Here is a 127500-nt window from a genome sequence, read left to right on the forward strand (position 1 = left end):
GTTTATTATTTTTTAGGTGAGAACCCTTTATAAGCCCTTTATGGGTTTCTTTTTCTCACCTGCACTTATTTCTGTATTGTTTTTAATAATGTTACCTTTGTAATGTTTATTATTGTGTGAATAAATAAATACAAATGAAAAATAAATACAAATCCTACACTTGCCCTTAGCGGAGTACGCTAAGGGAAAGCCATTTCAGCAAACCATTTCCAGCCATTTCACCTTATTCTGGTCGTTGTCCTCTGGTACTTTGGTGGAGGTGTTGTGTGTTGAGATTAGCTGGTCTTCATTTTCCTGGTTGGGCCTCTCCTCTCCAGACACTGAGGTCGTCACATCTGATGGATGAATTCATGTAACAAATGACAAAATATAAACACACTGCTGATGGCTATGCCTTGAATGCTGACATCCAAGGCCAGGGATGGGCAGCATTTAGTTCCAGAGGGCCATACTGACTGAAGTGAGTGAAGGGCCACACATAGTACAATTGAATTGAAACTTGAAACACACAGTGCCGAATTATGTTAAAACTGCATGAATTTGGTATACATGCCAGACTACTACAATAGGGTCCTTGCTTTCAAGAATTTTCAGTTACAAAATGTTTTTATTTTATTTTATACAGCTGTACTGTACTGTATCACTCTGTGTACTCTGGCATAACAATAAAAAGATTACTTACATAAAACAATCCACGTCAATGCCGTATCAACTTTTAAATTAGCCTATACATTTATAGGGGATCTTATCTGATATGCACCATTCCAACGGTCACTGATAAAACACATTGCATTGTGTTATAAATATGGACTCAAGGTTGACTGTTTCACTGTTCCATTATAAACATAAAACATTTGAGTACATACGGATGGAGGAATGCAGGTATAGTACTCAAAGGGTAAATATTAATTACTATTAATTGGAGTCCAGAATTAATTTGTCTGAAAACCATTAACTTGTCAGCCTTTTAGAATGTAGATTTGGGGGGGGGGGGTCATTTTGTTTTTCTTTGAGGAGTTGGCGGGCCGTTGTGATTGTCAAAGGGCCGTGTCTGGCCCCCGGGACGTATGTTGCCCATGTGTGTCCAAGGCAAATAGAAGTAACCATTTTGTAAACATCACTGAGAGACATCATGACTGAGAGATAGATGTGCTATCGACAATCGATTTATGCCCATTAACTACATACATATCTCTGCTGTCGGGCAGAAACCCGCTAACTCCAAAATGTTAATTTTTCGGGAAATTAAATGAGTTAGGAGGTTTTGTTCATAGAACAAGATAAGTGAGTAGATAAGAACAGCTGAATGGACCTCCAAGCTCACAATGAGGTTGGAGGTCAAAAGGGTGTGAAGCCGGAGTCAGCCAAACCAGCTAACCCTGGAGTTAGCTGGTTTAGCAGACAGTTTGAGGATCCAATGGTTTTGTCAGAAGCTCTTTTTAATTGGTTAAATATTTTTTTAACCAACACACAGACATAAAGGGTGTTCAATAGCACTGATTTATGAAAAAAAATTGAGTTAGCTGGTTTCTGCCAGACAGCGACAAATAGTAAATGCTCAAAACTGTAAATAATATAATTTGTTTTATTAACTTAAACGTTTATCAATTAGTAAGAGAAGGTGCACCTTCCTAATATAGTGTGTGTGTGTGTGTGTGTGTGTGTGTGTGTGTGTGTGTGTGTGTGTGTGTGTGTGTGTGTGTGTGTGTGTGTGTGTGTGTGTGTGTGTGTGTGTGTGTGTGTGTGTGTGTGTGTGTGTGTGTGTGTGTGTGTGCGAGAGAGAGTGTAATGCTCAACAAAGCATATAAAACATCTAGCCTATAAAACACAAGCACATCTAAATATCAAATTCTGCTGAGTATCAGGTAAAATAAATATGAGGAGAAAATCAAAATTAAGAATCAATTTAGTCTGTAATGTTAGGGTGTAGGTTTGTTGTTTAAGATGCAGCACCGGGAAATCATCTATTTTTGAAACAGCTCGTTGTGCCTGTTGGTCTGAAGGTCCAAGAGAGAAATGTCTATGGGCGATCTAGTCTCAGGTCTGTAGGTTAATGCTGGTCACTTTTCAATAGAGGGACAGTCCATGAGCACTTTATGTTACGTGTGAGTCACTGTGACTGAACAACAAAATGCAAAGTTTCCTTAAATAACCATTTAATTGAGCATTTAACTTTAAAAAACTTCCTCTGTCATTTTAACGTCACTCTGGCTTTTGTGTGCCAGACAGTTTTTAAGTTGCTATATAAACCCATTGAACTCCAAACTCCATTTTAAATTGCCAACACATGTCCTGGGTCAGGTGATCTAATGTGTGCTTTTTCAATTGCTTTTTTTATATGAAAAAAGTTAAAGAAAAAACACAGGTAAAAACACGTATTAGGACAATATCATCAGAATATCATCATCAGCTGATGTAGACGTTTAAATGCCAAGAAGTATTTCAAAGTGAGATAGCTACGGAAGCTACCCCTTTAAGCATTATTTTCCCTATGAAACACTGCTCACCAGATTCACCTCTGGCCAGAAGATGGTGTTATTGTCATAAGAAACAAGACAGATAAAATACCTTATTGTGAACTTCTGCCAAGCTTTGTAAATATACATTTATTTGGGTCCTTCTTTATTTGTTATATGGCCCATGTTATGTTTTATTATTGATGCTCAACAACACTTATTTTGCTTTAAGGGAATGTCTAATTGCATTCATTCTTTGCTTTAGAGTTTCTCTTAATGTATAGCTGTTAGCAGTCAGAAAGCGGAAGGATGTATGATACAACAGAGATGGTGTAACTTAGCTCACAGGCCTGCCTAAAACATTGATTTGTGTCTCACTTTTCTCAGTAGGATATTACTGTTTGTCATGTTTGTCATTATATGAGGTATTTAATGTTTTGTTTTTTATTGTTACTAGATTTATTGTATTGATTTATTGTTTTGATTATTATTACAAAAGATACATTAACTACTTCAGCCCTATATAGAAATCGGCCATTTGAAAATAGCCGATCTACAAGCTCACAATGCGCCGCAATGCGACCCATTGTGAGCTTGTAGATCTGCTATTTAAAAAAGATTTTATAGATGTGAAAACTTGTGAAATGGGACATTCTGAGTACTTTGTACTTTTGGTACTTTAAGTACATTTTGATACCAATACCTTTGTATTTTTACTCAAGTACATTTTGAATTCCGGACTTTTACTTGTAGCTAGTATTTCTACATTGCATCAATACTTTTTTTTTTGATACTAAGTAAAACATGTCAGTACTTTTTACACCACTGAGTTTGAGAGACCATCACACTACACCTTATTATGACGACATAAATATTAATTTAGGATACTTTTGGTTGCCTTACCTTTCGACTGTTGAGTCTTCTTGGCCAGTAAAGTAGATACTTTAAATCCACATTCAGAGCAGAATGTATGTGATGGGTCAACTTCTAACCCACATCCAGGGCAAAACATCTTGATGAACCTGTTTGAAATGACATCACAACCTTTAAACTAAAGTATACTGTACAGGGATTATCTTCAGGTGTAGCTAATCAGCAGTGGTGTAATAACTAAGTACATTTACTAAGTGCAATGTTGAGGTATTTTTAATTTACTGGAGTATTTCCAATTTTCTGTACTTTTACTTCTACTGCACTACATTTCAGAGGCAAATATTATACCTTTACCCCACTACAATTATTGGAAAACCTTATTTACTAGTTACTTTGTAGTTTTGTATTATTATATGTATTATCTACATTGCAGTATTGATACTTTTACTTAAGTAAAAAAATACTTTTACCACCACTGCTAATCAGCTGTCCTGTGAATCTATAACCAGCACTCTCAATTATTTCAGTAGGCTAATAGGAGTAGCCTGCCGATGTGCAATATAACTTTTTTTTTAACATCAGAAACATCCGACTTAAATTAGTGATTGATCAGTTGATCCATTGTGTAAATATTTGAATTAAATATATTTTAATGATATTTATTTAAAGTAGTAGACGACCTACCTCTCAGGCTCTTCTGAACTTCCTCATGGTCTATTGCCGAACTGGAAATTTGTGCTGAGGGTCACATATTTATAGCTGCATTACCGCAAAGGGTGTGGGTTGACCGTCCTTGACATAATAATAATAGCTTGAATTTATATAGCACCTTTAATAAACTCAAGGACGCTTTACATTAGAAAATATGTGATATCCTTGCACCAGTAGGTAGTTTTATGGGTGCTATCATTAATTTTATTTCATAACACAAGAAGAAAATTACATGGGTCAATATGAAAAAATACTATTTAACCCTAAGCTCATACTGTAGGTGTTTAATCTTATATTTTCAATAGCCCGTCAGTTTTAGGCCTATGTGCTAAAGGTCAGGTCAAGGTCTCTCTCGCACCTTGCAGAATGCAGCTACCCCATCCAGTGCACCAGTTGAGAGACTCTTCAGTCTGGGAAGTCTGGAGCTGTCTCCAAAGAGGAACTGGGGCCTGTTCCTCGAAAGGTGAATTAAATAAGCCTGGATTTAAGTCAAATCCAGGCTTGACAAAGTCGGGTCCGTATAGCCTGGTTTATTCGGTTCCTGGAACGCCAAGCCAGGCTGAAAAGGAGCGACTTTGTCGAGCTAGGCCTTGTCAAGCCAGGCTGTGTCGAGCCAGGATAATGAAGCCAGGCTTCACTTATTTCTATAAAAGACCATGAAAGTCGATAGCAGAATCCTTGAACTTGACCAATCATGGAGCCCAAAACCAGAGCGGCGTTCTTCTCTGTGGCTGAACAGCAGCACTGCAGCAGCTCATGGAATCTTACAAGGAAGTAAAATTTATAATAAGCAAGAAAGGAAACACGGCCGCAATAAATATAGATCCAGGGAGAAAGCGTGGCAAAGTATTGCCGACAAATTAAATGCACAAGTTGTCCAAAAATATGCAATTAATTTATATACAAATCCATAAATATATAATTCAGTTAGGTTTAAACATAAGGAGTTTAAGTGAATGTTGGAATTATAATTATAAACACTTAGAATCATTTTCTAGATTTCTAGAAGATCTACAAGGGAAAAGCTTGCCTTTTGGCGGCTGGGGGTCCACGGTCCACGGGGGTCAACGGGGGTCCGGGAGTACACGGGGGGCCGGGCCCCCCGTGTACTCCCGGACCCCCGTTGACCCCCAACAGAGGTCTGGGGTATACAGGGGTCCACGGGGGCGGGGGTCCACGGGGGTCCGGAGGTCCATGGGGGTCCGGGGGTCCACGGGGGTCCGGAGGTCCATGGGGTCCGGGGGTCCATGGGGGTCCGGGGGTCCATGGGGGTCCGGGGGTCCACGGGGGTCCGGAGGTCCATGGGGGTCCGGGGGTCCACGGGGGTCCGGAGGTACACAGGGGGCCGGGGGTCCGGGGGTCCACGGGGGCGGGGGTCCACGGGGGCGGGGGTCCATGGGGGGCCGGGGACCCCCGGCCGCCATAAGACAAAAACATTTCGGGCTTGTAGATCTTCGCATTAGAATTGAATAAGTGTAGAAAAACTCATTGGTTTATGATTGGAGTCATTGGACTAACAGCTATTTCACAAAACTTGAAGAACAAGGCACTGGATTAATAAAGCTTGGCTGTTAGCCTGCTCCTGACCAGGCTAACTTCACAGCTAAATTGCCATGGTAACTAAGCTAGGCTTGCTTCAATTCTCTTTTGAGGAATCGGATAAGGCTAAACTTAGCCAGGGTGAACTGGCTAAACTAATCTTCAAGATAATTCACCTTTTGAGGAACCGACTCAGCTCTAATCCTGGCTAAATTAAGCCAGGATAGGTGGTAAAGCCAGGCTTTAGCTCTAATTCACCTTTTGAGGAACAGGCAGGCTGTCTGACCAAAGGTTTGAGAAGCTGCTTCTCATGAGGTACAACCACTGGTTCAATGACTAAACCTCTGCTCAAACATTAATTCAGGTCTTTGCCAATAAGCACTTTTTATTGACTTTTTGTTTTGATTAACTAGGCCCACATTTGTTAACAGCATGTGGGCCTAGAGGCAACAGCAGTTGCCTCTATATGGTGCTGAAAGCGCTTTAATTTTGCACTTTGATTCTGAATAATATATTCAGCTTGCTCTCTATTAGTTTCAGAAAAGATGGCATACAACTCTTATTTTATGGTATTGCTCGTATATTTCATTGCATTATTTTAATGCATTTATGGTTGTCTATACCAGCATTTGGTGCTTAGTGAAAGTACATTCATTTTTCCAACTTGATTCTGAATAATATATTCAGATTGTTTTTGTTTGCAGTTATTTATTTCAGAATACCTTTAGGAAAATACGTTTATTTTGTGTTTATGTTGTTCATTGCTTGCTAGATTTGAGACATGAAGGAATGTTTTGGGGCTAAACACAACAGTAGTTATGGTGTTCATTCTACCTCGCCAAGTCGCCATACTGTGTGTGTGTGTGTGTGTGTGTGTGTGTGTGTGTGTGTGTGTGTGTGTGTGTGTGTGTGTGTGTGTGTGTGTGTGTGTGTGTGTGTGTGTGTGTGTGTGTGTGTGTGTGTGTGTGTGTGTGTGCGTGTGTGTGTGTGTGTCCAGCCGCCCCTCCTTGATCTTGGGAATGTTAGTGTGTGTATTGTTGAGTGTGTTCAGATCCACCATAAAAGGTTTACAGCTATTTTGTCTTCATTATGGCAGACTATACCCAACTATGACCTGTAGATTGCAGGCAACTAAATAGTTTTGTCAGTTTGTTCTGGCCTGAAATAAATTGGCACTTTGAAACATATCTAGGCATTTGCCTAGATGGAGATGTGTGTTGTTTTACCATTTTAAACTTCTTCTGTGTTTAGCTGACTTTGATCTGAATGAGTTTTATTATTATTGTTTTCTTGTTTTCTATTTAGTTTTTAACATGTAGCACTTTGAGATTTGGGTTCCAAATATGAAGTGTGTTACAAATAAAATGTATTATTATTATTATTATTATTATTATTATTATTATTATTATTATTATTATTATTATTATTATTATCATTATTATTATTATTATTATCTTTGTGTTTGTGTTTGTATAGACCACATGGCTTAGCAGAGTTCAGTGATGCAAATGCATGTCAAGTTGATCAACAGATTGTATTATTCTCCAATGCAATAACAGTAATGAAATGAAGGCTATAAGGGCATTAATGGGAGCCCTTTTTTTTATGTAAATAAAAAGTTTTTCACAGTAACGCATTACTTTTTGGTGTAAGTAATCAGTAAAGTAACTGAGTTACTTTTAAATGAAGTAACTAGTAATGGTAACTAGTTACTGGTTTTCAGTAACTAGCACAACACTGGTTGTAACCTTGCAGGTATGTTGGAACCAGCCAGTACAGCTCTATAATGTAATTGGATGCACGCTATAGCCGACAGTAATTCCTCAGCTGCATTGCAAAACTGATGCAAGGTTCAGCACTGTAAATGCATGCATGAAGTGCAAAGACATTTGAACAGATAGAGCAGCACCTGGGCACTGCTTATCTCCATTCTACAGTGGGTAGACAACTTATTAATTCTTCCTACACTTTTGCAGGGAGACACGGTGACTTTAACTTGTCACCTTCTCTCTCACGAAGCACATGATGAAGTACTTCTTCCTTGCGGTACATGTGAGGTACGCTTGATATCTGTACCTGTTGAAGATGCATGTGCATTGTGCGCCTTACCATAGAGGCTAAGCCAGACCTTGTCTGTTAGCAGTAGCACCATGGTGGATTCTGGAACACTGTCTCTGTTCACCAGTTTGGGGAGCAGACTGCCATAAAGATGCTGTAATGGGCATGACACTGTGTCCTGAGCTTGTATGTGAGTGGACTGACGCCTTCCCCACAATTTGCAGAAACAGTAGAGGTTGAGTTGAAGCACTGGTGTGTCTTGGTCGTAAAAGATTGTTGTGTATCCTCACACACTGAAAGATCAACACCCTCATCTCTAAATGGTATGGTGCATTTTTATATAGCGCTTTTATCCAAAGCGCTTTACATAGATGTGCATTATTCACCCATTCACACACCAATGGCGGAGGAAACCATGCAAGGCACTCATCGGGAGCAATTAGGGTTTCAGGGGCGTAGCCACGGTGGGCATAGGTAGGCCTGGGCCCACCCACCTGGCTGTTGTGCCCACCCCAAAAAAAAAAGTTTTTTTTTTTTATATATCAGTCATTTTTATTGTGCATATATATAAAAACGTTTTTTTATTAATCAATATAATTACATAGTGTGCCCATTTAAAGAATAACTCTTATGTTGTTATGCTCATCTTGAAAATGGAATTCTTCATAATGGATTAACAGTTAATAAATACATAAATAATATAATTAATATATAATAATTCAATATAATTAATATAGATTTCATAGATTTCTATGCATTTCAGGAGTTTGGGGGGCTGGCTCCCCCAAAATAATTAAATAACCCTAACAACCCTAACCCTAAAACCGAAAAAAAGTATCAAAAAACTCCCAAATCCGCACAAAACCGCAAAAAAAAAATTGTAGTAATAGTAAAAGTAAAAGTAATAGGCCCCTCCACACATGTATTGGGATAATTATATTGTCATGTCACTCCTGAGATCACTTGTATTTCTTTTTGAGAGGATTGATCCCCCCAAAAATCAAACGGTTACATTTTGCACATTTGCGGCGCCCCGGTCAAATTGAAAATACTTTTGCCGATTTGTTGAGTACAGTTCCCTCGACATGTGATTCAAATTTGGGTTTGATTGGACGTTTCGTTCACGATTTTTGGCATTTTTGGTTAAAAAGGGCCCTCCCGCCAACTTTGGAAGCCTATTACAGACAAACGGTATGGACTATCTTTCCGCTTGGACATATTTATCGCATGGGTCCATAGATCATTTGTATCATTTAAAAAAAAAATTTGGAAAAAATCTGTAGGAGAAGGTGCAAAAAGTGTGTTTTGAAGAAAATTCAAAATGGCGGAAAATCTATCCAGACGCAAATGGGCGTGGCCTATATGGGGAACTGCGTTATGCCCCAAGGAATCCAGGGGAAAATATGTTTTTATTCTACGACCTACGGTTCAAGAGTTATAGGCCGAAACGTAAAGTGGGCTGTTATAGCGCCACCATGAGACCGACTGGTGTTATTTTTTTATAATTTTGCACTGGACTATGAGCATCCCCTCCAAGTGTTGTATGTGTAGCCCTTACAGTTTCCGAGAGAAAAATACTTGAATGAGAGTTTTCGCAATTCCCATTATAAGTCAATGGGGAAAATGAATTCACAAAATATAAACTATACTACCTATCTCTTAGCAAAATGGATGCACACGATTCCCGATGAAGCCGGTCAATTTCACATATATATGGTATCAGGTGGTTACTGATGGTTACTGATGATAATGTTCAAGCTACAGATGAGGAGTGATATCGATAAGTAGGATGCTTAATTCGGTTCTATGTATATTTTTTTAAACTGTGTATTGGGGTTGTAAATGGAGTGATAACACACAGAAAGCTACCACCGCTGCAAGGCTATCACATACAGTATTTCCTTGCATTAGGGTAGCCAGGGCCGGATTTACCATTGGGCTAGGGTTGCATTTTAATTGTAATAGGCCTATAGCCTGACTCGACGATCCAAATCCGGTGAAATTGGTGGTGTAATGTGCTTCAATGTGACCATCAGTTCTCCTATTTAAACCATTCATTACCAACACTTTGATCTGTGCCACGGAGCTGACTGCCTTTGATGTGCCAACGAACGAGGTCTGAGGCAGGCAGCAGCTCTGGTCACGTGCTTTAAAAGACCATTACTGCATCAAAAGTAATCAACAAACTATACTATAACTGGTCAAACATTTGCCAAATTGTTAAATAATATAAGAAAGAGGCAAACATTGTGAAATAGCTGATCTACAAGCTCACAACGCCTCGCAATCGGCTATTTTCACAATATTTATCTGTGAAACCGAGTCAAACTAAATGTAATGCCTCAACTTCTACAATTCCAAGTGCTTGTCAGGGTGTGGGGTCCCCAGTTCAAATATGATTATTTTGGGGGGTCCCCAGTTCAAATATGATTATTTTGTTATTTTGGGGGGTCGCAGCCTGAAAAGGTTGAGAACCCATTGGTCTAAACTACATAGACCAGGGGTGGGCAAGATTTCTTTCCAAGGGGCCATACTGACTTCCATAAAGTGAGTGAGGGGCCACACATTGTACAATTGAATTGAAACTTGAAACACATAGTGCTGAATTATGTTAAAACTGCATGGATTTGGTAGACATGCCAGTCTATCTTTACAATAAGGTACTTGCTTTCACGACAATTATTTTCAGTTACAAAATGTTGTACCTGAAAATTGTTGTTAAAACATTTTTTATTTCATTCTTTACAGCTGTACTGTATCCTCAGGTGTACTCTGGCCTTACAATAAATAGATGACTTGCATAAAACAATCCACGTCAATGCCGTATCAACTTTTATATGAGCCTATAAATTTGTACAGCATCTTATCTGATATGCACCACTCCATAGGTCACTGATAAAACACATTGCATTATGTTGTAAATATGGACTCAAGGTTGACTGTTTCACTGTTACATTATAAACATAAAACATGTGAGTACATACGGATGGAGGAATGCAGGTAGCTATAGTACTCAAATGGTATAATATGAATTACTATGAATTGGTCTAGTTAAATCATTATTTCTAAAAACGATCAACATACGGCAGCCTTTTAGAATGTACATTTTTGTTGGGGGTCATTTTGTTTTTCTTTGAGGACTTGGCGGGCCGGATTAAGATGGTCAAAGGGCCGGGTCCGGCCACCGGGCCGTATGTTGCCCATGTCTGACATAGACTATGGCTTACGTTAAACTCCAAACCGACATGAGCCCGGAAAATTGATATGTCCGAAATAAAGACAGACCCACATGCTACAATGTTTTACAGCCACTATTGTGCATCATGTGCAGTTAAATTTACCAAACAATTTAAGATAGCCAAAAGCCATGAGGTATTTGTTGTTGTTGTTTTTGACAGTACCCTAGTCATGCTGCTGCACTTAACTGTGTTGTAGTGAGGCCTGAATCACTCTGCACTTAACTGTACATTGTTAATGACAGAGATATTTAATACAAGTTGCTCATTGTTGGACAGCAATTGCAGTCTGTGTGTCAATATGATGAGACGTCATCAAACGACAAATTGACTTGGAAAAATCTTGCATTAATGCCCTATATTATAGTTTTTCCTGTCGTTCTCAGTGTACGGCCTTGCTTCTTCCTCATGTGCTTTAAATTATGCCAATAGTATACATGTGTCATAATTCCTAGTTCGAGTAGTTGTAGTTTATCATTTTGTGGTAGGGGGCCTCATCAATGACTCAAGCCCTGGGGCCCCCACAACCATAAATCCGGCCCTGAGGGTAGCCATGGTTCACATGACACTCGTCTGTCATGGTATGACAGTCATGTTTCAGGGTTAGCACTAGGGGTGTACCTTCCCAAAAATCACTATAAGCATTATTCCCCTCAGTTGAAACCGACCAACCCTCCTGGCTCGTCACAGACTACCCTAAACACCATCTAGTATTTCCAATGGTTTGAGCAGAGTACCACCTTCAAACTATCATTATATTGGAAGGAATGGGACATATACCATCTGGCAACACTGCACCTACTGTACTGACCCCCGTACACAGGTCGTGATCACATGGAGAGAGAGCGGATGCACAACAAAGAAGCTTCCAATTCAAACTAACACTTCTAGGCTCTTGAACGTCAAGACAAAATGAAACGAAAACAGTTAGCGTTAGATGTTTCAAGAAAAAGAAAAACTGACAACAACAACACAAGTTCCACAAGTTGCAGTATTGAAGTTGGCAATGACGACCAAACGACATCAACATTTTTTTGGAGGAAAAACATACCCCAAATATTTTCCAAAAAATCACTTACCCTACATTTAAAGGATGATTTATTTCTTATTAGACAAAATGTCAGGATTAGCCTTAATCATATGCAAAAGTCAGACTTGATCGAATAAACGCATTACTGCATGAAATTACAGTATCATAACTTTAACATAAGTGAGTTTAGTGCCACCTCCTGGGCTTCCCATGACAGGGTCGGTCTCCGAGTCCGAGGTCATAATCTCAATAAAATGATATAATGTGCACATTTATTTTCCTGAAGTGATTATTTGACAAAGGACGCCATGCTTTCATTGAAATGCATACAATCATCACATTTCCGTCTCCCGTTTGCCTCCCAGTGCTTACCAGGATAGGTGGGCACCAAAACCATCTGGGCACCTTGGACAAGTGGGCACTTCGGGATGGAGATAACTGGGCAATAGACCATATTCACACGGCGGCCATGTTTCTATGAAGTCAATGAAAGTAGCCACCCCGGGTGGCGGCACTTTCAATGTTAAATTCCAATATGGCCGCCGTGTGAATATGGTCTATAGGAAGAGTGGGCATCGGGATAGCTGGACAGTATAGGGAAATGTGGGCTCCTGGGCAAGTGGGCACTTAGGGGTGGAGATAACTGGACACTAAGGCGACTGGGCACCTGAATTATGGTCATTTGTAATAATGGGCCTGCAGAACCCACTGACCTGAAGTTTGTGCTGGACGAGGGATTCCTCCAGTACGACGTCAAGATGGATAAGTCTCACCATCTCATCTTTGCCACACCTGCACAATTGGAGCTTCTGCAGAGTGCAAAGCTAGGGGACGCATGGAGGCCAACAATAAAATATGTTCATCTTAATTAAAAAATTATAACCATATTTTAATTTGAAGTTAAAATATCATGATTAATAATAATGCTGTATACAAATAGATTTACAGTAAGTTATGCACAATCATCATGGGCCCAGATCATCATTAAAGTCCAGGGACTTTTCAAGAAGTTATTGGATCTTTTTGGGGAGTCAGTGGATCAGATGTTTATTGCATATTTGCAATTATAACTTAAGCTCTTGTCACATCAGAACGAAGTGAAATCTTACAACAATGTCTTAATTTCACAGTGAAAAATGGAGGCAGGATGAGGTGAAAAGGATACCTTCACTCTTTAATATGACTTGGACCATTTTATTGTAAGACATAATAGGCAGTTTTTTTAAGCACAGACGCACTAAATTAAACATAAACCCCCAAAACACTGGGATTTGATTGGCACATTTCTTTGCACTTACATTGCACGTATACCCTTTCCCCATAACAAATGTTGCGGTTGTCACAGGGCAGAATAGACATTAATGGGACACTGCAAACACTCATAAGCTACACAGCTGCTTCCTATTAATTGAAGACCATCAAACCGGTTGGGAGGTGACTATTTTAGTAGCATCAGTGTTGAATGTTTTATCATGGGTACATAATGCATTGTTGAACATTGAAGGACTGCAAATAGTTTAAACATGCTTATTTATTGAAACTGTAGGTCACCTGTGCCTCCTCCTCTGAAGTGCTGGCAATCCTGTTAATTGGAAGGTGCCACGTACTGTGGAGGAGGAGGGTTGTTTGGTTTCATGGGTAAAGGTAAATGTTGTTTTTGATGTCTTGTGAATGTTTGGGGCCCCAGAAAGTAATATGATTTTGATGTTAAAAGATTAGGTAATTGTCTTAGTTAGACACATTTGAGTTAATGAGTTTCCAATTACTAATTGTTAATGGTTTGTCCCACCTGTTATTAAATGGAGGCTCCAGATGAAGAGCTAGGTTGAGCTTAGGCTACGGGCAAAGTAACAACACCAGAGCTGCCAGGGCCTTCATTGAAGGCATAGCCTGATTTTCAGTTATCTTAAGTTCTTGGTTTGTTGTATTGTCTTAGTTAGCTTTCAAGTGCTCACTTCCTTTCCCTGTATTTTGGAACGTTATTTTTGGCCATGTTAATGTTTGGTCAAGTTTGTCGTCTCGTCTTTGCCTAAGCGCACTGTTAATATTGCACTGACTTTTACTGGTGTCTGTGAAGGTAAATAAATACCAAAAAACCCTGCATTCCTGGACTGGTCCGATTTTTGGAGCCTTGGCCGCTCAGGCAACTTTACAGCGGTCATAAATTATTGATAAAAAAACCTGTAATAATGGAATCATTTTCTGACATTCAAATGAAATTCCTCATTCGTTCCTCGTTGGCAGTACAGGAATAACACACACTCATAAGTAAGGTTGATTAAATTCTGCATGATTATTTTCCATGAGCAATCAAGCTCATTTAGTTTTCTTTATTAATCGACACAGTCATGTGTTTTTTAAATTACTAACTTAAGTACGTAAGGAGTGTTTTACATGTATGATATAAAAAAAGTTATAAATGTGTAAAACGGGTACAATCACAAACGTTTGTTGTTAACAATGTACACTAATGACAGATGCTTTATTAACCACTTTAAGCTGGTGTCCCTATTTTGGGCATGTTAATATAGGTAAACATTTGCATATGATTTCAGTTTTTTTTTTTTTGTCAAAATATTTTTGTCAAATATTGCTAAAATACAATTTTCTCTGTACATCAATAACTAGTTGTATAGTGAATTTGTCTCCGCTGACTTCAGATGTGTGCATCACATCATCCACTCGTGTCTGGCTCTAACAGCATGTTTCCACGCTTCAACAACCTGAGACATAAGGATGGTGTCTGGGAAGCAGGCTTCAACATCAGCCATCACCTCCACTTGCTTGCGGTCCATGTAAGCAACCACCGTTTCCTTAACACTGAAGACAAAGAATACAGTGTCAGTGAATGAGAGCACTTCATGAGTTTGGTAAATAATACAATAGAATTAGAATGGAGAAAACTTTTAACTTTTAATTCAAGGCCTAGCCTGCAAGTCCAAAACAAGGCCATTCCTCTTCCCCCGTCTTGTATTGTGTTTGTTTGAAAGAGCTGTCACCATTACAAAGAAATTGTCTGTCCTCTGGCGAAGCACTACAAAGATCTGTTTGTCTTTCTTTAGCCTAAACTTCGGAGCTGGACAAATGCTGGATCCAGCTGTGAGCTGGGCTCACAACATCTCAGATATACCCGTAATTTTCGCACTATAAGCCGCACCTGACTATAAGCCGCAGCAGCTAAATTGAATGTTTGGAACATATATAAGCCGCACTGGACTATAAGCCGCGGGTGTAAAATCCATAGATTTAGGAGGTCCCCTAGTGGCCATTAGCTGTAAAAATCCATAGATAAGCCGCACCGTTATATAAGCCGCAGGGTCGAAAAATGGGAAAAAAGTCGCGGCTTATAGTCCGAAATTTACGGTACTAAAGTGTTTATTTTGTTTGTTTATTTTGAACAATCCTGAAATAAGAGGTGTGTCCTCCAGCTCACCTCCAGGTGGGATTGTAGGTGTCTGTGGCATGTGGACTACCCAGACTCAGCAGGATGAACTCATGCATCTCCAGCAGCCATGTGTCCACGTTCCCCTTGGACACAAACCCCTTCAGCTGCCTCTCCTCTTCATCGTTCAATGGCTTCTGGTACTCAGCCGAGTGCCCAAAGAATGGCTCCTTTGTTTAGACAGAGAACAACATGCTAGAGAGTTAAAGATACATAGCATCACCCATGGATTCTAATACTATGATGATAATAATAAGGGTAATAATAATAATAATAATAATAATAATTATTATTATTATTATTATTATTATTATTATTATTATTATTATTATTATTATTACTTAAAGGGATAGTTCACCCCCAAAATGACTTTTTTTTCTATCGATTAGTCACCCCATGGAGACTTGAATTCATGGATATTTCTTTGTTTTTGTTGCATTCCTAAGCCAATAATTTGATGACCAGCACTGGTTCCAGTAGGAGACACAAAAAGTCTCCTTTGTGTCTCCTACCGGAACCGCTGCATACCGGTCCGCTGGTCATCAAATTATTGGCTTAGGAATGCAACAAAAACAAAGAAATATCCAAGATGCGTCGTTTAGCCAAGACTGAACGGATTATCGAAGACCTTCGCCACAGTCTGACAGTCTGTTGACAACGCTACAGTGGCCAGGGCCAGGCAGACAATACTACTGTATGTATCAAAATCCATGTTCCTCTCTCTGTCTATCATTCCTCTGCCTAGTTTGTCTTTAGTTTATGAGCCTGTTAGAATTTTAAGATCACAACCAGCAAGATGAGAAACACCAGGCTTACCTTATTGAGGCGCAGCATCACCTGAGATTTCAAGGAGGACAGAAGTTGCCACAGAGAAATGCAGTGTTTCAGACGGCACCTGCCCAGAGCCTGTGGGAATACAACAGCATATCAACTCACTAGATGTGTAAAACAATCCATGTGGAAGATCTACATTCATGTATGTGTTTCTAGAGATCACTGAAACCAATAGAAACTTTTTAAGGCTACATTGAACCTTTTCAGGGGTTTTAAGGAACAATTTGTCTCTATAAAAACAACCACGCAGATTGTTTTTAAAGAGCTATATCAAATACTTCTTGGGAGTTCAGAGAGCTCCACAGACAGACATAGAACCTCATCCCCTCCTGACCTTTAGGACATGAGGGTCAATCTGATCTGCCATCTTCAGCAGTTCCCTGAGGTAATCGACCAGTGACATCATGTGATCTCCAGCAGTCATGGAAACGAATCCCAGGACCAGCTCCACAACCTTCAGAGCATCACACAGCAAGTCGTAGGATGCCAGCTCTCTGGACACAGCGTTTCTGGTCAGAGAGCTCAGAGACTCCTGTGGACAACAGGATATCAATATGTCAGCAAATTAAATTAATTACTACCTGTACTGTTAACAATCTTGTTAATAAAGTATTAAATCAATCAATATATTTATCTCTCAATTTTTGTTAATGGATAGCAGCATGTAAACCTGTATTACTAAGTTTCGTTCAGTAGAAAACTAAAAGTATACATGGTTAAAATAGGTTACGAAACATAATGTAAACACTTACCTGAGGCACCTTTCCTTTAATAGCTTTGAAGATGTTGTCATAGTCTCTCTCTTGTCTGCTGAACAGAGTAGGAACTCCCTGTAACAAAGCACAGTGGGGTTTAGGAAAGAGATCCACAGATGTCTGTAAATATGTTCACTACATGTAGATTACTAGAGTACATTCAATACTATTTCATCCTCATTTTCCCATGGCTGACACATGTTCCATGGTGAATTACACCAAAGACAAGGAATATAAGGCTATAAATCTCAGTGTTAAATAATGGTCAATTATAGCTAAAATGTAAGTGTATTTAGTATTAACTGCTTGCAGTAGCAAGTGTTATAACACAGGTTATATGGAATAGCGAGGGTTAATCTTAATGAAACGATGGACAAAATCAGTTTTCTCCATCAGACACTTGTCACATATGTCACAGGGGTTAATAAAAAAAGAAAATGAATGTCCGCCTATTATGACAAGACCAGGTACAGTAGGTCTCAAGCGTTTAAGAATCGGTGTGACTCACAGCCCGTGTTATTAAAGGTTTTCCCTGAAGGAAGCGGGTGAGGATCTGTTGCTGGATCTTGGGCAGGTTGTATTCTGTCACGGTCTCTTGGCCGCGCTCCAGGCTGTACTGGCAGTTGGACAGAATGAGAGGCAGCAGGTCTTTCTCCAGCTCGTATCGGATGACGTGCTGCTCCGTCAGGTCTGCCACGGCCACCTTGTAACCACTGGAACATCAGAAGCAAGTCAGGCCTGCAGAATTGAACCCTGTGTCTGCATTGTGAATCACTGAACCTGATCTGACATGTATACCTGCAGTCCTCCTCGGTGTGACGGTCCACAGCGTAGACCAGCTCGTTGTGCAGTGACACCAGGTGGCTGAGCAGAGCGGTGGCACACAGGCCCGCTCCCTGTCGCCTGGGAAGAAGGTACTGAAGGTCACTGCTCAGGTCCAAATCCTTTCCACAAAACTCCTCTGGGATTTTCATCTCACCTACAAGTCAGAGAGGATGCAGTGGTGAGAAACGTGTTATTACAAATGAATTGATATTTAATTCTGCCTGTCCAGCTACAATGTTAGCTTTCTAGAAAAACGAACACAACTAAAATTGTCTGAAAGAAAAAAAAATATATATATCAAAAATAGTAGATGTACAAGCTAACAACTCATCACGAGCTTATAGATCGGCTATTTTTGCTATTCATTGCACAACTAAGTATATACTGCAGGGCTTAAGTGGTTAAAGTGATGGACTCACTGCTGGCTACAGACACTCTGAGAAGGTTCCATGTGTTCAGGAAGATATTAATCTGTTTTTCATACCACGTCTTCATTCCTGGAACAAAACATTACAGTTTACAGTTTAGGCATTTAGCAGATGCTCTTAATCCAGAGCGATTTACAGTAAGCAACATTAGTTGATTATCGCATCTGGACCATTTTGGAACAGAAGAGGGACACATGAAGATGATTCCAAACATTTGTCGACAACTCAGCATATACAGTATACTATGGTTCAAAATACAATAGATGTCACTGATGATACCTGTCTGTTTGCCAATGAATTCTCCAATGGAGCCGATCTCATCAGATGCATTCTGGAACTTTCTCACCAGGTGTTTCTGAAGGCTCAGTATGTCTGGAAGGAACTTAATCTGTCGAAATTCTGTCTCCTGTAAAAAGAAAAAAATGTTGCATTTGCAAGTTGCATGATGCACGGCGTTGGTGCATTGGGTGCTGCATGTTGCAGACCTCAGATGTACAGTAACTCATTCTAACTCGACGGCAGCTGTTAAGTATGCTACCATTTTTCGGTGATCACCCTCTCACCGCGGTGGTTTGAAAACTACAACATGACGTCACTGAGCTGCGGTGATAAGCGACTCACCGCTCACCTCAACACATCTCTCTGTTTTTACTAACCGAAATCACCGGACTATGAGCGCCTAGTATCCAAACCACCGTTTCGGTGGTCACAAACGGTGATAGGGTGACCACCTCATTTGGTAGCATGCGGGGGCCTTTACTCCTACTCACTGTGTCAGCATAATTACAATCTTTACTTCTGTGATTATTTGTGTGTCCTTTAGAATAGCATCTCTGGTAGAGTGGATACTACAGTATAAGAACTGTCTGAGATTGGTGCTCAAGAGGGCTTGTGCCCCGACGGGCTGTCGAGCCTGGCGAGGAGGAGGCTCTGTTACTGTAAATGCTGTTACTCTCCCTGAATCTTCCTAATAAATTGAATTGAATGAATTAAACTTCACCCTGAGTGGATATTAATATTTTCCATTGTAACATTACAGAGCCGCTCACTTTCTGCAGGAACCCCCAGAGCAGAGGTAGGTTCTCCTTCTGGTCATGGTGCTCCACTATGTGTTTGAGGCTGAGCAGGGAAAGCCTTTCCCTGCAGCTCCACACCGCTGAGCAGTGGAGCTGGGACCCTCGAGGTAGGGAGGTCAGCGTGGGGACCTCATTTTCATTGGTCAGGCTCATGAGGAGGTTGGACGAGACACGAGAGTCCGTCCTGATAGCGGTGTTGACGTCCCTTAGCACACCATCAAGATCCTGATGACAAAGTAAACAGACACAAAATATGAACTGCAGTATGAAATCTATATTGTGTTCGTGTAATATTGGTGTATTTATTGAATTGTTATAATCCCGTCACTTCAACATGTGGGAATGATAACGTTTCTATTCTAGTGAATGAAATGTCATACAGAAAAACATATATTTAATATTTTTCACAAAACATATAAGCAGGCACAATGTACAGTATATTCATGCATATTTATGAAAATGCATTTCAAGGATTTAAAATGTATTTTCCCACATATTAGCCAAGAATATTTTTTTAATATTCATGTGATATATACATTTCTTAACATACGGGCATATACTGTATACTGTATGCATATTTGGTCATGCTGATGCCCAAGGCTTTCATTTGTTGTGTTCATGAAAGATCACTTTATGCAAAGGATGAAGACAATATTATTACCCTCAGTTGTGGTGCCATGATGTTTGTAGCAACGATTGTCTCCCATGCATTTCTGGATTCTTTGTTCAGTAGATGGGGATTATAGCCAGCAGGCCCTAAACAAAGTAAAACAAGAAAGATTTGGTGAAATACAACATCTACTGTACATCTTTATATGTTCTGAAAACATGACACATAGAAAAAGACAGGTATTGCGTGGCTGTACATTGATTGGTGCGTGTTCTAGATTCTAGAAGGGACTTGATCATCCAGTGGACAGTGGTCACTGTGTCATCAGCGCCTTTCCCCAAGGCTTGGGCCAGCTGCTCCATGTCCTTCAGAAGGTGTTGTTGAAGAAACAAGCAAGGCTCCGGGACAGGAGGCTGAATCACCTGCTGTATCAACTGAAGGGGCATAATACAACAGTAAGGTTAACAGGACAGAGGTCATGGCCAAATGTTACATACTTTATAGCTGGATATAGAGAAATTGTATGTCAGTCTTGGGAAAAGAAAAGGAAGAACAATTAACCGAAGCTCTGCATTCCAGATCTTTAGGATATTATGGTTTCATACAGTAAGAGTTATTTGGTCAACCCCTTGGTTGCATCAGACTACCATCATAACACCTGGCTTGGTTCTGATGTTATGTTATGTTTATTTTATTTGACATGGACATCACAATTGCATTGGACGAACCAGATGCATTGTTTACATGTTAGCACAAGTGTTAATGTAATCAACATGCACCAGACAACCACCAACATAGAAAATCCCAACAACTATCTAGTCGAAGCCAACTACAAGAGGTAATTTTTTGCCAAATTGCCAGATTCATTAGCTTTTATTGAAGTGCTTATATACTGTTTGTTTTCAAAGACCAATTGCATATCCTGAATCAAGCATCTTTAACTCTTTGACTGCGGACGACGCGATAACGCGTCAAGTGCTACTTTGTCCAGTTGGCCGTCGACGCGTTCGACGCGCTGGACGCGCGTTCATTGTTTAATCTCTGATTGCGCTATGCTGCTTAATATTCAATGTTATTCTCGAGTTCCACTTACTTCACGGACATCTGCATCCGGTTTCATGACCTGGATTCCGTTTCCGGTTTTTGATTCTTTTCCCCAGTCATTTTCGTCCAAAATAGGTAAATAAACGGTCTTTCACACGGTATAACGGACAAACGGACAGTTTCTCTTCTATAATCTATGGTCTGGGTGACGATCAGTCATCGCCGTCGTGTATCACATCGTAATTTTGGCGATCAAAACAATCTGGGACGACGTCACTTCCGTTTTCATGTTTTTCCCTGTCTAATCTATCAAGAAGGGTGAGAGAGACCCAACGACCTGATCAAGCAGTCATGTGCTGCTCTCTAGTGGCGGATTTGTGCTGGGTCTTTACATTATGTCCCCTTAAATTATTTTCATGAGAAAAATTCAAAATATAAAAATAAAAAAACACGAAAATTGCTGGCACTGGGGGAGTACTTTATGAAAATACTCTGGCAGTCAAAGAGTTAATGGGAGAACTTACAGTGGTTAACTTTATCCTTCACAACCGATGTGAGAGAGAACTTTCCAATCAGTGCATTATTTTACAGGCATGATTGGTTTTAACTGCATTCCATCACTCATTTCGTAAGACAGTGTCTATGTCATTTTGGAACAAGGATCCTTTGCGTACCTGTGGATGATCTGATGCTCCCAGCAGCATGGCTAAATGAGTCACCAGCCTGACCAAGGTGAAGGGGGTGAGGGACATGTTTTTAGTGTCCAGGGTGTCTGGATTGTTCCTTCTCTGTGGGTCACCCAGGATGTGGCCTGGCCTTGTTACATCCTCCCTAAAAGAACACATGGTGAGGTCAATCTATTACAGTAGATAACGTTGTCTCTAAATTAAACAGGTTTGACTATCAACAAATCAATGACATCCTCTCCCCCTGGTAAATGACATCCTCTCACCCTGGTTCTTGTTTGTTGTCCAAGCAATTCTGCATCTATTATCACTTAGACCCATGATTTGTGGGTGACAACTGTACTGCCAACTTTACTTTAGTGTTGCCAGCTAAACGTTGTAAGTGTAAAATAACCAATTTCTATAGGTATGGAATTAAGCTATAAGCCTCTTTGTGTCAGGCCAACGATATGGCAACATGAAAATAACTGTACAAAGGCAGACTTCATAGCCATGGTCTACTCCTGTAGTTGCGTGGTTTGAATGACCCATTTTATAATTACGACCCATTTTTATAACTACGCCACACCGCCAATCCGACCAATATGTCTTAGTCATAGTGTCAGGGGCTTTGTCAGAGTACCTGTTGTACCCGTCTGTCTGTGTCTCTTTTGAGGAGGCCATATAAGGAGATCTCTGTATCTGTTTGTACCATAGAGTTAAAAAATAATAGAGAGGGCACCGGATATCGCCTCCCATCCACTTGCTTTGAGTTGCTCACCCAGCGCACGAGGCAAATTCACCCCTTCTTCCGAGTTGTGAAGTGTGATGGGCGTGGCCTATTTGAGGCCACTGTGACACGTTTGCCTCACATCAGTGACGCGTTTTGCGTCACATCAGTAACGCGTTTTGCGTCACCTCGGTGCGAAGCCTCGTGCACAAGCTTGTGCGCAAGCTCATGAGTCGAGCACATTGGTCGAAACCGTTTTCGCTCATTCATGTACAGTGGCCCCAGCCGTTTTGAGCTGCAGTACCTATGAATGGCCAGCTTGTCCAATACGCTTCAATGCAACCACTGGGTTCTGGGGGCTTGGTTTGTACCATGTCCCTTTTATGCCCATATATGGAGATCCCTGATATCATTAGTATATAACCATACCCTGTATATTGGCATTGCCATATATGGGCAATTGGGCATTTTGGTTGGATCGGTGGTTCTGCACAACTGGATATCCATATATGCCCATATATGGACATACTGTATCGTCCGGTTCTGGACAACCACATCCGAACGACTCGGCAGCGGGCTCCTCACTCCCTTGAGCCCTTGCTGATGCGTGCGCCAAGTTTACGCTCGGTCAGTCCCATATGCACATGACCATATATGGTCATAGCAGTCAGATCTGTGACTCTGGACAACATGATCTCCATATATGCCTAAATATGGGCATTTCGGGTTTGTTTATGGTTATGTCTAAGTCATAGTGACATGCCTATATATGAGCTTATCTGGTTTGTTTATGGTTATGCCTGAGTCAGAGTGACGTGACCATGGTCCTGCCTATACAGTATATGGGCGAATAGGGTTTGTTTATTGTTATGTCTGAGTCAGAATGACGTGGCCGTGGTCCACCCACCCTCCCAGTAGCCAATTTTTTGGAGATAAATAATTTTAATATTATTTATCTCCGTTTGAATCATTGTTATGTGTGTAATCAGTAACAGATGTAGTTCTAATCACTTACTGCTGTTGCTGTATGGGTCTGAATCCAGCCACAGCTTCATGATTCTCTCCTCCAACCTCAAGCCCACACTCCAGACACCTCCCTCTCTGCATGGGCATGCCACACTGCAGAGAAACAACAATCATGTTTCATCAGTATGCAAGAACTTCTCTTCTTTCACCTGGCTTGCCTTTATAACACTTACTGAGATGTGCTCAGGTTTATTTTGTGTTCTCTTTAAAGGCAGTAAGGCCTTGATTATCTACCTGCTTGCTTGTGATTAATTAATAAACTGAAACTTATTCTACTGAAGCCTATTCTAATGTAGTAGCTGAAACAGCATAATATAATCAACTAAATGTAAATGTGCTTAATGCATGTGCTTAATGCATTTTTACATTTGATCACAATGCTTATGTCATCGGAGTATATAGTTCATGTAATTGCAACTTACCTCATCAACAAAACATGGGTGATTGTTTGGGCACACTAATGGGGGAAAAAATCAAAACATTAGCTTTTAATTTACAGTACAGAACACAAGCTCAAATCAATTGAATTTGCAAAGCTAAATGAAAGAGTGTATGTTATCAGGTGATCTATCCTTACCATACTACACAATAGAATTTATAATTTACCTGTATTATCAGGTGTATAATACTTACCATACCAGGTGAGCTGCCCATGGTCCTGCTTTATAATCCGCTGGGCTACAGCCAGCATGTCATCAGGCATTGTGGGTATAAAGGACCTCTGTAATAAGTTGAGAGGAAATCTGTTATTTTGTATTGGTCCATATGGCAACATAAGACACAAGCAAGAGTAAATGTAATTTGAATTACAAACAGATTAATTCTAAAGCCAGACATCACCCAACAACTCAAAGATGTGACATAATGGTAACTAAATGTTTATTTAGTACAGCCAGTTGCCTTTTGTCACAGTACTGATGAAAGGGACATTTTATAATGAAACCACTTCAACTGACATCTAATATTACAAATACAGTATGGCATTAAATCGTTTTGAAAAGTGTACCTCAGGATCACCAACTACATCCTATGCCTTTAAGACTATATACAAATACTCTATAATAATATAATCAACTTTATTTATATAGCAGTCATCAAAAGGTTGATCATAGTTTAATTAGCATTATTATTGTTTACCAGCATGTTGTTAGGGGACAAGCTAAGCTGCTGGACTGGTCCCAGTAAGCCATCAGTCCCAGTGAGGAGCACAGCAGACAGGTGGACTGTCAGTTCAATGGCAACCTGTTCTTCAACCCTCTGATCAGCGCGGATGGTCAAGGCTCCCAACCTGTTGTGTACCAAAGCTGCTGCAAAGGTTCTGACTTGTCCACAAGACAAGAAACTGGAGCCCTGGATGAGTTCTTCAAATGCTTCACATTGCTGTCGTAAGACAAGATAATATGGTTCAATCGATCAGCAACCGATATGCAGTATATTAGCCTATTTCAATTGTAGAGTATTCAATCGGTGGTAAAAAGTTATTATTTTAAATTGGCTAGTATGATGTACTGTAAATAATGAGACACGTTTCTCTAAACATTGAAAAGAGTTCAATTCTGACTACCAGGCTCAAAATACAATTATTTCACTGTTAGCCAACATTTAGTTGTACATTGGTCAGAAGTAATTTAGCTGCAAGAGAACATTAATAATAATAATATTAATAATAATAATAATAATTATAATAATGTAGACCTTATTAACCCCCCAGGAGAAATTCAGTTTCAGCTTCACCCAGCTGAAGGATGTTAAGTGCTGTGTTTGTATTTGATTCTTATTCATAGTTGATTAATCAATAATGATTTAGCTTTCTGTTGGGCAACTTTACGGAACAGTTGCCTGCAATGCTGATGTAGAACTACGCCTACTGTGCCTTACAGGCAGAGTCATTTCATCAACATGAACATGTTGACTCTTATAAATATGTGTGCATCTTGCTGTACTGTACTAAATTGTTCTTACCACAGGGGTAGGATGAAGGTCAGTGTTGCCAGATCTGTACAGAGCCGTCACCTCTCTGAAAAGAGCCAGGAGGATATATAGAGTCCGTTTTCTTGGAGGTGCAGTTAATTTCTGAAACAAAAAATGCAGAGGAATCATTAGCAGAACTTTGAATGTTGTCAAAGCACCTCATTTTATTGGAGTCCTGTATGACAGTTGTAGAACATTTTGCATTTGAAGTAGTGAGTTTAATGTGTGTCATCATTGTGTCGAAGTACTTCCAATATGAGAAAATGATTGCATGCAGTAACAGAGAGCGAGACGACAGACGAGAGCAATACACTGTACCTCACATGCTGCCTCTATTTCATCAACATTTCCATCCATCACAGCCGCAGTAACTGTGTCACGTATGACCCTGTATTCTTCTCTGTACACAAGGTACTGGTCCATCTGGCTTCCATCTGCAGTCTGTCCCACCAACAGTGGAGAAATACTTTTAATATTGTGCAAAATGTGGATTTTAAAAGATCATTTCTGTTTTTGTTTCATTGGATTGTCCTGATAGTAGGTTAACCAGATGAAACTGTAAAATGCATGGTTTGGGTCTCTCTACTCTAACTCACAAATATTGTCAAAATTGAGCCACTGCTTAAAGAACATGAAATCATAGCAGCTGCATCACCTTGTATGCCTGCTGATGGACCTCAACAGGGAAGAGCCAGCTGAACTGTGGTTCCTTCACCATCCTCTGGACCACCTCAAACCCTCGCTGGCTGCTGAGCTTACGGATGAGGTAGACTCTGTACCAGTCATTCTCACTCCGTTCACATAAACCCACAACAGCATCCAGGAACTCCTTGGTCATATCTTGGACATTTGCATCTGTCACAAAAACACAGCAAGACAGTCTAGAATAACACCCAACTTTTATAATCCTAGTCTTCTGTATTGAATTTCACATTGCCAGCTGGTCAAACAAACCTTGGAGAGGGAACCTGAATTAAATTCAAGATCACCAATGGTTTTGGTGCAGATCAAAATGACAGTCATAGATCACAACATTAAATTCCTGCAATAGCTAAAGAAGTTGTACTTTCCAAATGATAGATATCTCATTTTAACTCTGCACATTGAAAACTTAGTTTCACACTGCAAACTGATTAGGCTACTTCTATATGGACAAGAGGACCTCACAAAACTCATATTTAATATGCCAGTAAAGCCTTCCTTCTCACCAGAAGGTAAGTTAGTGATCATCTCAGAGGCCATGCTGAGGGACAAACGGATTCTGGCGATGTCTTGCAGGTGTTCGATGGACACCTCTGCAGGGGACTGGGTGATGGAGTTCAGGAAGCTCTTTAAGAAAGCTGTCTCTTCTTGGAAGTATGCCTGCTGTTCCTCAACTCTGGTGGATTCTTGGGGCATACTGTCCCACAGGGAGTCCTGGGGTCAGGAGGTTGTGAAAGTTTAGTTATATCTGTAGAGCACTCTTTAAAGATATATATTTGTATTGCCCCATTATGCAAGCATACAGAAGTAAAGTGCTTGTGTATACATAGGTTTAAAGCATTTCTGTGTAAGTCATCTTACACAGAAATGAATTAAAATGAATAAAGAAACCAGAGGATATTGGACAACACGATTTATACAAGATTGTAGTGTATAAAAGAGTTTACCTCAAGGCAGTTGATGTACAAAGCATAGAGCTCTGATTTATCCTCCTCTCCCACAAGTATACTGACTTCAACAGCTGACAAATGCTGTTGCAAATATTCTCTGACGTCATTGAAACTAAAAAAGAGAACAATAACAGAACAATTCTATTAATAAATGGCATCTATTCTACTAAATCCATATGACTATGAATGTATCAGTTCCAACACTAAAGGGTCATAGTCAACTATACAAACCTGTACTTTAGAAGAAGCTTCAGAATCACAGAGCGCACCACAGGGTTCTTGTCCACAGACTCGTCAAAGGGCGACAAGCCCTTGGTGTGAATCTGATGGTTCTCTGGTGTAAAACATAAAACAGCTTATGGTTCAAAAGATAACAAACTGCACAATACAAAAATCTGGATTATATAATACTAACTAGAGCATCAGTTAGTTAGCATGGTAACACTACACAGAAACTGTTACAATCAATAAAACAGACAATCTGCTGTTACTGTCATCTTTGCTTGTTCACTGTAAAGTAATATTACCTGTCTCAACCATAAGGTAGGAGAGAAGGTGCATAACGACGCCCTCTGCTGGTGGTGTGTTGTCTTTGAAGCACACCGTGGACACCAGCTCAATGAAAAACGCATCACAGCGTTGCCTGAAGTCTGTATTCTTTGTGATAGAAGCCCTGTATTGTCACACAGAACAAATGACAAACATGAGCTACAGTATATCAACCATTAAAAATAAAAGGATGTCTGTCATATTGTGATATACTAAACATACTTAATCAGGCCCCGCAAATGCCTCGCTACACCACCGATGGGACAACATGCGACCGATTACTGGGCACAGACACTGATTGCCTGACAAAGTCGGGGCCTTACTGTGTAACAAACAGCAGAAATACCTAAAAAGATCATCTTTAAAAGGTTATAAGGGTCGGCATATGTATTTCTTTTTTTACATATTCATTGATGGGTGATAAGTCAGTTGAGTTTTCTTGCATTACAGTAGTTAACAGCACTGTAATAGGCAATTCCAGGACGCTTTTCTTTTATCAAAATGATCCGAAAACTATTTATTTGAATAGACATATTGTTTATTAAAACACATAAACACAGACCTTATCTCTTCAGACACTTCTGGATCAAATGTATCTGGAATGTCCTGCCTGCACAGGGGGCAGGACTTGTGTTGAGCCTGGCCCTGAATCCATCCTTCAATGCACTGCAGGCAGAAGATGTGATGGCAGGGTAGCTCCACTGGTTCTTGTGGTTCTTTCATGCAAACCCGGCATTGTAGACCAAACCTTCAGCAAAATGGAAGCAAATTGCGTCAAACTGGAATGAAGAGAGACACTATGACAACTATGAAAAGAAATGTTCTTACTTGCAAAGCTGATCACCCGCCCCTTTTTTGCACGACTGCAAGACTTCAATCACAGCTCGAAAAGCTTGCTCAGATTTTACATCCGAGTTTCCAGCAAGCGCCTTATACAGAGAAGAGAAAAACAAAACTATTGTACTTTGAGATCTTTGAACATAAGGACAGCAACATAAGATGCTGAGCACATTCATCTGGCCCAGAGGATTAGAGAACCTCTGCCTCATTAGTGCCACCATTAGACTCTTTTTTTTATTTTTTACAATTGACACACAATATCTCAAAATTGATGGGTAGTTCACTTTAAACTTAATGTGTTTGGCCAGGAAGAATAAAGATAACTTGTTTTAATAACTGCTATGGTTTGCGAGTGATTGTAATAGTAATTTGTAAAATATAATGTAGCATAATATTTGACAAATCATCAATAAATCACAAACTAATTGGTTGTCCTCCAGATTAAACAACAAACCGATGACTGACCAAGTAACGGATGTCCTAAAACAGGCATATTACAGTATACAGTACGTCTAAGAACAATTACTCAGGTTGTGTATATATTGTCACTGAGGTTGGAACTATGTGAAAGTTGACACTGTCTGAGGACATAGAGAATGTTATCAAGATCAATTTATTTTCTCCCATATTGTGAAGTGTAATATCCATACAATATTTTAGTTTTTACTCAAATGCACTTAAAAAGACATTTATATCCCTGTTACACATTATGTACCAAAGACATACTGTATAGAGACAATATTCATAGTAAAGCAGAGACACTCACCCTGCCTAGGGTCTGAATGTGACAAAGGACCACAGTCTTCAGTTCATCCTCAGAGTCAACTCCCAGCAACATGTGCTCCACAAACAAGCACAGGGTGTAGATACGGTTCCAGCGATTGCTGCAAAATTATATCACAATCACTTTGATATCAAAATGTGTTTATTACATTTCTGTGTAGTCGTCATCTAAAAACATGCATTTACCGAATGTCTTGGATTCTCTGTTTGCATCTCTCTCCATATTTATTCTCAGTCTGCTGAGAACAAATGAGCTCTATGGGGCCTTGAATCCTCTTGACCTGCTGCAGCCAGTCCTGGCACTGAGTTTCACAATGGAACTGAGGTGGCTCCAGGAATTCAATACAAGCCACTGCTGCATGCACGTCCTGAACCTTGAAGACAGTTGAACAAGCTGTGGGTTTAGTTTACTTGCAGAATGTGTGCATTTGCCATCACTGGGCAGTCGCCAGTCGCGTAAACTAGCTAGTTACATCAGACAAATATTGCTCACCAAACTGTACATGTTCGGTGAAGTGTACTAATGTAAAGAGATTCATAGCGTTGGTACCATGTCCAATGCCTATCTATTACTCCAAATATTGACAGATACTGTATGCGTAGGAATTGGACCAGTTATTAATCCAATGCTGTTCACGATGTTCACAATTACGTACAGTATGCTCTTTATTCCTTCCATAAGGGAATCATTTTTCTTTATGTTCCAAGGCTATAATGCTTGTCTTCAAGGTGAAAGGATTGACGAAAAAACTGCTATGACTACAGTTGACAGACTTTAAGCTAAATAATATATTCTCTGCTCTGAATAAAAACATTAGAACAGCATTTAAGTCATCTTTACGAAGAGATTAAAATAGATTATTAGGGTGGTATGACTTTACCATCTCTGGGAAGTTCCTACTGTGCTCGTTCTTCAACAAACGGGGAATAACTTGAGGCTGCAGGGCAATCATCCTGGACAGGTTCTGTAGTCGGCTGTGGCAGAAATGGTAGGCTATGTGGATCTGAGGAAAAGAAGGGATTTCATCGCTGGTTCTTCGTCTCTGTAGCTCATTTACACTGCAGGTCAGAGCTTCACACAAAAGCTGTAGAGAACATGCAAAGAAGGAATTAGATGCGCATTTAGCAAAGCTTTGATCTTACAACAAAAATAACAGACTTTCAGTTGGAATTGATGGAAATTACCCTTAATTCTTCGTCCGTTGTTACATTCATTGTCATCGAGATAAAATCCTGCAGGTACCGTTGAAAGAATTCTTTCTTCATTTTGTCCTTCAGGTTTTGGGCCATATACTGACCAAGTGGTAAATTCCCAAAGCATCCTTCGAATTGACGCGGGTTGGGATCTAAAAAAAGAAAGAAAAAACAAGTAAGGTTTAACAACAGTGCAACAGGGCTGATGGTTTCAAGGTTCAAGACTACAGCTTTCAGGCAACAGAGTTTCAGACATAATGAGCTATTTACTTTCATGTCGGAGAGTTTGCATCATGAGTTCCTCCAGGAAATCTTTGATCCACCAGCTGAACGGCAGAGCACAGCGCATGGTCTTCCCAGCTGTGACATGGCTCTGCACCATAAAGACCGTAGAACTGTGAATCAGGGCAGATACTTAGAATGAGGATTAGTAGGCTTGATACCAGACATACAATGTCAACATGTCGGATCTGATTCTGCAAGCAGACAGGATGACAGTCTTTATCTTTGTTTATCAAGTGCCATGATCAGGCATAAAGTTTGACTCACTGGCTGTCCGTCCTCACAGATGGCACATCAAGCATGTCCTTGTTGGCAAAAATCTCAACCCACAACTTTCTGATGTCATCTCCACTGTCCATCAGGAGGTCCAAATTGCAGTCACGGTCGATGACTGAGACCACGTTAGCTAGGAGAGGTGTGATGACAGCTTGGATTTTCCTCCACAGAGTGTGTCTGCAAGAAACATTGAAACGTAATGTAGCATTCATTCTCTTCAGGGTACAAGTCACATTATACAGTATTTAATGTCTTCAGCAGTGCCATTTAAATCTTATCATTTATGCTTTTCATCATACTTCAAAATGAGCTAAACTAGTTTCTGATCATGTATTAAAATGTATAGTTTACACTGGGACAAAAAAGCTATCTAGGAGAAGCCTACGTGAATGTTCCTCCTTCTTGCAGAGCATTGAGGTTTGATGCTTCTCTGAGAACCCAGTTTCTTTGGAGGAAGACATTGGCCTCATGGTGCTCCAACAGTGAGTGTAGACGTCTCCTCACGGTGCTAAAAAACGTAGCTTAAAATAGAAAATGTACAAATTATTTTCTTAATTGAATCCACAAAACAATCAGCAATGAAACCCAAATTAATTTATGAAAATCATAAGGACTAATATTATCCTTAATTAATAATAACTATTTCAACTTACGATCATCTAGAAGTGCGAGCAAGTTTTCAACTCTTCTGGTGCTCAGAGTTCCAGTGTCGTCCTCCACATCTCTGAGCATGCTCACTGCACTCTGCACACAACTCCTCACCAGGTCTGCTGTGTCAAACACTTCGGATAAAGCCTGAAAAGCACATATTCTTACTCATGGCACTAACAGACAATCAATCAATCAATCAGTTTCCCAGATTATTAGTTAACTGTCAGTATTATTATGGCCTTATTTAACTGCCAGAGGTATTTTCATATTTTTTTAGCCAGTGCCAGAGTTTTTCATTGGAAAAAAAAAGTACTCAGGAGCCGAAATACAGCATTGGCACGTGGCGGCTTTAAAGCGGTTCGCGTAGATCTACGTGATTGGCAGTGAAGGTGTTAAGAGGATTGTGCAAGAGTTTTCTAACATTTTTATTTACATAATCCATCAGTGTGAATAGCGGTTAAGTAACAATATATAGAAAACAATACTTTATAACGGATAAAAAAACAAATAGAGTGACAGTCAGTGAGGTTAATAAAACATTTTATTCGTAGAAAATATTATATTCCTCTATGTAGTTGTGTAGTTTCTTATGGTTACCTTAGTATTTGTTTATATTCATTATTTTTGATAACCTGATGCATAAATATTTCAGTTTTTTGTTGCTGCTTGCTTGTTTATAATTGTTTATTATACAATGCACCATCCTCAATAAATTCCTTGTATGTGCAAATGTACTTAAGGAAAGAAAATAATTGTTATTCAGATTTGAATATTAATTCTACTAAAGAAAAAATAAAAATAAAAACGACATCACCAATTAAATATATGTGATTTTAGGACCAGGTGGTAAGAACTGGATTATACTTACACAGGCCTCTCGCTCTGGTGGCTCATTTGTCTCCATGGCTTGGAAAAGAAATACAAGTTAATGTATAATTAACATTTAAAAAATGTTTTTTTTCTGAAGTATTGTAGAAATAAAGAAGAATATAATATATTACAAAAGCTACCCTCAGGCGGATCTTCAAACAGTTGGCTGATGCATAGATTCTTCAAGGAATGGACATCTGATATAAACTCTTTTGATCTTCTGAGATCATCAATGTGAACTGACTTCCAAGGTCCTGAATGAGAGTAAAAAAAAAGGTTAATAAAATGATTGTGTTTAGTTTATTGCGCTTTGCATATACACTATGTAGACCACAGACTGACAATGTTCCTTACCGCCTTGAAAACCAACATAAGAGGAACCCCCCTCAATTCGAGGAAGCTTGGTGACAAAGTACACAAACATCCTGCAGCCGTCAGTAGTTGCTCTCTTGTTTATTTCATTGATGCACGAGTACCTATAATTCAAACATCAAATGCAAGATTTTACTTTACACTTTACACTGCCTGGCCTTCAGTCTTATAGTTATGAAAACCTGCCCAGATGACTTACTTGGCTGAAGAAAGAATGTTCATGCAGTGAGACTCCTCATCATAATCTGTTTGGATGATGAGCACTTTGTCTCCTTGCGTTGAGCCAAGAAACTCCCTGGTACCAAGACATAGCCATTCTATTTTACTACATTATTCAAAACATTTTTTATTTCAAATCCTGCTGGAGCAACTGTATCTACACACCTGATTTCCTTGAGGAAGGATAACTCTGTGTCAAACTGATGAAGAAACAGCAGTTTGCAGTGTTCAAGCGTTGTCATATCTTTGAGTTGTTCAGCGTCTGCTGCAGTCAGTAGCCTTGAAAATGTTGTAACCTTCAAAACAGCACAAGGGTTTAAATCGCCACCACATAAAACTACCAAATGTATTAAACTTGAGATTCTTGATAATACAGGTTTGTTCTTTAATGTTTAGAGATTGGTTACTGATGTACATGAGGTACATGGTACCATGTTGGAGGCATGGCAAAAGAAGGTAAGAATATAAGGAGAATGCTTTGTGGTAACAGGAAATTGAAAGGTTAACGTTCCACTCATTGGTTGCTAATCCAAGAGGAGTCCTTTGTAACTACAGGTAACCACCCTAAACATTTTATGATAGGCCTCAATTGATAGCTTAGTGAAGATAATTACCTCTGTAAAACAAACGGGGCACTGCTCCTCTTGCTGTGTGTGCATGGAAATGAAGTCGCTCAGGGATCTGTGCATTCCTCCTTTAGAGTATTGTTGTACCAAGCTTTCCCTTTCCTCGACAGACAAATTGGAGTGCTCCAGTCGAACGATTGAGTCTGGAGTTGCACAGTCCAGCAAAATGTGCTTGGCTTCATCCAGGATGATCTGGACAGAATCTGCTTCATCCTTCAGTTTCTCTGATACTTGCAGGACCACAGAGGAGCATGTGTCTGAGTGGAAGCCGATGAAGACGTCACTTGCCACATATTGTTTTGTCATGGAGTGGAGACTGTTTGGGGAGACAAAGTCATTGACCCAGTTCTGTAGTTGTGTGACAGCATCCTTCTGTTCATCCTTGAGGACATTGTTGATGTCAAGGTAGTGCTTCTCCAACCTGTTGATCAGTGGGATAGGAAACTGTTTGTAGACAACCTCTTTCTCTTCAATGACAATCAGCCGGAAGTTCTTGTGAACTCTGCACTTCACACGGTGGGTTCCTAATCCAAGATCTACATAGTTTTGACCCCCAAGGGTAACATAGTACTGGTTCAGGGCATCGTACAGACTTTCGTAAAGGTTCTGGAGGTTCAGAAGCACAACAGTCTGTCCTGTCTCCATACACACCTTGACACGGTTGATATTCCTGCAAATCTGTGTGTACTCTTGGTCTTTGGGGAAACTTGACCCAAAGATTATCTCTGGATGGGTTTGGTCTGAAAAGAACATCTGTTGTAGAATCTGGAGAGCTGCATAATTCTTGGTGAGGATTAGAAGGTAGCGACCCTCTTCTGCTTGGCAAATGGGAGCAATACTTTGCTTCACCAGGTCAATAGTGTTGATGTAGTCATCAGTAAAATCTTCTTTCAGTGCACTGCTGAATATGCTCTTGACATCCACATCATCTTTTCCACTGAAGTTTCTAAGGATTGCTGTAGTTATTTGGTCTGCAGAAGGCTTCTGGTTAGCAGCTTTGGTCATGGAAAATATCATCTTTACAAGGTTGTAGTAATCACGCAAGCCAAAGAAACCCTGACCCTCTTTGCATATTTCCATATAGGCATCTGCAAAGGGCTCAAAGAGATGTTTAACCTTCTCACGTATCGTGACATCAGATGAGCATATCCCGACTGCACTTTTGATGAGCTCTCTCCTGTTTGGATCACCACGGGACACAAAGATTCCTCGATTCATCTTAGCGGGATCCAATGCCCAATTTGAAATGCCAATGAAACCAACTCTTTTGTGAGGTAGAGGCTCATCGTCAATACAGCCTTCTTCTAGCAATGGATGTAGGGTTTTCAATGGCATTTTAGGGGAATCCTCAGCCAATCCAATCTCATCTAGCACAACTACTGAGATGTATTCATCCAAGTTTTTGCTTTCTTGGAAACGGGCACACTGTCTGAAGGTGCCAATGATGCCTTCAGGAGTCGAGTGAGGGCTGCACTGGAAAGACACCAGATGAATCTGCTTCAGCTTCTTGTAAAGTTCAGAATGTGATGCCTGGCCCTGCATCGCATCTGCAACCAGGGTTTTGGACAGAGATTTGGAGCTCCCAGGTTTACCGACAATAAACAAGGGAATTCTTAGCTCAATGCAAATCACCATCATGAACACGTTCTCTTTCAAAGCCTCATTTCTTGCGATTGTCTCACCCATTGGAATGCCACTGAGGAGAAGATCCTGCATGAGTAGAATTTCGTCTCTGATTCTCTTGGCATTGTACTCACCACGGAGGATTAGGCTAATTTGTTTCTGATACTCCTCTTTGGTCTCCAAGCAGGACTGATAGCACACCACAATGCCCATCAACAGTGCCCAAATCACTTTGTCACTGGCAGGTAAATTCTGCTGCACATTGTAGTTCCTCCGCTTCTGGAATTCTTTCTTCTGGAGGCGTTCAATTAGTTTCTTATTGAACATTGAGTGATTTTTGAGGAACCATGCAAACACTTGCATGCAACGTTCTACATCCCTGAGACTGACAAAGCTACATTCATCTTTCCTCTCTCTCATGAACCTCTGTGATTCGGACAATACCTCAGTTATCTTCTTGACATACTTCTTGTCGACTGAGTTGGTATCTACCTGTCTTTGCACAATTTGCTCAATGTACATATGCTCTGTCTGGTCATTGAGCTGGCCAAAGTCCCAAACCAGAGGAATCATGCTTGGAGGTAACGCGTGGACACGATAGACCAACTGGCGGAGAGGGATGGATTCCAGTCTGTCTTCAGTCTCATCAGCCTTGACTCTGTAACCCAATCCAGAATCCTCCAGCCTTTTGATCATCTTGTCTGTGTGCTTCCTATAAGGATTACATGCAGCAATAATCTGTAGCCCTGTTTCAGAGTCAAGTTGCTGTCCCTGCACAGTGTTGTCACAAAGGATTTCCTTAATGCTGCTGATGGCTTCAGTAGTGTTTGCCTCATCAAGGAATAGAACAGAATCAAACCCATATTTCTCTGTATTGGTCACTGCAAGGGTTTCTGCTTCCTGCACTTTGGTGTAAATCATTTCTGATGTAGTGCCACCATGTACCTTGATGAGTTTCATGTTTTCTGTGGGTGCTCCACACCTTCTCAATTCACACAAGAACTTAATGAGCCTTGTCTTGCCACATCCTGTTTCTCCCATGATGATGACTGGAATACCACACCTGAATCTCATGTGGATCGCCATCATTTTGAGTATGTTATCAGTGGTGAGCTCATATGTTTCATCTGGATCTGTTGCCCATTTGATGCCAAGCACATTGCACAGATACTCAATCTTTTCAGCTCTGGTAAGTTGATCAAAGTCCACATTGAAAGGGACCCTCTGAAGTGTGAGAGCAGTGTAAAGCTGTTGACTCATTATGTTTTTCTTGATGACTTCATTTGTAGAAGGGTTGATGGCGTCAACACCGTTCTCGTTGTTGACTCGCAAGTGAAATCCAATGAAAGTCATGGATGTGCGGTCACCATTGAAGAAGATATATGGATGTGGTTCAGATTCCCACCTCTTTCTGAGGAGGAATGGAGCCAGGTCTTTTTCGCTTCGTCCAGCGAGGTCTATCTGTTGCCTCCCTGGGCTTTGGTCAGCAATGCAGAGAGATGGGGTGGCAAAGTCTTTGGACATCAAGATCATGAACTCAATCACAAAGGTTTTGAAACCCTGAAGCGTGTCTCCAATAAACTCAAAGTTGCAAAAGTCTGAATTCTCACAGTCTTGCAACTGAACATTGAGGAACCACACAAAATTTCTCAGCTCTGCCCACGATGGATTAATGATGCCACAGTAGAAGAAGAAGATTTGAAGGCATTCTTCATGTGTTCCCTCAACGCCATTGTAGGTGAAGTTGTCCAGATTTTCGCGCTTGTGAAACCGTCTTAGATACTGGTATGGCCTTTGATATGCTTCACTCTGGAACCATATATCGTCCATTAGAGGGTTGTCACTCTCAAAGCCTGGGTTTTCTCCTCTCCTCATTTCCATCGTCATAACTTCCTTTGGTGGGCGGCATAGGACGTTTGGAAAAAGCTCAAAGAATTGAAAGCTTTCCATTCCAACCTAAAAAGAGATCAAGATGCATGTATAAATGAACACTGCCAGAAATTCAATCTAAGATAAAAATGACCCATTGATTTCTGATTTGATAAGATAATCACATTTCAGTAAATATACACTTTGTCACTGTTTCTTTCTCTTTCTCTCTCTCTTGTTTAGAGATCAGTCAAGGTAGACGTAGTATTGGTGGTAAATGTAAAGGAGAGAAGCCATGAGAATGATAATAGAATGTTGATAAAGTTAACTTACATGTCTGGTGTCATATCTAGGCTGTTCCTGTGTGGACTCTAGTAACTCAGTGACATACAAGTGTTTGTTGCTACATTGCCACATCAATCCATCAGAATCCATCAAGTACCGCAGAAAGAACAGCTTGTATAAAAATTCATTCAAGCCTTTCCGCACCTGGGTGGAAGAATTTGGATCATTACACATTTTCAAAATGGCTTTGTACAATTTATAGAAAATAACTTAATAATAAGGGTCCTCAGAAAACTACTGTATCATCTTGATTCTATGAAATATCAAGAGTAGGAGAAAAACAGAGTCCATACCGAGGATGTGACATCGAAGTGAAACAGCTTGTGATCGCTGTCTCTTGGCGTATCGTACAAATGCTCAAGCAGCTTGCGCTCATCAATTTCAGGATCAGTTAATCGAATGCATTTCTTAAATGCAGCTCCATGTTGAACACTTCCCTCCAGCTTTTCGTACAACCTTTGTACATACAGGGATTTACCTGTAACAGTTGAATGACCACGTTAACTAATGTAAACACATTTCAAGGCATCAATGTAGCAATGTTAATATATCAATCATTCTGGACTGTTACAAACATTCACTGTATGGACTGTCTTAAAAACTGCTGCAGCATGGCGCCTTTGTGTGACTGAATGGAAATTAAATGTTCTCAATAGTGAATTCACCTTTAATACAGTGTGCTTTTATTATTTGTACACATCAGGGGTGTCGTTAGACCTAATACTGGGTCACACACCACTGTATAATGTTGCTGTACCCCAGTTAATTAATGGTCAAAATGCATATTGGCAGTGTGTACATGTATGTGCTTGAGTGACAACAAGCACAGACATGGTTGAAATCACACAAAGTAAGCAATACAAATAATTTGTAAAAAATAATTGTAATGTATTTTAATTCCCTCGCCCAGTATTCTTTTCATGGAAAGCAGAAATATAAAATTAAATAAATGGTCTACAAGTTAATGTATGTGTACCAGTAAGGGAGGAGATAGTGAAATGCCAAATGCTATTATCATATATAGCTGCACGGGACATTATATGTTTTATCATACATAGTTCTCTGTCTGCAATAGGTGGGGTTTGCATTGTGGAACGAAAACCTTCAGAATGAACTCAAAATGGTCCTCTGTATCTTGCATAACAACAGAAAGAGGTGTGTCTTTGATTGCTTAGTTTTTATAAACCCATCCATTTAGTCACATGATTTCAGGTTGTCAAAACTAAGGACAAAAGGACAAAACTAAGACTTACCAACACCTGCTCGTCTGGAAGAAACAATCCCAACACACTGTCCACCTTTGAACACGGATGCAGCGCTGTACTGATCTGGAGGAGCAGAGTAATGTGTGGACAAGTAGCTCTGGATACTTTCTAGAGGCGCATGTGGGACAAAGTCTGTTTTGAACTGACTGAATGCTGTGGGAATGTAGGCATGTTCTCTGTCTGCACTGCAATAGATCACCAGTCTGTAGTCATGCATAAACTGAGAACTCAGTTTCTGAAAAGCCTTTTCCATTTCAAGGCTAACATCATAGCTTAGTTGGTCTGCAAAGAGAATTGTGTAGATTTTCTGGCCCAGGTAACCTGGTGTGAGACATCTTCTCAGGAAAAGTTCTACTTGCTCATACGTCGTGGCTGGAGTACACAAGAGAACTTCATCATAGGTTGGCAAGCGCTCATATTCACTTGTCATGTACAAGCAGATGCTTGAAGCTAGGATCTCATCACGTGGGCAGATGATGAGATTAGGTTGCTTTGAGGAGAGGCCTTTTGGAAGCTTTCTTCGGACTGAATGATCTCTATTCTCTGAGAGCATTGGCTCATCCCATCCATCATCAGCCTGGTTTTCTGCAGTCAGCATTTTTAACAGACGTCCTAAACTTCTTACATCCAGATTATCCTGGGAAATGATTCCCATGTTATTCATGAATGCATTCCACACCATATCCAATTCTCCCAAACAAACATCTTCTGTTTGGCTCTCACAAGCAGAATAACTTTCTTTGTTTTCTTCCAGGCGATCAAAGAATGTTTGAAATGGGATGTCTTCCATTTGCCTATTGTCAGGATTGGGTTGATTGAGACACTTCTCCCATGTTTGCCAAACATCTGGGGTTGAACAATTTGGTTTGATGAAAGAAAGCATCATCAAAGCCTTGTCCTCTATTTCTGCATTCACCTTTGTCTCAGCCAGAACGCTACACAGGTAGACTATCTGTTCTGCAGTGAAATAGTTGAGGTAATACTGCTCAGATCTCTGTGTGTCCATGAACTTTTGCCAGTCATCTAAGAACACCTCCATCTTCCTGCACAGTGCTGTGAGCTGTTCAGTTAACTTGCCAGTTAGTTGTTGTTGGATGTTACCAAGGTTAAAGTCCATGATAATGCAAGGGTCATGCTGAGTGTTGCAGTGAATTCTAGCTTCCCAACATCTGAAAAGTGGGTTTCCTGCAGCATAAAGGTCTACAAATGCTTGGGTAAGTCTTTGGACACTGTCAAAAACCTGAGGACAGAGCAGATAAGGATATAGGTCAAGTGTCTGTGATAAAAGGGTGTGATACTGTTTGATGGATAAAAGTAGTCCGAAATAAATCAAAATAATACTTTATGAATAATATACCGTAAATATTCTACTATACCTCAGCAAAGTACTCTATTTCACTCTGATTTTGTTCACCTCTCCCAGACATAAGCATGAGTTTGTTCTGCAACTCTCTGATTTCTTCTAAGTCATAGTTGCGCATCATGTTGTTTTCAAGGCCTTCTGGAATTTGTAGTTTTAGGGCAGTCTCTAAACCGAGCTATTGGAGGTTATCACATGAAACAAGTTAATATGACCATGAAGGACTTTCAGAGGTTTGTACAATGTTTATTGCGATTGTAAGTTCAGATCATTCTAGATCTGAACATGTCTATGTTGTAGCTACAGTGTTCACTGATGCTACAATCTTACTTAGAATACCTTTTTTTGGTTTGGTGCCTTGATGATGTATATTCCTCTGTCATTGATGGATGTCGCTAACGACAGAGATGAAAGTTCAACAGATCCATGGCTTTCTTTGACCCTCTTTAACCACTCCAAATGGCGTGCTGTATCTCGCTGAAATTGTACACCAAACATAAAGGTCTCTGAATGTCAGTTGGAAGGGTCAAGGACACTTGCAAGCTAAACCAAATAATAGCTGATGACGGTATGAATAAACTGAATGCAAATAGTTACAGTAGCACCAGCAATTGGACATTGTATTTAGTACTTATTTCGATCAGGTGTCAAATGAGAGGAAACATTTTAATAGAGATTTAAACAATAACAATGACTTTAAAATGTAATCTAACCAGCTTTTTTGGTATATCCATGTCATTTTCAAGTGCTTTCCACAATTTCGTCAGGGCCTTATTGAAGGCATGAAAGTCAGAAGCTGTTTCAAGTCCATAGAGTATGGAGGAGTAGCCAAGGACAGCGTCATGGAAACAAGATACTCGATCCACATCCAAGTCATTCTCTCCCGCCAAAATGGATGCCAGGTCAACAAACACTTTCAGCTCATTGATACCTGAAATAAAACATATTGTATTGTCCATTGGTGCATTTTTCTCTAGCTGATAGGGATACACATGGGTGTTTATTGAAAAACTAAATATATTTACCGTTAAGTGTGTTTTTAACCCACAGGACGAAATTCTTCCTCAGACTGAGTTCCTGAAGACACTTCTTGCGAATGTCAGTTATGTCTTTAAGAATATTTTTGATAACCAGCAAAGGTTCATCAATGTAATTCAAACTCCTCTTCTTAAAGTCATTTTCATCCTGAAAAAATAAAGTAACTATAAAGTAAATAAATGCAGGAAATGAGAGTGGATGCTTTATCAACGGTAAAACAATAAAACAAATTGTTGTAAAACAAAAAGTAAAACGAATGACCCTAAAACATTTCTGAACTTTTACAGTTTGAAAATCATTTTGTCACAGCCTTACCTGTTAATTATGTAAACATGCAAAATACATTCACAGTATTAGTATTTAGTATTGCAAAAAAAAAGGGGGAAAAGTGTCACAATGAGATGGAGACAGCGCAGGGGAGACACAGATGGCCAGGCAAGGGGATTCATTGTTGGACCACCAGACAGGACACCATCACTGACCACAAACAGTTACAGAAGCATTTCCTGGTGCTTTTTATCTACTCACCATTTTTAGCAATTTCTGCAGATCACTGAAGTCTCCATCAGGACATATTGTCTCGCTGACTTCCATAATTATCTTGGCAGATTCCACTGCAAGGTGAAGATCATGGTACTGTTTGATCTGCTCAATACGCTTTGTGATCCATTTCCCGTCATCAGATTGGTTGATCCTGCATATGATCTCTAGATCTTTCTTCATCTCATCATAGCGTCCCTTGTAGTCCTCAAAGATGCTGTCCACATCTTCTAATGACAATGTGCCACTTTTCATGGACTGATAAATCGTTTCATACTCATCGTAACAGCTCAGGAAAATCTCACTGTAGATCTGATCTAGAGTGTAAACATCTTCTTTTCCATCACCATCAAGTTCTTCTGCTTCTTCTGTGTCGGCTCGTTCTTTTGACAGATGATCCACTTGGTTCTTCCAGCACATTTTGAAGATGAAACTCTCCTTGATGGAATGTAGTTGAGATGTCATCTCACGGGTGTTTTCACTGAGGTTGAAGTATGTGACTAGGCCAGTCACTGTGGAACTCTCTCTGTCAAGTCTGTAAACTTCCATGAAGTCATCTAGGGCCATCAGCTCAATGTTGCGTTGATTTTTTTCATTTAGTCCCTCGAAGTCAACTATGGATTAAGATGATATAACAATAAAAATATTAGTAATATATATATATATACATATACATATATATATCTCTGCTGTCAAGCCCGAAACTGCTAACTCCAAAACGCTCATTGTTCAGGAAACGAAAAAACTAAATATAAGTTTTTCAGGAAATGAAGAAAACCTTATATTTTTAAAACAAAGCAATACTGCCTCATCAAAGTTGGTATAGTGACTTTGTATATTGTCAGATACTTGCATGTGTCATTATATTATCAACACTTTACCCAAATCACGGGTAAATCAACACTTTACCCAGCGCAACGAGCAGAAATCGAGCTGAAATGGAGTTAGGTGTCCAAACAATAGCTCCACTCGCTCCACTTTTTAATACTTTTCATTGGTTCAAATGTTTAGATTTTTTACACAGACGTAAAGGGTGTTCAATAGCGTTGATTTATGAAAAAAATAAAAAAGGATGAAAATGGAGTTGAGGGGCTTCAAGGGGGTCCCCAGCAAGACATTTTATATAGCCTCAAAATTAGTTTAACCACTTGAACCTTATATTATATACACGTACCTCCTCTATCCAAAAGTCTACAAGCTGAGCTTATGGATCGGCTATTTTTGTGCTTTCTTGATTTTTTTTTTAGGGCTGTGACACAGGGGGCAGCCATTCAAATTTGGGGCAGATTGGATGCAGCGATTTGTGATTTTCTTTGCTAAACACCAGATTTGGGAAGCCAATCATAGCCTATCAGAGTGGAATATGAGAAATCTGACTGATACTTGATCACATGACTCCGGACAGTACTGAGTTTTGTGAGTTTTGGACAAAATCGGTAGGAGTAATATCAAAATTGCAGGAAAATCTTGTCAGGCAGAAATGGGTGTGGCCTATGTATGACCTACAGTTCAAGAATTATAGGCCAAAACCTGAAATGGCCTATGGGGTGCTATAACAGCTTTTGGGGTAGGGGTGCCCATTACGTCGATCGCGATCGACCAGTAGACCGCAGAGGCTGCGCAGGTAGACCACCTGCAATGCCCCTGAAAAAAAAAAAAAGGCTCTAGGTGGCACTGTGGCAGAAAACGGTGGCGCGGCGCTAAATGGGGGGGGGGCGCCAGGAAAAATATTGAAACAGTCCTAATGCCTTAATGTTGTTATTTAGCCCCCATAGGTAAATGTTTAAGTATTTTCATTAATGGGATAATAATTATTTGTTGGTTGGTAAATAAAATGAATGAATTACATTTTTTTTTATAATAAATCGGTAAAATCAGGCAAAAATAATAATTAAATAACCTAATCCTGACCCTAACCCTAAAACCGAAATAAAGTAACCAAAAAACGGAAAAGAAACTAACAAAAACCAGAAAAAAAACAAACAAATTCCACCCAAAACCGCGCAAGTTTTGCCCACCATGCCTACCACTCATGCACGCGTGAGTGGTAGATCACCTTGAGCTGGCAATTTCAATAGTAGAACTCAAGTTAAAAAAGTGTGGGCACCCCTGGGGTAGAGGTTCTTCCTTGGCCATACATGCAAAATGTCATGCTGATTGGTCCAGCGGTGCCCAAGATTAGCTTATAATATATATCTAATCCCAGCCCCTGGCTGTTTAGGCCTGCAGGTCAAGATAATGACTTGTTGTAAAACATACGTAAGAGATTTATTGCCTGAGGGATCACATTGTCATGGACCATTTTAACATATATCACCTCAGTCCTGTGTTGACCTATTAAAACCCAAGGTTGAAGATTTAGAAATTGTATACTTTCTTTTCAGGAAATTGTTAAAGGGATTGTAGGCGATTCAGAGATAAACAAAGGAAAGAAATCCAGCAGTTCGTTTCCCCGACCACCAGGGGGTGTCGCACGGAGGACTTCCATAGAGTTAAGGAGACTTCTAAACCGTCCATGCCGAATATAGGTTACTTTATTCGGATACAATTCGCGGAACTGCCCGCCCCTGCCGGTTCTCTGATTTTTTTTTTAAAAATAGGCTCTTTCATGACAAATTGACCACATATATGAAGTTAAACAACTAAATTCTATCCAAACGCTGTCTGAAAAGTAAATTATGTGCATCAAAAACGAAGTTTGAGAGCATTTTAAAACCGAAAGTAAAAAGTCCACACGGACACGGACGCGCACGGATGCGCACATGCGTGCGTTAATTTACGGACCGGATACCCGGATGTGTAACCTAAATAGTAGGGAAAATACGGATTTCAGAAAGAGGAGTGTTTTTCAATGCAGGAAAACACCCCAGCATCATTATATAGTGGCTGATAGAGGGGAAAAAATGCAAAATATATATATAGAGGTATTTTTCAAATATAGGCTTAATGTTGCCAACTATACCTTTAACTATAAATCTTTCCAAAATAAGACAATAAGAAATTAGTCTATACTGTAGTGGGAATTCAGCTGTCGGACAGAACTAGTACTGGTATTCTGAAGAACAGAACAATCAGCCCTTAGGTGCACTGGGCACGCCCCCAAACAAAGTGTTATATCTGAGAGTCTATGTTACTAGTAGTACTCCTACACCCAATCAGACAACTGGCTTTAACTGATTGATATTGCCACCCCTAGAGCCCCATGCTTTCACTAGTTTAGGTATAAGGGGACGTTTAGGTTGAGTCATTAGGTTACAGAGAGTTAAGTTTAGGTATGAAATTAAGGTTTAGGAATTATGTCACAGATAGTTGAGTTTAAATATATGGTTTAGGCATTAGGTTACTGATAGTTAACTTCAGCTATGGGGTAGGTTTAGACAGGGTTAGGGGTTACTTACCATAATAACTATACCATGACCTTAACCACAGGCATCATTTGTTGTGGTTAAGAGCAGGGTGAGGCTCAAGTATCTGGGAGGATGTTCAGTAGTCTGGCTCTGGCTAAAATGATTCTAAAATGATTCCAGAGTATATCTAATGGCTACAGCTTGCTATACCACAGAGCTGCTCCTTTACTAATGCCCCTAAATATCCACTGCCTTACTGATAACCAATAGTAAGATGACCTTTACCTTTGACATGTTTTGGAAGGTCCTGACAGATCTGTAGAAGGTCCTTCACCAACTCCTTATCATTACAGACAGCATCAGCTTCCTCTCTCCTCTGTCTCAGCAGCATCCTCATTGCCCTGTCATCCTTACAGCGACGATCATCACACAGGTCATCTGAGACAGAATTAAATCGATATATATATATATATATAGACACGCGCACACACACACACACACACACACACACACACACACACACACACACACACACACACACACACACACACACACACACACACACACACACATTACACATACGTGTGTGTGTGTGTGTGTGTGTGTGTGTGTGTGTGTGTGTGTGTGTGTGTGTGTGTGTGTGTGTGTGTGTGTGTGTGTGTGTGTGTGCGTACTATTTTATTTGATGCCAGCCGTGAGTATCATTTGTAGGCTTCTTTTTTTTTTTATTAGACACGCCAGCTAAACAGCTGCATCGTTCCTGACTTCTGTGGTCCCCGAAGTCCCACTTAAAAACCCAGAGGCCAGTGATACAGACAGACACGCCTGCCATAACATTAACTTTAGATATTAATATATATAGTATATGGTGATCACCTATCTTCAGCAGCTCAGTGAATTCACGTTCCCTCTGGAGGAGTTGGTTCAGTGTTTTAATTTGGATGTTCCCATTAATTAACTTCTCTGTCACAGCTTTGAACGCTGTACTGGCCATAGTCAGCTTCACCACAGCATCACTCGTCAACTGGTCAATCACTTTTCCATTTGGACCTGTAAAGCAAGCAGTGTTTTAAAAAAAAATAGAATAGATAATGAATATCTAGTACATTTAAAGGCTAAGATGACTACATAAAGTTTAGTAGCCAGCTAGTTCCAGTAGGTTGGACTCTCTAAATACCATGATTATCTAGTTAGTATCTAATGTACATGAAGATATTCACCTTTCATTTGGAAGATGTTTCTGGCCATGGGCCAGTTGAGAAGGTGCTCCATCACAAGCTCCTCCCCTTCAATGTAGTCTCCATCACTGTTGGTGGGCCATGACTTCAGCACGATCACAGACAGCAGCTTCCCAAACTTTATCATATCATGTTTCTCAGAGAACAGAGAAGCAACCGCTTTTCCAGATTTATCCTACACAGTAATAATAACACAATGAAACATGGAGTGAGACAGAAAGTATACAATAACCCAACATGTGTTGAAATAAGCAGTCAGAGTTGGTCAAAACATACCTGACAAATAACAGCAACAGCTTCTAAGGCACACTGCTCAATTGAGTTGCTCAAGAAAGGCGATGTCCTGCTAATTTCTTCCATCATTTCACAGTATATTCCAATCTGATCCTTATTTTTTTCCTGGTACATGAATAGGATGACTTTGTTATAGAAGCTGTACATGTCAGACCATGCAAAGGAAAACACAAAGCCAATCTTACCTTTTTTAATTTAGCTTCAAAGTCCTTCAAGAAGGCGGCTCTCCAAGATGCTGTGAGTTCCTCATGATTGAAGGAAGTGGAGATTAAGTAATTCCATACCTTGAAAGCAAAGGACAATATGGTTTTCTTTATTATGCAAAGTATCCATATTTGGTATCCACAGCAGAACTAAGTGGGACTTATCGGGTGGATAGATCATCAAATAAAAAGGAATATGTAGCATACCTCAACTTCTTTTGCTGATGCAAACTCTTTACCACCCCATGCTTTTAGCAGGTTGTCACAGAAATTCTTGCTTCGCCATGTTCTCATAGTTTTCAGTGTCTCCCCTACTGTCTCTTGTAGGATCCTATCCTTTAACTGCAATGAATTATCATCTTCAATATACTGTACATTGTCCCATATTGTAATTCATAATTTGTCCTCACAAGACATCACATTTGTCTAAGTTTCATGCTGTTTAACATTGCTCATTGAAACCAAGGGACTAATAAATCAATTGGCTTAATAGACACACAGGCAAAAACTAAATTAAGTTTCAATTGAGGTATTAATTATTAGTTGTAAGACACCTTTGAATCTGTGCAGTTGTAATTCCCAGCAATCAGACAGACGAGCTTGAGGTACTTAAGTGGAACATCATAGTGCTGTGGATCTGTTGAGTTGCCACTGATAATACGAAGAACATTCACTGCAGCATTCAAGCAAAGCTCTCCGTATTCATCCTCATAACTAGGGGAGAAAACAAGGTCAGATAGTGTTTGCATAAAGATACCAAATTATTTTAAATACAAAACAGACAAAACACATTACACCCAAAAGTGATCAAATTCAATGCATTTGCCTGTGTTTCTGATGTTCTTCTCTTTGGATTAGTAGAGAGGCCAAGTCTCGCAGTGCCTAAAAACAAGCAAGATCTTAATAAGAGTAACACTTCAAAATATGTACGTTGACCTTATGGGGATAATGTAACAGATAAACAATAATACAATTTGCTTTGCCAGGGCATCACTTTAGAGAATACATTTGAAGAATTTTACATTTAGCTTTGCAAAGCATCATACAATACAAGAACACATACCACATAATTGTAGCATGTAATTCCAGATTTGAAACAGCATAGTAGGTGCTGAAGGATGTTAAAGAGGTCCACATATATGCAAGATAGAAAGCTAATTAGATCATCCACACTGAACAGAGACATCCAGGAATGCACAAGTAGGCCATCGATCTTGGCCAAATGTGCGTTGTCTTTCATGAGCTTGATCATATTCCTAGTCACATAAGAAAAATGGGGGGAGCTTAGTTAGTGAATATGCAGTCTATATAAAATGCTTCAATTCAACTCATACATTTAACCAAATCAAACATATTATGTCAGAAATGTGCATATTCCAAAAAGGCTGCCTCTGTATGTTTGTATTAAGCCCGGTGTGATGCTGTTAAAAGCCTGTAATATATTTCTATGCAATGACACATGGACGAGACAAGTGCTGAACTGAAAGTATGTGCCAGTTCAGTTTCAGTTATGAATGTATAAGTGTTCAACAGTATACAGTATATACAACCTTTTGTGCATTCATGAGTGTTTAACATATATATGAATTTGTTTAACTTACTGGATGTAAGCATTTCAAACTATATGGATGTGTAGATGACACAGAAGTATATAATATGAATGATGTGCTTGTATGTTTCTCATATGAATGCACGTGTTTCAGACGAGTATGTATAATGTTTCATATATGAGCATGCATATTTAGAAAGAATGTATTTCAATAGTGAATGTATAGAGCATTTCAGCAGTGTGTGAGAGTGTCCTGATAGCGAGTGAGTTTGTCTCAATAATTAATTCCTACACAGACCCTCATACATTTCCCCCTCTAGAATTATTTTATAACATACCTAGCTTCATGATCTCTGTAGGCTTTTGTTCCGCTGCTCCCTTTCGGTTCGGACAAGGAGACCAATTGCAGGTTTGTGGCTAATGGAACTGTTTCAAATGGCTTGGTTTGTCCCCTCAGCAGGTGGGTCAGGGGTAGGAGCAGGACCCATGTCCCAATGCCCTTTTCTCTAGCCAAGTTGCGCAGCCCCTCTATCTCTTCTGCAACATTGCTATATAGGAAGAATTGGTGATTGATTTGATATATTTGATTTATTTACATCATAAGCAATGGCCACTTAAAACACCACAAATCTTCAGCAAAAATAGTATAAATATATTAATGACACGTTTTAAATCTTGTATTCAACCAGGAGAGATTAAGAATCTCTTTTTCAAGGGAGACCTGGCCACAACACGAATAGAAACGATAAGACAATGAAAAAAAGGTACGGAAACAGTAAAAAAAAGAAGAAAAATAACAAACATACTACAGTATAGACTATAGAGTATTTTTTATAATTATTTTATCGTTTACTAAATACTGGGCTGTTGGCCATGTATGAATTACCTTTTTTGGTGTTCGAATGCACTTGTGATATCATTCCAGTAGGTGTGAAAATGGTGTGGAGGTTTGTTAGGAGGAAGGCAAAGCAACTTGCATAGATTAGACAATTGCTCTGTGCTGAAGTCCCTCAGATATCTGTTGTAAACAAGCAGAGCAATTATTCCTGCCTGCAGATCATGTTGAAAGAGGACATCGTGTTTTCCGCTCTTGTTTGGAATGACTTGGTTCTCAAGAACATTTCTCAGTAGCTCTTTCACCTGTAAAAGAACAGAAATAAATAATTAACATATATATTACACTATTTTGATGCAGTATTCTCTTCTGATGCCACAGCCACTCTCATTCTAATTCATTAAAGACATTTTTACTCAAACTTAGTGCCCCAATAGGACTTATGTTACATAACAATACTCAGGTCACTAAGTTTGGCATATTTACCTCTTGTTCACCATATTGTAAACCCCATAAGCGTGATCGTTCAACACCATCATGAACCAGGGGACAGCTGTATGTGCAAAAGAACTGTCGTAGCTGAATGAAGAAATTCTCCACATTTGGTTTATTCCATTCTCTAAGAAGATCGAATATGGTTTCCAGCATCACATTTCCAGCTTGATTTCTCCCCTTTATTACACCGGCTTCAGCACGATCCCAGAATCCCAGAAAACCTGTCTTCAGATCCGGATGGATTGTATCATCATACTGGTGCCATTCCCCTTTAAATTCCAACAATTGATACAATTAATAGAATAGTTAATGGAACATAACATATTTTATATTGCATACCATCTGAACTAATCAGTTTGTTTCTCTACAACAAGGTTTCTAAATGCACGAAATCTCTGTCCGCCTGTCTCTGTCTGTGTGTCTGTAGTTCACATATCTCGAGAACCGTCTGACCGACCAAATTCAAACTCAGCATGCATATCACTCGAGGGTATGATATGCCGAGTTGGAAGTCGGTCGGATCAGCGGATCTCCCAAAAATATAGATAACACCGATAATCCCTATGTATGGAGTACGCTGATGTCATCAGTTTGGCCTAGACTCCATATTTGGGCATAAAAGGGACACAAACAGACAGACAGACGGGTGTAACGTTCGGGTGTAACCGGTAGTACATAACTGGATTGGGCATGCATTTCCAACTTGCATCGTCCCCTACTTGCAATATTCCCAATTGAAAATATATGTTTTAATGTCATCTCATCTATCTCAGAAAAAAATACAAAAATAATATAATAATAAAATAAAATAATATAACTGGTAAGAAAAGTCTGAATCATTTGTAGAGTAGGTCACTACCCTTCAGATATATATATGGGATAAAAAAATAAACATAATAAGTGCTAATACAAGATTTTAAAATACCTTCAAGCGTCAAAAGATCCTGCTTGATGGACAAGCACCTGTTGATGTATTGATTTGAGTCTTGGCAGTAGATGACCTCAAATTTCGGATCATAATAGTTTCCATTAATATGTTTCAAAACAACGTATTTGTAAGGTATGCCATGAGGAAATCTTTTGATTGTCTCTTTATGAATCATGAGCCGCCCTCCAATACGGTACTTTCCTTCTCCCAGGTGCCTGTAATACATGATGTTATTTTTAAAGATATGAAAAATCCAGGCTAAATAATCCACTGATTAAACATCGACATGACAGGAATGTTAATTTGCTTTCTCATGCATACAACTTGAGAATGAGAAAAAATGAATTACTTTCATTGTTGCAAATTAGAGCATTCACAAATATCTAGAGTTGCATTACTATGAAACACTGATACTTACTTAAAGTCTGACATTTCCAAGCCATTGTTAGTCCACTCTCCAAACAAAGCTCCAGATCGTAGGTAAACCTTGTCCTTTGATGGATCCAAATTGAAATGTTTGGAAACGACAGCATGGAAGTTCACAGCTACATAATCGTTGATGGTCTGATATGTGCCACTGTTCAGGATAAGTAGAGGGATAAACAAATATATAAGGACATGGATGTGTGTATTGTTATCCAGTTCCAGCACACAAACTATAACAATTAAAAAAAGACCATACCAGTGGTCTGATATGTTTAGTCCATGAACTATGTATGACTCACAGTATACTTGACATAATGCGAACCATTTTCCAAAGCATACCACAGATTTTGGATTGATTACCAGATTTTGACTTTTTTTAAATGAAAACCTTCAGGTCATAAACATATCTTAAAATTCTCTGCTTCTCCATATTATTGATATTTGTGCCATTAAGAAGTCATGGACATCTGAATTTCATTCATAAATGAATCTTAACAGTCCAGGAACTGTTTCACCTAGTCAAAGCAATCCACATTAAAAACTGTCAAACACAATCAAATGCATCATATCTGTATGCCTGAAGAAGATCCTTGACCAAAACGTATTTCAATAAATGTTCAGCAATGACAGTGCCGGTAAGTGTGCATCCAATGAAAGTCGTGGCAAAGAAAAACATGAAATGCTAATGATAAAAAGGCCTCTGACTCATCAGACTTTCTCCAATGTCGAGAGGGGGGGTATGCTTTGTAAAATGGTGGCCACTGGCCAGTGATGTCAAGTATACAGTACCTGAGTCCTAGTCAATGGAATAATCATATCATATCACTGGTTTGGTCGTTTAAACTCTTGCCAATTTAAAATGTTTAAAATCTGTAAATGTTGCTGAGAGCAGAGTCCTGCATGGGTTCAGGTACCCGCAGGTAGCTTTTTTGTTGGTACATATGAAACATATCCTAATGTAATTTGTCGGTACAGGTTCCTTCGGAAGTTAAGAAATCACAAGTCGACCGTGGGTCTAAATGGCGACACTTATTTTACCCAATTTGTATTTACACATTGCTTGCCTACATTCAAAATCCATACTAATAGCTTTTTTTAAATGATGTAGGCCAACGATTCCCAATCGTTTAACCATGAAGCCCCCCTAGATCTAATTTATTTTACACAGCAACCTAAACCACTGTGATATCATTCCACTCGACAGCGAAATTAGAACTGTAGACAATGTAAAACTTCAACCAGTTTATATCTACTGTTGACAATCAGCTGTAGTTCAATTGTGTTTTTAATGTTTGTGTGATTGCTTTTGGGTGATGGCCAGTGGGTCTGAACAGGTATGGAATTAATTAAGTTAGTGCTGCTGTTGTATTACAGGTCAGATGTCATTCTAAGCACTGCGGGTACGGGCGGGTGGCGGTTTCTAACAGGACCCGTACAGGACTGACAGTAGGTTACTGAAGGGTTAATGTTATACTTACACCTGTAGTGGCTGCTGGTGTTTTTCTATAGCACTTGTTAGCACCAGATGGCTGCTATCCAAGTTGCTCTCATTGGCATTGGCAGGGGAAGATAAGGAGGTAGGAGGTAACACTGAGACTCCACCTCCCACAACCTTTTCTTGACCTGGTTTCCCCAGCTGTGTGTCACCACCTCCATTTGATTTAGGGTCTTTAGCCTGTGAAGTGTGAACAAATCAGTTATTACTAAAGTGGAAACAAAGGCTAAGCTTTTTTGAGCATGTTTGGATTGATCTTTATTTGAAATGTAAGCATAAGAATATGTGATTTGTGTTGCTCTTATAAAACCATATAACTTAAAACTACCTCAGTGTTTTGATGGGGATCATTTGAGTGATCTCTCCTATCTCCATCAGTTTTGCCTTCATTCTCACCACTCAGTTTACTGGATGACTGTGTGACATTCCTGTGTTCTTCATCTGGGTGGTTGGATCTGTTTTGTGTCTTCTTTAGGATGTCAGTGGAAGGCAGCTTTGTCACAGAGTCAGTTGCTTCTGGTGCTTGATCTGATAATTTGGGAACAGATGATGACAGCAGTTCAGACTGAGTGGTGCTTGGCTTCCCTTCGGCTATTTTCTCTTCACCAGGACAATCGTCTACATCTATGTTTGATGAAGCCTCAGTCTTCTGTTGTGTCAGTTCCTCATTGGTAGATGTGATGTTAGGATGTGATGATGAGGAGGGTTCAGCAGGTGTGCTCACAGGTGCAGCAGTACTGCACTTCAGAGGGTTGTTTTCAGGTGAGTTCTCCTTGCCAAGCAACCTTTCTTCCTGCTTCCCTGGGTCTGTGATCTGTGACTTCCTGGCAGTGACTAACTGACCTTCAGGGGGCGTCTGCAGGGGGCATGGGGGTGTGGCAGTGGTGCTATCCAAGTTGCTCTCATTGGCAACAATGGCAGGGGAAGATACAGAGGCAGGAGGTGACACTGAGACATCTCCACCTCCCACAACCTGTTCTTGACCTGGTTTCTCCAGCTGTGTGTCACCACCTTCATTTGATTTAGGGTCTTTAGCCTGTGAAGTGTGAACAAATCAGTTATTACTAAAGTGGAAACAAAGGCTAAGCTTTTTTTTAGCATGTTTGGATAGATCTTTATTTGAAACGTAAGCATAAGAATATATGATTTGTGTTGCTCTTATAAAACCATATAACTTAAAACTACCTCAGTGTTTTGATGGGGATCATTTGAGTGATCTCTCCTATCTCCATCAGTTTTGCCTTCATTCTCACCACTCAGTTTACTGGATGACTGTGTGACATTCCTGTGTTCTTCATCTGGGTGGTTGGATCTGTTTTGTGTCTTCTTTAGGATGTCAGTGGAAGGCAGCTTTGTCACAGAGCCAGTTGCTTCTGGTGCTTGATCTGATAATTCGGGAACAGATGATGACAGCAGTTCAGACTGAGTGGTGCTTGGCTTCCCTTCAGGAATTTGCTCTTCACCAGGACAACCGTCTACATCTATGTTTGATGAAGCCTCAGTCTTCTGTTGCGTCAGTTCCTCATTGGTAGATGTGATGTTAGGATGTGATGATGAGGATGTTTCAGCAGGTGTGCTCACAGGTGCAGCGGAACTGCACTTCAGAGGGTTGTTGTCAGGTGAGTTCTCCTTGCCAAGCAACCTTTCTTCCTGCTTCCCTGGGTCTGTGATCTGTGAGTTCCTGGCAGCGACTAACTGACCTTCAGGGGGCGCCTGCAGGGGGCATGGGGGTGTGGCAGTGGTGCAAACTGTGGTTTCACTGGCAGTGTTGTCTGACAGGTCCTGTGATGGACCATCTTTGGCTGCATTCTCCGAGTCATCACTGGTTGGCTTGTCCTGAAATTACATGTAACAGTGAGTGAGAGGAAAGGGGTTTAGTAACGTAAAAGGCAGCTCCACCAATTTGTGAAGATAATGTGGAAATGTGCCATAACGCTTCCCAAAGCGTTCTGTGTTGAGAGGAAGTTCTACAAGTTGCTGGAAAACCTACACAAGACCAATCTACTCTCTCTGCTGGATGACGCATTTATGCAGGCTGAAAATGTTTCTCCAGAGCCTTTGAAGGCGACTTCATGAGAGACAGAATGCATTGGGAAGTTGTATTTTTCTCAAACATCCTCCTCACAATAGATTCAGATAAAAAATCTACAGAGTGGCCCATTAAGAAAATAAATGTCAACAGGCTGTTGGCACCATGAGTATCTATCGAGGCAGTGGACATTTCTCATTTCCATTTTACCCACACCGATTTTCCCCGGTTAGTGTTGGGATTGAAAACAGCAACCCTCCATTCACATGGATACAAGCTATATAGCAGGAGGCTGTTTCTTCCTTATGATATTGTTTATTGCCACAGATATTGTTTACTGCCACACATAGATCAGTAAGTGTAATCAATCCTGAGTCCAACAACAACTATGCCAACAATAACTGCGACCAGCGCACCTGATCCAGCAGGACTTTCAATCCTCTTATGAAGCAATTATTCGTATCTTATTCAGTCCGTATTATGGCTGGGCAATATATCAATATAACATTGATACTGTATCATGATATGAGACTATGTGACTGAGCCACCTCCCTGACAATAGTGCCGGGACAATTTGTTTATTTTTAGACAATTCTTGTATGAGACGATTCTAAGATGACCCAATGTTATAAAACCTCTGTGACCCAGGGGATGAGCGAGTGACGTCAGGACTTCGGTACTCTATAGTGCCAGTCAGTTGTTTACTTCTGTTGGTGTGCCCCCTTGTGAGGCACTGTTGAGGCAACTGATGTACAATTTTATGCAGCGCCTGGAAGGGTGGAAGGGTCTAACAACAGCATCATAGTGGCGCTAACAAACCCAGTGAAGAGCTGTTACCAGGTCACATCCAGGCTGTGCAAGCACTGGCTCACCAGCCTGCTGCTGATTAGGTAGTATTTTGCATACTTTAAAACAAGTCTGGAGAGGGACTTGTACAGTTTTTTTGTGTACTGTCTTGGAGACCTGTGGTGCTTTTCATCAGATTTTTAAAGAAGCTCAGTGTCTAGGCTCCCTAAAGTGGCGTTGTCTGCATTTGTATTTAATGTTTATTTCCCCCCCAAAATCAGCTGGATAAATTATTCAAACACTCCCCCTTAGCAGAGTACGCCTGACAGTAATGGTTTTAAATGATGATCACAAAACATTTGCAGCCATTTCACCTTATTCTGGTCGTTGTCCTCTGGTACTTTGGTGGAGGTGTTGTGTGTTGAGATCAGCTGGTCTTCATTTTCCTGGTTGGGCCTCTCCTCTCCAGACACTGAGGTTGTCACATCTGATGGATGAATTCATGTAACAAATGACAAAATATAAACACACTGCTGATGTGTGTGCGTGTGTGTGTGTGTGGGTGTGCGTGTGTGACACGTGCGTGCGTGCGAAAGAGAGAAGTATAATGCTCAACAAAGCATAAACATCTAGCTAGCCTATAAAACACAAGCACATCTAAATATAAAATTCAGCTGAGTATCAAGTAAAATAAATATGAGGAGAAAAGCAAAATTAAGAATCAATTTAGTCCATAATAGCACTGGAAAATCAACTATTTTTGAAACAGCTCGTTGTGCCTGTTGGTCTGAAGGTCCAAGAGAGAAATGTCTATGGGCGATCTAGTCTAAAGTCTGTAGGTGGAAGCTGGTCACTGTAATTTTTTTTCAATAGTGACCCTTCTTGAGCACTTTATGTATGTGTGAATCACTGTGACTGAACAACAAAATGTGAAGTTTACTTAAATAACGATTTAAATGGGTATTTCGCTTTGAAACACTTCTGCTGTCATTTTAAAGGGATAGTTCACCCCCAAAAAGACTTTTTTTCTATCGATTAGTCACCCCATGGAGACTTGAATTCATGGATATTTTTAGTTTTTTGTCGCATTCCTTAGCCAATCATTTGATGACCGGCAGCGGTTCCGGTAGGAGACACAAAGAGTCTCCTTTGTGTCTCCTACCGGAACCGCTGCCTACCGGTCCACTGGTCATCAAATTATTGGCTTTGGAACGCGACAAAAACAAAAAATATCCATGAATTGAAGTCTCCATGGGGTGAGTCGTCGATAGAAAAAAAAAAGGTTTTGGGTGAACTATCCCTTTAACGTCTACTCTGGCTTTTGTGTGCACCCCAGACAGTTTTTACGTTGCTTGATTCAATATTTATATTCCTATATAAATCCTATAAAAACTCCAAAGTCCATTTTAACTAACTTGACTAAATGCAAACACATGTTCCTGGTTCAGGTGATATTGTCCTTCTAATGTGTGCTTTTTCAATTGCTTTTTTTAAATGAAATGTTTTATATATAAATATGAATAATATATAATATGAAGTTGTTGAGACGCCGCCCACGTATTAGGACAATATCAGTCATCAGAATATCAGTCATCAGCCCATGTAGACATTTAAATGCCAAGAAGTATTTCAAAGTGAGATAGCTACCGCTTTAAGCATTATTTTCCATAGAAACATGCCCAGATTGACTTAATAATTTTCCTTAAGAAACACTGCTCACCAGATTCACCTCTGGCCAGAAGATGGTGCTATTGTCATAAGAAACATGACAGATAAAATACCTTATTGTGAACTTTTGCCAAGCTGTGTAAATGTACTTTTATTTGGGTCCTCCTTTATTTGCTATATGGCCATGTTATGTTTTATTACTGATGCTTAACACTTGTTTTGCTTTAAGGGATAGTCTTTGCATTTGTTCTTTGTTTTAGGGTTTCTGTTAATGTATAGCTGTTATTTTGAAGTGTCAGAAAGCAGAAGGATGTATGATACAACATAGTGTAACTTAGCTCACAGACCTGCCTAAAACATTGATTTGTGTCTCACTTTTCGAGGCTATTATTGTTTGTCATTATATCAGCCAGGTAGGCCTATTTAAAGGGATATTTCACGTTCAAACATGTTTGGGGTAATTTTACTGTCTACGTGGGCTTGGTGAGCACCCCAGGAAGTTTTTAAGTTGCTTGATTCAGTATTTATATATTTGCCTCCGCCAGAGGTGGAGAGTATGTTTTCGTTCTTGTCCTTCCGTGTGTGTCCCCGTCTCAGCCAAGCAAACATTGGTCAAGCTTCGCGTGACACGTGACAATATTGTTGTCACCAATGCTCTGATTGGCTAGCGAGACGCATGATGACATAGAAACCTATAAATAGGTGTGTCACTTCAAGTGAGCTTCCATCAGCCAAGCTAACATTGGTCAAGTGACACGTGACAATATGTAATATAAATAGGTAAGACAGGATTAATCAGGAACAGTACTGGCGGAGACCTGTGCTCCGAGGAGCACATTTTCTAGTTGATATTCATTTTAACAGACACGCGCCCCCTTCCCATACAAACCCATTGTAACTCCAAACTCTATTTTAACCATGATGGGTTCATTGAAAACACCCACCCTTGGGGTCTGGTGACATATTGTCCTTCTAATGCATGAGGAGACCATGTTTTTACAATTACGCTTTTCATAGATTTTTTTTTTTTTGGGGGGGGAAATGGAAAAAAGTATAATTATATAATAATGAAGGAAAAAAATAGAAAAAAGTAATTGAAAAAACATGGTGTCCTCCTCATTCACCCATGGACGCTACACCTTATTATGACGACATATTCATTTAGACTACTTTTGGTTGCCTTACCTTTTGTCTGTTGAGTCTTCTTGGCCAGTAAAGTAGATAATTTATATCCACATTCAGAGCAGAATTTATGTGATGGTTCAACTTTGCACCCACAGTCAGGGCAAAACATCTTGATGAACCTGTTTGAAATAACATCACAACCTTTAAACCATACTGTACAGTGATTATCTTCAGGTGTAGCTAATCAGCTGTCCTGTGAATCTGTAACCAGCACTTACAATTATTTCAGTAGGCTTACAAGTAGCCTGTGGTGTAAAAAATACTATTTAAAAAAAAGAAGTAAAGTATCAATCAATACTGAAATGTAGAAATACTTTGTTACAAGTAAAAATCCGGATTTAAACATTTACTTGGGTAAAAGTACAAACGTATTGGTATCAAAATGTACATAAAGCACCAAAAGTAAAAGTACATTACGCAGAATGTCCCATTTCATAAGTTTTCAAATGTAAAAAATGTATCAAAATCTTTTGAAAATAGCTGATCTAATCGGCTATTTTCAAATAGCCAAAGTATATAGAGCTGAAGAGGTTATATGTTTTGTATTAATAATCAAAATCTACAAAAGTGACTAACTTAGCCTTAGATGACTGGTAGATTTATTTTATCGATTTTGACATTTCATCTCTACGAGTCTTAGCTACCATCCCCCCAGATTGCACTGGACTGTCAGCTCCAAAGCCCGTACTTCTCCAAACATGTACAAATGCAAAATAAAAGGTGCTTACCCGCGTGCCCAAATGTTAACTCAGTGTCCGGCGTGTTTGTGCAATATATTATTCCATATTTATCAATAAAGAAGTGTTTTAATCCCGTCTGTGGCCGAACGCCATTCCCCCCTCGTTTACTTCCTGTTTACATTGAGTGTAATTCCAGATGCGCTCCGTCACTACCGCCCATTGAGAACTTGGGAATTCCGACAGAATCGGTCACAGACGGGATTAAAACACTTCTTTATAGAAACATATGGACTAATACATTGTACAAATACTCCGGACACCTAGTTAACATTTGGGGCACGCGGGTAAGCACCTTCTATTTTGCATTTGTACATGTTTGGAGAAGTACGGGCTTTGGAGCTGACATTCCAGGGCAATCTGGGCGGGTGGTAGCTAAAACTCTCGTAGAGATTACGATCAAATACATTTTACGAGAGTATTGATCTAAGGCTACAAGTAAATAAAGTTTTCAAATAATTGTAGTGGAGTAAAAGTATAATATTCGCCTCTGAAATGTAGTGGAGTATAGTAAAAGTACAGAGAATTGGAAATACTCCAGTAAAGTAAAAGACACCTCAAAATTGTACAATACTTGAGTAAATGCCTACTAAATCACTTTACACCACTGGGAGTAGCCTGTCAACGTGCATTTTTTTTTTTACATAATAAAGAAACATCCGACTAAAATGTGTGATTGATCACTTCCATTGTGTAAATATTTGACAAAAATATTTTTAAATAATATTTATTTAAAGATGGTAGACGACCATACCTCTCAGGCTCTTCTGAACTTCCTCATGGTCTATTGTCGAACTGCGACTGCGTGCTGAGGGTCACATTTTTATAGCTGCATGCATAGCTTTCGTTTTTAAAGAACTGCATGATGTTGACTTGTTGCAAAGGGTGTGGTTTGTCCTGAAGAAATGAAAGAAAAATCTAAGTTTCCTTGAGTTGCATAGTGGTGGAAAGTATAGTAGCCTACATTTACAAACACATTCTCAAATACTGTACTTATAAGTACAGTTGTGAGGTACTTTTACTTTATTGGAGTATTTGCAATTTTCAGTACTTTTACTTCTACTCCACTACTGTACATCTCAAAGGCAAATATTATACTTTTACTCCACTACAATTATTTAGTTGTAGTTAATACTAGTTACTTACTAGATTTTGATTATTATTACAAAACTTTTCAGCATTTATCTGGGTTTCAAATATGCCAGATTTACTGTAGGCCTATAGAGCTCCAAGACCTGAACATTGAAAATTAAGTAGCTTCAGTAAACCCTGTAGCTTATCACTTGGTCAAATATTAGGCCTACTCAAATGAAGTTGCTCTGTCACATTTGTAGGGCTACTTGAGTTAAAGTAGGCTGAGTAGGCCTAGGCTACTTGCTTTATAAAATATGCATTTTTTTTTAAGTATTCAAAAGTACAAATTACAACGTACAATTTATTTTTCATTTCAATGCATTGCTGTAATGAAATTTTGACATTTCCACCAAAATTCAAAGATTTTCCAGAAATGCTACACAAGTAGGCTACTGTACTTATGCCCACAACTGGACTATAATTGCCATTCTGAAATCACAAGGCTAATAAACACGTGATCTGTGAATGGTTCCATTTTACACTGACTTCTGGCATAACTATCATTGGTTCCCTATCATAACAGTGAATAGATTTCAGTTTGCATTTCTGAAGCAAGACAACAGTTTTGTTTTGTTTTGTCTCTTTAGTTTCAGTTCAGTCAAAAATGAAACTACATTAAACATCCTCTGGAATTCCCCTGGAATTCTCCAATCATTTCCACAATGGAGGCTAAAATAAAGTGAATTCTGTTTTAAGTTTAGATAGAGAACATTCGATCCATAACTTTTATTTGTAATACCAACACAAACTGTGTTTCCAAGCAGCCAAAGAAAGTGAGATGACATTTTCCTTTAGGCATAGAGCCCTAGAGGTTAACCATGATTAATTACATAATCATTATTATATATATATAGTTATGTTCCTTGTTCATGAGTATATTAATGATTGTGGACAAATGAAGACACTATACACAGGCTAGTGTGTGTGTGTGTGTGTGTGTGTGTGTGTGTGTGTGTGTGTGTGTGTGTGTGTGTGTGTGTGTGTGTGTGCGTGCGTGCGTGCGTGCGTGCGTACGTGCGTGCAAGTGCGTGCGTGCGTGCGTGCGTGCAAGTGCAAGTGCAAGTGCAAGTGCAAGTGTGTGGTATAATGGTACACAACGTATTTATACGTGTAATAACTAAAATGTTGCTCAAAACACTTCATAGAGGAGGGAAACATAAAATGGAAGGCATAAAAGACATTTGCATGATTAAATTATTTCTAGACACGTGGCATTGACAGTTGTGAAATAAATCTAATTTAGACAATCTAGGACAATAAAGAAAATAGCCCTACAGTGCAAAACCACATTGATTAATAAGGTAAAACAGAGTTGATAGAGTTGTGTGTCTCACATCTGATATTATATTGTCAAATAACTTGAAAATTGTGCAGTAAAATCAAGGTCCTGGAACTGTTCATCTTGCGGATTCGTCTGGTTTCCTCCAGGCTATAATGTTCATCCTGCCATCATGCCATGATTGCCATCTCTTTTTGCTGATGTTTGCATTTCTTGCATTGATGACAGCAGCATCCTTCCCTCTATCCCGGTAGTAGTGGTAGCAGCTCCAGCAGAAGACTTCCCTTTCCCTCACAACAAATGCTGAGTGACAATTGTCTTCATTTATTCAGCAATGGTGAGCCTCCTTTACGGTAACCGGAACACTCTGCCGAGCATGTTTTGGGGCGAGCTTTCTTGTATTCTCCTTTACAACCATTGCCACAAAGAAAAAGAAAGTACACTGTAAAACTGTTGTGAGCCCGGTCATTCCTATGCCCGGGGCCAGCACAGACGGGGCGAAGAGGAAAGAAGAAGCACAAGACGTACCATGCGGGGACCCCCCAGGACCAGCCTGCTAACCCACCACCACTGCCTGGTCATGGACCGACACAGGTGGTCGGCCCACAGTCAGTGCAAAATGTACAGGCTCACTTTGGGCCCTCTCAACCAACCTATCCTGACCAGGACTATGGTCAGGGGAGGCCCGCTTATGGAACCCCAGCTACTGAAAAAGTACCGGGGTTCGGGGTCAAACTCCACGGTTGTGAGGGTTAAGAAAAAAACATAAAAACGTATGCTTGTTGCTTAGAGCTATATATGTATTCATGCATGACAAATAGAGAGAACAGTGATACTGGCAGGTGGAATATGTAGTTGAACTTTGTGACCCCAGTGTATTTTCTGTCTGCATGGTAAGAGAGACACACTGTGAGTTTAATCTTCCTGGAACAAAGAGTTTGCAGGAATGCACTTAACCTACATATCGAACTTGCCTCGCTGTGGTAAGGGCACGTTGCAGAGGCGAGGTTTAAACCGTGTAAAACACATGAAGTGAGTACTCCCAAAATGTAACAGAGCAGTTTTTGTCTCATTGCAACATATCACTTAATGTCACGTATGCCAAATAAGGGAGTTGCATCCATCCTGACCAGACATTATAAAATAGGTTGCACCCAAAAGCGGGGGCTTCTCTTCTTTTTGGAATACCTTGCGAATACTATCTGAGCAGTGCTTGCATTTTCCTGAGCGTACAGATCGTCCCTCTTTCCTATCTTTTGTATTTTCATTCTTTATAAAAATAAAAATACCTATTTACTAGGGGCCAAAAAACGAATACAAGAAGACTCACTCCAAAACCAACTCACCCCAACTCAAAAAGGAAAACTCACCCCGGAGCTAGGAACACTCACCCCGGGGGGTGGGTAAACTCACCCCAGGACCTGAGAAAACTCACTCCGGAACACTCACCCCGGGGGTAGGAAAACTCACCCCGGGGGTAGGAAAACTCACCCCGGGGGAGACGCACTGTGATTGGCCAGTAGTCACTTTGAGTGGCAGTTGGGGCAAACGCAGTCAGTGGGGCAAACGCAGTGAGTGGGGCAAACGCAGTCCCCACCAAAAGAAATTACTATTCTGTCCCTATCGGTACATAACTCGGACGGCGCTGATTCGACTAGCAGACCATCGGCTGGTCGTTGCGGGCACTCGCGCCTGGAGGCGCTCGGGCGCAACTCCTCAGCCTCAAGGTCTGCTGAGTCGGCGCGCCTCCGTCATGGTCCAAAACTATACTTTATCGGCGAAAAAAAGAAGTCCGCGGATGACTGAAAAAGTTTTACCCCAAGCATTCTGTGAAAATGGAAAGCTCACAAAGTTAAAAACCATTGGGGTGAGTTTTCCGGAGTGAGTTTTCTCAGGTCCTGGGGTGAGTTTTCCTACCCCCGAAAATCTTGGGGGTGAGTTTTCCTACCCTGTGGGGTGAGTTTTCCGGAGTGAGTTTTCCTAGCAATGGGGTGAGTTGGTTTTGGAGTGAGTCTTCTTGATACCCAAAAAACTGGTTTGGTCACCGCTCCATTCTTGATCATCTGCAGTTTACCATCGCTTGTAGGATTATGACTGCTGGGTGAGTCTTGAATGTGTTTTCTTGATTGCATAGCCAAACGTCAACCGTCTGGGTGTCCAGGTCTGTCAGCACTCAGCAGAACCTGAGAGAGATGAACGGAGCCCGAGTGAGGGTCTCACGGTGTCTCTGATGGGCTGGCAGGGACACTAAAGTTAAACAGAAGTTGAGTGAGATGACACTGGCCGAACTAAAGCCTGATTACTGATCACTAGCGTGGTCTGTGTTGGTGTCCTAACATCAGCGGGGAACGTGTGCGAGTGTATGCACACATTTCACAGGTGCAGGAAACCAGTTCATCTAAGTGTGACAGACGGGTTCTGTTTGCTTCCATGTGTAAAGTCACTCTACTCGATGGTACTCAGTCTATAAACAGTTAGACAGGGGTAGAATATAAGACAGTTGATGCAGAGACTGGATTGGAACCTAGCACATATTTGAATTATATTACTATATTTAATATACCCATTATTTTTGCTGTTTTAAAAATTTTTTTTAACTCCTCGGTGGGTGCCTACATTTCCCTAGTGATTTGCCAACAGATGTAACTCCAGGGGGAAAATATATTTTGTATTAACTTCAGAGTGCAGGGCAAAATGCGGGGGGTTTAATCCCCAAAACAATGCATTTTCACAGATTTTCACAGTGAAATGATTAGGTAAATTATTCTGTGATTAACATCTGCGAGTGTACAGAGGATACTTTTTTTCACAGCTTTCCTGGAGCAGATTCACAGGTATTCGTATGGTAAATGACAAACATTCCAGGTGGAATGGTCTCATTTTGGTCCCATCCCATGGGGTAAGACACATTTTAGATTAATGTTGTTGTGTGCACAAATATGGACCCTATGATATGAATTGTGGGCGAGCATTCCGCACCGGCGGGGCGAGCGGACCATCGTTGCGTTGCGGGGCGAGGGTTCTGCTCGTTCGGGTCGACCGGACCGGACCTGGCTGGGTAAGCGGTCTACTGGTCTACTCATAGGGGTCTACTATGCTCCTAACTGGGGGTGGGCGTGTTTAGGGGTGAGTCTTCCGGTTTGGTTACCATCATTTTGGGAAGCGACTCATGTGACGGGGGAGTGACCCAGAACCAAGGAGTGTATTTGAACAAGGAGAGGTCAGATACATCACGACGTTCTAGGCACTGGGAGGCAAACTGGATTCCGTCCGTCGTTAGTCAAATAATTCATGGTTCAGGGAGGTTATAACATGTTTTTTTTATTTAAAAAAAATATCTATCTAAAGCTAGGTATCTAAAGAGCAACTTAAGTTTCTGACTGACTGACTGACTGACTGACTGACTGACTGACTGACTGACTGAGCATGGGAATCAGCTAGTCTTTATACTGGAGTGTAGTCCACAAAAACATATTACAACACATTGAAAAAGCACAACATTAAATTGCATTAATTCACATTTCAGTAATATCAATATAAAAAGATATTTGAAAAAAAAAAATACCACACTGGTACGAACTACGAAATAACACAATATTGCACGTTTACCTAAAATGATTCCTTCAAATAGTCATCTGCATTCGAGTAAATGCCGTTGCACTTTTTTCTTAAAGGATGATTTATTTCTTATTAGACGAATTAGGATTAGCTTGGACATCATATGCAAATGTCAGATTCGATCGAATAAATCTATTACAGTCTTCTTACTCTTGATCCAAGCTAGGACAGTAGTTACATAATTATTCTAAATCGCATTGCCGCATGAAGTTATCATTACTTTGACTCTAGCGCCACCTCCTGGGCTTCCCATGACGGGGTAGGTCTCCGAGTCCGAGGTCATATCTCTATAAAATGATATATTGTGCACATTTATATTCCTGAAGTGATTCATTGACAAAGGACGCCATGCTGTCATTGAAATGCATTGGTGTAAAGTAACTAGTATATTTACTCTCAAGTACTGTACTGTACTGTACTTAAGTAACATGTTTAGCTATTTTTTACTTTACTGGAGTATTTCCAATGTTCAGTACTTTTACTGAATACATTTCGGCCATTTGAAAATAGCTGATTTAATGGGACATTCTGCATAATGAGCACTTTCTACTTTTGGCACTTCAAGTACATTTTTATACCAATACTTTTGTACTTTTACTCAAGTAAATCTTGAATTTCGGACTTTTACTTGTAACAGGGTATTTCTACGTATTTCTAACGTAAGTACAAAATGTGAGTACTTTTTTCCACCACCGGTCCTCTCCTTCTTCAACATACTCCTTGCGCAGAACCAGGAAACGTCTATCTGTTGTTGCTGCTGCTGCTGCTGCTGCAGCTGCTCGAAAAGGTAAATCAAAACTATCATCAATACAACATTATCCAAACATTTACAGGGTATTTTTTGTCAGTTATACAATGGCAGTAATTATAGCGGGATCCAGCATGTTGTCACACCTTTTCAGAAAGTGGAAGAGTGTCTGAACGAGCAGATGTCTGAGAAGTTCCAAGTTTGATTGCGACTTAGCCATGGTCGTCTGTCACGACCGTCATGGATGAACTTCAACCTGGTGTTTGCACTTTCTCCATATTTGCCCTGTACATCTACATAAACGTTCAGATTAAAATATAAAGTACTTATGCTATGGCCACGGATGTTACAATTATGCACGGGCTACCTCAGAAGTACCTGTATTTCCGTATTGTTCAATAAAAAGCATTATAATCCTATCAGTGGCCATTTTCTCATAGTTATAGTTCATCAGAGTGCAGTACACCTACCAACCGATAGGGTCGCGTAGTTGAAAGCATACGAAGAAAATGGCCATCGATCGGATTAAAATGCTTTTTATTGAACAATACGGAAGATACGGGTACCTCGTACATAATTGTCACATCCGTGGCCATGGGGTAAGCACATTATATTTGAAATCTGAACGTTAATGTATATGTACGGGCCGTGAATGGAGAAAGTTCAAACACCAGGTTGAAGTTCATCCATGACTGTCATATGACAGTCATGTCTCAGTGCGACTTTGATAACGTTATGAGTATGACATCGCACCCGCCTGCAGCGCAATTAACTTATTTGACAACAACTGACAACAACCTCCGCATTTAGATGAATCCAAAATCACAAATTCAGGATTAGGACTTAACGACTAGGAGGAATAATAAGGACACAGTGACCTATTCTGTGCTCTCCTGTCCTGACTCCTGTGTCAATAAATAGTTGAGTGATTTCCGCATTGTGTCACTCCGCAGTTAAAAGGACGTGTGTGTGTGTGTGTGTGTGTGTGTGTGTAGGATACATTAACATCAACCGTTATATAATTATATATAGGTCTTTATGCTTTGATGTAGCAGTATACTATAGACAGACATTTTCATTAATGTCTGTCTTAAATTCTGAAAAATTATGTTTTGAAATTTGGATGAATTTACATTTAACTTGCAGTGAAGTGTTACAGAGAATGTATGACAGAATATAGGTGTTGATGAATTTACCCAATTATTAATTATTATTATTATTATTATCAAAGATTGCTATTATACATAATACTCTGCTTAATAATACATAATTATATGACTTACAATAGAACGTATTGTAACCTTCATGACTTGTTCCATGACTGTTACAGTAGTTTCACACTGTCTTGCTGTCATATCTTGCTGCTTTTATCTTTCATAGTTACCAAGGAACAGGTTTCATAAGTAACCACTAAATCAAAAACCATTTAAGAATGATTGTAGTGTATTTCAGAGAATCCTCTGAACATTGTTTCACTGTGCTTGCCTCGCGGCTAGAATCAAGATTCATACTGAAACCTGATTTATACTTCATCGTACGACAGTGTTGCTTGCTTAAAATAGCAGATCTACAAACCTTTTTTCGGTGAGCGACACAGCGTATAGTACGGAGTATAAATTAATCATGAGACTTTGTTGAATTGTGTGTGTGATCTTCATCAAGGCCTGTCATGAACTGTACAGAAGGCTAACGATGACAAGTAGCCAATTAACTGAGGGTCACTGTGTTTGACACACTTTTCCAGGCATCCACCATGTCCTACCAGGCTGGAACTCAAGAGGAGCCCAGCGCTCTGGCTCAGAACATCAGCTCCAACATCCAGAAAATCACACTGCTGAGTAATACATTATGCACACACACACACACACACACACACACACACACACACACACACTGTTGCAGTGAAATATCAACACGATCACTGTACACACCTTGCACAGTTTTTATATATAATTGTATTGTATAATCTAATCTTTTGACTATGTGGCACTCAATCCATGACAGATATCTGTACAAACATTCCAAATATTTATATATATACCTATCTCACCAGCGTCAGAGCTACAGAGAGGAGTGTCTCAGCTGGGAACAGAGCAGGACTCCAGCCGTCTACGACAGACACTGTGAGTTACCATCCCTCATCGTCCTCTCTAATAGCCGATCTACAAGCTCACAACGTGACTAATATCACTGCGTAGATATTAGTCTGGAATCTTAGTGTGGAACCTGCATTTCTGAGGAGAAAATTCAAAAAATGGCTCTGGTGATAAACCCGCCAATATCTGCATACTGGGCCCTGTTTGGTCCCTCACAACTTCGGAGGGAGAGAAATCCGATTTCTATGGAGAGGGGCCAGACCTAATCTGCCAAGGGCAATTTTTTTGCAATGGCTGATTCGTTTGGAACCAGGCTAAAAAAAAGGGGCTATTTAGTGACCCATAAAAATGTGTCTGCGACCCACAAATGGGTCCCAACACACTGTTTGGGAACCAGTGTGTTAGGGCATGCCATTTTATGTAAATGGTGCATTTATATAGCGCTTTAATCCAGAGCGCTTACATTGATTGTGCCATTAACCCATTCACACACACATGCATACACCGATGGCAGAGGAAACCATGCAAGGCACCAACCTGCTCATCGGGAGCAATTAGGGGTTCAGCATCTTGCTCAAGGACACTTCGACACTAACTCTAGGGGAGCGCCCCAACCCGGGATCGAACTGGGAACCTTGCGGTTTTCCAGTTCACTCTACCCGGCCACTCTACCCCTGAGCCACTGCCGCCCTATGTGAAAATTCTCAAAAATAGCCTAGCCCTAGTGGCTCTGGTTATAATGTAAACCATCACAGAGCTTCACGGGTTCTGGAAAGTTTCAGGTTATTGAAGGTTCTGGGTTGCACTTTGTAGCCGAAAAGGGCCAATAGAGAGAGCTAGAATGCCCGGCCTAAATGGCAGTGCTCCTCTTTTGGGGGGCTGTGAATATCTTCAGTTCAAAAAGGTTGAGCCCGCACACCAAACCAGGTAAAATGGCTGTGAATATCTCCCAGGTATCAACCTGTCAGTTGATCTTTCAGCCTGTTTATTTACAGCTTATATGCGATCCTGTTAGTGATTCTCTGTGATGATTGTGGTTTCCAGACAACAGAAACAGCAGCAGGGCAACCAGCTCGCCAAGGAGACTGACCGACTCATGAAGGTGTTCAGCGCATTGCCTGTTGGCCCTGATCAGGTACCATAACGTTTCTAGTAGCAGTACCTTAAGCCAGGCAAACTGATAAACTTGTCATGATGGTCAGTCAGTTCCCATCCTGTTCACCACTTTACACCTGGTTCCCTATTTTGGGCATGTCATTATTGGTGAACATTTTCTTTTTTGTGTGCGTGTGTGCGTGTGTGTGTGTTTGTGCTTTTAGCGGCAGAGAAAGATACAGAAAGAGCGTCTGTTGAATGAATTCTCCAGTGCCCTGAACGCCCTGCAGAGAACCCAGCGCCAGGCAGCCGACAAAGAAAGAGAGTTTGTTGCCCGAGTCCGAGCCAGCTCCAGGGTATCGGTGAGTAGACGGTCATATTGAATCCTGAATGTTACATTTAACTCTTGAGAGAGCGTACACATTTGTACACAAGACCAGGGGCGTGCTGGGACCAAAATTCAGCTCTGGGATTTTCAGTGAGGACTACTGTATTATTGTGAAAGCACTATGCATTTGTGACAGTGCCGTCGGAGAACTTTTATCAACTGTTCTAATTTAAATTAAATGATTTATAATGCTTATTAGCAATACAACTTATTAGCATTTAGAATTTGAGTTGATTTACCTTCTGAGACTGTACTAAAGGTACCACTAGGTGGAGGCAAATAAGCTATCCCATGGTTAACATTACAGTACCCATTGGATTTAGTGAAAAATGCAAGTATTACTAAAGTGACCTTCCTGATTAAATGAAGGACAAATACATTATAACATTATAAGTGACTGCTGAAGAAAAACAGCAGCTTAAAATTATAATTGATACGCTTAGAACCCTGTTGTCGTCACAGATAGTAAGGGCATAGCAATAGAATATATATAACAGTCCCTCTGCCAATAGACGCTGATGACTGTCTCTGTGTCATTTCCACTTATCTCACTGCAGTACACACTATTTTCCTTGATAATTGTTCGGTGATATCTGGGTGCAGACCCAGTCTGCCTTCACTCGTGTAATATATGCTGGCTGAACTGAGTAAAAGGGAAGTCAATGATTACGTTTGATAATCTTGCGTCTGACACATTCCACTGGCACCGGTTCATACTGTATAATATACCTATGTTAATAGAAACAAATGGGGTCAGGTAGCCAGAGGTACTATCTGCTCTCAGTAGAAGACTGGCTAGCTGACAAGAACCTAGGTGTGTGCAAGTGCAAACTAAAGAAACTCACAAATGGATGTAGTGTCATGTGATCGAGACAAGTGAGCAAAAGATGTTCCATTGAACACAAACGTCTTTTTATTATCAATTGTTTTTATTTATCATATCAGCAATATATCAGCAATACAATTATAGCAGTAAACATAGATACACCATGAATACAAATGTGAACACAAACTTGATTTTTTTTTTGTTAAAATGTTATTAGAATTTTAGAATTGTTGAACTGACAGGAATCTTTTAACCAACAGACAGGCCAGTCTGAAGATCCCTTTGGAAATGAGTCTTTTCTACAAAGGTTTGTATCATCATTTAAATTTTTTACAACTCTTCTACTATGCAAACTCGGCATGTAAACTCCAGTATAGTCTGATCTAGAACTAGACTGCATTAGTGACAAGATGAGAATTCTACCACACTGTCTGAAGCAACCGTGTTTGATGGCAGAGTTTCATCAATGTTTGACATGGGGAGTTTCTTAACCACTTAAACCCTTAATACTTAGTTAACCTGACTGCTACTCCTCCCATTCCTCATCCAGTCCATAATGAAGCGACAAAGATAACCCTATAGTTATATTTTAACTGAATGGTACTGTCTATCAGTGTTAGGTATTCTAATTACTTCCATTACTCAGAAATAAACCATCTCTACTATTATTATATTTTATCTTTTACCATTATTTGAGTGATGCCGTCAGCTACACCGTTGTTGTGTTATTCATTGATCATACAGCTACAGTTTTGTTCTTGCAGTGAATCACAGACGCAGGCTCAGAGTGAAGCCATCACAGAAGAGGACCTGATGCTGATCCAGGAGAGAGAGTCTTCCATTAGACAGCTGGAGGTGAAAAAAATACCACTCACGATCACATCAGACACCTGAAGCAGCACATCTGAAAGCTGCATGGAGGGATATTTTTGATAGTCACAAGAACTGCTCTATATGAAGAGTTAATGCTGCCGACCAATAGTTTTAATACACGGCAGCGTTATTCCACTTAAATACTTCGATATACTTCAGTCGACCGGGGTCCCCCAGGCGTCTTTACTTGGGTCCCCTCCTTTTTTCCCTCTACACACCAAATCACTTCACCATAAATAGATGATATTCCCAGATGGTTCATGTGGTTAAGGGGACAGATCAATGTAGTTCAGGTTAAACTCTTAACTAGAACATGAGCCATCAGCTTCAGGGTGCCATGCTGGGTCAACCAGTTTAAGTTAGTCTCACTGAAGATGTGTGTTACATACTGTATGACATTCACTGTCTCTTTACTGTCCGGTCATGCAAGGCGGTACACATTGAAAATAATCTTTTAAAAGCTAAACTTAATCAAGCTTTGTGTTTCTCCATTCAGTCTGACATCACGGATATCAACGACATCTTCAAAGACCTGGGCATGATGGTCCACGAACAGGGAGATGTTATTGGTAAATACGTAGCACTCCAACCACACATTGATTAAAATCCTCAGTGTTCATTTAACCGAGAAAAATGTACCCACAGTTTTACACTCTCAGAGTTAAACTAACAGTGAGGATTTCACTGTGCATAATATACGTCACTGCTACCACCTACGTGTACATGGCCTATCTGTTAGTCGCTTAACATAACATGTACTGTATGTGGTTGACTCCCTGTGCCATGCAGACAGTATAGAAGCTAATGTGGAGACTGCTGAAATTAGTGTGCAATCCGCTACTCAGCAACTGGCACAGGCTGCAAGCTACCAGGTAAGAAAGATCACGTATAGTTTTGCATAAGAGACGAGAGGAGGGTGAAATACACAGAAACAGGAAGAGAGAGGACAGGGGAGAAGACTGGGAAGCTTGTAAATGTGTGAACACTCACCCTCCCTTACATACTGTAACCACCAATTATTAGTCAACATGCCTCGTTATTGAAGGATTAAGACGATAAAGAAGGTAAATAGAGCTGAGAGGGAAGGTGATATGCTGATACTATGGAAGGTGATATGGGCTGTTCCCACCCAATCTGAGACAAACAGCCCAGGGACAGAAATATCCCACTCTCATGTTTTTTATTGCTGGGCTGTTTTTCTATTTTGTTGTAGCTGCTTTGCAGTGGCCCTAATGGTAGTTCCAAAATTCCAGTTGTGGAAACAAAGTAAATGTATTCAATTACAGTAGTTAAGTAACATTTTGAGGTATTTTCTTTTCTTCAACCGTTACATCTCAGAGGTAAATATTATACTTTGTACTCAGCTTTAGTTACTAACTACTTGACAGATTTAGATTATTAATACAAAACACCCTTCAACCACTGGCAAAGTTCTGACTAAAGCCTAATACTGTTATGGCAGCACTTAGTATTTAATTTATGTTGTTTGTTCCAGCAAAGTTCCCGGAAGAAGATCTGCATATTGGTGATAGTACTGGCTGTGGTTGGTGTTGTTGTAGGACTCATCATCTGGGGAGCCACCAAAGGCGGATGAAGACCTCCTCCATCCTCTTCCTCCTTTTCCCTTCACCATCTGGGGAGCCATCACCACATTATTATTATTCATTCTTCTCAGAAATGATTTGTACAAAAAAAGAAAAAATATCTATTAATGGACTTATGCTTAACCCAGAGCAATGTCTGACATGTGTATTATACATTGTATTGCATACTGTACTCCTCCGGTGTAGAACTGCAGTATGCACTGTACTAAACACTCAATGTTGACACTCTTGCTATGAAACCAAAGTAGATGCTTAAAGCTGCAGTCCGTAACTATCGTGTCCCCCTACCCGGGAATTGAACCTGAGTCCCCCGCTGCTGCATAGCTAATACAGAAAGCCTATTTGGCCAGAGGATATATTCAGTTTTTATGCAATACCACTTGTCAACCCATATACAGTACATTTCTCAATAGAAAAGCCGGCAAACCAACCACAACCCCCCACAGTTGTTATTTATATTGTATTAACATACTCTATCATACCAATTAGTTAAAATAATTGTATTCACATAATGTTTAAAGTTTTTTATGGATTGCAGCTTTAACTCTAGTTTTAATTAATTGATTTTTATTTTTTATTGTCTACAGAGCTTCAAATCAGATATAGACATGCTGCTTGTAAGCTGAGAGGAAAGCGCGTGGATGTTTTATTCTGCACTCTTGATTTTCTAGGATCATACAGTAGATGGCGTTAGTGACCTTGTGTTGTTCAGCTCAGTGCCAGCCGTGTTGGCTCCACAAACACATGACTTGGTTGGTGCCAGGTAACTGTTGATTCTTTGTCAGCTGGTGTTGAGAATATGGATAGTCTCACCATGGTGAGATTATGAACGGTATTGTTACATCATTTACAGCCAACTTCCTAAATCCAAATGAAACCGCAATATAATATAACATTCCATCTCTTCAAAATGTAATAGAGGTAGTAGTTCGCAGTGCGTTTGAAAATGACAGAAAAGTCCTACTTTAAAGTGCCTTTTATATTAATGAAGTTATGATTTATGCTTGATTTATACTTGGTTGCATGCCATGTCGCGCACTGAAAATAGAAGATCTACAAGCTCACAACATCTACGAGTTTCACGACCCTGGAGTGCGACTACCTGTAAGTGTAAATAAGGCTTTTACACTCCTATGATCAAATGGACTGCCATGTGTCATATGTAAATACTGCACAACGTTCATATTGCATGTTTTTAAATGGTTTTGCTTCAGCCGGTGTACAGTAGCTGTTGCGAACTGTAGGTAGATTGGGTCACATTGAACACTACACTGAATGTCAAAAGATGCAATTAATGGCAGGAGAGTAGTTATGTAATGTCACCTAAATGAATAAAATGTGATTTTGTAGGGCTGTTGTGCTTGCCGTCCACCTAGTACTGCATGTGATTTAACTGACAAATTTGACTTGACTTGATTTATTGGCCAATATTATTAGACCCACGGCTGATTGTGATTTCATATTTTGTAAATTAATATTTGTTGCTGCCTAACATGTTCTTAATAAACAAATTAGCTGACATGAACCTGAAGTGTGAGGACCACTTAATTCAAATCATCTTACTTCTTTCCCACCATAATTTAATGAGTTTACTGCCATCTAAACTCTAAAGGTTAAACATGATCTAATGTAATCATTCCTATTGACAATAGTCAGAGTATTGTCAATTCTTGCACAGTGGCACACTTAAATGTTAACACACCCACAGCTCTGTTGCTTACATTACATTACAGTGCCCCTAGATTGGGGCCAACTTGCAAAACTCCCCGGACCCCACTTTGAGAACTGAGTACTTACTATTTTGGGCAAGTCATCATAATTTCTTTCCCCCAATATAGTGAAAACAGCCAATCTACAAGCTCACAACACATTGAGATGTGACACGTTGTGAGCTTGTGGATCTGCAATTTCTGCCATGCGGCTTAATAGAGCTCAATAAGTTAATACACTTTTTGGCCAGAAAAGAAAATATTTCACCGGAAGTAAAAATCTGGTCAATAGAAAAATTCCATTGACCAGATCTGTAGAGGGCACTGTGGAGCAACCAAAAACATTTTTTCCTTCCGGTGAAATATTTTCTTTTCTGGACAAAAAGTGTCTTTTACAGAGAAGGTAGGGTGCTGAGAGGCTTCCCGCCTCCGAGAAGAGACTTTCAACAACACAAAACAGCCTTTGTTTAGCAAAATGATTTCGTTTATTTTCACTACTGTTGGAGCCCTCGCAGGGCAGTGGAATTCCTTGTACAAGCGCAGAGCCCAGCGCCTGGCAGGGCGTTAGAGAGAACTCACTAACGCTCTGGACCAGGGCTAGGTCTCAACACAACTGCACTGGGCACTTTAAATTGCCGGTGTCAGGCTGAGGGCCACATTTGGCTATAGTATAGTCGGCAGGACAATTAACAAAATTGAAGGTGTTGTTGTTGAGAAACACTTTTCAAATTATTTTCTTTATAATTCTCTTTATTTAATTATGATGATGCCAATTTTTTCCGGTGCCCCATGGCTGCCGAAATGTAAAGGAGCAGAAGGAGATTTAAAGTATTCAGAGTGGAAAGAGCAAATTAGAGGGTTATTGGGAACACAAAACCTAGCTGAAGCAGCAAACGTGGCTATTGTTATTGGGGCCTTAGCTGGGGAGCCTAAACGACAAATTCAGGTGCTTGATGACGGTGAAAAGGATGTGCGTTAGGTCTTTACCTATTTAGACTCGCTTTATGGTGAGAAGACCACAATCTGAGGTAACTTGCTCTGCAGTTAACAACTCATATGTAAGCCCTCGTGTTCCCACTCCACAGGAAACGGACTGGAAAGAGGCCATGAAACGGGAGATAATGGAAGATGTAAAATCCCAGATGAAGGGACTCGCCGCCGCTCCTCCAATCACCCAGAGCTGACATGCCACCTCCCGTACAGACCAAAAGGGAGTTCCCACAACCATTCTACCCCAACGACCGGGACGAACAGGGTAGGCCTATTTGTCACCAATGTAGACGAGCAGGGCATATTGCTAGGAATTGTAGGAGTTGGCCCAGTGTTGCACAGTCACATTTAAACTAGAGTCCCCTGCTGCTGAGGTCCGAGGGGCAGGGGTTGATAGCCGGTTGGGAGAGTTTATGGCCACTGAAGCGTTCGTTGGGCAATGTCCGAACCTCTAAGTAGCTATTGAAGGGGTAGAGCTACAGGGGATTTTAGATTCCGGGTCACAAGTCACTTTAATGAGCCAGAGCTTATTTCAAGAGCATTTCACTGAAGCTAAGCTTGGTAGGGCCCCCTTAATTTTGAAATTGAGAGCCGCCAATAATCTTGCACTCCCATACACCAGCTATGCTGTACTAGACTTTGAAATAGATGGGATTAAGATACCAGGGCGGGGGGTTCTAATAGTGAAAAATGAAGACGCCACTAAACCCCTCCTTATTGGAATGAACGTGGTTGAAGCTTGCTGGGATGCACTTTTTAAGTGGCCCCGAAGATCTGGTCTTTCTCCCCGCCAGCTAAAGAACCCAAAGATCTGGAAAGAAGCCTTAAAAAAAGAAAATAAAAGAAGACATATCACACATTGTTTTCTGCTGTGTTGCTTTTCAATGTGTACACTGTATACGTTTATTAATTGATCTGAAGAGCACAAAGTACAAGATTATAATAGTACTCTTATTATAAGCGACTTTGGGCTTATTGTTCTGTGAAGTTGCTTGTAAATGTTGGTAGTTGCAGGTTGCGGTTTTTGGGCCTTTTTTCTCAAGTGTAGTTGATTATTTGGGCTTGCTTCACAATTTTAAAATGATTTTAACCAGTGGTTCTCAATTATTTTTATGTCATGGACCCCAAAATGTATATGTATTTGTCCCTAACCCCCATCTGAAAATGTTTTGTGCCAGGGAGCCCCGTACCAGATTTGTGTTAGTGTTTCAAACATCTTCAAATATTTCACATTTTATTTCAAGATTTTTTTGAAAATGGATCTACAAGCTCACAACGCTTCGCATCGCGGCGCGTTGTGAGCTTGTAGATCGGCTATTTTCAACGGATACAGTATAAAGGTTTAAAGTGCTCATAATGGCCTAGTGCTTCTTTTGGGCTTGTTTCGTAGAACTGGTTGCTTATTTCTCTCACAAAATCTGGCAACACTGCCAGAAACGATACATGCTGCTGTTTAGATGCCTCAATAAAATTATACAGTGTGCTAAAAAAATCCAATCTAAAAAGAATTGATTGGATAAAAACCTGTGATATGTCTTATTTTATATTCCTGAACCGATTATCTGACAAAGGACACAATCGTTCAGAAATAGTGTTTGTTCACAAGCTGGTCCAGCTGGCTGCCATAGACTCAATGTATTAGCCTGGTTCCAGACGAATCTGCCTTTGCAAAATTGCATGCACTTTAGCCCTCGGCAGAATATCCACGCAGTGTGTTGTGTGATATTGTCTGGCCACGCGAGGCTATCAATGTATTTCACCAATCTTCCGGTTTACAGTTTTGGCTCCCATGCGCATCAATGGCGTCTGCCCGCCCCCTAGGCTGACCCTACCTTCTTTTCTAATTTCTTTGTCATAAGGAAGTCAAATCCATGCTCGCAGAAATGTTGACTAAAGGAGTGATCAAAGAAAGTTGCAATCCATGGGCAGAACCCATAGTACTAGTTAAAAAGAAAGATGGCAGCTGGAGATGTTGTGTAGATTATAGAAAATTAAATGATGTAACCCATAAAGATGCTTTTCCCTTGCCTCGAATCGAGGAGACCTTGACTAACTTGACCCGAGCTGAGTGGTTCTCTACAGTCTTCTCTACACTCGACCTGGCCAGTGGCTACTGGCAAGTTGAGATGGACCCTCAAGATCGAGAAAAGACTGCTTTCACCACTCCCCTGGGGCTGCCCCCTGAGTTTGAGCGCATGCCCTTCGGACTTTGCCATGCCCCAGCCACGTTCCAGCGATTGGTGCAACAGGTGTTCAGCGGCGCGCATTGCCTGTTGGCCCTGATCGTGGCAGAAATGGCAGAATGATAAGATTCAAAGTTTAAAAATGTTTTAATAATTCATTTAAAAAGTCATTTAATGAGTCAATAAGTTAAGTTAAATAGTGATGTTCATTGTAACACATCATAGTGTTTGTACTGCCATTTAGTGGTGGAGGTGAAAAAGTATAAAAACGAAAGTAAAACTGCACTCAGTAAAGCCAGCATTTCTCCAGTGAACAGTGAGCTGTGCACATGGTCTGCTGAGAATTGATCTTAAAACGTTTTTGCCTTGGACATTATTTGTCTGTAAGTACATTTAAGTTGTATTTAATCGGTGTAATGATTGCAGACGTGTGTACTAATTCCCATGTATGTGTATTTCTGTATTGTTTCAGTTTTACAAAACCCTGCAGACTCAGACTTCAGTACATTTGCAAGAAAAGTCAAGCCTTGTTTCTTTATTGGAGGATCCCAGGATTGTTAACTAGCTGTCTAGCTTCACATAGGCACGTGTTGCAAGGGCAGTATAAGTCATGATGGTCAGTCAGTTACCATCCTGTTCACCACTTTACACCTGGTTCCCTATTTTGGGCATGTCATTATTGGTGAACATTTTCTTTTTTTTTTGTGTGTGTGTGTGTGTGGGTGTGTGTGTGTGTTTGTGCTTTTAGCGGCAGAGAAAGATCCAGAAAGAGCGTCTGTTGAATGAATTTGTTGTCCGAGCCAGCTCCAGGGTATCGGTGAGTAGACGGTCATATTGAATCCTGAATGTTACATTTAACTCTTGAGAGAGCGTACACATTTGTACACAAGACTCTTGGAGTTACAAATGTATAAATGAACACAGAGGATTTATTGTGTACTGTACCGTCCATGTCCTCCGTCAGTGAGGACTACTGTATTATTGGGAAAGCACTATGCATTTGTGTCAGTGCCATCGGAGACCTTTTATCAACTGTTCTAATTTAAATTAAATGATTTATATTGCTTATTAGTAATACAACTTCTTAGCATTTAGAATTTCAGTTGATTTACCTTCTGAGACTGTACTAAAGTGACAAATGCATTATGACAAGTGAAGAAAAACAGCATCTTAAAATTATAATTGGTATGCTTAAGACCCTGTTGTCGTCACAGATAGTAAGGGCATAGCAATATATTACAGTCCCTCTGCCAATAAACGCTGATGACTCTCTGTGTCATTTCCACTTATCTCACTGTAGTACACACTGTATCTGCCTTGATAATTGTTTGTTGATATCTGGGTGCAGAGCCAGACTTTCTTCACTCGTGTAACATATGCTGACTGAACTGAGTAATAGGTAAGTCAATGATGCAACGTTTGATAGTCTTACGTCTGACACCCTTTTTATTTTATTTTTTATTTTTATTGTTTTATCCTGCGATTTTGTAACCCTTATTTTTCACCCGGTGCCAAGTGATCCTGGGCGCTACACTCCCCTCACCAGCCTAGGGAGGCCAGGGCCGAGCTCATGCCTCCTTCAATGCATGAGAGCCAACTGACCTTCTTGTCACCTGACAGGGGGGAGTTTCCCGAGTAGGACGTAGCGCGTGGAAGGAACACGTTATTCCAACCAGTTCCCTTCTCCTCCATCAGGCGCCCCGGCTGTGATGGGGGAGGCGGTATAGTGACCAGAATTACTACATGTTTTTGTGAGGGTATTAACTACCCTGAGAGACACAGGGAGAACATGCAAACTCCACACAGAAAGGCCCTTTCGCCAACCCCACCTAGGGTATGGGCGCTGATGACACGGAGGAGAAGACACGCCCCCCAGCACCCACAGCGTCCCCGGCGGGAATCAAACCCAGGACCTTCTAGCTGTGAGGCGACAGCGCTACCGACTGCGGGGACTATTATTATACAGTATGAACCGGTGCCAGTGGAATACTGGCACCGGTTCATACTGTATGATATACCTATGTTAATAGAAACAAATGGGGTCAGGTAGCCAGTATCTGCTCTCAGTAGAAACTGTATAGCTGACAAGAACTTAGGTATGTGCAAGCGCAAACTAAAGAAACTCACAAATGGATGTAGTGTACTATAGAGGGATTGAGACAAGTGAGCAAAAGATGTTTCATTGAACACAAACTTGATAACAATTTAAAAGTAGAATTTGTATTTATTTTATTAAAATGTTATTAGAAATGTTTAATGGTTGTACTGACAGGAATCTTTTAACCAACAGACAGGCCAGTCTGAAGATCCCTTTGGAAATGAGTCTTTTCTACAAAGGTTTGTATCATCATTTACATTTTCTCTGCTATGCAACCTCAAAAGTATTACGGCATGTAAACTCCAGTATACTCTGTACTAGAACTAGACCGCATTAGTTGACAAGATGAGAATTCTACCACACTGTCTGAAGCAAGGTTTGATGGCCGAGTTTCATCAATGACATGAGGAGTTTCTTAACCACTTAAACCCTTAATACTTAGTTAACCTGACTGCTACTCCTCCCATTCCTCATTCCCCGCCCCAGCCCATAGGAGTCCCTAATAAAGTGACAAAGATAACCCTCCCTGCCTGTCTTCCCCCAAACATGGCCAATTGTGTTCATATACACTCGGCCAAGCCGGGATGCACCGCAGTGGATTCCAACTCCCAGACTCCAAGCTCCCTCTACCTTATATTTTAACTGAATGGTACTGTCTATCATATGTGTTAGGTATTCCAATGACTTCCAGGAGAAGACTCAGACATAAACCATCTCTACTATTATTATAATTTTACCAGATTTTTTTTTACCATTATTTGAGTGATGCCATCAGCTACAGTAAGAGGACCATTCCCATTAACATTGGTTGTTGTGTTATTCATTGATCATACAGCTACAGTTTTGTTCTTGCAGTGAATCACAGACGCAGGCTCAGAGTGAAGCCATCACAGAAGAGGACCTGATGCTGATCCAGGAGAGAGAGTCTTCCATTAGACAGCTGGAGGTGAAAAAAATACCACTCACGATCACATCAGACACCTGAAGCAGCACATCTGAAAGCTGCATGGAGGGATATTTTTGATAGTCACAAGAACTGAAAAGAACCCGCTCTATATGAAGATAGTACTTAAATATACTTAAATACGATATCTTCAGTCGACAGGGGTCCCCCAGGCGTCTATACTTGGGTCCCCTCCTTTTTTCCCTCTACACACCAAATGACTTCATTAGTAGAGGCCCTAGGAGGGGTCCACGCGCACCCTCTTATTTTTTTTTCTAGTTTAGATTTTTGGCATCCATAGGACCTCTAATATAGGGGTTTTGATGATCCCAAGAAAAAAAGTGGTCCAAAGTGTGTTTTTTTCAATGTTTTATTACCCCTATGAGACCTGCAGGATTGCTGGCTGAAACGCCGGCGAGACTGTCTTTCGGAGGCTGTGGCACGCTCAAATTTAGACGTAGCCCAAAGATAGAGATACCATTTGAAACCTCAGGTTTCCAATGGGACCAACCTTGTCATGCTACCTTGTCGGTAAGGGGGCTAAATACCTAAGGATTCAAAGTTAGACAACATTTTGCGAGGGAAAAACGGCCATCACTATTTTCCAAATGGTCCCTTGAGCTGTCACCTCGATATAAGTGAATTGAAATGGGTTACATGTATACCTACAATTCTCCCCTGTACAGAAATGCCACATTTATGCCAATCTCATGCAGTTGTGGGCAAGAATCATGCCGTTTATTGCATGCAGTACAAATATGTGATTTCCGCCTATGTTAAAAAGGAGACCACTTTACTGTATCTATAGCTGTATGCGATCACTGTACTGTATCTATAGCTGTATGAGACCACTGTACTGCATCTAGAGACCACTGTACTGTATCTATAGCTGTATGAGACCACTGTACTGCATCTATATCTGCATGAGACCACTGTCTGCATCTATATCCCACTATACTGAATCTAAACCGCTGTACTGCATATATATATTACTGTACTCCATCTATAGACCACATACATTGACCACTGTACTGTATCTATAGACCACTATACTGCATCTCAACTCAACACAACTCAATGTATTTATAAAGCACATTTAACATGACCAGGTCACCCAAAGTGCTGTAAAAAAAGAGTACAGGTTAAAACAAAACCAGTGGTGGGGGGGGGGGGGGGGTCCACATATGCACTACAGTGGTCTACAGATGTGTCTATAGATGCACTAGAGTGGGCTAGAGAGGCACTAGAGTGGTCTTCAGATGCAATAGAGTGGTCTACAGATGCACTAGAGTGGTTTACAGATGCACTACAGTGGTCTTCAGATGCAATAGAGTGGTCTACAGATGCACTAGAGTGGTTTACAGATGCACTAGAGTGGTCTTCAGATGCAATAGAGTGGTCTACAGATGCACTAGAGTGGTTTACAGATGCACTAGAGTGGTCTTCCGATGCAATAGAGTGGTCTACAGATGCACTAGAGTGGTCTACAGGTGCACTAGAGTGGTTTACAGATGCACTAGAGTGGTCTTCCGATGCAATAGAGTGGTCTACAGATGCACTAGAGTGGTCTATAGGTGTAATAGAGTGGTCTACATATGAACTAGAGTGGTCTATAGATACAGTACAGCATTCTATAGATACAGTAGATGGTCTATAGATGTAGTACCATGGTCTCATACAGCTATAGATACAGTGCAGTGGTCTATATATACAGTACAGTGGTATATAGATGCAGTACCGTGGTTTATAGATTCAGTACAGTGAGCTATAGATGCAGTACAGTGGTCAAGTTGCAGTACATGATCTCATGCAGCTATAGATGCAGTGGTCTCATATAGCAAGAGATGCAGTGCAGTGGTCTCATGCAGCTATAGATACAGTACAGTGGTCTCATGCAGCTATAGATGCAGTGCAGTGGTCTCATATAGCAAGAGATGCAGTGCAGTGGTCTCATGCAGCTATAGATACAGTACAGTGGTCTCATGCAGCTATAGATGCAGTGCAGTGGTCTCATGCAGCTATAGATACAGTACAGTGGTCTCATGCAGCTATAGATACAGTACAGTGGTCTCATGCAGCTATAGATGCAGTGCAGTGGTCTCATGCAGCCAGGGCCGGACTGGGACCAAAATTCAGCCCTGGCATTTTGGTCCGGACCGGCCCACCACCACCCCCCGGACCGTTTTGTCAACGGGGGGGGGGGGGGGGTTTCACTGTTTCAGCCCAGCCCTGCACATGAACTCTGCAGCCGCACTGAGGCCCCTGCTGGAAAGCATCCCAGCCCAAACATTAACGTAACTAATAATTGGGCCACACGACCCTGAAATGACCGTATTATTACGGTCATTTCAGGGTCGTGTGGCCCTAAAACGGGAGCAAAAATATTTGATTAAAAAAAAAAGATTTTTTTTTTTTTTTTTTTTTTTGGGTGGCCCAGCGGCCCACTGGCCCGCGGCCCACCGGGCATTTGCCCGGTACGCCAAATGGCCAGTCCACCCCTGCATGCAGCTATAGATACAGTACAGTGGTCTCATGCAGCTATAGATACAGTACAGTGGTCTCATGCAGCTATAGATACAGTACAGTGGTCTCATGCAGCTATAGATACAGTACAGTGGTCTCATGCAGTACAGTGGTCTCATAAAAAAACACACTTTGGACCACTTTTTTTCTTGGGATAATCAAAATCCCTATATTAGAGGTCCTACGGATGCCAAAAATCAAAACTAGAAAAAATAAATAAGAGGTTGCGCGTGGACCCCTCCTAGGGCCTCTACTACACCAGAAATAGTCTATCTGCAAGGTAGCTTGTAGATAGGCTATTTGGGGCTAATGTTCCCTTAATTTTGCCCGTTCAAGGTTGTACTTTATTGTTACATCTTGTGTACAGGTACATAAGAGTAACACTTATTTTGGTTTGGCTTCCTACAGACAATGCAGCAGCATAGGTAATAACAACAATAGAATAATGATTATGATATTCCATATGATATTCCCAGATGGTTCATGTGGTTAAGTAACAGAATATAGTTCAGAAACTCTTAACTAGAACATGAAACATCAGCTTTAGGGTGCCATGCTGGGTCAACCAGTTTGAGTTATTCTCACTCAAGACATTACATACTGTATGACATTCACGGTCTCTGGTCTCTTTACTGTCCGGTCAGGCAAGGCGTTACACATTGAAAATCTTTTAAAAGCAAAAAATCATCAAGCTTTGTGTTTCTCCATTCAGTCTGACATCATGGATATCAACGACATCTTCAAAGAACTGGACATGATGGTCTATGAACAGGGAGATGTTATTGGTAAATACGTAGCACTCCAACCACACATTGATTAAAATCCTCAGTGTTCTTTTAACCGAGAAAATGTACCCACAGTTGTACACTCTCAGAGTTAAACTAACAGTGTACATGGCCTATCTGTTAGTCGCTTAACATAACATAACAAGTACTGTATGTGGTTGACTCCCTGTGCCATGCAGACAGTATAGAAGCTAGTGTGGAGGCTGCTGAAATTAAGGTGCAATCCGCTACTCAGCAACTGGCACAGGCTGAAAGCTACCAGGTAAGAAAGATCACATATAGTTTTGCATAAGAGACAAGAGGAGGGTGAAATACACAGAAACAGGAAGAGAGAGGACAGGGGAGAAGACTGGGAAGCTTGTAAATGTGTGAACACTCACCCTCTCTTACATACTGTAACCACATAGCCAATTATTAGTCAACATGCCTCGTTATTGAAGGATTTAGACGATAAAGAAGGTAAATAGAGCTGAGAGGGAAGGTGATATGGACTGTTCCCACCCAATCTGAGACAAACAGCCCAGGGACAGAAGGACAGAAATATCCCACACTCACTCTCATGTTTTTTTGTATTGCTGGGCTGTTTTTCTATTTTGTTGTAGCTGCTTGCAGTGGCCCTAATGGTATTTCCAAAATTCCAGTGGTGGAAACAAAGTAAATGTATTCAATTACAGTTGTTAAGTAACATTTTGAGGTATTTTTTTCCCCCTCAACTGTTACATCTCAGAGGTAAATATTATACTTTGTCCTCAGCTTTAGTTACTAACTACTTGACAGATTTAGATGATTAATACAAAACCCCCTTCAACCACTGGCAAAGTTATGACTAAAGCCTAGTCTCGCGTGGCCAGACTGTTGCCTCCCACAATTTTCAAATGTTTCCGGTCATACAGTCTGGGACTCGGAAGCTCTGATCATGATTAGAATATAAACCGGATGTGAAGCCTCCTCCCCACTTCCGTTTCGTCTTTACAGTCGCGCAAATTTATCCTAATATAAATCAAAAATAAAATCATCTAAGTATGTTTAGCTTGCTGCTTAGCAGAAATGGAAATAAAAAAATAAAATGTAAAGATATTTTAAAACATATTTTCGTGAACGCAAGTGTCAGTTTCCTCTCCGATTTCAGGACGTGTAGTTCCAGACTCTATATAGCATTCGGAGATTGTGGAATAGTTGTCTGACGCGAGACTAACTAAAGCCTAATACTGTTATGGCAGCACTTAATATTTAATTTATGTTGTTTGTTCCAGCAAAGTTCCTGGAAGAAGATCTGCATATTGGTGATAGTACTGGCTGTGGTTGGTGGTGTTGTAAGTTCCTGGAAGATCTGCATATTGGTGATAGTACTGGCTGTGGTTGGTGTTGTTGTAGGACTCATCATCTGGTGAGCCACCAAAGGCGGATGAAGACCTCCTCCATCCTCATCCTCCTATTCCCTTCACCATCTGGGGAGCCATCACAACATTATTATTATTCATTCTTCTCAGAAATTATTTGTACAAAAAAATAAAAAAGATCTATTAATGGACTTATGCTTAACCCAGAGCAATGTCTGACATGTGTATTATACATTGTATTGCATACTGTACTCCTCAGGTGTAGAACTGCAGTATGCACTGTACTAAACACTTAATGTTTGAGTTGACACTCTTGCTATGAAACCAAAGTAGATGCTTAAAGCTGCAGTCCGTAACTTATCGTGTCCCCCTACCCGGGAATCGAACCCGAGTTCCCCGCTGCTGCTGAGCTAATACAGAAAGCCTATTTGGCCAGAGGATATATTCAGTTTTGAGCTTTATGCAATACCACTTGTCAACCCATATACAGTACATTTCTCAATAGAAAAGCCAACAAACAAACCAACCACAACCCCCCCATAGTTGTGTTATTTATATTGTATTAACATACTCTATCAGAACAATTAGTTAAAATAATTGTATTCACATAATGTTTAAAGTTTTTTAACTCTAGTTTTAATTAATTGATTTTTATTTTTTTATTTCCTACAGAGCTTCAAATCAGATATAGACGTGCTGCTTGTAAGCTGAGAGGAAAGCACGTGGATGTTTTATTCTGCACTCTTGATTTTCTAGGATCATACAGTAGATGGCGTTAGTGACCTTGTGTTGTTCAGCTCAGTGCCAGCCGTGTTGGCTCCACAAACACATTACTTGGTTGGTGCCAGGTAACTGTTGATTCTTTGTCAGCTGGTGTTGAGAATATGGATAGTCTCACCATGGTGAGATTTTGAACGGTATTGTTAGTTACATCATTTACAGCCAACTTCCTAAATCCAAATGAAACCGCAATATAATATAACATTCCATCTCTTCAAAATGTAATAGAGGTAGTAGTTCGCAGTGCGTTTGAAAATGACAGAAAAGTCCTACTTTAAAGTGCCTTTTATATTAATGAAGTTATGATTTATGCTTGATTTATACTTGGTTGCATGCCATGTCGCGCACTGAAAATAGAAGATTTACAAGCTCACAACATCTACGAGTTTCACGACCCTGGAGTGCGACTACCTGTAAGTGTAAATAAGGCTTTTACACTCCTATGATCAAATGGACTGCCATGTGTCATATGTAAATACTGCACAACGTTCATATTGCATGTTTTTAAATGGTTTTGCTTCAGCCGGTGTACAGTAGCTGTTGCGAACTGTAGGTAGATTGGGTCACATTGAACACTACACTGAATGTCAAAAGATGCAATTAATGGCAGGAGAGTAGTTATGTAATGTCACCTAAATGAATAAAATGTGATTTTGTAGGGCTGTTGTGCTTGCCATCCACCTTGTACTGCATGTGATTTAACTGACAAATTTGACTTGACTTGATTTATTGGCCAATGTTATTAGACCCACGGCTGATTGTGATTTCATATTTTGTAAATTAATATTTGTTGCTGCCTAACATGTTCTTAATAAACAAATTAGCTGACATGAACCTGAAGTGAGAGGACCACTTAATTCAAATCATCTTATTTCAGAGTTTACTGCCATCTAAACTCTAAAGGTTAAACATGATATAATGTAATCATTCCTATTGACAATAGTCAGAGTATTGTCAATTCTTGCACAGTGGCACACTTAAATCTTAACACACCCACAGCTCTGCTGTCTGTTGCTTACATTACATTACAGTGCCCCCTAGATTGGCCTAGGCCTGTAAATGGCAGTAGCCAACTTGCAAAACTCCCCGGACCCCACTTTGAGAACTGATTACTTACTATTTTGGGCATGTCATCATAATTTCTTTCCCCCAATATAGTGAAAACAGCCAATCTACAAGCTCACAACACATTGAGATGTGACACGTTGTGAGCTTGTGGATCTGCAATTTTTTGCCATGCGGCTTAATAGGGCTTAATAAGTTAAAGGGCCCAAAGCCAGACCTCATCTCGCCTCTCACCATTTACATTTGGACAGCGAGGCAGAGATGAGATCATTGTGCTGGCTACACTTCATCTGACTCAGAGTAACAAACTGCTGTGAAGCGGAGAGCAGAGGTTTCCTTCCAAGCGATGTGTTATGGGCGAGAGGGTTTAAGCCGTGGTTGAGTCTGGTTGCGTCATTATTTGGACAGAGAAGGGGTTGGACTCCACATCACCGGGAAGGTGGAATGCTGTGGGGTGGAAGTAACGCACTGCTGCAAAGCAGTGAGCAGAGTTTTCCTGTCTGATGGAAGTGCTAACGCCGGGGAGGCTGGGGAAGGTTTGGCAGGCCGATAAGACGGGGGAAAAAAGCAGGGAGGATTGGGTGGGCTAGAGAGAGTTATAGCAGGGGAGGATCGGACAGGATTTGGATGCAGACAGTGTGGGGGGAGTAGAATAGATGAGAATCATCTCTCCTAGCTCCTTTCTTACCTCAAATGAACTAGTGAGGGATGGGGTCCTCCCCATGTTCCCAGCGTTCCTATATTCCCTCTTTCTTATTAGGGATAGGGTGAGCTTTGGGGTGATTAGGTTTAGGGTTAACATGAGAGAACTCATGTTCCCATGTGGGACTACATGTCCTATTTAAGTGTATCTGGGCAGGAGATACTGTAGGTTGAGGTTCAGCTGAGAACAAGGGATATATGAGCAATATTGCTTTAACCACATGAACCCCAGCGTCCCTGTACTGGGGCAAAAATGTGCAATCTACAAGTAGCTTGTAGATCGGCTAATTTCGGCAAAGAGATTTGTTGTAGAGGGGAAAAGGAGGGGCCTGTGGGACTCCGGTCAATGAAGTATATAGGGTTTAAGTGGTTAAGGATACAGTATACAGAATAATATACACTACAGTATATAAAGTACTATAAGGTGGATAACAGGTGTCATACACTCCATATAATGTTTTTGACTTTTCAGAAAGCAGAATTTGGAGCCAGTGGAGAGACTGATGAGGGGGTGGACATATCGGTCATACAGTAGACAGGAGTGGCCATTGATGATGCAGATTTGGTCATCTGAAGAAACTCTGAGCTCACTGAGGCATTCTGGATCCACCATTAGATGCAGGAGCACTAGACTGGATGGAGACGCAGGGAGGAAGTGACAAGTTGCCATGAGTTCTCCTCTCTGCAAATATCTGGCAGCGATGAAGCAATGAGCCGCGGTTCAGTATACGTCATTCTAACAGAGAATGTTCCTGGCTCGGGCTGAAGGTGACAGTGGCATGTTGATGTTAGTGCTGTCATTTTCCCCCAGCAGCTAATATGTGGGGTAATGTGGTCCTTAGGCTGACATACCGCAGGGCCAGATCAGTGGTTCTCAAACATCTTCTTGTCAAGAACCCCTCATTTGGTTATGGACCCCCATCTGAAAAGATTTTGTGCCAGGGACCGACATAAGAGAAGATTTGTGTTATAATTTGTCAATTTCTTTCATTCTTCGAAAATAGATAGGGCTAGATATTTTGCAGCTGAGTGGGTGAATCAAATGTCGCTGATTCGACCTTCCACTTTTCCAGTCCATGCATCAGTGTGTCCCTGAGCAAGTCACTGACTTCCCAACCGTGTGTCTATCGATTAGTCACCCCATGGAGAATTGAATTCATGGATATGTTTTTGTTTTTGTCACATTCCTAAGCCAATAATTCGATGACCAGCAGACAGGTAGGAGACCTACCGGAACCGTTGCCGGTCATCAAATTATTGGCTTAGGAATGCGACAAAAACAAAAACATATCCATGAATTCAAGTCTCCATGGCGTGACTAATTGATAGAAAAGAGTCATTTAGGTGGTGAACTATCCCTTTAACAGTGGTTATGGGATGGCTGATTTTAATGAAGCAGTCACACCTGACCAGAGTCACACTAATTGGACTCAGAGGTAGGTGGTGTGATTACACACCATGATGGAGTTAATGAATCATATGCACTCAGGATAAATCAGCCACCCCCACACATTTAGGTGAGACAGCCTTTGTTGTGACACACTTTTATCTACCATTTTTATTTCCTTCTTGTGGCTATACTATTACACCTATTACACATGATGATATGCAGTATGTTACTGGGAAATAAATAGAATGTTGTCCATGCCATGGCTGTAGTCTGTCCTAACTTTGAGCCTAAAAAAGTGATCATGCTAAACAATTCAACTTTACATACCAGATTGGCAGGTGAAAACCAGATTAAATTACACTGACACTACTGCATTGAAGGCAGCAATGAAGCAAATGAAGCTAATTAATAATCAGTCTCATTATCAATCTCATGGTAAAGAGCAGTGAAATTCATTGGGCTCACCTCACACAACAGCTATAGTCTCAAGATATATTTGACATTAAAACTCAGTGTTAAAACATTGATCAGTGTTCAAAACTAAACTACATAAAACACTGGCAAAGAAATAAAGAATAAAAAAACATACATACATGTGAGCATTTCTTGTTAACTGTTGTTTATCCAGATGGTAGATATTGTGTTGTCACATTTGAACAAGCATAAATAAGGGCTCATTTAATACTCAACAAACATGTCAAATAGACAAATAATCAATTGCAGAACATTAGAGAGCTTCTTGACATGAAAAGTTGTTTATTTATTTATTTAGTTATATACTTATTTGTTTTTTGTTAACTCTTGAATATTTATGTGGCAGCGGTCTGATATACTAATCACTGCATGATATGCAATAATATGAATAATACATCTGGACATGTGAATAATAAATCATTTAGTTCACTGTCCACCCGTGTCAAAATGATGAATAGGTGTTGTTCACCAGCAGAGGGCAGTGCTGGATCACTGTTCTCAGCAGCAACTTGATCATGCAACATGGTCAAATCCTCAGAGAGGATAAATCTGGACCCAAATGTATGGGTTCAATTAGGATCAATTTTTACACCCTCAGAGTTAAATTAATACTGAGGATTTTACGGGCTTTTAGGGCTAACTGTGGTTCCGAGGTGCCTAGCTCGTGTCAACTGACTTTTACTACTATCAACTTGACATCACACAGGTTATTGGACATGATTTGTTGAATGGGACACAGGAATCTATTGCAAACCTTACAGCCTTGATTGATTTAGATTTAGTTTTTTTTGTTGCCCATAGAAACTAATTGGCTTGTGGTAAAAAATAAATAAAAGCTTCTTCTTTGTATAAAATGTTCTTATCTTGAAACAATCATTATAACATTATTATAGAACCCTGCCACATTGAGCCTAATTATGGTCAACTTGACTGTCATCATGATCCTGTGTGTGTCACAGATACCAGGATTGTCACATTTCATGAGGCTTTCTCTCTCTGTGTGTGTAGACTGCCAGTGGAGAGCTGTAGCTGTTGGGTAGAGAGAGAGGCCATCTGGGAGTCGCAAGCTTGCCCAGTCTACAGTAAGTGTCGAAGTGTCCCGAGCAAGACACTTAACACCTACACTGCTCCTGCTGCGCTGTATTAATGTCAGCCACTGCTCCTAACAAATTCCAGGTATGTTAAATGTACTAGGCAAAATATAGTAACCAAAGGAGTCAACGTTTATTTATTCATTTGTTTTATATTTATTTTATATTTCATATTTATATTTTATTAGTGGAAATTTGGTAGTTGACTTCCTGTATCATGCACTTGTCATAAACCACCCCCTGTAATCCTGGGGCACGAGATCTATTTGAATATCACATTCCAGCAAGGGTTTTCCCCTATTTAGACCGCTACCTTACAAGTCTGATCTTTTTGGGGGGCCGCCTGGGTGCTGTAAATCCAGCAGTGAGTTGTTGACATGCTTAAAAACCCCGGCAGCATTGCCACTGATAGCCTCGCCTGGGCCCCTGCGCCTGTAATCCCCAGCCTGGTCCCAGGCCTTTGGTGGCCCCAGAGGGCAGCATTCCACCTTAGCAGCCAAGGAATGTAAACTTTACTTTGGAGTCCAGCAGCTCCAATCCCTGCTGGAGGAATGCAGGAGTGTTTGCTGTCAGAGTGTGTTCACTGCGGTGGCCTCTCTCTGAATAGGAATATTTAGGAAAACGCTGAAAAAAAAGAGGCTCATAAATAAAGATGAGGTACAGCTGGCACACACACACACATGTAGTTGGCACTAGAACAGAAAAACAGGCCAGCGGGTTAGGGGGGTTTTTAGAGTTTGAGGCTTCTGTTATATTCTGGTAAATATTGATGTTTTGCTGAAAAGGAAGTAGCTCTCTGACATGTGACAGGATGTTCTCTACACCGAGACAAACCGCCATGCATAACGGGGTCAGAATTCTAATTCAACATACTGAAAAGCACCTGAGTAGCAGTACACCTGTGCATGCACGACTGATTATTGGACCTCTTTTGCGTTGGGGCTAAACGTTACAGGAAATAAACACAGGAATGTGATGTTTTCAGATTTAGACCAAGTTAAAAGTTGGCTGTTAAATTGCTGTTATTGCACAGCTGTACGTATATCGAACTCTGTCCTTGTGGCCGTATCTCTCTGAGCTTGGATGAGCAGTAATGGTGTTGCAGGCAGGAGTGAAAAGGCTGTACACTGTAAAAATCCACTCTCATTAAATTAACACCCTGCACTGTACTGTTACTTAAGTTAAATGTCACTAGAGTACACTGTACAATCAAGGTGTATCAAGGTCAGCCGTTCTGCTAAAATCAGAACAAGATAGCTGCAGGTTCTTTTTATACACTGACACGTTGATTTAGCGGTACCGGAGATCGAAACCCAGAACCCAGATTAAAAGTTCAGGGCTAAAGCTATAATGACTATACACCCTTGGTTAACAGGGTTAGCAGACTGTGTAATTGTGCCCACAGCCTCTCTCTCTCACAACTGATACAGTCCAAGATTGTTGTCACAACTTCTAAAGTAGATACAAAGTAGCTTAAACCCAAATCTAGTGGCTTCATTGAATAGACACTAGGACAATAGTTGCCCACAGAAATAGCTGGGCCCCTGAAAAGGTCCAGTGAGTGTGCCCTCGCCAAATCTGCTATGTTGATATCAACACATATGCAATCTCTCCCTCTCCTACACTCATTAAACTGAAAGAGACGTGGTAGGGAGGGTTACATACTGTATACTGTAGGCATTGGCGTGTGTGTCTCTATTGATATTGAGTACATACCGCTGTACTAATCAGCGCCAAATTTCTTTTGCACGCTGCCAGTAGGCCACAGAAGTACCTCCACTATTTATTGTCTCCGCCAGGCCGAAAGGCATGGCGAGAGAGTATGTTTTTCACCCTGTCCGTCCGTCCGTGTGTGTGTGTGTGTGTGTGTGTGTCCGTCCGTCTGTGACCAGCTAATCTCCGGCACCGTTGGCTTGATCACAGCGAAACTGTGCACACACACTCCCTGGATGCCAATTCAGAACCTTTGCCCCAAATATTTCTCATGGCCCTTTTATAGCGCCACCAGGAGGCCGATTTGTGCAAAACATATTATTTGACAGTACTCCTACAGATTTTGTCCAAAAATCACGCAAATCGCTACACAGTGTCTCTAAAGTCATTAAACATAACGGGTCTTTCATATTTTTCATATTCCATCCTGATTGGCTAAAAATGTCTTCCAAAGTTTGCAGGAGTGCTCCGTTTTGAACAAAATGCCTCAAATCATGAACACAGCATGCAATTTCCGTGACATTTTGCACGCACATTCCCATTAGGCAGAGGAAGAAATGCCACTTGAAAATTTTCCAATCAGCCTCATGGTGGCGCTATAACAGGCTGATTCTTGTTTTTACCTATAACTGCACCAATCTGTGTAAAACTTTGTATGCACACTCCCTAGAGGTCAACAAAAAACGTTTGCTCTGCATTTTTCACATCTGCCTTTTATAGCGCCACCAGGAGGTCAACTTATGTAAAACACATTATTTTATACTAGTCCTTCCAATTTTATCCAAATTTCACGCAAATCGGTACAGATGATCTCTATAGTCATGTGATCAAGACGGATGTGTTTGATTTTTCATATTCTATCCTGATTGGCTAAGATTGACATCTAAAGTTTGCATTATTGGCTTGTTTTGAACAAAATTCCGCAAATCATGAACGCACTGTCCGATTGCGGTCAAACTTTGCACGCACATTCACACTATGTTGAGGAACAAATGCCACCCTTTTAACATTGGCCTGTTATAGCGCCACCAGCAGGTCTAATTTAGCAAAACAAATGTTTTTAACAAAATGCCTCAAATCATGAATGCAGTCAGGGTCGAATTGTCGTGCAAGGCCTAAGAACAAATGGCACCCTTTTCACGTTGGCCTATTATAGCGCCACCAGGAGGCCACAATAGCCTACCTGACCTGACGGAGACCTGTGCTCCGAGGAGCACTTTTTCTAGTTTGTTTTTATATTTCACTTACATTTTTATAATGGAAGTCAGTTGAGCTGTGATCACGCTGAGACCTTGCCCAAATTAGATACAATCATAGTCAACTGACGTCATGCATGCATGCACAAGTCCGAGATGCACATTGGAGCCAAGCCACATCAGAGCTAGCCTGGTATACCACCCGGTCGCGGAATTCAATTTCATCAATGCAATGTGATCAGTGTCGGATTTCACTCTCTCTCTCTCTCTCTCTCTCTCTCTCTCTCTCTCTCTCTCTCTCTCCACCACAATCTGATAACCTGGAGGGACAGATGCTCTGTGATTGGCTAGTCTGTGACCAATCCTGTTTCTATACACTAGGACGTAAGGTGGGAGGGTGGAGTGAGGTATACAGTATGTTGGATGGATGGAGGTTGAAGGATGGAAGTAGCCTCATTCCCAGCCTTTTCTCATCTCCTAGGAGTTATGACCTAATGCAGAGGTGGTCTTTAGGGCGGACACAGGTTTCATGCATGGGGAATGTAAACAGATCTGTAAGGTCTCCAACGTATCTTACTTGGGCAATACTTCCGCCAAATTCCACTACTTCCGTTTAGACACTCAACCGGCTAGGTCTCGCCCAGCAGGGTATGGAAGTATAGGATGGAAGAAGGAGGGAGGATAGAAGTATAGGATGGAAGGAGGTAGGATGGAAGTATAGGATGGAAGGAGGGAGGATAGAAGTATAGGATGGAAGGAGGTAGGATGGAAGTATAGGATGGAAGGAGGGAGGAGAGCTAATGGGAGGAGTGGATCCTCGTCTCACAGGTGGCCGTGTTTTTGCACTGGAAGGATGTGGTCACTGGTCAGACCACACACACACACACACACACACACACACACACTCGCGCGCACACACACACACACACACACACACACACACACACACACACACACACACACACACACACACACACACACACACACACACACACACACACACACACACACACACACACACACACACACACACACACACACACACACACACACACACACACACACACACACACTCACACAAGTATCCACCGTGGAAAGGCCTCACCAACGTTCCACTACTTGTTATTGTGGTGTAGTGGTGGGTATTAAACGTCAGGGTTTTTACCATGGTGAGACCAGAGAAATTAGGCTCTGGGGCAGTAACACTGTAGTAGCAGGCATTTGACTCTCTTTGGCTTTCCATAATGGTGGGGTTTTTATCATGGTACGACCAGAGGAATTTGTCTCTGGGTCGGATATCCCTGTAAGACCGTATACACACACACACACACACACACACACACACACACACACACACACACACACACACACACACACACACACACACACACACACACACACACACACACACACACACACACACACACACACACACACACACAAAGAAGCCCAGCTAAGTGGGGGAAACATTCGTTGCTCTCCCAGATTCCCATCCAACACACGTAGGCTGTTTCCACATTGTCAATGAACCCAGAGAACCAAAGGCAATTGTTGTTTTCGTTGGGTCTGTCAATTCTGTGATACATTCGCCTGCTTGAAAATGATATAAAGTGAATTTGAAAACACTAGTAATGAACAGACACTCAAAGTAGGGGTGCAACAGTTAATTGAGCTAATCAATTTAGTGGATTATAAAAATAATGATAATAATAATAATTGACGTGAGCTTATAGATCTATTTTTGCACGACACTGTTGTATAACATAGTATGAAATACGGCTTAAGTTGTTAATCAGACTTATCGATTTAGTGGATTATAAAAAAGCATTTAGAATTGTTCGTGCCGATTTGTCATTATATAGAAAAAATACGAAACATATGAAAAGATTCATCAATCAAGATTATTTGATTCATCGAAAAGGTAATTGATGGAATAATCGCAAAGAAAATAGTCGATAATTGCAGCCCTAACTCAAAGCAATGTTTGCATATGGAAATAAACTCTAAAAACGGAAGCGTCGGTATACACAGAAAAAGTAGGGCATTCATATGTACTGTATGCTCATATTTAGGCCTATTCCCAGCATACACGCAGCACCATCTGTCACTGTTGCTGCATTTGAGCCAAACCGAAATTTAGCATTTTGTTTGGCCTGTCGGTACCTCAGTGTTGCCAATGCAAGCGTAGTATTATAACTGTCACTGCTGACTAACTGTCACAAACTAGGAAGCATTGGTCATGTCCAATTGCAAACGGCCATTAACAAAGACTGGGCTATAATTTATTGTCCAAACAAACAGAATTATGTAAAATGATAAACCAACGGAACTGTTTGTTTCAAACTCATATATTGCAAGATTAAAATCACTTTTATTAACCACTTTCACCCTGGCGTCCCTATTTCTGGCATCCCTTTATAGGCGTAAATATTAACAAATGTTCAAAACATTTGTTAATATTTAAATTAACATAGTCAAATGGCAGACATACAAGCTCACAGTACATTGCATTGCGAGGCGTTGTGAGCTTGTAGATTTCCGCTATTTGTTGCACGACCAAGTCTATAGGGCTTAAGTGGTTAACAACCACTTAACCCATTAAGACCTGAGGCCGATTCTACAATTGCCTTCTAAATCAGTTGTTCTCACACTTTCAAGGTTTTTCCAAAATGTTCAAAAATAGCAGATGTACAAGCTCGCAGCGTGGCACAAAGTGACGCGCTGTGCCCTTGTATACTATATCTCTGCTGTCGGGCAGAAACCAGCTATGTCCAAATTATAAACCTTTCAGGAAATAAAAAAAAAAGTTTAAAACGGCAAAATACTGCCTCTTCAAAGTTGGTATGGTGACTTCATACATTGTCAGATACTTGAATGTGTCCTTATATTATCATCACTTTACCCAAAATCCAGCTCAAGTGCAGTTACGAGGTTTTTGACCATTCATTTTTTCCGTCTGACTTCGTCATTCTAATCAATGATAAAACAACTATCTCCACAAATTGGAGTTGGGTGGTTTGAACGACAGTTTGAGGATCCGATGGAGTTAGGAGGTTTATAGTCAGAAACCTTTCTCTTTTTGTAGTGTAGCTGTCTCACCAGACAACTTGACACCACTAGGAATGCGGAGGCACTATTTGTAGATCCTGGTTTTGAGTGAGTTATACCTTTTAATAAGCAGCACTGAAAGAGGTTTGACGTCAGAGAACGTCAACGGTAGCTGAATGGCGCTGTGTGTGTGTGTGTGTGTGTGTGTGTGTGTGTGTGTGTGTGTGTGTGTGTGTGTGTGTGTGTGTGTGTGTGTGTGTGTGTGTGTGTGTGTGTGTGTGTGTGTGTGTGTGTGTGTGTGTGTGTGTGTGTGTGTGTGTGTGTGTTTGAGCAACAGCAGGGTCAAAGGTTAAGAGGGGTTGATAGGGTGGGTCAGGGCAGGCCGTGTGGTGAGCGGCACTCAGCAAACACAGCCAGCTGTCACAGACACACACACACACACACACACACACACACACACACACACACACACACACACACACACACACACACACACACACACACACACACACACACACACACACACACACACACACACACACACACACAGTGAGCTTGTAGATAGGCAATTGTTCTAACAGCCAAAGTGCAAAGTAGGGTTAAAGTGATTAAGCTGATTTTGATGCTGCATTAACACGTTTTGCTGGGGACCCCCTGGAACCCCCTCAAGGACCTCTGAGAACCACTGATATAGAGAAGAGGGGGGGGGGGGCGGGGGAGCGTGAGAGAGGGAAGAAAAAAAGAGAGGGAGGGACGGAGAGAGGGCTGCAGAGTGATGGAAAGAGGGAGGGAGGGAGGGAGGGGTCTTCTTTGGTTTACTCACGCTGTCGTGATACTTTACTCATGTTTTCACACCGGAGTATTCTCAGACATGTTTCCACTGTCTATCATCCCCACCTGCTACAGATTAGTCAGGCTGACGTTTTGTTTTTCACAATAGTTCAGTTTGATTAGACGAGGCGAGACCGCGATAAAAATCGAGACCAGACCAAAACTATAACAGATTAGACTCCCATAACCTTCCTGTTTGCTAAACACGCGACAACGCAGAATAATTCAGTTGGTAACATCGATCGTTGTCATTATCATCTGTGCCATCATGTCATGTAGTCCCAAATGGATGCAACAGTTAATCGGACTAATCAATTTAATCGATTTAGAAAAAAATAGCTAAAATAACCGATCTACAAGCTCACAACACGTAATATCATGATGTATTGTGAGCTTGTAGATCAGTTACTTTTATTTGTGCACCACCATTGTACAACTAAGTATAAAATAGGGCTTAATAAACTCATCGTTATTCAGACTAATTACAATTATTTTGCGTCGATTTGTATAAACTTATAATAATATGATAATTTATATTATTATAAAACATTAGGTAGTAGTTGCAGCTCTAGTTCCTTGAAGCATGTCCTGGCAGAGTTCAAATTATGATTTAGTTCACTATAGTTGTTTTTTTACTTCCAAGGTTAGTTCATTTGCTTTATTGTTAGTTCAGCAGGTATCAGAAAAGGGAACAAACATAAATGCCACTCTACGGATAATAAGACCCAATTTATACTTCATCACATGATCCTGTGACTCGCCAAAAATAACAGATTTCTATCAAGTGAGACAGTCGTACGTCAAAGCATGAATTATTCATAAGTATGCTTGTGGCGGTCTTCAGCTGCTTCTGGTTTGAGCTCACCGTCGATAGTTCAAAGTTGCAGCATCATCAAACAATCCTTTTTCTTAAATGGAACCGTTGAAGTTTCTTAATTTATCTAGGCCATGTTTGCTGAGCACAGATGCTCTTTTTCATCAAGGCCTAATTACAAACAAACACACACACACACACACGTACACAAACACCTATATTTACAGCGGGCCCATAAACTCACAGCCTTCTACTGTTGGCCAACGAGCAGCTCCACCAAAGTACTTTGGGGGTTAAGTTAAGCACCTAAAGAAAATCACTTTGATGGTAGTGGTGGTTGAGGTGGAGTGTGTGAGTGTGTTGCATTCACTTGCCCTACTTTGGCTTACCTGGCTGATCAAGGGATTCAAACTGGTAACCCTGCTTAAACAAGCTTGCTTGTCTAACCTTTAGACCATACAGTAGCTACCTCATGCTTCACCTACTGGAGTTGGGCTTAACTCCTTAAAACCGCTTAAACCGTGTAAACTTAGTTGACCGGGGTCCCTCACGGATCTATCCTCGGCCCACCCCTTTTTTCTATCTCCCCCAAATCTCTTCGAAAATAGCAGACGCATTGTGAGCTTGTAGATCTTTGCGGAATGTTGGATCTAGAATATAGGAATGCTATATTTTTTTTGTTTAAAGTTTTTGTTAAGAAGTTGAAGCTCCATATTCCGATAGACAGAAAATACATTTTCAGGTGGGTTACAAATGTCCTCCAATCAGGAAACCCCGTTTCCAGTTTTAGCTGCTCTTTTATTTGTTTCATCACTTCCAGTTTCACTTGTTTATGCAGTAACTTGTGAGTTCTCTCTCCTGATTGGAATCAAATTGGTATCCTCCTGACATGAACATTTATTTTCCGTTTACTTAGGTTACCCCGTTATTGAACAAACACACGATAGCAATGATTGCAACAGGAATATATCATTATTTAACACTTATCTTCACAAGGAATGTTCAGGAGGAGTTTTCAATACAGGTGGAACCATTTGAAAGAAATAAAAAACACATAACCTGATGCCTTTTATCGGAGCCAGGTCGTAGTCAAACACCTTTCAATTTAGTCACCTTGACAAGTTTACTTTACATTCCCAATAACAAACAGTAATAGGATTCATCGTGTTATGCATTCACTTCTCCACCTCCCATCATCTTTCATTTCATTTCTGTCCACTAGAACCCTTGTTATGTCCAAGAATTACACCTCTCACTCTTTAGCCCCAATTCTTTTCAACAGTGATCTCTCACTTTCTCACCTTTTGGATGATCTCCCCATGGTCCATGACCATAGTGGACATCTACTGATCTTTAGACCTGATCACTTTCCAGTTATTCCTAGATTTAATGAGGGTATATTATTTGGGTCTTCCCATGTCCTCTTTTTGGACAATCTCTCCGGAGTTGTTTTATGCCCAGGTTTTTGCTTAGCGTGTGTCACAGACCATTAAGCATACGCATTTAATTCAATATAGTGAGCCTGTAGATCGGACATTTTCACCGAATGTTTGCCCCCATGTAGTTGGCGTTGTGTAAAAGTCACCACACCGCTAAAAATGACACTTTTGCAGTTATAATAGGATTATAGAATACTCATGCAGCTCAGGTAGGCTGCAGCATTGGTTCCAGGGGGTCCCCAGCAAAATGTGTTAATATAGCCTCACAATCATTTTAACCTTTTATGCTTGGGATATTAAAAAATAGCAGATATACAAGCTCATAGCACGGCACCGAGTGCCGCGCTATGAGCTTGTAGATCTGCTATTTTTGAAGAATCTTGAAAATTTGGGCAAACCTTTGAATATATATATATTTTTAAGGCGAACATTTGTAACTCAAATCTTTGCTTCTGGGGGTCCCTGGAACAACATATTTTGAGATGGGGGTCCGCGGCCAAATTCATTTCATTTTGGGGGTTCTTGACACGAAAAAGTTTGAGAACCACTGGGCTACAGATAGAGGCATGGAATGTCCATCCATAATCAATCGACTGTGGCTTTTTGCTGTTCAGTTCTGAGCCAATTGGGCCTCTGCTGAACACCTCCCCACGCAGGCTACTCTTTATAAGAGCTCTCCGTTCATTCAGGCCAACATGTTGCTCTGCTCAGACCAGTCTGAACTGCCTTTTTCACTAGGAACACAGCCGCTGCCGGCATCAAACGATATTTTTAATCAAGTGGTCAAAAGCAATTGCACAAACATTCTAAAGTAGCTTAGGTCAACAGTGTTCCAGGGCCTGTTCTGTTGGCTGGAATGCAGCGCCGCGCTGCGAACAGGCCCCTCTTTGTATCGCAGTGCAGCGGCCTCACGCCACACCGCACCGCTCTGGAATCCTGTTTGTTTTTCTTTTGAATTTCTCAACCTGGTGCACCCCGCGCGTGCGTGTGTGTGTGTGTGTGTGTGTGTGTGTGTGTGTGTGTGTGTGTGTGTGTGTGTGTGTGTGTGTGTGTGTGTGTGTGTGTGTGTGTGTGTGTGTGTGTGTGTGTGTGTGTGTGTGTGTGTGTGTGTGTGTGTGTGTGTGTGTGTGTCAATGGTGGAAAAAGTACTCATTTGTTTTACTTACTGTAAGTAAAAGTATCAATACTGTTTCAAGTAAAAGTCCAGGAATTCCAAATTTACTTGAGTAAAGGTACAAAGGTATTGGTATCAAAATGTACTTAAAGTACCAAAAGTAGAAAGTAAGCCTACTCATTATGCAGAATGTCCCGTTTCACAAGTTTTCAAGTTTTTCTAATGTATAAAAATCTTGAAAATAGCAGATCGGCTATGGCTATTTTCGAATGGCCAAAATGTATAGAGGGCTGAAGTGGATGATGTATGTTTTGTAATAATAATCAAAATCTACAAAGTAACTACTTAAGTACAGTACTTGAGTAAATGTACTTAGTTACTTTACACCACTGGGTGTGTGTGTGTGTGTGTGTGTGTGTGTGTGTGTGTGTGTGTGTGTGTGTGTGTGTGTGTGTGTGTGTGTGTGTGTGTGTGTGTGTGTGTGTGTGTGTGTGTGTGTGTGTGTGTGTGTGTGCGTGCGTATTTATATTACTATACTTGAGAGGGCCAAATGTCCCTACAAGTATAGTACAGTTTTAGAAACGGACATTGTCAGGTCCATTTTCCTGGTCCTCAAAAGAGAAATGGTTGTTTCATTGTTAAAAGGGTTTTGGGGAGTTAGGCTTACAATTAGGAAAATATTCAGTTGGTGTGCAATAGGCATTTAGAGGTTTTGGTTTAGGGGTTGGGGTTGAAGTTAGGCCTGATTTATAGTTAGGTGCCAAGCATTGAAAATAGCAGATCTACAAGCTCACAATGCTCGATCGGCTATAGTTTCGGCTTTAAAAAGGGGTTAAAAACGGCACAAATTGTAAAAATGGTTAAAATAAAATCACCGTCCTAAAATGTTGACGTCCTCACAAGTATAGTAATAAAAGTGTGTGTGTGTGTGTGTGTGTGTGTGTGTGTGTGTGTGTGTGTGTGTGTGTGTGTGTGTGTGTGTGTGTGTGTGTGTGTGTGTGTGTGTGCGTGTGCGTGCGCGCGTGTGTGTGCGTGCGGGGTGTATTTCAAGCCAGTGTAGCCTAACTGTGTACTAAGCGTGCATCTGTGCATTTTATCAATGGAGACACAGTATGGCTCATTGTACATACGTGTGCATACATGCATGTGCACGCTTTAAGCAAGTGTTCATGTGTTTTTATGTGAAACATACAGGAGACAGTAAGTTGCATTTACACAATGACAAAAAATAAATCTGAAAATTATCAGAAAAATAAAGATTTTTTGATAAATAAGCAGTTTGTTCAGTTCATGAGGTAGATAGTACTTAAATGTTCAATCAAGAGGATTCCAATTTAAAACATGCAGATGATTTGTAATCTAAGCCACTGTTTCTCAACGTAGGGTCTGGGGACACACCAGGGGTCCAATAGGCTCTATGCGCAGCAGCCATATTGGAAATAAATTGGGCCTCTTCCTTACTTCCTTCGTAGGTGTTACCAATGATACTAAATGAAGGCTCTGTTCCATTCTGGTCAAACAGAGTCAGGGTGCTGATATTGCATGTTGGCTCACTGGAAACACTCTGCTACCAGTGGGTCTCAAAGTGTGGTCCAGGCACCCTTATGGTTCCTTGAGGGGGTTCCAAATGGCCCCTTACGGGTGTGTAACTCTGAGAGTGTACAAATGGAACCAAATGGACCTATAAGGGTCCATATTTGTACACTCTCAGAGTTATAGGGGTCCTTGAAATTAAAAAAGTTTGAGAACCACTGTGCTACACTAAATGGAACACAGCCTTAATTAGTATCGTTGGTAAGACCTTCGAAGGAAGTAAGGAAGAGGGCCAATTTATTTCCAATATGGCTGCTGTGCATAGAGCCTATTGGACCCTTGCTGGTCTGTCACTCTGAGGCTGTCAAATAGAAATGGACCCGTAATAAACACTGACGGTGTTCCAGTGTGAGGTCCTAGAGATGAAGAATATGGGGATCAAATGGGGGTCCGTGGCCTAACGCATAGGCCACTGAGGGTCCTTGGAATAGAAAAGTTTGAAAATCACTGATCTAAGCTAGTGGTCTTCAAAGTGGAGTCAGGGGACCCCGAGTGGTCCATCCAGGGGGCCCCCCAACCAAATGAGGAGTGGGTTGATTTCACTATATTTAAATTGACTTGAAATGATGACAGTACAATGCATTCCAACATGTTTCAGTATCTTTTATTTCACTATTATTCACTGTTAATCTATCTCTCATCTACCATAAGACAACTTAATTTAAAACAAAAAAAACTCTAGTCATATCAGGTTCTCTGGGACAGAACGGGCACACAAAGCCTAATGAAAGTCAATTTGGGTGTATGTGACACAGGGTGGGGTGGGGGGACCTGGATCTAAGCTAATAAGAGATTTGCCCTTGTAATGTTATGCATGTCACCAGTTCAAATGGCCGGCGATCCTGATGGCCAGGGATTAGTGAGGCTTTGCAGCAGATGTTAGATTAAAAAACAAAGGAGAAACATGAACTTTTCATTCATTCGCGCTTATGGTCAAACCCCCTCATTTCTGGTCAATCCCCCTACCTCACCAGTAATCTGCTGTGATCCAGAATACTGTTGCAGACACTCTTACCCCCCCCCCCCCACTCTCTCTCTCTCCTTTTCATTTCTACTCCCCGATGGCTGACAGAACCGGAGGAATTCATTATTCAGGAAGCAGTTTCACAGAGCACAGACTGTGGGCCAAACAGAACTGGGACATTCTCTTCCCATGTCCTCCTGGGCTGTAAACCACAATTGTTCAGGTCATTATAAACCTGTAATGGGTAATCTGCTCATTGTTCTTGTTTGCTTATGTAAGAGAGTAGCCCTGCCTTTGACTGAGCGGTAGACGTTTCCCATGCAGAAGACCACGGGTTTGAATCCAGATGGTTACTTTGTGGCTTTGTCCCGGGACAAGGTGGGATTGGGGGGGTGGATTAAGCCTGCCTGAAGCCCAGAAGCCCAATATCTCCCTTGGTTGGTGGGGGATTCCCCCTTGGCGTGTTCGAATCCAGGTGGTTGACATGGAACAAAGGTCAATAGTCAGATGCCTGATTTATAGTTGGTTGCGTGCGGGTGTCGCATACCGAAAGTAGCAAATCTACAAGCTCACAACGTGTCACAGCTTGTAGATCTGTTGGTGCGCGACATCCACGCGCAACTAAGTACAAATCAAGCCAGACTCAAGCCCTTGAAAACACAAAGCCCTGTTCACACATAACTGGGTCAGCCAGCAGGACGTGACCGAATAATAATGGTTTCCAGTGATGAAACGGGGAATGATGCTGTTTTCTGCAGTGGTGGAAAAAGTTATCAAATGTTTTATTTAAGTAAAAGTATCAATACTGCAATGTAGAAGTACTCTGTTACAAGTAGAAGTCCGGAATAAAAAAGTTTACTTGAGTAAAAGTACAAAAGTATTGGTATCAAAATGTGCTTAAAGTACCAAAAGTAAAATTACTAAAATGTTTGAAAATAGCAGATCTACAAGCTCACAACGCGTCGCGAGGCGACACGTTGTGAGCTTGTAGATGGTATAGAAGGTATAGAGGTATATAATAGGGCTAAGGTGGTTAATGCATGTTTTATAATGTAATATATTTACATCTGCAAAGTAACTAGTAACTAAAGTTTTCAAATAATTGTAGTGGAGTCTGAGATGTAGTGGAGTAGAAGTAAAAGTATAGACAATAGGAAATACTCTGGTAAAGTAAAAGTACCTCGAAATTGTACTGAAGTACAGTGCTTGAGTAAATGTACTTAGTTACTTTACACCACTGGTTTTCTGTCCATATGAAACGTAACCATCACCACCAGAGAGGTTCAACTGGGGTTAAACGCACAGCCCAGGACATTATCTTTGTTTCTGTTTTCACATAGATTATATCCCAACCCTGACCAACCCTGTCTCTATCACAGATACTGTCTTTTTTTCTTTCCTGTTTGGGACCAGTTGAAGGGCAACCGACCAGCCTGTGTTGGTGTATTTGGTATGTAAATATCGTATATTTGCCATTCTCCATCAGGCTGGGTTCCTCTCTGTCTTCTCTTCTGGTGCCTGGTAACGGGGAAACAAAAGATAAAATACTGCGATCCCAGAAAGCTGTCTCTGTTCTCTTGACCTGCACTACATGTGCAGGTCAAAACCACCCACGTAAAACTAAATGGAACATCATAACCTGTACTGCATGATTATAACCGTGTTCATCAGGCACCCTTGCGCTTGATGATGATGATGTCTGACCCTTCCAGGCCCATTTTAACACTTGGATTAACGTGCCAGAATGTATGGTACTAGCGCAGTGCAGTACCTGTTGTCGGAGTACTTGGAGGTCTATGATGTCATCTATGACATGGGTTCTCAGACTTTTTCACGCCAAGGACCCCAAAATTAATATGGATTTGGCCACGGACCCCCACCTGGAAATATTTTGTACCAGGGACCCCCATACAAGATTTGTGGGGTTAAAATGGCTCAAATATATTCCACATTTTCCCAATGTACAGTATATAGGATTAAAGTGGGTAAACAGATTTTGATGCTATATTAACACATTTTGCTGGGGGGCCCCTCGAACCCCCTCAAGGACCCCACTTTGAGAACCACTGAGCTATGAACTCAGTACTATGATGCCAGTTATCTCCATATTTGGCCATATCGATAGACACAGACAGACAGACAGACAGACAGACAGACAGACAGACAGTCAGACAGACCCAAATTCCTGAAAATTATAGATCGATGTCACAGCAATACAAATACCTTGCAACCACGCGTCGCCTTGCCATAAAACGTTTCAGATTATTCTGATTATGTCTCAGCCCCGTATAACTGGTCCATTTCCAGTAACCTGAGGAAATGCCATTTCTGGGCAGGCCCTCTAAATACCACATACAGGCAGCCCCTCCTAACACTGCAGGCTAGGCTGCGTCGGTCGAAACAGCTCCCCTCCGAAATACTTTGCAGGGCGGTGTGTGCTAAATGTTCTGCACCTGCATAAACACGCCGAGCCAGGAGAGCCGCCTGCCTGCCTGCCACCCTGCCAGACACACTAAACCACATGGTCCAGAAGACAGCAGAAAAACATACCTGGGAACGGTTACCGTCACAAACCCACGCTAAAGTAGGCTACCGTTAGTTAAGATTGTCACGTTAAAAAGAGAAACGACTAGAGAAGTGCACTCCTCCTTGCCTTGCCTGCCCAGGTCCCGCAGACTTCGGAAAGGCAGTCATAGCCAAATTGGAACAGAATCTGAAAAATCTGACTGATACATCTTGATCACATGACTCCGGAGATACTATGTGTAACAAGTTTGGACAAAATTTGTATGAGCAAAAAGTGTGTTTTGAAGAAAATGCTAAATGGCTGAAAATCTTGTTTGGCAGAAATGGGCATGGCCCATATGGGGAGTTGCGTCATGAGACAAGGACTCAAGGGAAAAAAGATTCTGACTGTACAACCTACGGTTCAAGAGTTATAGGCCAAAACGTGAAGGGCCCCTGTTATAGCGCCACCATGAGGTCGATTTGAAAAATGTGGGTCAAAGGTTCTTCCTTGGCCTACTGGGAGTGTGCATGCAAAGGTTCACGCTGATCGGTCCACCAGTGCCGGAGAATGGGATCAGCTGGGATCACAGACACACTGACGGACGGACAGGGGCTAAAACATCTCCGGTCTTCGCTCTTCGGCCATCCGGCCTGGAGGAGACGATAAAGAAAATTGTCACTTGTCTGTAGTGAATGTGCAAGGTCAAGGTCACACTGTGGTGTTACAACAGAGAGTCAATAGTCTGGACCAAAACAAGCAGGTTGGTCCAGGAAGGGGTACAATAGATGATAGTGTGTTTGCTATTACACTGTAAAATCCTCATATCAGTGGTAATTGAAGTCAGATAGTGTACAAATGGAACCATTTGAAAATTAAATTAACAATCAGGCCTTTTTTGTAGTAGTATAGAGGTTCTTATATACTTGGCTTATAATATTCCTCTTTATAAATAGCAGCAACACAGTAAGTACCTTGTTGATCCCAATCTTAACCACTTAAGCCCTATATACTTCGTCGTTTTGATGAATAGTGAAAATAGCCGATCTATAAGCTCAAAAGCCCTCGCATCGTGACTTATTGGGTTGTAGATCTGCTATTTTAATTTTATGTTTGACGTATTTTTGATAATTTTCGCCTAGATTGCCATGCGAGAGAGAGGAGAGAGAGAGAGAGAGAGAGAGAGAGAGAGAGAGAGAGAGAGAGAGAGAGAGAGAGAGAGAGAGAGAGAGAGAGAGAGAGAGAGAGAGAGAGAGAGAGAGAGAGAGAGAGAGAGAGAGGGAGAGAGAGAGAGAGAGAGAGAGAGAGAGATTGGAAGGTACTATACCACCACCCCCACCACCGGTATATAGGACAAGGCTGCGTATTCACACGGCGTCATGCGACACCTTCCGGTTATATAACTGTCACACTGTGCTTTTTAACTGAGAAGTAGGTGAGGCCATACCGAGGGGCCCATGTCCATATGTGCCCTCCCTCAGACTTTGTCACAGCCCAGAGGGCCCCCTGCTTTTCATTCATTGGGCGGACGAATAGTAGATCTACAAGCTCACAACGCGGCGTAAAGCCGTGCGTTGTGAGCTCGTAGAACGGCTATTTTTGGTGAAGAGTTTTGGTTTAGAGGGCGGGATCCCGGTCAATAAAGTATATAGGGTATAAGTGGTTAAAACCTGCCGTGCCATGCGATTACTCGTAGGTGTGGTCGTTATGCTCAAATCTATGAAGGTCATCAGAAAAGGGCCTTTATTTGCTGCAATCCAGTGATGGTGGACAAAAATGGTGAAAACTGTGTTGGCTCGGCCATCCAAAGGCTGATTTGAAGGTCTGGATTGCCTTTAAATGTTGTCCATGTACCCTGAATGTTGGCTATACATTTCAGTTTTGTTCTGCTAAAGCTCAAGGCAGTGTTTAAAGGGACCCTGCGTTGTGACTCTTTAAGAGGCTCCATGTTAGGCCTATACTGTGTGTACAGTATTAGGCCACTAATATTGATTTTCCCATACGGTTGTGTTTTGTCCATGGTTTGAGTCTGTTGTTTTGGTCATAGTTTAAAGTCATACTGCGTAATATTCATTTTGGCGACAACCAACTGCGATTCCCAGAATTCAGTTCGAAAAACAAAACCACTGAAGTACCATCGGTTGATTGATTGATTGAATACTTTATTAGTCAGAAATGTAAACAACATGTGGTACAGTCAGACATTGAGGCTAAAAGGCTAACAGAAAAAAGTCCTGGGGACTTGTTTCCATGAAAAAAGAATGCTGTCCTGGAGATATTTTGGAAAGCAACAACAGCATTGTCAGAAACGGCATGTATTATCCCATATCATATAATACCTAAATAAATATGTTATTAAATATGTAAATTTCCTGTGCCTGCTTCATTTTGGCGTGAGTGTTAGGGGCAGACACTCGCCACTAAAAAAAATTACTCGTATGTGGAATGATTATTGTGAAAAATATACCAGTGAAAAATGTATCAATCAAAAATGAACAGCTACACAGTGCGACTTAAAGCTTGTTATGTTTTGGTGGGTAGTTCACGTCCGTCCAGCGAGGCAGAGGGCATGGATATTGGTTGGTGTCCACCCTGAGAGTAGGAGGAACGTGTGAAAAAAAACATCTTGTCTGCTGTCGGTTTCGCAGCTAGCTGAGCGATGGTTCCTTCCTGCGTCATCACTTCCTCCTCACCCTGCTGAGGAATCCATCTCCTGGAGGATTCCACCATGATTCCACCATCCACTGGACTCGCATGGGAATGTTCCATGTTATTGTGAACGGCATTGTGGGAACATATTTTCCACCGGGGCTAAGGTATTCTACAAGCTCAAGCTGTGGTCAGCTTCAGCTACTGGCACGGTTTAAACAAAATGTATTTTGTCCAGAGGGGATGGAAAGAGCACACTTGGACTTCATGTTGTTTGTTGTTGTAGGATTTTACAGCGGGAACGAGGAACGATTTACTGGAGTTCTTTGCTGGATTATGGTGTACAGATCCACATATCATTTTTTACGGCGTGGTACTGGAGGGGCCGAGCCGTCTAGGTGAAGGTCTACATGTCTGTCTGTGTGTCTGCGCGTGAGTCCGGGTCTAACCACGCAAACCACTGGACTGATCATTTCCTTGTGGAAGTAACTCTCTGAATATGTTTTATGCTTTGAAATGTTTAACTTTAAAACTTTAATTTCATACTGGAAGTCAATGGAGGTCAGATTGGGCTGGAACTTTGCTTAGTACTGCCTTATACGTAGGCTACCACATGAGTTATGACTTCAAAGCAGCCACCCCGTTATTAGACCCTGTCTTGTTTTTCCTGAATTTGGATTAGCAAGCGCTCACGCATAAAAGTAGTAGCGATTCTGCTACCATCATCAACAAATGGGAAGACCAATAACGATAATCATCTTCATCGTCTTCATTACAAGCTCATACCAGACTTAGTACCAACCCTTCCTTCTAACTGACAGATATACAATTACAACCTTCCAGTAGACAGACAGACAGACAGACAGACAGACAGACAGACAGACAGACAGACAGACAGACAGACAGACAGACAGACAGACAGGGGGGGTCTCACAACATTATGCGAGACAGACAGACAGACAAGGGGGTCTCACTAACATTATGAGACAGGGTACCACTCGTCATTCTACATATAAATGGGAGTAAGCTATAGTATGACCTTCCCCCCTTTCTGACAGATGGTAAAGAAGCCGTACTTCCAGACAGACAGACAGGGAGGGGTCCTACTAGCCACTACTGCAAAACTGCATATCTGGAAACAATTAAAGTAGACGGGAACCCTGGCCAGAACCTTTCCACAAGGCACAGCACTATTCTATCAACCATTTATAAAGAGCAGTTTACTACACTAATGGTCATTTATACAGTAACAGTTCCCTATACTAACCACCAATTATAAAGTCATTCATCACTATTCTAGTTTTGGTTTATGAAGGAGCAGCACACTCAGTGTTTCCGCTACGTATACATACACGGTGAGATCATGACACGCCAATCTACTGTATAATGTTCTGGCGGCGTCCGTAGAGGCCCAGGGTCGAGTCTTGGCAGTGGTGCCAACTGGGCTTTACCGGGAGCTCCAATGCAGTGGTTCCCAAGCTGGGGTCCGGCCCCCCCTTTGGAGTTGTCAAAGATCACAATTTAAATGTTTTGACTTTTAACCATTTTTGCTGTGTGTGTGCACATGCACGTATTGGGGGTCTCAACTTTTGTCAGATGTAAGACAAGGGGGCTCCAAGCAAAAAAGGTCGGGAACCACCGCTCCAATGAACAATGAAACGTTTGCGGGTGGGAAGCAGGCAGGGGGGTGTGTCCATGTCACTCATTAGCATGGTTGGTCAGGTTGGTCAGGGCGCCTGTTCAGTGGAGTGGGGGGGGGGGGGGACAATAGCGTGGACCACCCTGTGTCATGTTTCGTACTGTCAGGTAAAAAAGAAGCAGCTGGCGACTCCATGTGTATCAGAGGAGGCATATGGTTGTCTACTCTCTCCCCAGGCCAACAGTGGGGGCTGGCAGCGAAAGGGACCGCAGTACACAGGGGGAATTGGCAATGACTACATTCGAGGGAAAATGGAAAATATTGAAAGGCTAGATAGGAAAAACGAAGGGCAGTATTCTGACAACCATGACGGGAACAGTGCACTCTTCTGAGCCAATTGTTCTTCCATTTGCTCCCATTAGTGATCTGTGGTGTCCAGCGGTTGATCCGTTAATGACCTGACCCATTCTTTTCTGCTGAAATCACACAGATAGGGATGTCATTGTCAGCAGATCAGAGAGTGAACAGTCAACAGCTACTCATTAAGGAAGCTCAGCAGTCATCAGCCGGTCAGTAGGATGCTCTGTGAGAGAACGTACTGTAGTAGGTCTTCTGCTGACAGCTCTGAACACAGCCAGTCACAGGTTGTATGTAATCGCTCAGTCAGGTCCTTAGAGGAGGGGATTCTGTAGCTGGCAGTTGGCCACAAAAAAAAACGTTCCGAAAACTACACGGTCAGTAGGTAACGTTTAAGAAAAAACAGCCGCTGGCCTCTAAGAACGCAGCATGTGAGTCGAGTGCTGTTGCTGACAGCAGCAATCAGTCAGCAAGCTCTGAGAAACAGGACTTCTGTTGCTGACGGTCAGTAAATAAACATTCCAGAAAGCAGTCAGTAAATGTCACTGTCAATTCTAGATCTGAAGCAACCCCATGAGCAGGAAAAGGGCGTTTGAATTGAAATCCTAGCTGCTTAAAAAGTGTAATGCAAGTAAAACAGTCCTTGTTTATTTGATGTTTAGGCGTGTTAAGGTGACGTCCGGCCGGGACAGCTACATATCATGGCTTGGAACACCTGTTTGGGAAACCGAAAAACCACAAAGCGAAATGTCAAGTTTTTCCCCCCCTTTTTTTCTTCTGATTGAAGTAACATTTACCTTGGCAGTGAATGAGACGGAGGGGCAGCATGTGATTAAAGCCCATGTTTTTATTCAAGGCTTTTACAGGAAACTAATTAGCTGAGGAATGCAGCCGTGTGCCAAGCTAACAGGAGAAACTGACATTCCTGCCGGTCTGACAGCTGAAATATGTATATTTACAGTACATTCATGTTTTCTTCTTTGTGAGCCACAGTGCTGGATCCAATTCACTTTCAGTTCAAATAATTAAGTACATTTTCTTTAAAATTCAAACATTGAAAAACCTTGGAGAAGGTTTCCATATCCAACCTATTAGGACATAATTGAAGGTTAATACTTGCAGTGTTAACTTAAGTAAATTAAATGGAGATTCTGTTTACTTTTTGCACTGCAAATGTATTGATTCCAGCTTTTAAGTCCTGGAACACTATAAACTGAGTTGAAAACAGGTGCCCCCTCTGTGCTTAAAGTATGTTTGGCATCACAAGGTGTCCTTACAGTAAACCGGATGAGTAATGAACTAGTCATGCAATAGTCTGCAATAAAGTCTGGATGTGCACTGGAGCGACGGGAACAAAAATGTCTCAATAATAACCTAGATTTGAACCCTTCGTGGAGCAAATATGATTTTTACTGTGTGGCTCCTATAGGGCCAAGCTGTGTAGGAAAGGGTCTGTGAGTGAGTCTGTGAGTCTGTGAGTGTGCCCGGGGCTAATCTCGCAGGTGCTGGTTTGCAGCGGCAAAGTTCTTGTGCATGCTGCCAGTTGGCCAAGGAAGTAACTCCATGCATTTTCCTTTTCACATATTGTGTATTATTTTTTTATATTTAACTTTAATATTACTATTTTCGGGGCCACGCAAATTGGGAACGATAAAGTCGAGAATACACGCCCCACTCTTTACTCCAGTTATCTAATGTAGTCTTACTCGTTGTCAGCTCCACACACATCACATTTTACTTTGTTTCCTTCACCACAGCTCCCGTACATTCTGTTCTATTGCACACGCTGCCACTTATGTAGGCAACGCTGCAAAAAAACGTGGTGAATTATTAGATATAATATGAAATATACAGATAGATAATGGAAGTCAATTAGTCAAAGGTGGTCGGATCAGGTTGAAACCTTGCTCACATTATGGAGTCATACGTCACAGAGATGTCATGATGACTGACCTCATAGACGGGCCACATGAACTCTGAGATCCACGTGGAAGCCACGCCATTATTAGACCCTGTCTTGTTTTCTTACATGCAGTCGTTTTCATCTGTATTTCAGTCCATCTCCAGTTTTGTTTTCTCCACCTGAAATCACAACGTGGAATAGATACTGAATAGACCTCCCACCTTCAACTGTAGCAACAGTGTGTGGGGCGCTTCACCTACTGTTAATACCAAGCCAAGGACCATGCAGCCTTTGTCCATATGTCTTACACTGTGGGAGGTTTTTTATTTCACTAACATTCATGTTCATTGTTTTTACTTCTACAAGCACTCGTTACACATACTGTAAGTCTCTCTGGCCATCCGTTAAATGCCTACTACAGTAGCACTTGTAATTGTAACAGCGTGTGTGGCGGATGGAGCCTGACTTGCGGTATATTTACTTAGCCATCTCTTGAAGAAGACGACGTGTTTTGGTGTTTTACCGAGCTCTATGTAGGCTAGCTCTGTGTGCAGTCTGTGACCTTATGTTTTGAGTACACAATGTGACTTAGCATCTGGTGGCCTAAATATTAATAAGTCAGTCAGGTTAGTTTTTAATGCAGGAAGACATTATTTATATGATGCTGAGAACTGGGTCAAACATTTGGTCCGATGTTGGCTTGCCACAGGGCTTTGCCTATTTTCACGGGCCATGTGCTACGAAATGTGGTCGACAAACGGCAGGTCTAGTTGGGAACTTTGTTTTGATTCGTCTTCCGCTAAGGTTTTGTTTTAACCACTTACAACTTGGCATCCCTATCTTGAGCATGTCATCATAGGCTAACATTAAAAAAAAAATTGCAAAAAAGTTAAAATAGCCGATCTACATGCTCACAGCACTAGGCGATGCGGCGTGTTGTGAGCTTGTAGATTCGCTATTATAGTGTGATTATAGTGCGAGGCCGTCGTAGTTATAAAATAGGGCTTAATAGTGGTTCATACAGAGTATACTGTATTTCAGCGCACCGTCAACGTGTGAGGCGCAGAGGATCTATGTTTAGAGCACAGGGTTCACCAGGGCCACAGGCTGCAGTGCACAGACACCAACACGTCACGCAGAACCATCCCGCATGCAGCCCATATGGAAGTGTGTTTAGGAAACACACCAGCTCCTCCTCAGACACTCTCACTTCCACATCATCCATGTGTGTGGCGGTAAATCTACAGCAGAGATGAGTTCCTCGTGTTTGTTGAAAGAGTCACGACCCCCTAACTCTTGTCAGAATCTCCAGTCTAAACACATCCCACAATGCGAGCTTTAAACAGACAGTTTCCATTCCCTCCGCCCTTGACAATTGGCCTGCCCCACACCACCCCAGCCCTCCGACATAACTGTACAAAAGCCCCTTGCGGGTTCAATCTATTAATAGTTTTTCGCCTCTGTCTTTTTATGGGCAGTTGCTGTCCATCTCTCTTCCGGGTACCAGGGTGGTCTGGGAGGGAATGCCATCGTCCTTGTCATTGCCAATTATCAAATACATCTCACGGTAAAGTTTAGGAGGAAATCGTGGGATCTGGAAACCAGACCGTCAATTCACACCCATTTATTTACTAAATATTCCCCATTCATTGTGCAGGTCCTCAAAATGCAAATGGCCAGTCTAAACATTTGCCAAAATACATGGCTTTAAATAGACTGAACAGTTGCCATCCTGTGTTCCCTTGGTCATTTATATCCACCCACTGACCCACTATCAAATCTCTGCAAATCATATCCCTCTCAATCCATCATTCCTCCCCTCTATACCCAGTAGGCTTTAAATAGTCTCCATCCCTCTGTTCCTCTGAGCAATCGATATCCCCATCATTATCCTCCATTGTTAAATCTCACCCAGTTGTCCACTTGACCTCAATCCATGGTTATCTTTGACTCCATGGTCTATTTATGAGCAGACCCTCCTGGCAGGCTCCCATACAGACAGGGAAACGATGGTACTCACAGCCTGCCTTTGCACCATGAACTGTGTTTTGCATTATTTAGTGGTAGTGTTGTTGTTGGTGATACATACATTTAATAAGGGATTTTCTTTGGTTAAACTAGGTATGAAATAGCTATATTCTGATAGTACGCATTGCTATACCTAGAGTGTTTGTTCAGTAACAGGAGTCTCCATGTCTCTCCAGCTCTTTATTAAACAGAAAATAAATTTCCGCACAAAGGAATGAGCAGACAAAATTGGAACTGGAACACTATAAAAAAGGATGAAGCTGATAAATGGGTACTCTCTCCTGATTGGCTGAAATTGTGTCATCACCTACCTGAAATTGTATTTTCTGTTTATTAAAGAGCTGGAGAGGCAGGGAGAGAATGTTACTGAACAAACAATGATTACTATCAGAATATAGTGCTTTAACCTTTTAACCAAAACATATCACTTACCCTACCTTTAAAGTTGTTTTATTCTTGTAATTCACTATGGATATGAATGAATGAATATCTACATGCACTTTTGCCCATGGACTACTGGGATGTACTGTTCACTAGTAGGCTATCATAATTGGAGGCCTGCTTAGGCTAACTGCTGTAAATGACAAATTACTGTCGACAGATTGTATATTCCTCATACTCATTGTAGACTGACTGACTGACTGACTGACTGACTGACTGTACATACATATCCATATTCCCACAGCCTCACATGATATCCACTAATAGTTTGTACATATACTATCCAATCATGGGATAGATGCCCATATTACTGGTGATAAATTGTACTGTACTGTGATGATACTTATGCCTATATGTATAGTTACATCTATTTAACCGTATCCAAGTGCAGATGGCCATCTTACCTGTACAGGTATCTGTCCTGAGTGTCCTCATGCCTGTGGTGCTGTTACAACACCTGAATTTCCCTATGGTATCTGTCTGTCTGTCTGTCTGTCTGTCTGTCTGTCTGTCTGTCTGTCTGTCTGTCTGTCTGTCTGTCTGTCTGTCTGTCTGTCTGTCTGTCTGTCTGTCTGTCTGTCTGTCTGTCTGTCTGTCTGTCTTAATACACTTAATTAACTACCTAATAAAACTGTATGTCTGTTGTCAGTCACCAAGTTGTCTCCAAACCCTTTCAACCTGACCGTCTCTCAGCCTTGGGAGTTCAAAGAAGCAGAAATATGCAGCCAGGGAACTCATTTGGAGATGTTGGTCTCATGTTCAGTTTACACTGTGGTACATGGCTGGTTGGTTTGAAGGCTAAAGCCAAGGAACATTCCTCAAATAGACTGCCAACTGCCACTAATGGAATTTGCTCTAAATGAGAAGTTGGATGCAGATAACAGGGCCGAGGCTACAAATATGGATCCAATTTGGTAACAACTTGTGAAAACATTCACAAGCTGGGTGCAGAAGCAGATACAGTAACAGAACCACTCCAGGCAGTAATGCTACATATTTCTTTACGGCATAGGTGAACTCTCCTTCTGATTGGATGACATGGAGGGTGTCTTATTATTTCCATATAACTGGACACCTCCAGGAACTTTCTCGATCGCCGTTCCAAAGAAATGTCTTAGGCGAGGCTTGAGAATTCCTTTTCAACCATACATTTGTATAATGACATGTAATGGCTCAAATAAATGGGTTTTCAAGTATCCTTCAGAGGGGCCAAAGCTAAGGAGCAAGGATAATGAAAAGTGCCATCTGTTTTATAGCTGGTCTGAGTGCTGCCGTTATAGAAACACTCTGAGGATTACTGTAATGTTCTGAAGTCCTTGTGACTGACTTGCTCGTCGATGAGGTTTTTAATGTACCCATTCACAGTTAATCGCTTTTGAAAGCTGTTACAGTATGTGCAGCATGTGGAAAATCAACTCGAGTCGAGAGAGAAATCCAGACTTCAAAAAGTCTCCGCTCACAAGGCCTAACATGAGCAGAGTATGGCACTAAAGCCTAATTTCGTCTGTCAGGTAGAAACCTCAATGTTACTTTTCAGGATTCAAATTCTAAAACATCTAAAATAAGCAGATCGACAAGCTCAAAATGCGTTTCGAGCCTGCAGATCTACTATTCTTTATACTTTTGTGTGACGCAGAAGTCCTTTTGCACACCTACGGAGACGGACAGGTGCGTCAGAGAAATCAACTTGAAGAGCCGAAAAAGGGGGAGTCCCGCACACTGTAGGCATGTTTGATGCCTGATGCACCGGCTTCGAATGCTATCAATGCATTGAATGGGAGATTATCACGTTTTATCAGACCATTGAATGGGCGAGTAGGCGACGAGTAGGCGATATACTGACCTACCCGCGATTTGTCAGTCCATTCATGGGGCGTAATCAGGAGCTACTGACCTACTTGGAGGCGGAGCAGTCCCCACAACATTATTTAAGATTCTGTGCCTATCGGTACATAACTCCAACGGCGCTGAGTAGGCTCAGGCGAACGTCACACCGTTCAGGACGGAAACTCGTCGCTTTAGCTCCCTCGGTGGTCCTTCACGGGGTGACAGTTCGCCTGAGACTGCGCGCCTCTGTCATGGTCCGAAACCAAAACCAAAACCGAAACTGAACTATTTAAGTCATCTCCGTTGGTAGGTCAGTATGTCTTGATAACACCCAATGAATGGTCTGATAAATCGCGGGTAGGTCAGTATGTCGCCTATTTCGCCCATTCAATGGTCTAATAAAAGGTGATAATGTCCCATTCAATGCGAATCCCATAGCATCCGAATCAGGTGCCTGATGATGGTCCGAGTGACCGAAACGTGGTATCCCTATCAATACAAGTGAAGACAGTGTGCGGGACTCCTCCCGTCAAGCCATGGCGATCATGTTTTTGACGTCCAGTCACGGTCGTGCGACAAAGTATTGGCCCTAACATTGCCGGCTTAACCCGGTAGGCTATACTTATTTGACCAGGGTCCCTCACGGGTCTATACTTGGTCCCCTCTTTTTTTCCCCCCTCTACACCAAATCTCTTTGCCAAAAAAAGAGATTGTTGGCCTATTATGACATGCCCAGAATAGGGATGGTAGGTTTCACGCGGTTAAGGGTTTGATTCCCACTGGAGCCAGTCCAACCAAAAAATACATGCACACATTGTCCTAAAAAGGTGTTTTGGATGGAACGGTATTCGGTCCGCAAACTGTCATATTTTGTAAATGCCATGAAATGGAAAGCACACAAACGAATAAACAAGAAAGCACACAGGATATTTTTGGTACAGTATATATTAAGAACACCTGGCTGTAACAAAAACAGTCAACGTGAAATCAGAGTCAACACTGGGTCATGTGTAGAGAACTGGCGTGACCTCATAATAGGGAATGAATTATGACTAATGGTGTTTTCCAAGTTTATTTGTGAAGTTTGTGTTCCTGTTTTCATGCGTGGACGCGCGCGGAAAAAAGGTATGAGCGCGACTTATGCAGCTTTGCTGAATAAGGACAGTGTGTAAGCAACATGGAAACGTAAGGTACGAGACACAGGGCCCTTCTGTGACATCATGGTCAAGCGTGACATCATCGGCCATGGACTAATGGAAGTTTCTACGGCCAGGCGTTTAAGATAACTGGTAAATATCCAAACCCCCATATGAGAGAAGGATGAATATAGACAGGACGGTGTTGTCACCGAAGACCAAGACGAGGGGACTGAGAATTCTCTCCGAGCACGTAACCGACCTGCCAGTTCAGCTACTTTTTTCTCCACTTTTTTTCATGGTTCTGAAACTGATGTCATAATTATGAGACCTGCACAGGTAATAAGGCCCGTAAACCTGCCAGACTGTGGCAATTCAGATTTCTACAGTGTGCCGCCTAACAGGCGAACTGTCTAGAACAGCATTTGACCGTATGTATGTACAGTATGCACAGTACAGTATGTACTGTATGTATGTCCCCAAAAATTGTTGTGTGTGTCTGTGGCTAATCTTGCCACTAAACCACTAAAACCCCCAAATTTCTTCTGCATGCTGCCAGCAGGCCAAGGACTCAGTCCCCAAAAATTTTCAAATCCGTCAACAACAGCTATGTATTTTTTATGAATTTATATCATCTAAATTAAATAAAGGTTAAATGAAAATTGTTAAAGATCTCAGACCCACCGTCTCTCGAGGCTATATGGCCAGTCTGGTGCCAGTCTATGTGACCCTAGTCCATATTTGGGCAACAGTGATCAATATGATGTCAATATGGTGTCAGTCAGATCATGCACCAAGCGTCTGTGAAGTTTCATAAGGATAAGGATAATTCCTTTTAACAGGACGTTCATGAAAGTCCTTGCAGGCTTGTTTCCAATGAGGGCCTGTGAGCAATTAGGGGTTAAGAGTCTTGCTCAGGGACAAATTTCATTTCATCGACACATATGCTGGCGTGGCCTGGAATCGTACCTGGGGCAACCAGGGCCTCTGGCTCCCTAGGCGGGCTCACTAACCACTCAGCTATGGCCGCCCCCCAATAGCATTAGCATAAAGCATTTACATATCACCCCTCAGTGCATTTTCACTGATATGGCAGAAATTGACCAGGTACATGTGATTCAACTTGAGCCAGGAAATAAGAATACATTTAGGTCTAATATAATGATAGAATAGCAGCTTATAAAAAGCTATATTTACAATACAACTTGTGCCAGAAAGTACAGGGTTGACCGTATAGCATCACCATAGAATCACCATATAGCCACCCCTGATCTCAACCTAGAGTTCAACAATTATCTATCTGGGTCTATACTTATAGTAGGTCTGCCACACACGGAGTAGGACTGTGTGTTCCTTCTGAAGCCACTACGCCAACCCCGTGTAGACATCCAGCTCTGCAATGGTGAACCACAAACCACAGAGAACACAGGACACCATGCATCCAGCCAGGGGCCCGGCTGACACACAGGATAACCTAACTCTAACCCCAATAAGTCAGTTAACCATGCCATCATAAAAACTTCCAGGAAGGATTGATCTTAACCCAGACCCCCAAAGGCCTGCCTGACCCCCTCACCGAACATTCTCCACTTCACTGAACATTCTAACGTACGATCGCTCAGTTGAGCAGCCAGACAGTTACTCAGTCAACAGATGGACCGACCAACCAACCGATTGAACCACCAATTAATTACCTTCAATCATCCAACCATCCAACTGATGTAACCTACAGTATACCTGACATGTTCGGTCACTAGTAGCGACTTTAACCCATGGTGTCTCTGTTTTGCACATTTCATTAGGATAGGCAGAACATTTTGAAACCTTCAAAAAATGTACTTTAAACTTTTTTGAAAACAGGACTTAAAGGACGGCCTCACCCATTTTCAACCTATCTTCATATATCATGAGTATTAGTGAGGACCTGTTATATGAAGATAGGTTGAAAATGGGTGAAGTCGTCCTTTAAATGTGGTGCCCAGGTGGCTCACCTGGTGGAGCTCATACCTTGCACAGTCAGCCCGGGTTCAAATTTGACCCAATTAAGGCATGTCCTTTCCTATCTCTCTTCTGCCATTTCCTTTCTCTTCTGTCACAGTCAAATAAAGGCTTGAAAATGCCCCCAAAATAGCTTTTTAAAAAAAGGAAACAAATTACAAAGAAATAGGGCTTAAGCAGTTAACATTACCCTGTTCCACATAGAGTTGTTTACAACAGCTTGACATCCATTGTTCAGATTAACTCACTTAATCTCACTCCAATGACCCGTTTAGTTTTCCTCTAAGAGTAGGTCAAACATTCATAAAACCTTAATCCTGTGCACCAATGTTTGTTAAACTACCACAACACTCACTTTGTGATTAGATCATTTTTAACACAGGGGCACATTAGGTCTGTGTTTTATAACCCATATTATTTTCATGTGTACACTGTGTGCACCAACGAGATGACACTGCAGGGCAGAAATTGTTCAAAACTATTCAAATATGCTGATGACAGGTCTTTAGTGGGTTGTTTTTTAGTTTTGGCAGAAAAAAGCTTTGGCAGAAAATAGCCGATCGACAATGCGTCGCGCTGCGACGCATTGTGAGCTTGTCGATCTGCTATTTTCAGCCAAAGCTTTCCCACAATAACAGAAAACTGAAAAGTCACTAGTAAAGAGCCCTGAGGGGCTGGTTTAAGTGGTTAAACCATGCAGACCCACTTCCATTGTTTGCACTATGTGATCATTCTGGGTCGTCATTTCAAAATTATGTTAATTAGAGGCAGTACAGGGATTTCTTTTACACAGTCAACAAAAGTCTTGTTTTTTCTAAACAAATCAAACAAGACATCAGATGAAACGCACACAAAAACCTAATACAGAGAAAACAGAATGGAAACAATTGTTTTAAGTATCTATAGGAACATAGGCCTACATGGAAGACAAATCGAGTTTCACTGACAAAGTTGTAACTGTAAGAAAACCGGACAGTTTTTAATTAGGAAATTAAAGGGAGGGGACGATCTTAATATTTTGAAAAAAGCCTGTCAGCCTGATAGAGAGTGCCCTTGTGTTTAATATCTCTGTCTGGTAGCGACATTTGATATCATCAAACAAAAACAAGCTGGCCAGGACCGATAAAATAACCCAGGAAAGATAGCAAACCCGGCAAACAAACGTCATTGGATGACCTTTAACAGCACAGCTGTACGTGGTGAAAGATTGATTGATTGTTGTTGTTGTTGGGGCGTTTGTCACGTACATTGTGCGCATGCCTGAAATTCCTCCGCTGCATTTACTCGTCCCAAAGTGTCAGGAGCGGTGGCTGCCAGTAACACGCCGCCCGCCCGGGGAACAGTTAGGGGTTAAGTGTCTTTCTCGTCCATCATTGGTGACACTATAACCACCACCCCCTCCATACACAGCAAAGGTCCTCTGTGTTCATGTAATCATTTAAACCCCATACATTGTTGAGTGGAGTCCCTCAGGGCTCTATACTAGTGTCTTTTCTGTTTTATGTCTTTGCTCGACAAGTTCACAACGCGTTGTGACTCATTGTGGGCTTGACGATCTGCTTTTTTCCTTGATGGTTTACAACTGAGAGTATACACAGATAGAGAGTGTGAGAGTTAAGTTAAAACTGAGGACTTTAGTGTACTGCGTTTGAGTTGCTCCCTTCAGGGTGATGTTCAAGAAACGATAAGAAAGATCTATAAGGGATCTCTCTCTCTGTCTAGGGCATTAAATCTCATAAACATACTGCATTCATGTGCACTCTTCTGCGTTGAAAGTATGCTGTGCACTGTGTGTATGTTGTATTAATTGTACAATCATTGTGATGTGATGAGATTTGCTATAGTGATGTAATGTGATGTTTTTAGCAACATGAGCCCTATGCATCCCTATTCTATCCCTGTCCCTATTTCTTAATAGGCGAACATTCTGTGAAAATTGGCAAACATTTGGCAACAAATATGAGTGAGCTTGTAGTTCAGTGAAGAGATTTAGTTGTAGAGGGGAAAAAAGGAGGGTTCCAAGACTAGACTCCTGAGGGACGCCGATCAATGAAGTGTATGCAAGTGGTTATCATGATTAAACCAAAGGTGATTGTCTATTCTATTCTAATATTTATTAGTGCATACCATCATTTAAATATGTATACAATTATGAGACATGATTAAAGAAATTGTCAATTACAAAATGCCGACAGGAATGACCTAACAGTTGTTGAAACCATGGAAAAAATAAAAACATTGCCAGTCCAGTAACATACTTTGACCTATAAGCCTCTGAAACATGCCTGATAACACCAAAATCCAGATAAAATTGCTTCCTAAGCTAGAATTCTTGTATTTGTGCTGTGTGATCAGTCTACATTTCCACAATGAGCTGTTTCCTGCTGATATCGTGCAGCTGAAGTCCTGCCAAGGAGGCTGTATTGACAGACAAAACTCACACTCACACACACACACACACACACGTACGCATGTGTGTGCGCACACACACTCTCGCTGTCACTGTACTGACAGATTAGAGTAACTCAACAATGTGTACACACACACACACACACACATACACACACATGCACGCACATGCACACCCACACTCTCTCTCACTGTACTGACAAAGTACCTCAACAACACATACACACACTCACTCTCTCTCCCCCTCTCTTCCCCTCTCTCTATCTCTCTCTCTCTCTCACACACACACACACACACACACACACACACACACACACACACACACACACACACTCACTCACTCACTCACTCACTCACTCACTCACTCACTCACTCACTCACTCACTCACTCACTCACTCACTCACTCACTCACTCACTCACTCACTCACTCACACACACACACACACGCTCCCTCTCACTCTCACTCTCACTCATGGTAGTGTGTTTCTTTTTCTCTTTTTTTTTGGCGGGGGGGACTTCCTACTGTATTTCAGACAGCAGACATAGAACATGTCCATATTAGGGGAAAGAGAAGACATCCTAATATGGGCGCGCTTCCTCTGTAGTAACAGTCTGCTGGCTTCTCTCTCGCATTCCATTTCCTTCAGCTCCACGTTTCTCTGGGAGTTTTTCATTTCTGATCCGCTGGCGGGAGAAAGAGCAGGGGCAGCCTTTCATAAGAGTCTGGCCGTGTGTGTGTGTGTGTGTGTGTGTGTGTGTGTGTGTGTGTGTGTGTGTGTGTGTGTGTGTGTGTGTGTGTGTGTGTGTGTGTGTGTGTGTGTGTGTGTGTGTGTGTGTGTGTGTGTGTGTGTGTGTGTGTGTGTGTGTGTGTGTGTGTGTGTGTGTGTGTGTGTGTGTGTGTGTGTGTGTGTGTGTGTGAGTGAGAGAGAGTGAGTGTGATCCTTTTTCAAAAAATACACAAACCTCCGTCTAGCCTCTTTCCTGCAATCCCCCCAGACCGGGGTTTGATGTAGTAAAATAACCCTTTTACACCGGGAACGCATCTGTGTGTCATTTTAAGATTTCTTTGGCTATTCAAAAAAAAGCTCTGAGCTTGTAGATCTGCAATTTTTTAGCGTGAAAATGTTGTGCAAATCTTTGAATATATATTTTGTTCCAGGGACCCCCAGAAGCAAAGATTTGAGTTACAAATGTTTGCTTTAAAAAACATATTATATTCAAAGATTTGCACCAAATTTTCACAATAAATAAAAAAAATAGCAGATCTACAAGTTCATATGAACTTGTATATCTGCTATTTTTGAATAGCCAAAGAAATCTAATCCCGGTCTTAATGGGATAAGCCTGACCAGGGACAGGGCACACCTGGCCTTTCAAGTTCATCACAGACTAAACCTCATTAGGTGAGAAGCCCGGGGAACATGTAGCCTTTTGTTCCTGTGCTAATATCGCCTCTGCATACCTGGGCCAGGAAGCACTTTTTAAGGAGTATGTACAGTATTTCACTTTAACCACTTGAACCTCAGCATCCATATTCTGGGGGCGGGCGGGGATGGAGACATTAGCCAAAAATAGCAGATCTACAAGCTGGTAGATCAGGCGACATTTGGTGTAGACGGAAAAAAAGTGCTCCAAGTACAGAGACAACTCAGGTCCAATTTAATAATTTACTAAGTCTAGAGCAGGGGTCTTCAAAGTGTTTCCAGGCCAAGGACCCCTTAGCAGAGAGAGAGAGATGAAGCTGGGACCCCCTCTACATACAGTATTGTATAAAACTGTGTTGCAGATTAAATAACACCTGGCCATCACACAAAGATTTGGCGGACCCCCTGTGGTTACTCTAGGGACCCCCTAGGGGTCCTGGACCCCCTGTTGAAGACCCCCAGTCTAGAGACTTTAAGTGGTTAAAGGGGTACGGTATTTCACTTCAAAACACTTCGGGGGTCTACTCAGGCTTTTGTGCAGCGATTACTTTTTTTCCCCACTTTAAATGTCTAAGAAAATGAAAAAATCTAACATTTTAATCACACAAAAGTTTTATTATTGTATTTTTTTTAATCAATAGAAAAATGACGGTCACCTCATGCATTAGGACAATATCAGTCACCAGAACCAGGGAGTGTGTTTTCATTGAGTCAAACGTGGTTAAAGGGATAGTTCACCCAACAAAAAAAATCGATTAGTCACCCCATGGAGACTTGAATTCATGGACACTTATTTGTTTTTGTCACATTCCTAAGCCAATACTTTGATGACCAGCGGACCGGTAGGCAGCGGTTCCGGTAGGAGACACAAAGGAGACTTTGTGTCTCCTACCGGAACCGCTGCCGGTCATCAAATTATTGGCTTAGGAATGTGACAAAAACAAAAACATATCCATGAATTCAAGTCTCCATGGGGTGACTAATCACTAATCGATAGAAAAAAAAATCATTTTGGGGGTGAACTATTCCTTTAATGTGGAGCCTGGGCTTATATTGGAGTGGGGCATGTCTGAACAATTCAATATCACATTATCTAAATAATGAATCAAGCAACTTAAAAACTGTCTGCGGTGCACACAAATGTCTGAGTAGACGTGAAAATGAACCCAGAAAGTGTTTCAAAGTGAAACACCCCTTGATGAAATGAAAAGTCAGTTGTTTCTGTTGGACCCAACATGTAGGCGTCTCCTTTCAGAGAACCTTGTATCTGAAAATAGGGTAAGGAATGGCAACCCTGTATTCTAACCACTGTGAACCCTAGAACAGGGACTATACTGGGGGGGGGGGGGTGAACATTCGGCGAAATAACTGATCTACAAGCTCAAGTCACAACACATCACGTTGTGAGCTTGTAGATCTACTATTTTCTGTGAAGATATTTAGTGTAAAGCAAAAACAGGAGGGGGCTCATATTGAGCCCTGGAGGACTCCGGCAACCAAGAATAAGAAGGGGTTTGTAAATGGTCAGCCAACCTGTCATGATCACTCAAATACATTTGACAAAACATGCATCTTTTATTTATTTATTTATTTATTTATTTACTTACTTACTTACTTACTTACTTACTTACTTACTTACTTACTTACTTACTTACCAGGGACAATGCACATCAATCAACATTTCAGTTTTCAATGTAATCAATCATCAATGTAAATGTGCCAGAGTTAGCTAAGAGCTTTCTTGGCTTATAAATGGCAAGAAATGTTGTATTCGTTTTTAAATTAAATATTGTACAGTACAGGAAGAAAGCCGGTCAAAGGATTGTTTTCAATTACGACATTTTGGTTTCAGTCATAATATTGAGGAATACGAGTCAGCCTGATAAAGAGAATCCTTGTGTTTAATATCTTAATATCTGGTAGAGACATTTGATATTAACAAACAAAAACAAGCTGGCCAAAACAGCAGGAAAGATAGCAGGCCATTGGATGACCTTAACAGGATTTTTGAAGATCTTGGAGTCAGTTTCTATTAACTTAATTAATTAAATATATTTACAATTCAATAAAAAAATAATTATTATAAGTACATCATTTGTAGATAATAAAATTATTTGTTGATATAAAAGCATAGTACATAATTAATTTGACTGGTATTTGTGATTCCACTACGTCATTCATCAATAAGGTGGTAACATATCGTTGCTGTCGGGCAGAAACCTCTTATCTCCATATTCTATCCATATTCCCATATTTTCTAAATCAATACCCTACTTGATCATACTACAGCGTCACACGAAAGCATCAAAAGTAGCAGATCTGCAAGCTCGAAATGTGGTGCGAAGCGATGAGTTTTGAGCTTGTAGATCTGCTACTTTTGCCGTTTTTGAATTTGAATCCTGAAAAAGTTACTGTGTTGGACATATCGTCTCTGTCCACCCGACAGAGACGATATGTCATAAGGAATGACCGGCTGTAATATTCATAGCTACGGGTTATCTTTTTAGTTCAGCCACTGATGTCATTGCGTAGGAATGTGTCTGTGTGCAGAACTGCAGTACAGTAGCCAGTTGAACTTAAAGGTGACCGGATGAATTTCATGTGGTGTCTGGCTCCTGGCCAAGAATGCTTTCTTAAAACGCAACGCAGTTATTTACTGTTGAAGAAAAAAAACAAAACAGGGATAGAATTTTGAGTCTGTTACAGCTCTTGAGGAATACCAATATGCCCCCCACCACATCAAGGAAACCACTACACCTGTTCATTTCCATGCGTTAATTTACCCGTTTTCAACTAGTGTAACCACATTTTTGTTACATTTAGCACACCGTCTGAGTTAGAATGAACTCACTGTAACAACTGTGTGTTGTTATGCGAAAATAATCTTTCTTGAATTAATATTTATAGATCCCGGCTGTCTGTTTGTGAAGTCAGTGATCTGGAATTCCCAGTGTGGGGTCCCATTACCAGACTCAACCTCCCCTTCCAGATGAAAGCCTCTGTGAGCTAGAGAGAGAGAGAGAGAGAGAGAGTGTTGTTTGGCCATGCAGCGAAGCACAGCCTTCAGACGGCAGGAATGTGGGATGTCTGGAGCTGAGGGCAGGAAGCGAGGAAAGAATGCCAACTATGTTCATGTTTGTCTAGGGCCGACTCTCCATTCAGCCCCCAAGTGACGTACCACCTCGTCCAGGGAGTATAAAGGGGGCTCAGCTCTCAGTCAGAATTCAGTACACCTCCTCTACTGAAGCTAAACTCTAGCTTTGACCAAGAAACAAAGAAAGAAAAGAAGGAAAGACTACGACTAGAGCTACGGAGAAAAGCACTACGAAGACGAATTGACAACGAGATCAGCTTGATCAGAAACTAAACTAAACTCCGCAAGGCTCGAGGCTCAAACTCTTGAGACTAAAGGAAGACGTTCCAAATCCTACAAAGACTTTTGGAAGAAATCTGAAGACTCTTTTTTTAATTCTTAAAAAAAGGAAAAGAAAATGTCTGCTGGAATGAACAAAGTGATTTTGCTGCCTTTCCTGTGCATCATGCTCTCCTACATGGTAAGTCCCAAAGAATATACTCTCTTTTTTTTTGTCTAAGTCAAACAAACAACAAACAGCAGTGAAAAGGAATACCAGAAATGTAATTTTGTTGTCGGACGAACAGAAGTCACTGCATGGGGGACACTGTAAATGCATTGTATTGTGTGTTCTGCATTAATAAATTAATGCTTACTTAGCACATGTCTGTGCTTTTAATGCTGGGCTGCTCAAGTGTGCACGTGTGCATCATGTGCGTGTGTGTGTGTGTGTGTGTGTGTGTGTGTGTGTGTGTGTGTGTGTGTGTGTGTGTGTGTGTGTGTGT

At 41.1% G+C, this 127500-nt stretch overlaps 4 protein-coding genes across 11 annotated transcripts in view; 3 read left to right on the forward strand and 1 right to left on the reverse strand.

The window, feature by feature from the left end:
- Positions 1–14451: 14451 nt before the first annotated feature.
- On the reverse strand, positions 14452–59684 carry LOC308103740 (E3 ubiquitin-protein ligase rnf213-alpha-like). Of its 3 annotated transcripts, XM_080453881.1 has the most exons (68): positions 59633–59683; positions 58142–58260; positions 55663–55775; positions 53659–54309; positions 52802–53509; positions 52457–52653; positions 50971–51129; positions 50550–50767; positions 49616–49893; positions 49181–49434; positions 48633–48842; positions 47809–48001; positions 47572–47627; positions 47300–47459; positions 46953–47087; positions 46728–46826; positions 46525–46647; positions 46231–46423; positions 45887–46060; positions 45296–45448; positions 41652–42277; positions 41111–41270; positions 40799–41016; positions 40425–40562; positions 40102–40263; positions 38714–39965; positions 37754–37938; positions 37449–37604; positions 33612–37202; positions 33163–33293; positions 32978–33073; positions 32761–32882; positions 32547–32660; positions 32405–32442; positions 31539–31680; positions 31271–31406; positions 30877–31062; positions 30598–30722; positions 30319–30479; positions 30015–30218; positions 29320–29507; positions 29117–29234; positions 28339–28439; positions 28073–28258; positions 27489–27634; positions 27193–27295; positions 26959–27073; positions 26518–26725; positions 25965–26164; positions 25628–25750; positions 25301–25411; positions 24476–24718; positions 23972–24059; positions 23761–23795; positions 23328–23431; positions 21592–21748; positions 20130–20307; positions 19925–20019; positions 19237–19488; positions 18467–18593; positions 18179–18256; positions 17733–17913; positions 17443–17647; positions 16932–17009; positions 16514–16711; positions 16162–16251; positions 15337–15515; positions 14452–14723 (listed from the first exon to the last, which is right to left on the reverse strand). In XM_080453881.1, the coding sequence occupies exons 2-68, from the start codon at positions 58248–58250 to the stop codon at positions 14573–14575; spliced, it is 16164 nt and encodes a 5387-aa protein (XP_080310007.1). In that variant the 5' UTR covers positions 58251–58260; positions 59633–59683; the 3' UTR covers positions 14452–14572. The 3 variants fall into 3 exon arrangements, with proteins under 3 accessions (XP_080310007.1, XP_080310008.1, XP_080310009.1); XM_080453882.1 differs by lacking the exon at positions 28073–28258; XM_080453883.1 differs by lacking the exon at positions 15337–15515 and having other exon boundaries at positions 14585–14723; positions 59633–59684.
- A 5912-nt stretch (positions 59685–65596) lies between these two features.
- stx7l (syntaxin 7-like) lies at positions 65597–74064 on the forward strand. Of its 2 annotated transcripts, none has more exons than XM_080452313.1 (10): positions 65597–65696; positions 67402–67495; positions 67711–67780; positions 68798–68888; positions 69073–69210; positions 70323–70369; positions 70827–70917; positions 71432–71504; positions 71725–71807; positions 72431–74064. In XM_080452313.1, the coding sequence occupies exons 2-10, from the start codon at positions 67411–67413 to the stop codon at positions 72527–72529; spliced, it is 777 nt and encodes a 258-aa protein (XP_080308439.1). In that variant the 5' UTR covers positions 65597–65696; positions 67402–67410; the 3' UTR covers positions 72530–74064. The 2 variants fall into 2 exon arrangements, with proteins under 2 accessions (XP_080308439.1, XP_080308440.1); XM_080452314.1 differs by lacking the exon at positions 65597–65696 and adding an exon at positions 67154–67241.
- Positions 74065–74943: 879 nt separating this feature from the next.
- Positions 74944–86682, forward strand: LOC308102550 (syntaxin-7-like). 4 transcript variants are annotated; one of them, XM_080452317.1, is made up of 9 exons: positions 74944–75503; positions 77281–77487; positions 77894–78037; positions 78170–78238; positions 79712–79758; positions 80375–80465; positions 83698–83770; positions 83950–84032; positions 85024–86682. In XM_080452317.1, the coding sequence occupies exons 3-9, from the start codon at positions 78032–78034 to the stop codon at positions 85159–85161; spliced, it is 507 nt and encodes a 168-aa protein (XP_080308443.1). In that variant the 5' UTR covers positions 74944–75503; positions 77281–77487; positions 77894–78031; the 3' UTR covers positions 85162–86682. The 4 variants fall into 4 exon arrangements, with proteins under 4 accessions (XP_080308443.1, XP_080308442.1, XP_080308444.1 ...); XM_080452318.1 differs by lacking the exon at positions 74944–75503 and having other exon boundaries at positions 76647–77487; positions 85024–85087; positions 85145–86682; XM_080452316.1 differs by lacking the exon at positions 77281–77487.
- A 40173-nt stretch (positions 86683–126855) lies between these two features.
- Positions 126856–127500, forward strand: part of ccn2a (cellular communication network factor 2a) — a 4547-nt gene continuing 3902 nt past the window's right edge. For both annotated transcript variants that reach the window (XR_013934679.1, XM_080452498.1), the window contains exon 1: positions 126856–127196. Coding sequence is in view for 1 of the 2 variants with exons in the window: in XM_080452498.1 (XP_080308624.1) it covers positions 127134–127196 (63 nt within the window). In the remaining variant the exon portion in view is untranslated. The remainder of the gene's footprint in view (positions 127197–127500) is intronic.

This window comes from Gymnoscopelus braueri (genome assembly GCF_963280865.1).
Source record: "Gymnoscopelus braueri genome assembly, chromosome: 16".
Lineage (NCBI taxonomy): Eukaryota > Metazoa > Chordata > Actinopteri > Myctophiformes > Myctophidae > Gymnoscopelus > Gymnoscopelus braueri.

Excerpts from the sequence above, each read along its gene's own strand:
- LOC308103740 (XM_080453881.1), bottom strand. The coding sequence starts at position 58,250 with ATGTTTTGCCCTGACTGTGGGTGCAAAGTTGAACCATCACATAAATTC. Across the intron at positions 30,480-30,597 it reads GCAAACTCTCCGACATGAAA|ATCCCAACCCGCGTCAATTC; the intron begins GTAAATAGCTCA and ends TTCTTTTTTTAG. Across the intron at positions 27,074-27,192 it reads AAGCTTCTTCTAAAGTACAG|TTTCAATGACGTCAGAGAAT; the intron begins GTTTGTATAGTT and ends TCTCTTTTTTAG.
- stx7l (XM_080452313.1), top strand. The coding sequence starts at position 67,411 with ATGTCCTACCAGGCTGGAACTCAAGAGGAGCCCAGCGCTCTGGCTCAG. Across the intron at positions 67,781-68,797 it reads AGCCGTCTACGACAGACACT|ACAACAGAAACAGCAGCAGG; the intron begins GTGAGTTACCAT and ends TGTGGTTTCCAG. Across the intron at positions 71,505-71,724 it reads CGAACAGGGAGATGTTATTG|ACAGTATAGAAGCTAATGTG; the intron begins GTAAATACGTAG and ends TGTGCCATGCAG.
- LOC308102550 (XM_080452317.1), top strand. Across the intron at positions 80,466-83,697 it reads CTTCCATTAGACAGCTGGAG|TCTGACATCATGGATATCAA; the intron begins GTGAAAAAAATA and ends TTCTCCATTCAG. Across the intron at positions 83,771-83,949 it reads TGAACAGGGAGATGTTATTG|ACAGTATAGAAGCTAGTGTG; the intron begins GTAAATACGTAG and ends TGTGCCATGCAG.